This window comes from Xyrauchen texanus, chromosome 37 (genome assembly GCF_025860055.1).
Source record: "Xyrauchen texanus isolate HMW12.3.18 chromosome 37, RBS_HiC_50CHRs, whole genome shotgun sequence".
Lineage (NCBI taxonomy): Eukaryota > Metazoa > Chordata > Actinopteri > Cypriniformes > Catostomidae > Xyrauchen > Xyrauchen texanus.
This window is the reverse complement of record NC_068312.1, coordinates 134,198-264,173: the sequence shown is the minus strand read 5'-3', so window position 1 is coordinate 264,173 and position 129,976 is coordinate 134,198. Positions and strand designations below refer to the sequence as shown.

Here is a 129,976-nt window from a genome sequence, read left to right as displayed (position 1 = left end):
TAACTGAGCAGATTGTGAAATACTCAGACTGGCCCGTCTAGCACCAACAACCATGCCACGCTCAAAATTGCTTAAATCACCTTTCTTTCCCATTCTGACATTCAGTTTGGAGTTCAGGAGATTGTCTTGACCAGGACCACACCCCTAAATGCATTGAAGCAACTGCCATGTGATTGGTTGATTAGATAATTGAACAGGTGTTCCTAATAATCCTTTAGGTGAGTGTGTATATATATATATATAATTATTCTTTTAAAGGATAACTAAACACCTGCTCAGAGTCTGACTCCACCCACTAGAAATATTTGAAAATGCAGGAAAAGTGGGCAGACCCCGGCGGGGATAGAGGGAACGAACTGAGTGCGGGGCTGAGCGGGGGGGTGGGGGGGTGGGGGGCACCTGAGACTCGTAGTGACGGATTAATTGACAGCTGCTGTCAGACTCTATGTTATTATTATTCCTCACACGGTCACAAGACGACATGTACATGAATCTGGCCTGGTGAGCTGGAACCTGCTTACGTCAGCTGTCACCGCTTACGTCACGAAGTACCGCAAACAGCCAATAGGAAAATTCAACTGCAGTAGCCACCGTTCAACCTGAAGAGGGCAGCACTCAGACGTTTTTACACCATATATTGTAGAATTAAAACACTTTATACACAAATGTCAAAAAAATTACTTGAATCAATGACCAGTACTAATAAAGCCCCATGCTTACAGATCATTAACTAAAAAAAGTTGGTTTAGGGTTTAGTTACCCTTTAAATTACTTACTAAAGTAATACTGGATTTAGAGGGCAGCAGACCCAAAACAGCAACTATGGCAAATATACCAGGGCACTACATATAAGGCTCTTGAAGACCCGTAAAAGCAAGTAACTTCAAAATACATTGAAATGTCTCAAAAACAGTAGAAAATAATCAGATGGCTTTCAGACTCACTGGATGGTATCACTGTCAGATTCAACAGTGGCACAGGAATAATTATTTCATAATGTCTCCGAAAGCAGTGATAAAAGAGCAGTGAGTAACTTCAAAAAGATATCTATCTTCACAAATTTTTTATTACTTAAACATTAGCAAAAGAATGGAAAAATACTATCAGGCTGTAAAGATGTAGATAGGTATGAACCCAGGTGCGGGAACTTTACTCAAAGAGTACAGGACAACTGGGCAAACAGGATACAGTCTTTGGAATAGTTTATAAGTTTAACATAGGCATGTCCAGGAGATTCTCAAAAGTCAACTCAGGATTCATCCATAACAAACATCAAAGTAATTTCAGGAACCAGTGGATGAAGACATAAACCAAAACTCAGGACCGGTAAGTATTTACTGGTAAGCATCCAATTTCTTCAGAAGCAGGGATAACAAAAATCTCAAATGAGAAATGACCTCTTCAACAGAAAGTATATATAAACTCAGTTTCTTTTCCCACAACTGAAATGGAGAACTGAACATAACTATATATAATGTGTTACAGAAAACACGTATTAAGTCATATCTGAGACACAAATAACATCCAGGAAAACACAAGATGAAGAGTCCTTCCATGAGTGCACAGAGAGTAAGTATTTATAACATTCAAGCCAGACAAAGACTGATTGTCACTGCAGTATTTTTTAAAGTACACCAAATGCTTTACAAACAAGCATCAGGAGTGGTTTTTTTTAATGCTCTGGGAAGCCCAAGCAAGCAAACAAGGTAGATGGCAGAGCAAAGAGTTCACATGTGACAGGCAATGTTGGTGAAAGAAAAAATGTTAATCTAGAACAGACCACAGTGGTCTGTATGGTTTTGTCTGTGCTTGCCTTCCTGTTTTGGTTGCAGTTGACAGCCGATGGCCGTCTTTCAACCAAGAGAGCACCAACGATTTTGGGTCAAACTGCTCCACTGGAGGGCCATTGACGTCTAGAAACAGGACAGAAGAAAGATTTTTGGCCCTCAGGCAATTTCTCCTCTTGTTAGCAGTATCACTCATGGCTGAAAATCCACGTTCACATTCAGCTGAGGTGGCCAGGTAGGTTTTGCTAGCTGTAATCAGCCTCTTGATCGTCTTCCCAGGACTGTTACCTTCAAGTTTCCACAACCTATACTCTTCAACAGCAGATCTGGTGGTTACTCCTAGATGCTTAGCAAGGTCATGAATTTCCTTTTCACCATACAGGACAAGGGAATTATGGTCTTTGGGCCAACAGGATGGTTCGAGTGGAGTCAGAAGCTCAGTAAGGTCTGAGTCAGGGAGAGGTACAGAGAGATTATCAATGATGGCCTGTAGGAACTGCCCCTTGTTGATATTCTCCTTGGTGGCTTCTAGTGTGATGCCTTTGAACATGCATGCTGTTATCCTCCCTTCTGCCTTTGCGAGTGACTTTCCTGATGTTGTTTTCATGGCCTCCAGGACCTCCATAGTCAAAAGAGTCCACCGACTGGCATCAGTGAGAGATGTGTTTCGATTCTGCAGTTTCAGAGAGAGGCTTTGTAACTCACGCAGCACATCTTTCATTAGTGCAAGGTCTTTAACAAAACCTGTGCCGCTGAGTTTCCTTAATAGTCCACTGCATTTTCGTCGATCCAAATCAGTGCGGGAAACATCCACAGAAGCTTTCTGCATTTGTGTGGCAAGTGCTGGAAAGTCCCGCCAAACAGCTCTGACAGTGCTGAAACTGCTGGCAACCCAGCGAATGGAAAAAATCTGCCCAATCTTCAGCAGTGAGATGTTAACATGAGTGGCAGCATCATAGAGCAGTCTGGCATTTTTTGAGATTGGTGGTAAAACGTATACAACTTTGAAATAAAGATTTCAAAGTGGTTACATCCAGTTACAGACTTGCATGCATCATGCACTGCCAACTCTAGCTTGTGTGCAAGACAATGAATGCTCTTCAATGAAGGGAAGTCTTTTCTCAACTTTGCAATCAGTCCACTCTCTCTTACTGTCATAACTAATGCTCCATCTGTGGCGATGCTGATCAGGTGTGATTTTAAATATTCATCTTCCAAACCTGCTGTCAAAAGGGTTTTCTTAAGAGCTTTATACAATGCTTCTGCTGTTGTTCCCTTATCTAGCTCTACAAGATCAAGGAAAATGTTTTCAATGTCATCTTTGCCTGTCACATCTGCTCTCAAGTAAATTATTAAATAGCTTTTGCCAAAGTTACTGCTTTCATCAACTGTCAAACTCACAAAAGAATCATTGGACTTCAATGCGGATATCATTGACTTTTTCATTTTAGTGGCAATGTGTGCAATCATAGCGATACACGTATGATCCGATCGGTGTGAAGGGCCCATTTTTCCTCCACTGACCTCTTGCAGCATTATCAGTCTGCTCATTTTACTGAATGCTAATCTCTCTTTTGCCACAAAGTAGGCTGTTCTTATACTGTTGGCTGTTTCTCTGACAAGCTCATCGTTAACCTTCTCTGTTAGTGTGGGGAGGATCTCTTTTTCTTTCTGGGCTTCAATTTCTAGAGCCCTCTGATGAGCCTGACTGTCCCGGTGTTTGTATATTTTTTTTCTCATGGCACGTACATTCATTGCTTGGACCCTCCCTAAAGCCCACTCTTCTGCCACTTGAACACCTTTTTTGTTTGTACACATCCGTTTAACATCTCTACATGCAATACATCCAATTTTGTTTTCATTGATGTACAGCCATGGGGAGTATTGTTTCCTCCATATCTCTAACTGATTTCTCCAGTTATCAACTTCCTTGCTCTGAGTTTTTGTGGTGCTGAGCCGTTCAGAGCTGTTGGTGGGAGTTAGCTGTTCTGAGCTGTTGCTGACCTGCTCTTCGCTTTTGTTGATCTGTGCTGAGCTGCTGTTGGTGGTACAGACCCATATAAAGCTGTTATCACTGCATTTGTCCTCTTCTGAGATCTTGTCGCTGCTAACCTGTGCTGAGCTCCTGCCACTGCCCTCTGCTAAACTGGAATGGACTGTGCTTGCCTTGGAGGTCCTCTTTACCTGCACACTAGACAATGCCATGTTTTGGTTTCAATATTTGTATTTTTAAATAAATACACATAATGAAATGAAATATACACTACCATTCAGAAGTTGAGATCGATAAAATTTTTTAAATGTTTTTAAAAGTCTCTTCTGCTCAAAGCTGCATTGATTTGATAAAAAAAAACAGTAATATTGTGAAATATTGTTTTCTATGTGAATATATAGTAAAATGCGTGATCAACGCTGAATTTTCAGCATCATTACTCCAGTCTTCAGTGTCACATGATCCGTCAGAAATCACTCTAATATGATGATCTGATGATCAACAAACATTTATGTAATAAACATTTATTTTATTTTTCAGGATTTTTTGATCAATAGAAAGTTCAAAAGAACAGTTTCTATTTGAAATAGAATCTTTTGTTACATTATAAATGTCTTTACTGTCACTTTTGATCAATTTAATGCAACCATACTGAATAAAAGTATTAATTTCTTTCCCAACATTTTTTAAAAATACATTCTTACTGACCACAATCTTTTAAATGGTAGTGTATAATGCTACAAAAGTTTATATTTCAGATCTGAAGGATCATGTGATGAAGACTGGAGAAACGATGGTGAAAATTCAGCTTTGATCACAGAAATAAATGATATTTTATTGTATTATTATTTTAAATTGTAATAATATTTCATAAAATTACTGTTTTTACTGTATTTTGCATCAAATCAATGCAGGCTTGGTGAGCAGAAGAGACTCTTGAACTTTTGAACAGTAGTGTACATCCAACAGAATGATTCTAGCTTTTTTTACCAATGTAGTTTTTACCCTAAAAACAACTGGATGATTAATGTGGATTATGTGACACTGTGATAATAATGTTTGTTCCAAAAGACTTGATTAAATGGATGAAACTTGTTTATTAGATATTAAACATAGATTGTGACAAAACAGGCTGTCAGTCTGTGTGTTGGTGAGGATTTTTCAACTATTTCAGCACATGCGATTTTTACATAGTTAGGTCCAGTAGGTGGCGGAAAAGCACTGTTATGAGTGAGTAAGTCAGCAACTATTCAACGACCATTTCAGTGAAAAAGGCTGCTTTATTCAGAAACAAACAATGCTGTGGCAATCAATGTCAATTATTGCTATTTCAAGAGTGAATCCCGCATAAATGCGTATGTAATTCCCGAAACTTTGTGTTTACGTGGCCATTGGTCCTGGCTGGCAGCATGAAAAACAAGTTTTATACAAATTCTAAATGGAAATTAGAAAGCATAGACAGCACACAACGATCGCTCCCTTTACTAAAAAGCTGTTATCCATCTCCATCGAGATCGCTAGCACTCCCGTAGAACCAGGACTATTAATAATGAAAAAAATAGTAACTTAAGCCTAAATGTTTCCAATTTACGCAAGGAATACAAAAGCCCCGATATGGTGTGGGTAGATATAAAGTAGAAAGATATATAGAGAGAGACAATTACCCCTCAAAAAAGTCGAAGAAGCTTTCTCTTCCCGACCTCGAGTGGAGGTTTATTTTTCTCCATTTTTTAAAAGTTAAAATTAGCTTCAACGGAGCAGCGCCAATCAAACATTCCTGTCAGTCAACGATGTCATGCGCACAGCACTCTTTAGATGTGGGGCGGGGCGTATACATTTTAAGGAGACATGGCAACTAGCCAACTTTAAAAAAATTATTGTAAATAATCAATTCACGAAATTTACCGTATCCATTGCATGCATTTAATCAGATTTGTTATTATTATTTTTTACTAAAATAAAAATATCTGAGGGACCCCCCTAATTCTATTTTTTACTTCTTATGGGGGGTCCCGGATCCCCCCAGCCCCCCTCAATTCGAGCACTGGGCTCGACAAGTTTTGCATGGAGCTTGGAAATTCTTTTACACACATTTTGAAGAAATTTCCTGTAAACTGTTTAAATCGGTGTTAAATCAAGTCATCAGCCAGGCTTTAAAACCATTTGGGTTGACACCGCATACTCGGAGAATCCATGGAGTTGTCAAAGGCATGTTGTGTGAACTAAGAGAGGAGCCGCACATTCTACAGAGACTGCATGAAATCCGTGAGAAACTGGTAAATGATAGCGGTGAACAGGCTGTCTATGAAAAGGGGTGGAAAGGCTGTTCGGCTGGGTCCAAATTTTGACGCTACAGAGCTACTGGCCTGATTACATTTATTCTGAGATATCAACTTCAATGTGAAATAGCCAATATGCTGTATAAGATCATTAATGACGAGCATTCTGGACAAAACAAGATTTTTAAATGACCCCTATATTAACAAATGGCTGATTTGTCTAAAAAAGCACATGGACATAGTCAGAGGTCTATCAAATAACTGGACTGAAATGATACAAGTCTATGCCTGCCAGAATGATTCACCCTGTGTGTTGCTTAAAAACATTCTAAATTCATTGTTTGAATACGATAATGTCTGTAAAATTGCTGATATAATATACTTATGTACATATGTAACGGTGTGTGATGTTATTGTTAAGAAACGATCAGAGTGCTAGATATGTTTTGGCAAATGTTGATACTCTGGTTAATTACCTACTTGACAAAAATGCTGATATATGTGTTAATTTCCTACAATATCTCGACATTGGTTGATGTTGGTGTTTCTATTTTAACTATTTAAGCATGCATTGTGCTGTGTGATTTAAAACCCTGATTTAAAATAAAAGGATGCTTTTATAGAATCACTGTTTCATTATTTAGGTGGTGTCTGATCTGATAACATGACCGAGCAATTGCATAAAGTGTACTACACACCATCAAACCCCGGCTCTTTAGGGGGTGTGAGTAGATTAAAACGTGGTGTATTAGAGGAAAGTGGTGATTTGCTAAGTGATAAAGAAGTTTCAGACTGGCTAGCCAGTCAAGATGCTTATACACTCCACAGACCACTACACCATCATTTTAAAAGGAATAGGGTCATTGTTTATGGTATTGATACACAGTTTCAAATGGACCTGGTAGATATGTCAATATATTCTATGGAAAATGACAATACTAAATTTCTGCTTACATGTATAGACGTGTGCAAATATGCATGGGTACGTTGTATAAAGAACAAGACTGGAATGGCAGTGACCAATGCATTAAATTCAATACTACAAGAGGGTAGAGTCCCTCAGAAAATTCAGACTGACAAGGGGAAGGAGTTTTTTAACAAGCATTTCCAACAACTAACTAAAAAACACAAAAACACAATGGTAAAAAAGCATTTACCATTTCAGCACGGGGAGTGAATTGAAGGCAAGCGTTATTGAACGCTTTAGTAGGACATTATAAGGACAGATGTGGTGGTATTTAACAGCTATAAACTCTAAATGCTACATCAATGTTTTACAAGACATTATTCAAGGATACAACAGTAGTTATCACAGAAGTATTAAAATGAGGCCTGTAGATGTCAAAGAACAAAGAAAATGAACCTATCATCTATGACAATTTGTATGGTAATGTGTGTAAGAAGACACCTGTATTTAAATTCAAAATCGGCGACGTGGTTAGAATATCAAAGATGAGGGGGCCTTTTACCAAGGGTTATGAACAAAACTACACAGATGAGTTCTTCACTATAACCGAATATATACCACGACAACCACCAGTCTACAAACTATCTGATTATGATGGCGATGTTATCGATGGATCTTTTTATGAAGAGGAGTTACAAAAAATGTTTGTGGACAAGGACAAAGCTTTTAAAGTGGAAAAGATATTAGACAAGAAGAAGCATGGTAAAAGAACCATGGTGCTCGTACGGTGGGTGGGATGGCCTCTGAAGTTTGACAGCTGGGTTAATGAAAAAGATGTTGCGGATCTACAGAGCTCTTAAAGCATATAAAAATATACATTTGTCACCTGAGTTCATTTCTGCAGTAAACGGTCATGGATGAAGCAGGGTTTTATGTCACATTGCCATGCAATGCTTCATTAGCTCTTGACCCCGTAAACCAAATTTCAAATTACAGAACAAGACTAGCCAGACCTATAAACTTAAAAGGCAAGTGGGAGGTGGGTCTAGCGGAAATTGATTACCCTAGATCAGGGGTTTTCAAACTGGGGTCCGCGGACCCCAGGGGGGCCGCAAGAGGAAGCTAGGGGGTCCGCGAAAAACTTGACAGAAAAAAAACATATATATGTAAGATTACCATTTTTTAAATAATTTATTTTTTAACCTAAAGATGTTAATAACCAAATAAACATACAGTTTAGTGGTGTATAAGAGTGGTTCCTTTTAACGTGTTTATCCCAAAATACTTTGCGCTGTTTACGTTTTGCACTTATAGTAAGGTGAACGGAGCAATTAGCGGGTTAGTACATGCTCTACAAATGATGGAAAGATTTTTGAATAATCGCGGGCAGTTTGTGTCAATCTGACTTGGCGAATGCTAAACATAAACTAGAAAACATGACAAATCTTACATTACGTTTGGGCATTATATTACCAGCTACTAAAGACATTGTCAGGGAGTTATTTGGAGAGGAAGCGGCAAGAAAAGTAGATTGTGTGCCTTTGTCAGACAATACAGTGAGCAGACGCATAAGTGACATGTCCAATGATATTGCTTCGCAGCTTTTAGAACATGTGCAAGCCAGTGAATATTTTGCACTGCAGTTGGATGAAAGCACTGATGTTGCAAATCAAGCACAGTTTATGGTCTACATTAGTTTCCTCAGGCAGGACAAATGTAGACCCCTTGAAGGCAGAACCACAGGGCAGGACATATTTAATATGATGGATCAGTTCATGACGGTCAATTCAATAGACTGGTCTCGGTGTGTTGGTGTGTGCACTGATGGTGCTGCCGCTATGACCGGTGGTGTGGTGACCCTGATCAAAGCGAAAGCCCCCAATGCTGTTGCCACACACTGTATGCTTCACCGTGAGGCTCTTGTGGCCAAACGCATTGATGATTTGCGTCTCGTGCTGAGGAATGTAGTTAAAACTGTGAACTATATAAAGTCACACCCCTTGAAACACAGACTATTCGGTTTCCTTTGCAAAGAAATGGGTGCTGATTATGAGAGCTTGCTGCTTCACTCAGAGGTACGCTGGCTTTCCCGCGGTGCTGTGTTAAATCGTGTGTATGCGCTGCGCAAAGAGATGAGAGAGTTTCTCTCTGGTGAAAAATCAGAGCTTGCCAGCTGTTTTGAAGATGGCTCATGGATACTCAAGTTGTCATACATGGCAGATTTTTTCCAGCATCTCAGTTTCCTCAATCAGAGCATGCAAGGGCACAATGTTCACACACTGAACGCACAAGATAAGGTGTGCGCGTTCACGCAAAAATTATCTCTGTGGGAAAGCAAACTGAAAGAGGGAGTTACAGAAATGTTCCCTCTCTATAACCAGGAGTGCATCTCCTCCACTGCTGACAATATCACACCCATAATCCAGTCTCACCTGTCACATCTTCAGGGCTATTTTAAACAATATTTCCCAGATTTGAACAACACCCACCTGGACTATGTTAGAAACCTATTTGCACCAGGAATTGGCACTCATCTGGATCTAGCAGCTCAAGAGCAACTGATTTATTTGACAAATGAGGGAGGGATAAAAACAAAGTTCCCCTGCCTTCCTCTGTCAGAGTTTTGGATGTCTGTGAGAAAGGACTACCCTGTTTTGTCTGAGAAGGCAATAAAGTGTCTTTTACCATTTGCCACAACCTACTTGTGTGAAGCTGGATTTTCAGCACTGAAAGTACTTCAGTCCAAGCACCGGGCCGTCTGGAGGTCGAAAGTGACATGCGCCTGGCTCTCACTAAAATGAAACCACGCATTGACAAACTATGTAGAAGCCACCAGGCTGATCCATCCCATTAGAACATCTTGAATCAGTGAATGTGGTGGTGTTTAGTTTGATTCACATGTTTGAATATGCAAATGCTGCCCTTCAGGTTTAACTTTTCATCTACCAGTGCTAATGCATTTTTATACTGTGAAAAAATTTACCCTGTTCAGTTAATGTATATATTTTTTAATTGTTCAGAAATACAAAAAACTACATATAATTGTTAATTGTGAGAATTATTTTTGGCTATAGTGAGTTGCCAAATAATAAAAGAAAATTGTTATTGAAACAGCATTTCATATTTACGTTTATTGTAATATGAATTTAAATATGTCTTTACATTATATACAATTATTTATTCAAAAATACATAGTTACCTTTATATTTTAGTTAAGGGGGTCCCCAGCATGTAATCAAAATATTTGGGGGTCCTTGTGATTAAAAAGTTTGAAAACCCCTGCCCTAGATCATGCTACACTATTAATGATAATGATGCTAAAATCCACTTCAGAGAGGTTAGAAACGACAGAAAAATATATTTTGAGATCATGAATCTGAAAAGCGGATATTATGATGAAGTTTCGTTTGTAATTAGGGAGATAAATGCTTTGCTACCTCAACATGTACGTCTCGGTTACGATCATGTGAAAAACAACAATTGTACAGCGCCACCAGGAAGATCTTTAACATTCTACAGTAAACTAGCCATTATTTTGGGTGTAATACCGAAGAAACCCTTGGAATCTGCAAAGGAGCATACTGGAAATGAACGCAACAAAACCAATTTTACACCAGTGTACACACCACACCAAGCCGACATAAACGGAGGTTTTTACACCTGTACACAGATGTTATCGAATATCAATCTGTGGGTGATGCACATGCGCCGCTTTTGAGATGTGTACATATAACCGGATCGGATCGTGAAATGGTCAGTGTTGCATATGACAGAGTGCACTACGTGTCAGTGAATTAAAATTCTATTGGAGAGATTTGTATTGAACTCAAGACGACAGAAACAGGGAAGTGCCATTTTCTTATGGTAAAGTTGTCGTTTAACTACACTTCAGACCTGTGAAACAACCGATCTTTAAAAAATTGTGTACCAAATGGATCCTACTGTTACGTTCCTGTGTTGTCTGCCCTCTGTTCTTTGTTTCACTATCACGTTTATTTCACATTTTCTTGTTGTCCGCTCCGTGTTTTCCGTTTCACCCGTCACCGATCCCGTTCCATGTCACGTTTTCCCTGTTGTCTGCCCTGAGTCTCACTGTCCGTGTGTTTAACTACATTTCCCACAATTCCCGTTCTCCCTCACTGCCTGCGCTCATCATTGTTTCCACCTGTGTCTCGTTCAGTCACCACTTTGTCCGTGCATATAAACCCTGTTTCTTTGTTTAGTCACTGTCGATCGTTGACGTTTCATGTCCGTGCCCATGCTACGCTGTGTCATTCGTGTTCATCCGTGTTCATCCGTGTTCATCCGTGTTCATCCGAGGTTACCCTGTTCCCTGTCTGTTCCGTCTGAGGTTACCCCGCTGTCTACAGTTTCGTGTTTCTGTTCCCTCGTGTTTGGACTGTTTCATTGTGTTTTCAGTTACCTGTTTTCCCCTCGTGGACTTTTCTTTGTGTTTACCCTTTTGTTTACTCTGTGCTATAATAAATACCGCATTTGGATCCGCACCTCTGTCTGTCTTGTCCCACTTCTACACCCAGCATCACAGAACGATCGACCCAACAATAGATCCAGCGGTCCAACTGGCCAACTATCGCCTGCTCTGCCTCAAACAAGAGGACTGTCCTCTCGAAGACCACATTGGCGACTTCCTTGTGCTGGCGAATGCCGTTGACTACCCGGACCACATCCTGGTGAGTTTCTTCAGGGGCAACCTGAACGCCTCGCTGAGGGAGCGGTTGCCACCGGCAACGCGCGGGTGGAAGCTCTGTGAATTTGTGGAGGCAACGTTGCGTATCGGCGGCTCGCCGTTAACTGTGGGCATCGCTGAGGAGGATCCTACCTCGCCTCCCTCGGTGGTGACTCTCCAGTCACCTATGGCGCTTCCTGTCATGCCAGTCCTGCCTGTCAACGAGGTCACCCTCACCCCAGTCGCCTTCCATGAGCCAGCACGGCCCACTTCGTCTGCCCGGAGGAGGGAGAGAAGACGGGCTTCCGCCTCCCGGTCCACGCACGTCACCGTGAGCGAGCCAGAGCCCACGCACATCACCGTGAGCAAGCCTGAGTCCTCGCACATCACCGTGAGCGAGCCTGAGTCCTCGTCAGCCACGGTCAGCGAACCCAAGCCAGCGCATTCCACGGTCACCCAGCCAGCGCCTGTAGCCTCAACCGTCCCTGAGCCAGTGCCTGTAGCCTCGACCGTCCCTGAGCCAGTGCCTGTAGCCTCGACCGTCCCTGAGCCAGTGCCTGTAGCCTCGACCGTCCCTGAGCCAGTGCCAGCAGCCATGACCATCCCAGGGCCAACGCCCGTAGCCATGATCATCCCAGGGCCAACGCCCATAGCCATGACCGTCCAAGAGCCAGCGGCAGCAGCCATGACCGTCCAAGAGCCAGCGCCAGCAGCCATGACCGTCCAAGAGCCAGCGCCAGCAGCCATGACCGTCCAAGGGCCAGCGCCAGTAGCCATGACCGTCCAAGAGCCAGCGCCAGTAGCCAGGACCGTCCTAGAGCCAGCGCCTCTCAAGCCTTCCAGGGCTCCTCCTCCCGAGTCTTCCAGGGCTCCGCCTCCCAAGTCACTCAAGTCTCTCGAGTCTTCTAGGGCTCCTCCTCCCGAGCTTTCCAGAGCTCTGCCTTCCGAGTTTCCCGAGCTTTCCAGAGCTCCGTCTTCCGAGTTACCCAAGCTTTCCAGAGTTCCGCCTTCCAAGTTACCCGAGCTTTCCAGAGCTCTGCCTTCCGAGCTTTCCAGAGCTCTGCCTTCCAGGCTTTCCAGAGCCCCGCCTTCCGAGCTTCCTGAGCTTTCCAGAGCTCCGCCTCCCGAGCTTTCCAGAGCTCCGCCTCCCGAGCTTTCCAGAGCTCCCCCTCCCGAGCTTTCCGGAGCTCCGCCTCCCGAGCTTTCCAGAGCTCCGCCCCCTCAAGCCTCTCGAGCCTTCCAGAGCTCCGCCCCTCAACCCTCTCGAGCTTTCCAGAGCTCCGCCTCCCGAGCTTTCCAGAGCTCCGCCTCCCGAGCTTTCCAGAGCTCCGCCCCTCAAGCCTCTCAAGCCTTCCAGGGCCCCGCCCCTCAAGCCTCTCGAGCCTTCCAGGGCTCCGCCCCTCAAGCATCTCAAGCCTTCCAGGGCTCCGCCCCTCAAGCCTCTCAAGCCTTCCAGGGCTCCGCCTCTCAAGCTTCCTGAGCTTTCCAGAGCTCCTCCTCTCGAGCTTTCCAGAGCTCCTCCTCTCAAGCCTCTCGGGCCACCCAGGGCTCTGCCCCTCAAGTCACTCGAGCCTTCCAGGGCTCCGCCTCTCGAGCCACTCGAGCCTCCCAGGGCTCTGCCTCTCAAGCCTCTCGAGCCTCCCAGGGCTCCGCCCCTCAAGTCACTCGAGCCTTCTAGGGCTCCGCCTCTCGAGCCTCTCGAGCCTTCCAGGGCTCCGCCCCGCAAGCCTCTCCAGCCTTCCAGGGCTCCACCTCTCAAGCCTCTCGAGCCTTCCATGGCCCTTCTCCCCAAGCATCCTACGGCTCCACCTCCCGAGTCTCCTGCGGCTCTGCTCCCAGAGACTCCAGAGCCTTCTAGGGCCACACCTCTGAAACCTCCTATGGCACCACCTCCCTTGGCTTCACCTCCAGAGCCTTCCAGGCCTCCGCCTCCTAGGCCTTCCTCGGCTCCACCTCCAGAGTCTTCCAGGCCTCCGCCTCTAAAGCCTCCTACGGCGCCACTTTCCTCGGCTCCACCTCCTGAGCCTCCCTCGGCTCCACCTCCAGAGCCTTCCAGGCCTCCGCCTCTCAGGTCACTCGAGCCTTCCAGGCCTCCGCCTTTAAAGCCTCCTACGGCGCCACCTTCATCGGTTCTGCCTCCTGAGCCTTCCAGGCCTCCGCCTCCAGAGCCTCCTACGGCGCCACCTCCATCGGTTCCGCCTCAAGAGCCTCACTCAGCTCAGCCTCCTGAGCTCCCAGAGCCTCCCTCGGCTCCACCTCCAGAGCCTTCCGGGGCTTCGCCTCTAGAGCCTCCTACGGCGCAACCTTCCTCGGCTCTGCCTCCTGAGCCTTCCTCGGCTCCGCCTCCTAAGCCTTCCACTGCTCTGCCACCTGAGCCTCAAGAGCCTCACTCAGCTCAGCCTCCTGAGCACCCAGAGCCTCCCTCGGCTCTGCCTCCTGAGCTCCCAGAGCCTCCCTCAGCTCTGCCTCCTGAGGCCCCAGAGCCTCCCTCAGCTTTGTCTCCAGAGCCCCTCTCAGCTTTGTCTCCAGAGCCCCTCTCAGCTTCGCCCCCGGGGCCTGTCCCTGTCCTAAGGCCGCCTCCTGGACCTGTCCCTGTCCGATGGCCACCTCCTAGACCTATCCCTTGCTTGTGGCCGTCTCCTAGGCCTCCTGGACCTGTCCCTGTCCGATGGCCACCTCCCAGACCACCCAAACCTGTCCCTTTGTACCCCCATGGACTGCCTAATTTCCCCTTGTGCCCCCATGGACTGCCTAATTGCCCCTTGTGCCCCCGTGGCCTGTCTCAATTCCCTTTGTGCCCCCGTGGACTGCCTAATTGCCCCTTGTGCCCCCGTGGTCTGTCTCCATGTCCCTTGTGCCTTCTTGGTCTGTCTCTGTGCCCCTTGTGCTCCCTTTTCTCTGTCTGTGTTCCCCTGGGTCTATCCCCTCACTCCCTGGATCTTTTGTTTTTGTTCTTCTGTGTAGGTTTTCTTTTGGCTTTAGGACCGTCTGGAATCCGGTCCTTTTAGGAGGGGTTATGTTACGTTCCTGTGTTGTCTGCCCTCTGTTCTTTGTTTCACTATCACGTTTATTTCACGTTTTCTTGTTGTCCGCTCCGTGTTTTCCGTTTCACCCGTCACCGATCCCGTTCCATGTCACGTTTTCCCTGTTGTCCACCCTGAGTCACACTGTCCGTGTGTTTAACTACATTTCCCACAATTCCCGTTCTCCCTCACTGCCTGCGCTCATCATTGTTTCCACCTGTGTCTCGTTCAGTCGCCACTTTGTCCGTGCATTTAAACCCTGTTTCTTTGTTTAGTCACTGTCGATCGTTGATGTTTCATGTCTGTGCCCATGCTACGCTGTGTCATTCGTGTTCGTCCGTGTTCATCCGAGGTTACCCTGTTCCCTGTCTGTTCCGTCTGAGGTTACCCCGCTGTCTACAGTTTCGTGTTTCTGTTACCTCGTGTTTGGACTGTTTCATTGTGTTTTCAGTTACCTGTTTTCCCCTCGTGGACTTTTCTTTGTGTTTACCCTTTTGTTTACTCTGTGCTATAATAAATACCACATTTGGATCCGCACCTCTGTCTGTCTTGTCCCACTTCTACACCCAGCATCACACCTACTCACTATGTAAACTATTATAAAAATTAAGCAGGAGGAATGCCAGGGTATGCTGGCGGAGGTGTTATGTATGGGGCAGGGCTCACAGGTCTTTTCAGGGGTTTGTTTCGAATGGCTCTTCCGTTGTTAAAAAGATGGTTCAGCATAGCCAGACCACACCTTAAAAATGCTGCTAAAAACATAGTCAGCGACGTTGTCACCAATACCATGACACATTCCTTTAATAACAATAAATCTCAAGATGGGTCGGGTTTAATGGTTATGTTACGTAAACGGAAGTCTAAACCACCTGGAGTGAGGAGGGGGAGGAGTGGTCAAGCGGTAAAGAAAACCAGGAACACCACTAAGAAAACCGCAACGAAAACGAAAGAGATCTGTGAAGAGCGTCTCATCTGTTAAAACTATATTCTAAACCATGGCTCTGTTACATACCATGTCCGAATTGTGTATTAAATCCGAACTGGATCTGTTTACAGTACTGATGACTCAGACGGCTATTGAAAAAAACACATACATTGAAATACCTCCTCTATCTGCAATATCGAACAGCGCTCCATTGGAGTTTTTATACCGGGGAATGGTGAAGATTATATAGATTTGAATAACACACTACTTTACATGCGTGTTAAAATCACAAATCCGGACGGTTCAAATATCAGAGATGGGACTCCTGTTGGACTGTTCAATTATCCAGGAAACACTATTTTTTCACAGGTTGATGTATCACTTGGTGATAGGTTAATTTCACAGAATACAAACACGTACCCTTATCGATGCATTATAGAATACTGTAGTTTACAATGCAAAGATATACTGGAAAGCGTTTTCTCAGCAGGTTTATTTTACAAAGATTCTGCAGGCCATATGGATGTAGGCGATCCGGCAGGGGCTAACAATGGTCTGACAAGAGGGCTGCCTTTAGCAAAGAAAGTGCAGTAGTTTAACTTTTATCACCCATACAAAGTGATATTTTCTTTCAAGAAAAAATAATGCTTAAAGGGGTGGACATTAAAATCCGTCTGACAAGAGGCAAAGATGAATTTTGTCTAATGAGGAGTGATGCTATAGCATACAAACAAAATATTTTGTCAGCATCCCTGTTTGTCAAAAAAGTATCTGTATCACCAGGAGTGAGACTGGGACACGCTCAAGCACTACTCTCAACCACAACCAAATACCCCATTGATAGGGTCTGCCTGAAACATTTCTCCATACCAGCTGGAGGCCATGTATCAAACCAGGAAAACCTATTTTTAGACACACTCGCCAAATCTATCATACTGGGTATGATCGATAATGATGCTTTTACAGGGGCATACGATAAAAACCCTTTTGCATTTAAGCATTACGATCTGGAGTTTCTAGCTGTTTATGTGGATGGTCAGCAACACCCCACCAAACCATTACAACCTGACTTTGGAGCAGGCACCGCCGTGTGCGAATTTCACCAGCTTGCGCTTTCGTCTGGAAGACATCTAAAAAAACAAGCGTTGGTAATCGACAGAGAAGATTTTCTGCAGGGTTATACCCTTTATGGTTTTAACCTCACTCCAGACGAAGATTGTGGCCAACACATCTCGCTTGTTAAGTCTGGGAATATCAGACTAAAAGTACGGTTCAGACAGCCGCTTCCAAGAACCATTAATCTGATTGTTTATGCTGTTTTTGACAACATCATTGAAGTTTCTAACTGAAGGCAGTTACTTGTTGACTACTATTAATCGAAAACATGAACACCATACAACTTACCGCGGCTATGGAGAGAATCACACAAAACACACATTTTCTTGGTGTGATCATTTACCAAAGGATCCGTTAAGAACACTACCCATGTGAGCCATAATCAACACACATCCTTCACAACTCCCCGGGGAACACTGGCTGGCAATTTACATAAATAAGGACGGTTCAGCATTTTTATTTGACAGTTTCAGTAATAGTCCTGATTTTATTCATTTTCCTGTATCAATCATTGACTTTCTAAAAAGGAAATCAACACACATTCAATATTCAGCTAAACAAGTTGAGCATTTTATGTCTGTCACATGTGGTCATCATTGTGTTTTTGTTCTATATCATATGATTCGAGGTCGTGATTATGATGATGTTATGATGCTTTATAGTGATGATTTAATTAAAAAGGATGAATTTGTATCACGTTTTGTGAAAAAACTAAGGATATCTCATTGTAATAGTAATGCATTTAAGTGTATTCAATGTGTGCAAATGGGTGAAACGTTTATGTTAAATACATGATTGTAAAATGGATGTTTATAATAAATAAAAAGAGCTCAATGCTAAATGTACCAATGTCATAGCTTTATTGAATATCACATGATTAATTTGTACAAAAATATTAACATCAAAGTTATACAAGATCAAAATGACAACCATAAGTTTTGATCAAGAGATTTAAACGCCGACGCCTCTGAATCCTTAGAAGAAGTTTTACTTAAATACATTCTTTGTACCATAGAGGACGATGTAGACGGTTTGGTTTGAAATGAACTTATTACATGTCTAACCGTATGGTTTGGCACTGTTGAATAGGGGATGTTTAAAGTAGCAATTGCCTGCAACAACTCAATCCATCCATGAAGTCTACGGTCACCCCTAATATTATGCGGGGCTGTAAGGCTCTTCACAAGATCCAGCACGTGTGATCCCTGTATAGTAATACCTCTAAATACAAACTCCCCCGAATCATTTCAAGATGAAACTTCTTTGGCTTTAGACATTTTATCCATGATGCATTTTTCATACTTCTCAATGGTACATTTTTCAACACATCAGCAACAACATCATTGACCCCACCATCTTCAACAGAGTTAACAGATGACTCTTTGCGAGACGCATCGGGGGATGGTAATGCAAGCATTAAGGTGTTACTGTCCCGATAACCCTGTTTAACTACTGTTCAAAATCTTGTTTAAAGCTTGGCCTTCTCATGAGTATCCAAATTGTCTTTATACAAAATATTTCTTATAGCAACATCCAGATCATCTTCCACAGTTTGTTGAATAGATTCTCGGGTATTGGACATCTTTAGTTTATCTATTTGATTTTGAGGAACTAAAAACAGCTTCTCAGCATACTCCATCTTCAACCTTGTTTAGACGTTATCAGACTGGATATAAAGGGGACTGCTATGCTCAAGAGTGGAAGAAGAAATCGTCTAGGTTACGAATGTAACCTCCATTCCCCGATGGAGGGAACGAGACGTTGTGTTGGAGAAGCGACACTAGGGGTCTCTCTTGAGCACCGAATATACCTCTGATCCATGAAAAAAGGCCAATGAGAAGTTGGCAGCTAGTACTTGCATACCCCGCCCCTGGACATACGGGTACAAAGGCAAGGCAAATACTAGAGTTCATTCAGGATTTTTCTGAGGAGCCGGAAATGGTCCGGCCATTACAGCGGCTTGGCTCAGCGACGTGGCCGGGAAGGACACAACGTCTCGCTCCCTCCATAAGGGAATGAAGTTTACATTCATAACCTAGACGTTCCCCTTCTGTCGCTCTCTCCACGTTGTGTCGGTGAAGCGACACTAGGGGTCCAATTTAAATTACGCCATGCGCTGAGCCGTGTACGTGGTCTGACACAGGAGCGGGCAGGTGTTTTTTACGTGCCAGATGACCAGCTGTATCAGACTACACGTACCCTTCCCCAATGCCCCACAAAAGTCGTCGGAATCCTTTTGGTTACCCTGACAGGGGAACAAGGCGATGCTTACCAACCTGGGAATGGGCCAAGCCTGGCTGGGCCTCTTTTCTCTCTATGTTTCTCGCATAGAGCAATAGACAGCCAGGGCCCTTACACGCACTGAGTGAAGGGGGTCTTACCCAATTTCCTATTCTTTCAGGGGGTAAAAGACCCTGCGGAGACCCCTACCCAGCTGGGGAGGTAAGGTGGTGAACATCACGTGTTTTTAGGCGACACGTGGAAGTGGCACGGTGGTAGATCCAGCCTCAGTGAGGGGGGAGTTGCTACACACAGCGACCGAAGGGCAGCCAAAACTTACCCTAGGAAAACGTGAGTCCTCACCCTGTGGAGCACCTATTCCAGTACAGGGTAGATTTGAGTACCCGCAGTGGATTGGGTCGGCAAGTTCCTCCGCCGAACTGCGGACCCATGAGGGCTAGGGAGGAATCAACCAGGGATTCGAGTTGAGTGGAATCTCCTGGGAAAAAGACACACAGTTTTACCTCAAGCGAGGGAAAGGGCGCATATGCAAGCGATTCACCCGGCCAGCCCATCAGCGTGTTACCAAGTTCTACTGGCTCAGACCTGAGAAAACATGGGATGAAACTAACTCAACCCTGAGATTGTAGTATCTCGTAAAGGTGTTGGGTGTCGCCCAACCCGCTGCTCTACAAATGTCTGCCAGGGAGGTACCCCTGGCCAGTGCCCACAAGGACGCAACACTCCTTGTCGAGTGAGCTCGGACCCGCAAGGGTGGGGGCACGGCCTGAATGTGATAAGCCAATGAAATGGCATGTACTACCCAGTGGGGAAGCCTCTGTTTGGAGACAGCGTTCCTTTCCGCTGTCCCCCAAAGCATACAAAGAGCTGCTCAGAGTGTCTTAAACTCTGCGTGCTTTCCAGATAGGTACGCCAAAGCACGTACCAGACACAGCATAGTCGGGGCTGGTCTGCCTCCTCCCGGGGCAGCGCTTGCAGGTTCACTACCTGGTCTCTAAAGGGTGAGGTAGGAACCTTGGGCACATAGCCTGGTCGCAGTCTTAGGATCACGAGTGTCTGCCGGACCAAACTCCAGGCAAGTGTCGCTGACAGAGAACGCTTGCAGGTCCCCGACTCTCTTGATGGAGGTGAGCGCGATCAGCAGGGCAGTTTTAAGAGAGAGGGTCCTGAGTCCAACTGATTCTAGCGGCTCAAAGGGAGGTCTCTGGAGGCTCGTGAGGACTACCGAGAGGTCCCAGGAGGGGAACAGGCTTGGCCGGGAGGGATTTAACCTCCAGGCGCCTCTTAGGAACCTGATGATTAAGTCGTGCTTACCAAGGGACTTGCCGTCTACTGCGTCGTGGTGGGCCGCGATAGCAGCAACATACACCTTCAAGGTGGACGGGGACAGCCTCCCCTCCAACCTCTCCTGCAGGAATAGGAGCACTGACCTAACTGTGCACCTCTGTGGGTCTTCAGCCCGGTAAGAACACCAATCTGTGAACAAGCGCCACTTCAGGGCGTAGAGCTGCTTGGTGGAAGGGGCTCTGGCTTGGTTTATCGTGTCTACGACAGTAGGTGGTAGGCCAGCTAGATCTTCCGCGTCCCGTCCAGGGACCAGACGTGGAGTTTCCAGAGGTCTGGATGCAGATGCCAGAGCGTGCCCTGCCCCTAAGAAAGAAGGTCCTTCCTCAGGGAATTTCACCAGGGAGGGGCTGTAGCGAGGAGTACGAGGTCTGAGAACCAGGCCCGGGTGGGCCAGTATGGAGCCACTAGTGTGACTTGCTCCTCGTCCTCCCTGATCTTGCACAGCACCTGTGCAAGAAGGCTCACTGGGGGAAATGCGTACTTGCGCAGCCCCGTGGGCCAGCTGTATGCCAGCGCGTCTGCCCCGAGGGGAGCCTCTGTTCGGCCATACCAGAGCGGGCAGTGGGAGGTCTCTCAGGAGGCAAGCAGGTCTACCTGGGCCTTGCCGAATCATTCCCAAATCTGCTGGACCGAATGGGGGTGAAGCCTCCACTCTCCACTGGGCAAGCGTTGTCGTGACAGCGCGTCCGCTACCACATTGAGTTTGCCGGGGATGTGAGTGGCACGCAGCGACCTGAGTTGCTGCTGGCTCCAGAGGAGGAGACGACGGGCGAGTCGTGACATGTGGCGGGAGCGTACACCGCCTTGGCGATTTATGTACGCTACCGCAGTGGTGCTGTCTGACCTGATTAGGACATGTTTGTCTCGAATTAACGGGAGGAACTGTCGCAGGGCAAAGAAAACAGTCAACAACTCTAGGCAATTGATATGCCAGCGCAGCGGGCCCCTCTTCAAAGGCCTGCAGCTGAGTGCCCATTGCAAACGGCGCCCCAACCCGATTTGGAGGCGTCCGTAGTGACCAGGACGCATCGGGACACCTGCTGCAGGGGCACTCCTGCCCGTAGAAAGCAGAGGTCTGTCCAGGGTTTGAGTGTTTGGCGGCATGCAGGGGTGATTATCACACTGTGCGTGCCGTGGCGCCATGCTCGTCTTGGGACTCGAGTCTGAAGCCAGTGCTGAAGCGGTCTCATATGCATCAACCCCAGCGGCGTGACTGCGGCGGAGGATGCTATATGCCCCAGGAGCCTCTGGAAGAGTTTTAGATTGACCGTTGTGCCTGGCTTGAACTTTGCGGGGCATTTCAGCACCGACTGTGCACGCTCGTTGGTGAGACGTGCAGACACTGAGACTGAGTCTAACTCCATGCCGAGAAAGGAGATGAAACGGAGTGAGCTTGCTCTTTTCTCAGTTGACCTGAAGCCCCAAGCGGCTGAGGTGTTTAAGCACCTGGTCTCTGTGAGCGCATAGTAACTCTCGGGAGTGGGCCAGTACGAGGCAGTCGTCGAGGTAGTTGAGAATGCGGATGCCGGCTTCTCGGAGCGGGGCAAGGGCTGCCTCTGCGACTTACGTGAAGACGCGAGGGGACAGAGACTTGCCGAAGGGGAGGACTTTGTACTGAAACGCCTGGCCGTCGAATGCGAACCGTAGGAAGGGTTGGTGTTGCGGCAGAATTGAGACGTGGAAGTACGCGTCCATCAGGTCTCCCGCTGCGAACCAATCTAGGTGAAGGACGCATGTTAAGATATACTTTTGCGTGAGCATTTTGAATGGGAGTTTGAGCAGTGCTCGGTTGAAAAACTTGCAAGTCCAAGATTGGTCGTAAGCCGCCGCCTTTCTTGGGTACAACGAAGTAAGGGCTGTAGAGACCCTTCTCCATTTCGGTTGGGGGGACAGGCCCTATCACATGCAGGGATTTGGCATATTTGCCATCTACTGCGGAAACGGACGCTGGGGGGGCGGGGCCTGGCAAACTGAATTGCGTAACCGAGTCAAATGGTCCGGTACAGCCAGCATGACGGGTTGGGCAGTGAAAGCCATGCCTCCAAACTCCGTGCTGGGGGGTACCAAGGGGACGAGTATTTTGGATGTACCCGGCGGGGGCTTCGCAGCGGGGCGAAGCAGGTAGTGTGGCGTCAGGAGGCAAGGGTGCGTCCCGAGGCTTTGGTGCTGAGAACAAACTCAAAGCACTTACCTTGCTCCGCGCCCGGCAGGGGGTGGGTTCGTGACTGGAGGAGGAGGTCCGGTTGGGGGACAGTCGTGGGGCTGAAGGCAGACTATGGCCGCGTCCAGCATGCCGGGACTGTTGAGGCCTGGCGGCAGAGTGCCGTGAGAACGGCATTTGCGGGCCAGGTGACCCAGAGACAAAATGAAATAGCTCTTTTATTGAGAATGTGAGTATGGGGGCTGCGGCCAAATGAAATGAATTCAACAAAGATTCTCCTCCCGGCCCCCCACCGGGGGACGGAGTGGTCTTACCAGCTCCGGAGCTAACGTCTTGGTCTCTGGGTCGGTCATCTCAGGAGCGCCTGGGAGCCTTCCGGGTCCTCGAGGGGGTCCGTGAGATGAGGGGGCATCCATCTTCTGCGGGGAGCTCGACGCCGGGGCTGAGAGCTGGGCCCATGCTTGTTGAGGTGGAGCACCGCTTTTCTTTCTTTCTTGAAAGCCGCAGGAGGATGCCCTCGGCGAGCAGACAGGGCATGGCCCCAGGCGGCAGGTTTGCAGCAGGGCAGGATGTGTGAAATAGCCTCCGTCTTTTTCTTTACCACTGAGGACTGCTGGGTGGAGTCGTCATGTGGTGTCGCCGAATGGATGGAGCTGGGAGACGGGAGCGTTTGAGAAAGTGTGCTTTGTCTACCTCCTCTACTGCGACCAGGTCCAGTCCATGTGTTGCGTTTCCAGACCACGAGGGTGGCCATCGCCTGTTCGAGTGCAGTTCCTGCGGCACGTCAAGAACAGGACTACCCAAGTGCAAATTTTGGAGTGCCTTGGCCCAGTGGACTTGCAGGAGGGGGCCATGGCGTGCAGGGGGGGAGTGGTCTGGGACCGCTCTACCGCCGAGGGTAGTGAGAGCGGAGGAGCGAGGAAGCTTGGCTTGCTCAGCTCGTCATGCATGTCCGGGAAGAAAGGAACCGGGAGGGGGTGCATGGCTGTGAGCGGCGCACATGCCCGTGGAACCAATCAAATAGCCGTGAGGGGGAGGGGGACGGGATTTTTCTGGTCCAACCTCACGCTCGCGGTATCCGGGGAAGCATATCGGACCTCTGTGCATCAGGCTCAGACTGGGCGCGCAGACGAGCCATCAACACCAGACGCCGCTGTAACGCTCTCCGTTCAAGGGACCGGAAGGCCGGCCGCAAAGCGGGCCGCACTCATCCCGAGCTCAGATGGGAGCAAGCAAGCGTGCCGGGGAGGCGGGAGGTTCGCGGGGATTTACCCGGCAAACAAAGCCCGTCATTGTCCCCAAATTGCCTCCATCACCCACGGCGCCTGCCTCAATCCCATGGTAAGGAGGCGAGGCGCGGGGGGCGGCTGAAGTGGCTTTCTCTCATGACAAAAGAAAGCCTACAACCGCAATGCTGCCTCGGCTATTTTCTCGCACTGAGAACATAACCCATTGGAGAGAAAATCGCTCATCCCGAGCTCGGACGGAAGCCAGCAAGTGTGCCGGGGAGGCGGGTGATTCGTGGGGATTTACCCGGCGAACACAGCCCGTCATTGTCCCCAAATCGCCTCCATCGCCCGCGGCGCCTGCCTCAATCCCATGGGAAGGAGGCGAGGCACGGGGGACGGCTGAAGTGGCTTTCTCTCATGACAAAAGAAAGCCTACGACCGCAATGCTGTTATGGCTATGTTCTCGCCCTGAAAACATAGACAATTCATAAAAACGCTGCCTGCGTGTAATCGCAGTCCAGGTATGCCAGGCAGCTTTTATGACCGTCAGAGGTGGGGAGAAATCGACCGCATCCAGAAACTACACAGAGGCAGAAACACGTCTTTAAAAAGACGCGTCCTGAAAAGGACGTTCAACGCCGCTGTGTATTGCTCTTTTAGAGGAAATCACTCTTTTAAACAGCTCTCTTAAAGTTTGGGGTTCTACACTGTCGAAGCGCCCAGGGGCAATTGCACTGCCGTGCAAGAAGGAGAAATCGCCGCTGTATTTCGCCTTCAATCCAACAGCATGCAGAGCGTCAGAGAAATACTGGAACTGGTGTGATCTCACGCAAACAGCATGCACAACCATCGGCTCCGAAGAAAATTTCTGGATGAACTCTAGTATTTGCCTCGCCTTTGTACCCGTATGCAAATACTATGCTGCCAACTTCTCATTGGCCTTTTTTCATAGATCAGAGGTATATTCGGTGCTCAAGAGAGACCCCTATTGTTGCTTCTCCGACACAATGTGGAGAGAGCGACAGAAGGGGATCCTCCGTTCTGGACACACCAATCTTTTTATAAGCTATGTATTTAATTTCAGTCCTTCTCCTCTTCAACTGGCGGTGTTGCTGGGTTGTTAGCGGGATTGTGCCATAGAGAACATTAAGCGCAACCTCACACAATGTTAAAATGAGCTCGTCAGATGCTGATTGCATAATAAGATGCCTTTGCATCGGGTCGCTTTAAATACAATTTTTAACAGGGGGAGGTTTCTAGATAGTCTAGCAGACATCTAGAGACAACTCACTGTCTTCTTTTTTTTATGAAAACTACTGGTTGGTTTGAAAGTAGCCCCGTTCTGAGATGAAAATGTTCAGGGGTTTTTGCTTTATAGTCCATCATGAGGTATCCAAAGGCTGGTTGGTAGCATCTTGATGGCATTCCATAAAATATTTTGTATTTCCGGGGTACATTTGTTTTCCCAACACATTTATCTGATTGTTATCACGATGATTCTTAAACAATATTAAATAATTTGTATTCAAACTGATGGTTCTGCTGGATTTACCTTGGAAAAATAAATTCTGCACAATATAAATAGCGCTGAGGTTTCTATGGTGAACGTATGCGTGAATAACTTCTCCACTTCAGAGTTTCCACTCGCCGCCTCCATCATGTCGTCAATTATCAACAGATTTGTTTTATTGACAGGTAAAAAAACATCATCATTCAGAGATTGCGGTGTTCCTTCGACAAATTTAATGTTATACATTTTATACAGTTCATCATACAGTGGTTGCCAGCAATCATAAATGTACACAATGTTTTCAATCTTTTTAGAAATCATATTTACAGCATTTTCCAACAACATTTTTACAAAATAAGACTTTCCAGAATTTGAAGGTCCACTTATTACACATGAAAAAGGATGTCAAAACCATCAACCTCCCGCACACTGCGGTGATTTAAAAAATTATTAGTAGCCATATGGTAGCGTTGTATAATCAGGGAAAAGCTGCCTTTTATACACCACTTGAAACTTTTTAACTACTGACTTGTTTAGCAAAGTGAAGTTCTTTTTATTCCTCACAATGTTGTCTGTGTAGGCTAGGATGTGTCTGGTGTCATGTGATTTTACATAACGGTCAACAAGACCGATCAAAGTGTCTAATCTAATTGCCAAGGAATTTTCGGCATTCAAAGTTACACCCTTTGCATTCACACACACTTTACATTTCACAGAGCGATATCCGTATGTTTTAGGCCCCCCTGAGCAAAACTCTGTAATGTGATCATCACTGCCTATTTCATCAGTCAGATCTCCTAAATAAGGACCCAGAGGACGTTCCCAATCACCGTCTCTAGAGATAAAGAAAATGCTGTCTGTGTCGCTATACAACAATCTGTCCCCCAGTTTATCCATAAGACTATACAATTCTAACCATGCGTGTGCTGTTGTAAAGGCCCCCAGAATTATATTCACATCCCATGTGTTGTACATGGCACCATCATCGTGATGATACCATACCAGCACAATTTCATCAGACACAAATGTGAAATATTTAACGTCATACTACTAGGCAAATATGATGTGAGCAAAGTCGTCTGGGTCTTTCAAAAGCCTAGAAGTGGGTAGATTCTCCCTCATTGAAAAACGCCCCCACAGACTATTCAGCAACAATTTGTTGATAGACCTCTGTGCAGGGTTGTGACAGATCTTTGCAGGATCGAGTTTAACCCCTTCTTTTTTAAAGTAATCATCGATATAGGCCAGTGACTACGTGAGAGTGGTAGTCTGAGGCCTCCTATGTAAACTTCAGAAAGGTCTTTACATAATCGGAAAACACTGTTTTCCGATTATGCATTGTGGCTTTAATTAGTCCGTAATAATTTTCAAGATGTTCAAAATCCTTGAAGATTATTTCAGGGTGTCCAACAGGGTAACTTTTTGGAGCCTGCAACAGGTCCTCATCATCCATAACATGGTCTGAAACCACAGGCACAGCAGGTGATGAGACTGCATTGTCAGTGTTGTCCGGAACAATCTCCTCGCTGAAGCTACTTGAGTTCCAGCCTCTCATGAAAAATGCATCGTCGAAGCTCGATGTGGGGTCCTCATCACTCAGCAAACTGGTAGTGTACAGATCTATACAAAGAATGAGAATAGAATATGTGTATTAGCGAGGGATTACCATTTTTTTTTTAACAATGTTATCGTGAAATCATACTCACCAACTGACTCGTTTAACACTGAATGTAGTTGAACGTTTTTCCGTTCTCCTGATAAACTCACACATTTTTTTCCAGATACAGGGAATACAGCATGTAATCGGGCACTTCGTGAATTTCTCGGAATGCTATCATTGTTGCGTCTCCGTGAACGGGGTGACAGTCAGGACTTTGGTTGAGCCATGGCAAACCCCGGATGTGAGACAAGCAATGACAAGTCAACATTTGAAATTTCTATAAAAATTTGTTTTTGTTTTATCAATATTGTATGATCGAGATAATGTATACATACCTTGCAGCGCAGGTCTGTTGACAGAGTTGCTCTGACCTGTTGTTTTATTAATTAACGGTGCAGTTGCTGAAAATAAAAGAATATAGTTACATAATATCTAAACACTTCTAATATATAAATACATGAAAAAAAATCTTTTCTTAAACTTACACAGTTGATCAATGCGATCCAGGTTTACATGTTGTCCTGAATTACGTACAGACAAATGTTTAAAATTCTGTTAAACATCGAGTTACAAAGTGTACGTTTTTAACCTGTAAAGCACAAATATTTAAAAAATCATCATAAAAGCAACACATACTTTTGAAAATAAAAGCCATTTTAAAAGAGTAATGTGTTAAACACCCGCTGTCATCTCGTACACGATCCTGAATGGCGCCGCTGTGACAAATGACCACAAACGCTCAACATTCTGTTTTAAATAGGGGCGGATCTGCTCTGGAGATGCACACTCCAAATGACTTAACAGCCTGTCCCCACATCTAACAGCGATCAGGTGTCATCTTCTGTTTAAATGATTACTTTAAAAAACACAAATGAGAATACACAATTCCCCACCGGGTCATAAAATTACGTGTCGTGACACGCTCCAAATAACTAAACAGTTTAAACATATTTTATGCATGTCTCTTTTATATAATTCTCAACAGAAAATGCCCTTCCCTTAGACTAGAAAACAATTGGTCTCATTTTGCTTTCCATATATTTAACGACTGCAAGTCTTTCTGTGTTGTGATTTAACTCAGTAGCTGTTTTTTAATTAGACTATTATTGGTTGTTTTTATTTATTTTTAGCAGACGAATGCGTGTGAAGAAACGCACCAATTAAATTGACAAAATAGTACAAATATTCATTGAGTAAACAAAATATTGTATGTATGTTTAGTTAAAAACTCTTTTAGAACTGAATAAACAACATTGGTATATTTGATAATGATGCTTAAATAATTTAAAATTACTTTTTGTTTTTGTTGTGAAATATTCAGAGATCAAAGATTTAAATTGAAACTTCAAAATCTTGTTAACATACCCCCAAATCATTTTCCCATGAGAGTACACGATTCCCTCCGATCAGAACCCGGTATGGATCATAAAAAACTCTCACGATCTCACCACAGGGGTCATCAACTTAAAGCTGTGAGTGCTAAATCATCCTGTCCCCGCATCTAACAGCTATCAGACGCATCTTCTGTTTAAATGACTACTTAAAAAAACACACATGATGTCACGATCCCTGTCTGTCCCGTGTTTTCTGTTTCACTCAGCACTTCACGTTCCATGTCACGTTTTCCTTGTTGTCCGCCCCGTGTTTCATTGTCTGTGTAAACAAACTACATCTCCCATGGTTCCCGGCCCTCATCACCTCTGCCACAGCGTTATTGTCTGCACCTGAATATCGTTTGTTATCCTCCTGTGTCGCTGTTTGTTTCTCCAGTCCCCTGTCGGTCTTTGATATATGTGGATGCCTGTTTCCCGTCGATGTTACCCCGCCTGTTCGATCTTCGTATGCCTCCCGTGTTTTTGTTTTACTGTTTCCCATTGTGGATGTTTTCTTTGTTCGTGTGTTTTCGTGTTGCCCCGTTGTCCCAATAAAGTATCGCTGCATTTAGATCCTTGTCTCTCGTCTGCCTTCACCTACAATCGTGACACATGAGAATACACGATCCCCCACCGGGTCATAAATTTACGTGTCGTGACACACTCCAAATAACTTAAGAGTTAAAACAAATTTTCTGTTTAAATGATTACTTTAAAACACACACGCTTCCTAAGAAAAATGCCGTTGTGAAATAATCTTAACAGCGGGGTTAAACTCCACCCACCAGAGGGGAATTTGCAAGTTTCACACACAATTGTCGATTTGGATGAGCTCGTGAAAGGACTTTAAACTGAGAAATGTTTGATTTTTGTGTTAAAGCTATAGTTAAAATGATATATTATGTTTTATGCTAGGTTAATGTTAACATTGTCTTTGTTACTGTTTGGATGAGCTTGTGAAAGGAATTTGAATGGAAAAATGTAAGATTATTTGTGCTAAAGATACATATTATAATGCATACTATTTCAATTAAAATGTTTTTTTGTTGAAATAAAACTGTTAAACACATTTATGTTAAAGTTTTTATCATTTTTAGAGTGTTTGCCAACTTGATAGGCTACATTTTGTTTAAAAAACACATTTTCACCACAGCTACAGCTAAAATGAAATATTGTGTTTTAGTAAAAATAACCTGTTTTTAAACTATTGCCAAACATTAAGTTTGTTAAACAATGTATTCCTCATTTTAAAGTGAACATTTGAATGAGTTTGCTTCAGTCAGTTTAGAAACACATTATCACCGCTTTAAAAAAGAAGTCTTATTATTTTCACATCTCAGCTTTGTCACCAACCATTGCACCCCATTAAAGACACATCATTTAAACATAATACTACTTTTTATGTCCTGCAATAATAATAATAAATTAAATGACCCACACACATTACTTTATCATGTTTTTGAAAAAACATCTCAATGATTACATCAATGAATTATTTAATCAGTCAAATGTACACCTGTTAGGTCGTAAATCATAGGCCATCAATCATTTTTGTCACAACGTATATAATACTTACTACTTGGGTAGATTTGTCTGTATTCAGCGCTGAAAGATTTCAGCTGCTGCTTCACTCCATCAAACATTTTGCACATACGAAGGACCACAGCTGGAAAGTCTTGAGTAAATTGCTGTAATATTCCCGATATCAGTGGTGAATCCTTTGTCCCCATCTCTCGTGAAGCATTCAGTAAGTGCTGTTTGTCCTGGAATTGTGCAACCTCACCAGGATACATCACAGCTTCTCAGTAGGAAGAGGCTTGGGGCAAGCGAGCGGTGCGCTCTTTCTAACTTCATTTGGCCCATCTTCGTTTGTATGTTTAGGGATTCGGGCACCCAAGACTCAAAGAACCTCAACACCTTCAGGTAATCCAACAGTGCAAATGTTCTTTCTCCTTCCTCTGTTTTCCAGATCATCAATACTTTCACCCATGTCAAGCATGTGCTTTTCTAGGGATCTTAGCTTTCCTTCGATAGGGCTAATCGCATCCTCCAGCATGGAGATTCTGGCCTCTGCATCCGTAATCCGCTTTTCATGTCCGTCCAGTTCAGCATGGTGCATTTGTAGCAACTGTGATATCGGCCCCAACTTTTCATCAATACGTTTGGAGATGTTTGCTGCAATCTCAGCCACAGCATTGGAGAGTGGAGACACAGATGGGCTAGCTTCAGCGTTAGCGTTGTTAGCTTGTTTGTCATTCTCAACCAGGCTGTTAGAAATTGGGTCTTTCCTATGTGGCATATTGTCCAACTGCCTCAAAAAATAGTTGTTTATGCTCATTATAGGACAAAAGATCATGAGAGCTTGCAAAAGTAACTTTGTTTGATTTATAATGTAACCAATCAGTGAAATGGCTCACCAGCTCAACTACACATGACTGCCCTTCAAGCCCACATCTTGGAACCCCAAATCAAATTTTTTTTAATAAATGTCCAATAAGTGTAAGGATGCTGGTGTTAAAGGCTCCTATTAAACACATTGTTTTTCTTAAGTGGGGGGAATAGATTTGTTCTGAAAAATGTTCAAAATGGGCTCACATTGACTGATCCAATCACAATAGCGATTAATTTGTTTATAGAATACTTGAGATGTTATAAAATGCCAAATGAGATTGAAATGAACAGGAAATCCTGTACTCTTGTTTGAAGTTATTTTGATAATCATTATCTTTTTGGTTTGTTGATGTTGTTGATTTTCTCCCCAATTTGGAATGCCTAATACCCAATGCACTCTTGGTGGTCCTCATGGTGGCTTAGTGCCACAGTCGGGGTGGCGGAGGATGAATCTCAGTTGCCTTCACGTCTGAGACCGTCAATACGTGCATCTTATCATGTGACCTGTTGAGCTCGTTACCACAGAGACATAGTATGTGTGGAGGCTTCACGCCATCCACCGCAGCATTCACACACAACTGCGACCACGAGGAGGTTACCCCATGTGACTCTACCCTCCCTAGCAACCGGGCCAATTTTGTTGCTTAGGAGACCTGGCTGGAGTCACTCAGCATGTCCTGGAATTTGAATTTGCGAACTCCAGGGGTGATAGTTAGCGTCTTTACTCACTGAGCTATCCAGGCTCCTGAGTAATTATCTTAATTTGTTACTCAACAAGAAAGCATCTCGCTGTCTCAAAATGATTTGCATTAATTTACCAATTGTGTACTTTAACTTTTATCCCATGTGATAAGGAAGAGGGCGGGGCCGGGACGTGAGTTTGCATGCCTGGCCCCCAATCAGGCTAATCAGCCGAGGAGAGGGATAAAGGCAGCCGGATGTGGCAGTTCGGGAGAGAGAGAGCCACACACAATTGCCATGTGTGCGTTTGTGTTTTGTCTTTGTTTTAATTTTACATTAAATATTACTTTGAACGTTTGTCCGGTTCCTGCCTCCTCTTTTCCCATGATATCACTATAAATAAAAATTTTAAAACAATAAAGTAATTTATGCTCTTTTACTAAAAGACGGCTGCAATAATGTCATATGTCAGGGGTCTTCAGCAATTATCGGACCAAGGAACCTTTGGTGGGTAGAAAGACTGAGCTGAGACCGCTGTTACATATTGTATAAAATTGAGTGGTGTTGTATGCCTATAAAAACGTGCATGGTAGACTACCATATTATTGTACGTACATACAATGATGAATGATGTTTATATTGCAGAGCTTTTGAAATGTGGTGGCACATTTTACTTTAGCACATCATCCAGTTTCTTCTCTTAGATATACTGGCATTGAAGCTGTTAAACAACATCGGAGAAGAGGTGATGTGAATGTCCAATTGCTTAAAAGAGAGGCAATCTGGATATACACTCTTGATACATTTTCACCTAGAGGTCTTAATGAGGACTTAATACGCCACTATCTTTGACTATATTATTATATACCCTATTATTTACATGGCATTATGATGGTGTTTGTACCATGTTTTAGCCATTGTATAGTTGATGGAGATTTTGTCTAGGTATTTCATACTTTACATAGTTGCTATTTTTAAAAAGAATTGCAAATAAAGTGTATAAATGTAGTTAATTAATGTTTAAAATGTTTTTGCCTTGCTTGTGTAATTATGTAAAATAAGTTTTTGTTTTATGTGATTTTGTTCTCGTTTCAGATGTATGTAAATGTGTATTTACATTATATTTGTTCCTGCATTGCATGTCACATGTTTAAAATAGCCTCATCCATCAGCAGTGAGGGATTCACTTGTGATAAATGTAAGGAATTAGTCAGGCTGACGGAGAAGGTTAAGGAGTTAGAGACTCGCTTTCGAACGCTAGTGGAGGTCAGTGAGAAAGAGAAGCCGGTAGATACTGTTTCGGATGCAAGTAGTACAGAGAGCAACACACACACTTTGGTTTCGGCTATAGAGCCCCTGCAGCAGGGCATTTGGGTGACGTCTCGGCGGCATACTCGTAGGGCAAAGAGACACCACTCTCCCGTTCCTGTTAGTGTTTCCAATCAATTCTCCCCACTCAGTGATACACCCACTGAGAATCATATTGAAAGAGCCCTTGTTATCGGTGATTCTATTGTATGGAACGTGGAAATAGAGACTCCAGCCACTATTGTTAATTGCATTTCGGGGGCCAGAGCGTCTGACATCAAATCAAATTTACAAGTGCTGGCAAATGCTAAATGTAGATTTTCTAAAATTGTTATCCATGTTGGCACTAACGATGTCCGGCTTCGCCAGTCGGAGATCACTAAAGATAATGTTAAAGAGGAGTGCAAATTTGCAAAAACGATGTCAGACACTGTAATATGCTCTGGTCCCCTCCCTGCTCATCGTGGTGACGAGGTTTACAGTAGATTAGTGTCACTGCATGGCTGGATGTCTGAGTGGTGTCTGAAGAATAAAATAGGATTTATAGACAATTGGAAGAGTTTTTGGGGTAGACCTGACCTGCTAAAGAGAGATGGACTCCATCCCACCAGGGAAGGTGCCGCTCTCCTCTCTAGTAATTTGGCTCATAGTCTTAATAATGATAGTAATTGACTAACTGGGGCCCAGGTCAGGAAGACTGTATCACCTAGATATCTCATAGAGACTGTGTCTGTTCCCCGAACTATGAAACACAATACCCTTACTAAATCATTTAGAAAAAAATTGATTAAGGACAAACTTGAACAAAACAAACAAATTAAAAATACACATCATATAAAAATAGGGCTACTAAACATTAGATCTCTTTCTACCAAAGCACTAATTGTCAATGAAATGATTACAGATCATAGATTGGATATGCTCTGCTTGACTGAAACCTGGCTTAAACCGGATGAATATATTAGTTTAAATTAATCCACTCCCCCAGGTTATTGTTATAAACATGAGCCTCATCTGAAGAGTCGAGGAGGAGGTGTTGCTACAATTTACAGTGAAGTTTTTGGTGTTATTCAGAGGACAGGATATAAATGTAAGTCTTTTGAACTAATAATGCTTAATGTGACACCGTCAAATATAAATAAAAAATCTCTGTCGTCTTTTGTCCTTGCTACAATGTATACATCACCCGGGCCTTATTCAGATTTCCTTAGTGAATTTGCACATTTTTTATCAGATCTTGTAGTTACTGTAGATAGAGCTTAAATTGTTGGTGACTTCAACATTCACATAGATAATGAAAATGATACTTTGGGATTAGCATTTATCGATATTCTCAACTCTCTTGGAGTCAGACAAAATGTAACAGGACCAACTCATTGCCATAATCATACGCTAGATTTATTTATTTCATATGGAGTTGACGTTGATAATATAGAAATTCTGCAGCAGAGCGATGACATCTCGGATCATTACCTTGTCTCTTGTATGCTGCAATCAACTAATGTTACTCAATTTACACCACACTATCATTCAGGTTGAACTATTCTTTCGACCACTAAAGATAGCTTCACTAATATTCTTCCAGATCTATCTCATACACTCAATAAACACCAAAGCCCAGAAGAACTTGATGAAATAACAAACAATTTAAATGCAGTCTTCTCTAGCACCCTTGATATTGTAGCCCCACTTTGATTAAAGAAAATTAAAGAAATAAGCCCTGCACCATGGTACACTGATCACACTCATGCTCTCAAGAGAGCAGCTCGGAAAATGGAGCGCATGTGGAAAAATACAAAATTAGAAGTATTTCATGGTGCATGGAAGGATAGTGTCTGTAGCTACAAACACGCACTCAAAGCTGCCAGGTCAGCATATTTTAGTAAACTCATAGAAAATAACCACAACAATCCTAGATGTTTATTCAGTATTGTGGCTAAATTGGTTAGGAATAAATCCTCAACAGAACCGGATATTACATCGCAGCACAAGAGTAATGACTTTAACTTTCTTTACAGATAAAATTGAAATAATCAGAAATAAAATTGGAATTATGCAATCATCTGTCATAGCACCTCAGAAAACAGTGTCTAATAATTTTCCTCATGTGCAACTCCAATCCTTCGCTATTATAGGTCATGAAGAGCTAACAAAACCTATTGAAACATCAAAAGCCACAACTTGTTTGTTAGATCCTATACCAACTAAGCTCTTAAAAGAGGAATCTCCTGTAATCTCAGAACCTCTTCTTAATATCATTAACTCCTCACTATGCTTAGGACATGTCCCAAGAATCTTTAAAATGGCAGTTATCAAACCGCTTATTAAGAAGCCACAACTTGATCCTGGAGAACTTGCTAATTATAGACGACTTCAAATCTCACATTTATGTCAAAAATACTAGAAAAGGTAGTATCCTCCCAAATATGTTCATTTCTACAGAGAATTTCAATCTGGATTTAGGCCTCATCACAGTACAGAGACTGCACTTATCAGAGTTACAAATGACTTGCTCTTATCATCTGATCACGGCTGCATTTCTCTTCTAGTGCTTTTAGATCCAAGTGCTGCATTCGACACGATAGATCACGACATTCTCTTGAATAGGCTGGAGAATTATGTTGGAATTTGTGGAGTTGCAAGGTTTAGGTCATATTTAGCAGACTGCTACCACTTTGTCTATGTAAATGAGGAATTGTCAAACCAAACAAAAGTAAAATGTGGAGTGCCGCAGGGATCAGTTTTAGGGCCTCTGCTTTTCTCCATGTATATGCTTCCCCTGGGAGATATTATCAGGTATCGTGGAATAAGTTTCCACTGCTATGCCGACGATACACAACTTTATATTTCTTCAAAACCTGAAGAGATTTCACAATTCTCGAAATTAGCAGAGTGTATCAATGAAATAAAAGATTGGATGGCAGAAATTTCTTTCTACTCAAGGTTCTAATTATTGGACCAAAAAACTCTAAAAACAAGCCGCTAAAATATAATTTGACTCTAGATGGATGTTCTGTTATATCATCTTCAACAGCGACGAACTTAGGTGTTATATTTGATACCAATCTGTCCTTTGAAAATCAAATTACAAATGTTTGTAGAACAGCATTCTTCCACCTAAGAAATATTGCTAAATTAAGGCATATGCTCTCTGTTGCTGATGCCGAAAAACGAATTCATGCATTCATGACCTCAAGACTAGATTATTGTAATGCATTACTGGGAGGATGTCCAGCAAGATCAATAAATAAACTTCAATTGGTTCAAAATGCAGCAGCCAGAGTGCTGACGAGAACCAAGAAATATGATCATATTAGCCCCATTTTATCATCGTTACATTGGCTACCTGTTAAATTCCGTATTAATTTTAAAATTAAAGCTTTGAATGGCCTAGCTCCGTAGTACTTAAGTGATCTTCTACCACGCTATATTCCAACACGTTCATTAAGATCGCAAAATTCTGGCCTGTTAATAGTTCCTAGAATATCAAAATCCACAAAAGTAGGAAGATCCTTTTCATATTTGGCTCCTATGGACACTGTTCGAGATGCAGACACACTCTCTCAGTTTAAGTCTAGACTAAAGACTCATCTATTTAGCCAGGCATACACCTAATTTATCCTCCAACCCACAATTAGGCTGCTTTAGTTGGGTCTGCCGGAACCAGAAACCAGAAACAGTGATCATGATCTCTAACTCTGCAATAAATTAAATGGCATCCATGCTTACATCTTTTTATTTGTTTCCCTGTCTCAACCTCGGGACTCCTATCCTGCGGTCACCAGAACCGGCTGGATCCAGCACCATTCCTGCTTCATGTTGGACTCCACTGCTACATGTTGCTGAATGATGATGACTAAATGCAGCCGGTGCCAGCCAAACATCACTTCGGTCTATTACCTGCACACCTCAGTCTATTGATGGACTACGATCTTTAAATGGAATGCATAGACTAACTATTGCCAACAAAAGCCTTCATCAGCCAATTAACAAGGACAATTGCATCTATGTGAACTTCTGCAATTAATCAAGATGGACTTCAAAGACTTTGGTCATTAATCTTACAGTTCAAACACAATCAATGTTTAAACAATGACCCTTAACCCTTACTTAGTTTAATAATTTTAAACCATGATTTGAACTATACACAAGTAATATTTACATTATATTCACGATGTTAGCCAGAGGGGAACTGGCCCCCACAGTAAGTCTGGTTTCTCCCAAGGTTATTTTTCTCCATTAATCTACATCTTATGGAGTTTTGTGTTCCTTGCCACAGTCGCCTACAGCTTGCTCACTGGGGTTATTAATACAATTATTATTTAATTATTTTTAAACACGATTAAGAATCATATTTTACCTAAATTGCACAATGATGATTCATCGACATTATAGACATTACAGTTTCATCGTCTGTTAATGCTGATCTTCTGTAAAGCTGCTTTGAAACGATGTGTGTTGTGAAAGGCGCTATATAAATAAACTTGACTGACTTGACTTATATGTATGGCTGTATATACATTTATTTTGTCTTCTCTTCTTGCTATGGTCATGCGACGCTGTCATGTGATTTAGTTGAGTAATGCACACAGGTTTATATGGGTGTGTTTGTGAGTGTCATTTTAGTCTGATGAAGAACATGTAGCTCGAAATGTCACGTTTGTGTTTCTGTGGTGAACTCGCTCAATTTAATTTTGAGCAAAAGTGTGCCGACATTGTTGTGAGTTTTTATGGATATATTTATTTTTGGTTGTGCACCTGGATTCAAAACATTGTTTGGTTGTGTGTGCTTTCTTCCACTGAAGCAATGGGGCTTTAAATACATATGTATTGAAATTGGGTTCATTACTTGAAGCTTCCATAGACTGGTGGCCAAAAAAAAGGCCTGTATGACTAACAATGTTGTTTGGTTTTGAAATCTATATAATGTAATATCAATGCTACACAGTATGTCGTATTTGTGTTATGTTCACTTAAGTGTTTATAAATACCCCGGAATCTCAAGCAAGAACTTACAAATATGTTGCTGTTAAAGTAAGTAAGAGTAAGTTAATAATTAACTTATGAATGAAAATGAATAGAATTTAAATCCCCATTATTCCATTTAAATCACAGTTTATAAGACCATTTCCCAACAGTATTTAAAGCTGATTGCATTTTATCCACAATATAATCCACATTTCTTCTTCTAATCCAAAGAGCTCCATCATCTGCAAAAAACAAGTTTCCAATATTAATATCTATTGTTGCAAATACATCATTAATCATAATAGTAAATAACAATGGACTTATACCTTTACCCTGTGGGGTCCCATTCTCAATCAGACCTTTTTCTGATATATATTCTCAAATCCTCACTTTTCTATTTCTTCCTATTAAAAAATAATTAATCTGATTTTATAACCTCCCTCCTATTCCAATCTGATCTAATTTCATCAGCAAACCTTCCTTCCATAACATACAGTATCATAACCCTTTTCAATATCACAGAAAACTGGTAAAACTGTTTCTTTATTTATCAAGACTTTTACCAATTTCATTACAAAATGATCTCCAATACTCTCTCTTTACTTCCCTTATATTTTTCCCTTGTTTCTGCTCAAGTTTTCTTGTATATTATCATATGTTCCCAATTATGTGTTTTCTTCAATATTTGAAATGCTTTCTTTTCTTTCTGATTGCTATTGCACACTTCTCATTCCACCATGGAACTATTTTCTCCACCCTCTTTCCTTTACTTTTTGGGATACATTCTTTTTCAGCATTCTGTATCACTGAAACTAATTATATATTTATCCTTTCAATATATTTGCCTTCATTAATCTTGATCATTTTCATTTCATTTTTCCCTCCTGATCTCATTATTTACAATTGTACTTGTAATGGCTTTTTCCTATAAGCCAGGGCCAGGTGGTAAGATGTTCTTTATGCATAGTTTGGAATAAACAATGTCCACACATCTATATTCATTTCAACTGCTTTGCAATGAAAAATATATATCTTACAGAGTGTAACACATGTTGCTCTATGGTAAGAACCAAATGTTCCCGCCACCTGTCTCCTCATACAACCCACAGGAAGTTTAAATATCATGTTTAATTAACAGGTGACCACACCCACACCACTGGTGCACACTGCCATCTAGTGGTTTGAACAATCATTACATTTGGCTCCTACAGTACTAATTATGGGAAAATGATCACTACCAACTGTACATTTCTTTGATACCTCCCAATGTATTATCCCTCCTAATGTATATGAAACAATTGTTAGATCTATTGCTGATTTCCTTCCTGAACTCACATCCATTCGTTTGGAGCTTCCATCATTTAAGCAAACTACATTTTTCCTTTCCATCAGCTCTTCAATAACCTGACCATTTGTGTCTGTCGTTGTTCCTTTCCATAAAGTATTATGGGCATTAAAATACCCACACCATATCACCCTTTCACCACTTAGACCTTTTATTTCTTCCATACTTTCCTTTCTTAACCTATTACATGGATTATAAAAGTTTATTATGACATAATTCCTCTTTTCAATCCATTTTTCCACTACAATATATTCCATTGTATCCCCTTTCTCCAAAATTCTATGAGGCATTTCCTCTTTTAAAAACGTGACACACCCTCCACCTTTACCTTCCTCCCTATCTCTTCTCACACTTATAAAAGGACTTATATATCCTTTTAAAACAAAATCGAATCTAGAATTCAGCCATGACTCTTGAATGAATATTACGGCTGGCTTTTCTTTCATTTTGTTTATGTAACCTTTAAATTCTTGACCATTGGTGCAAAGACTTCTGGCATTCCATTGTAAGATGATTAACATAAACAATACTAACCAACACAAGTCTCCTGACTTGACTGAGATTCTATATGAAGACTTTCCCTTATATCTTCCCATTTCAATCCTTTTATCTCTGGAAATCTCTCTGCCGCTTTAACAATTATTTTGATCTTTTCTGTTCTTCTTTCCATCTGTGCAGAACATTTAATCACTTCTACCATAAAGAGCACAAAGTTTGTCTTGTTTACCATCATTGTGTCTTCTGATAATCTACCCTCATCAATTACTCTACCTGTTCCTTCAGTCCCTTTACCATATGCCATTCTTTCTTTTCCACTCTGCTTATTCCTAGTATTTACTACTTTCACTGCTTCAGCATACGTTAGGTTATTTTATTGCCATTGCCTTTTTCCTCACCTCACAACCCCTGTATGCCACATTATGACTACCTCCGCAATTGCAACATTTCAATCCTACTCCTTCCTCACACTTCCCAAACTCATGCTCACCTCCACATGATTTACATACTGCTGCAGTATGACCATACCTCTGGCAATTGTAACACCTCAGAAGAGGAGCTACATACATCCTAATAGGGTACCTTATGAAACCCATCTTGATTCGATCTGGTATTTCTTTCCCTTCCAATATAAGATGTACAGACAAACTGTCTACTCTTCTCCCTTCTCTGTTAGTTTGTAAACGAACTGCATCCATGACATTTCCTCCCTCTACATTCTTTTTAAATTCCTCCATAGTAACTCCTAACGGAACTCCATTTATCAGTCCATAGACCCACGACTTCTGTCCTACAATCTGTCCTACAAAAGGCTGGCCAGCCTTTTCTCTCTCTATGTTTCTTATCATAGTGCATAAAGTGGCTGGGTCTATCTTAATGCTATAAAACGCGTTGGGGAAGGCGTTCTTTTCCGATCCTATTCTTTCAGGGGGAAAAGACCCTGCGGAGACCACATCCTGCCCAAGGACTGCCAAAGGGAGACGCGGGTCTGCCGACAGCGGGACCGTACCATGGAAAATACATCACAGGGAGTTGTCAGAAGAGGGAATAAGGCCTGTGGATCCCTACCCCAGTACAGAGCACTTGAAGCTCGTAGTGGGTCTGGTCGCAAATTCCTCCACTGAATTCGCAGGCCAGAGGGCTAGGGAGGAGTCATCCAGGGAGCCTAGTAAGTGGGATCTCCTGGGACAAGAGTGCACGTGTTCGCCTCAGTGGAGAGGGAAGGGTCTGAGTTCAAGCGGTACACCCAGTCAGTTGTTCTGCGTTACCGAGTTCTACTGGTTCGGACCTGATGAATCACGAGACGAGACAGACTCAACCCTGAGATTATAGAATCTCGCAAAGGTATTGGGTGTTGCCCAGCTCGCTGCTCAACAGATGTCTGCTAGAGAGGTGCCGTTGGCCAGTGCCCACAAGGATGCCACACTTCTCGTCGTGTGTGCTCAAACCCGCAATGGGGCAGTCACGGCCTGGGACTGGTAGGCCAGGGAGATGGTGTTGACGACCCAGTGGGCTAACCTCTGTTTGGAGACAGCGTTCCCTTTCCGCTGTCCGCCAAAGCAGACAAAGAGCTGCTCAGAAAGTCTAAAGCTCTGCGTGCGGTCCAAATAGATATGCAAAGCACCGAAAAGGCTGAGTCTGCCTCCTCCCAGGGCAGCACTTGTAGGTTCACTACTTGGTCCCTGAAGGGGGTCATAGGAACCTTGGGCACGTAGCCCGGTCATGGTCTTAGGACGACATGGGTGTCTGCCGGACCGAACTCCAGGCAGGTGTCGCTGACAGAGAACGCTTGCAGGTCCCCAAGCCTCTTGATGGAAGCGAGCACGATCAGGAGGGCCATCTTCAAGGAGAGGGCTTTGAGCTCGACTGATTCTAGCGGCTCAAAGGGGGGTCTCTGAAGGCCTGCAAGGACCACATGAGGGGAACAGGCATGGCCTGGGAAGGTTCAACCTCCAGGCACCTCTAAGGAACCTGATAATCAGATCATGCTTCCCTAGGGACTTACCGTCCACTGCGTCGTGGTGAGCCGATATGGCGGCTACATAAACCTGGCAGAAATGAGAACACTGACCCGACTGCACACCTCTGTGGGTCTTCAGATCGGGAAGAACACCAATTCGCGAACAAGCACCATTTTAGAGTGTCAAATTGCCTGGTAGAGGGAGCTCTGGCTTGGTTGATGGTGTCTATGACTGCAGGTGGTAGGCCACTTAGATCTTCTGTATCCCATCAAGGGGCCAGATGTTCCAGAGGTCTGGGTGTAGATGCCAGAGGGTGCCCCGTCCCTGAGAAAGGAGGTCCATCCTCGGGGAATTCGCCAGGGAGGGGCTGTCGTGAGGAGCGTGAGATCCGAGAACTAAGTCCGTGTGGGCCAGTCTCGAGGGAGTAAGCAGACTGGCCGTGAGGCGAGCCGCTCTCACCTTGAGCCTGGATGGAAGTCAATGAGCGTGCCGTGGGGCGGGTGGTTTGTGGGGATCTACCCGGAAAAACCGAGCCTGCTGCAATCCCCAAATCACCTCCTTCGCCAGTCGGGTCGTCCTCAATCCTGTTGGAAGAAGGATCTATGCGGGGTGCGGCTGGAGTGGTGTTCCTCTTTAAGAAGGCAAGCCGCGACTGCAACGTTGCCATGGTGAGGTTCTCGCAGTGAGAACATAACCATCCACAAATGCTGCCTCTGTGTGATCGCTGCCCAGACACACGAGGCAGTGTCTGTGACCGTCAGGAGAGGAGAGAAATTGGCCGCATCCAGGAACTATACAGGGGCGGAAGGGTATCTTTATAAAGACGCATCCTGAAAAGGACGTTCAACACTGCTGTGTATTGCTCTTTTAGATAAATTAAACTCTTTTAGGTAAATATTATCTTTTAGAAGTGCTGTCGAAGCACCCAGGGGCAAAGCTGCACTGCCGTGCATAGAAAGAGAAAGCCGCTGATATGATCCAACAGCATATGCTCTTCAGAGATGAGTGGAACAGTAAGTGACTGCATATTGCTGATCACACAACCGCTCCGCTCCGAAGAAAATAATCTGAATGGACAGATGCATGATTACCTACTTTTATACCGTAATGTCTGGGGGAGGGTCATTTAAATTCTGTCTGGCAATTTCTCATTGGCCTTTTCTCAAGTTCAGAGGTACGCAAGGCTCTCAAGAAAGACCCCTTTCATTCGACACAACGTTGAAGTGAGCGACAGACGGGGAACTAAGATGTGCGAGATGTAGTGATCAGCATGAGTATGGAAAATGTGAAAAGGATCCCAAAGTGAAATACTGTAACTGTGCAAGAGATCACAGTGCAGCTTATGGAGGATGTATTGTGCAAAAACAAGCCAAAGAAGTTCAAAGAGGTAAGATAATGAGTAAAACCTCATATGAAGAAGCTCTAAAGCAAGTCAATGAGAAGGAAAATACTTACAGCAATGACAACAGAAGAGGGCAAAATTATACAGGCCTAAGGGATGACATATCATCAGGTTGTCAGGAGGTAATCCATGGAACGTTGATAAAGTTGATGAGGATGTATTAGTAGTGAAGAAAGTTTGTGGCCTTCATTTGTCACATCATTAATGTTACCTCACAATTTGAAAATGTGAGGGAAAAGTGAGAAGATGATTTGTCAGCTCTTGATGTGGATATTTCAATGTTGGAACTTGAAATAACTTTGCAAGACACCGGGTATTCAGCCCCAGGACAAGATCAATAAAGTTATGCCATGTTTAGACAGATGCCTGTGGAAAGTTTGAAGATTATACAGAGACTCTTTAATAAAATATGGAGTGAAGGGTTTATACTTATATTTATAGGCGATTATATTACCATTCAACAAACCAGGGAAAGATCCTGCTAATCCGGGATATTAAAGGCCCATAACTTTGACCTCACACTTATGTAAATGAATGGAAAAAATAATAGTAAGTAGATTAACATATGTTCTGTAATAGAGAAGATTATTATGCAAGTATCAGTTTGGATTTAGAAAAGGAAGATCCACAACTGACACTCTTGTTCAAGTAAGTAAAGAAGTGGAAAAGGCTATGCAAATGAAACAGTTAATGGCAAAAGTTTATTTTGACATTAAAAAGGCATACGCTTCCATGTGGAGTGAAGGGTTGCACATTAAATTAAGTAATATGTGTATTATATAATTGGATACAAGACTTTTATCAGCCATGGAAATTAGGGGAGAAAGGTTGGGGAGGAAGTGTCTAAGGACATTGAAATTGATAATGGTATCCCACAGGGGAGTGTAATCAGTCCTATACTGTTTAATATCATGATATATTACACTTTCTCAGATCTTGAAGGATGTATCAAATCTACATTATATGCTGAAGATGGGGCTATATGGAAAAGGGGAAGACATTTTTAATTTTAAGAGAAGCAATAAAGAAAGTAGAAAAATGGTCATAAAAATGGGGGTTTAAGCTGTCAATTAGTAAGTCCTGCTATATGATAAAATAAGCAAAGGATTGATATTAAAGTTGACACTATATGGGAAGCCAGTGGAGAGGGTGTCTGAGTTTAAGTACTTAGGACTTTGGCTAGATGATGAATACACATGGAAATTACATATTAAACATATAGAATCAAAATGCAAGAAAGTAATACATTTACTAAGAGCAGTGGCTGGATATTATTGGGGATCTGATGAGCGGTCACTAATTGATATATACAGAGCTATTATGAGATCAACAATTGATTATGGATCTATAGTCTATGGAGCAGCAGCTAAGACAATACTACTAAAAAAAGACAGATTACAGTATAGAGCTCTACGGCTCTGTATTGGAGCCATGACGTCAGCCCCCATTAATGCTGTTCTAATAGAAGCGGGTGAAATACCATTGGAGCTCAGAAGACAAAAATAATCTCTTACATACTGGATTAGATTAAAAGGATGCAGAGAGGAAAACCACACAAAAATGGTGTTGATGGACATCGAAAGGAAGAGCTAGGGAATATGGCTTGGAGTCTATAGAGTTTACTAGGACTACCCCAATTAGTAATATTCCACCATGGCTTTATCCAGCAACAGAAGTAGATATGAATATATTAGAGTACAGAAGATATTCGCAAACAAATGAAGTGGGTTACAAAGCAAGTTTATATGTAAGACATAAGTATTTCAACTACCTTAAAATGTACACAGATGGGTCAAAGAATAAGTAAGGGGGTGTGGAAATTGGGGTATACAATATATACAAATGAGTTTAAAATATCCATAGCTAAAAGACTTTCTGATTAGTTATCAGTGTACACAGCAGAATTAGTGGCAAATATAATGAGTTACAATGGGTTGAAGAGGTTAAACCAGACAGGGTGGTAATATACTCCGATTCAATTGCTGTTTTGGGAAGCATCCAATCGAGGAAAAGTGATAGAGAAGATCTTATCATAGAATCATTTCAAAATTGGTTTAGGATCCATAGAGATGGCATTGATGTGCAGTTTTGTTGGGTGCCAGCTCATGAGGGTCTGAAAGGAAATGAGGGTGCTGACTTTACAAAAGGACATTGCAATATCAATTACATTAGGAAAATGAGAAGGAAAAGCCCTGATTAAGAATAAAGGAATGGAGATTTGGCAGGAAAAGTGGGATGAAGATCTGAAAGGAAGTAGATATTATAAAATGCAAACATTATTTAAAGGGCACCTATTATGGCATTTAAAATGTTCCTAATATTGTTTTGGGAATCCCCAACAACAGTTTTACATGCATGCAATGACAAAAAACACTTTTTTTGTCTTATAATATGCATTTATGTTTACCTGATTTGCTCACCGACTCCCAAATGATTCGTTCAACGACTCATTTTTCCAAACCCCTCCTTTGCGTGACGCTAATCAGCGGTGATTGGTCAGATGACCCAGTCAGTTGTGATTGGTATACTCTGTGCGGAGATTGTCGGAAACGGAACGCCCATCACCGCTTTGTAGTAAAAAAATCAAAATCAGAGAAGGAATTTGAGTTGATTTATGTTAGCGATCATAGCCCAAAGTTCGGTGGTAAACACCCAATCAGTTATTGTTTGCGTTAGCCCAACGCATAAACATATTGGTAAAGCACTGCATTACTACAAGTTATTGCTCTATTCTTTATGACAACTCCAATAACATCCACAAACATTTCACATATTTCAAAAAAATTGACATTGGAGGCCTAGAAGCTGTGCTGAGCGTAACGTACACAACACACACAAATACTTATTAAGCATGCTAAAAAACACATAAAAGCAACAATTATTAATAATACTTACAGGTTGTGATTTGGAGGAGGAAGCTGATCCAAATAAACTTGGTACTGAACCTTCCTTCAGTATCAACCGGCTCGCGAATCCACACTTGAAAGCATTCATGTTCGTAAAGCAATCGTCATTAAAATGAGTCGAACATAGCACAAGGTTCGGGCTATACTTGTGTGGTATAGTTGTAAATATAAACTCTAGCCACTGATTCTTCACATGCTCGTCCCTGGGCAGTGAAAAAAAGGTCGCTTTTGATACGCACTTCAGAACACAGCGTCTTGTTGTCGACACGATGTTTTTAAGTTTTCCCTGGTGTCTGCGCACGCAATGAGTGGGCACGGCCAATTTGATAATTTTTCATCTTGACGTCACAACGAAAAGGAAAATGACTCATTGGAAAAACGATTCATTAAATTGACTCAGAGTCGACTCCTACTTTTGAGAGACAACAACTTTTTTTACGGTGAACTTTCATATATAAAACTTTGCAGGATGTTTTTGTTCACTTAAATCTATGTTACACACTACATGAAAGGTAATTTTCAAATTCCATAATAGGTGCCCTTTAAAATAAAGATCCATCAAGAAAAGAACAGAAGAGAAGAAATAATAATAACAAGAGGGACTAGACCACTCAGGATTAAAAAGCACGTTGGCTGTTCTTGGGAAAAGGAATAGTAATAAGTGTGCTAACTGTGGAGATAAAGTAAATGTAGATCATGTCATCATGCATTGTTCCATATATGAATCTGACAGAAGAAACTTACATGATAAAGTAAGAGAAACAGGGCGGGCATGGGATCTAAAAGGGGTATTGGGAACAGAAGGGGTGGAAGAAGGGGTAAGAGAGATCAGGAGGGAACTTTTTATCATTTTAAAATGCACTAGAATGAATAATAGAATATGAGCTAAGTGACATGGTGATACACACTCTTATACAGTGGGTGGCAATATGCACCTTTAAATGTTATTTGCGATCTGCCAAAAAAACAAAGAGAAGAAGAACTTTCCTCATGCATGAGAGTGATTGGCTGCTGCCAACGACAAGCCCCTCCCACTTCCGGTTAATCTGGCCGGTTCCTCCAGCTGCTAGCTGTTTGTCTGAACTCTGGAGGAAAATGTGTTGATATCTATTGTATGTGGTTTTAACTTCGCCATTATTCATCAACTCACAAAGACAGGATAAACAAAATCGCAGATGAATAAATTGCTCAAGACGTTGTTTGACGCTCTAGTTGAATTGTGACTTTTATTTTGACAGCGGATGAAGTTGTGATCACACCCGACAGACTGTCGTATGATCGATACTGCTCTGATATCAGGAAATATTCCGACACAAGGTACATTTGTCATCTGTCACTTGAGGTTTAGCTTAGGACTGATGTTGTTTACTCTATCATGTATACTGACCGTTTGCTTAAAATAGAGGAAAATCGTGTTTTTATCTGTTCAGTGGAAGCATCGAGTTAATGAACACCAACTTAAAGTACCGTGCTAGTCCAATGGTTCATTGGACAGTGTTCCGTGGTAATATAGTGATTGTCAGGACATGTGCCTATCATGAAATACCACAGTACATGAATATAGTTCAGTCTCATGATATGTCATAAAAGTGCCATGTTATTCAGCATCTAATATCGTAATAGAGGCCGAATCCAGCTCCATATTCGCCGAAATAACCGTTCGGTTTAAATAATAGTGGGTAGCGTATAGGAACTGATCAATATTCTCATGTGTGATAACAGTATGTAAATCCTGAGATCGTGGTGGCATAGAGGGACTCATATTCGTAAGTGTATGAGTTCCTCTATGCCACCACGATCTCAGATTTAGATGAATATTTGAAATATTTAGAATTTTGTTAGTCTATTATTTCTCTGTTCCACCACGCTCTTTATTTTTGAGAATATAGTTTACTGTTATGGGCTTTGGATATGAGCAACAATTTACCTTTGTAACAGTCAGAATCTGGTGTGGCAGCAGCTGCATTAAGTACTGCAGTGCATCTCCTCCTCATGGACTGCACCAGATTTGCCAGTTCTTGCTGTGAGATGTTACCCCACTCTTCCACCAAGACACTTGCAAATTCCAGGACATTTCTGGGGGGAATGGCCCTAGCCCTCACCCTCCGATCCAACAGGTCCCAGAAGTGCTCAATAGGATTGAGATTCTGGCTCTTCGCTGGTCGTGGCAGAGCTTTGACATTCCTGTCTTGCAGGAAATCCCGCACAGAATGAGCAGAATGGCTGGTGGAATTGTCATGCTGGAGGGTCATGTCAGGATGAGCCTGCAGGAAGGGTACCACATCATGGAGGATGTTTTCCCTGTAACGCACAACGTTGAGATTGCCTGCAATGACAACAAGCTCAGTCCAATGATGTTGTGACACACCGCCCCAGACCATGACGGACCCTCCACTTCCAAATCGATCCAGCGCCAGAGAACAGGCCTCGATGTAACGCTCATTCCTTCAACATTAAATGCGAGTCCGATCATCGCCCCTGGTGAGACAAAACTGTGACTCGTCAGTGAAGAGCACTTTTTGCCTGTCCTGTCTGGTCCAGTGAAGGTGTGTTTGTGCCCATAGGTGAGGTTATTGCAGGTGATGTCTGGTAAGGACCTGTCTTACAACAGGCCTACAAGCCCTCAGTCCAGCCTCTCTCAGTCTATTGCGGACAGTCCGAGCACTGATGGAGGGATTGTGTGTTCCTGGTTTAACTCGGGCAGTTGTTGTTTCCATCCTGTACCTGTCCCACAGGTGTGATATTCGTATGTACTGATCCTGTGCAGGTGTTGTTACACATGGTCTGCCACTGCAAGGACGATCAGCTGTCCTTCCTGTCTCCTGTAGTGCTGTCTTAGGTGTCTCACAGTACGGATATTGAAATGAATTGCCCTGGCCACATCTGCAGTCCTCATGCCTCCATGCAGCATGTCTAAGGCACATTCACACAGATGAGCAGGACACTGGGCATATTTCTTTTGGTGTTTTTCAGAGTCAGTAGAAAGGTCTCTTTAGTGTCCTGAGTTTTTAGAACTGTGACATTAATTTTACTACTGTCTGTAAGCTGTTAGTGTCTTAACAACCATTTCATGTGTGCATGTTCATTATTGTTTATGATTCACTTAACAATCATGGAAAACATTGTTTAAAACCTTCACAATAAAGATCTGTAAAGTTATTTGGATTTTTACTAAATTATCTTTCTAAAACAGTGTCCTGAATAAGGGATGTTTCTTTTTTTTTGTTGCTGATTTTACAAGTAAGTGTAATGTTACAATTATCTACTTCCCTATGTCACAGCAGGGCATCATATTTATTACAGTATTTCATTTTTAAATAATAAAATGTTCTTTAATTTAATAGCACAGGAGATCGGATTTACAAACTGTTATCACACATGCCACGTTAGAACATTGATCAGTCCATTTAAATACCGCAGCCTCAGATTTTCAGTGCAACTGTACCTTTAAACAAATACAGCCAATGAAAATAAGCGGGAGGTCCTATATGCCACCCACCATTATCTAAGGTGGAACGGTTATTTCGGCGAATTTGGAGCTGGATTCTTCAACCACACAGATGTGTTATCTTAAACTGTCACAATTGTTTATGTTGTGTGTGTGTGTGTGTGCATACAGGTATGGCTGTGTGAGTGATAGAGACGGTTTGGGACAGTCAGGACTGTCGGACAGCTGCAGCGTAACCCCAGAATCATCAGTCCGCTCCTCATGGCCTCATTGGGGGACACAGCTGAGTTGAAGGAGGGCTTCCTGTGCCCGCTCTGTTTGAAAGATCTCCAGTCATTCTACCAGCTGCAGGACCACTATGAGGAGGAGCATTCCGGAGACAACAGACATGTTACTGGACAGCTCAAAAGTGAGTGAGAGAACTTCTAACAGTATTCACAAGACCAACACTTAACACAATGACAAAATGAAAATGGGTGTGTGTATATACACAAATAGACACTTCAAGGATAAAAATGCACATTACACTGAGGTTACTCCATTACAAAAGATCTTACAGCAGCAAGTTATTTCTTCAGTAGTGCAGTAGTATTGAATCCTGAATTAACGATAATATCAGGCTGAATGTTCATTATCCCAGTTATTACATGGCTACTTAACAGAGATATTAAATGTGGAGTGGCACGAAAAGTAGGAAATCGTTTGCATGGGACAACAATCAATTAAACTGTTTATCAGTCAATAAACAGAATATCTGACCACAGAATGATGCGATTTACCAATAGAGCCATCCAGTATGTATTTATATTTATAAATTAGGCTGTGAATAAATAAAAGATTTTCACATCTATACTTTTATAAAAATATATTTAGATATGCTATAAAATCAGTGGGCATGTTTTAAGTACAATTTGGACAAAATCTTATGCTGTTTTCCAGTGGACTTTTTTTAATAATTGGATAGAACGGGCAGATTCAATTCATATCAAACTTTATTGGCAAGAGAAACTTTAAGTGTACATTGCCTGTGCATTATTAGACACTATACATAAGATATAAAACAAACATACTGAATGCTGAAGTTTAAAATCTCAAATCATAAAATAATAATTTTCTCTCTGTAAGTACACCGGTCAGGTCCTTCTCAGTCTCTATCGCCCACAAGCTGGGTCTCTCTCGGGTGGTTCAGCTTTTGAAACAGGTTCAGATGAAAGTCAGTGAGCATTTTCAACAGTTTGATCTTCATTCTCCATACAGTAAATTTGCTCCTGTGTTTGTTACACCTGGGACATGTGTTACATGTAATGACCGTGCATTGATTCACACAATCAGATCCTGTGTTTTTAGGATGTGCTGTTGAGTCGAACGTGTACCTCCAGAACATTTATACACTGATGAGCCAAAACATTGAGCTCTCACAGGTGAAGTGAATAACGTTGATCATCTCCTAACAAGGCCACATGTCAAGGTCTGGTAGATTAGATGGTAAGCAAACTATCACTTCTCGTAGTCAACGTGTTGGATGCAGGAGAAATGGGCAGGAGTAAAGACCTGAGCGACTTTGACAAGGGCCAAATTATGATGGCCAGACGACTGGGTCAGAGCATCTCTGAAACGGCAAGGCTTGTGGGGTGCTCCCGGTCAGCAGTGGTTGGTACATACCGACAGTGGTCCGAGGAGGGACAAACCACACACCGGCGACAGGGTGTTGGGCTCCTGAGGCTCATCGATGCCGGAGGGCAATGAAGGCTATCCCGTCTGGTCCAAACCGACAGAAGGTCTACTGTTGCACATGTCACAGAATATTGTAATGATGGTTACGGGAGGAATGTGTCACAACACGCAGCGCATCACACGCTGCTGCGTACGGGGACTGTGTAACCAGTCAGAGTGCCCATGATGACCCCAGTCCACCGTCGAAAGGGATTACAATGGGCACACAGGCATTGGAACTGGACCTGGGAGCAATGGAAGGTCATCTGGTCCCATGATTCATTTTCTTATACATCACGTGGACGGCCGTGTACATGAGCACCGTTTACCTGGGGAAGAGATGGCACCAGGATGCACTGTGGGAAGACAAGCCGGTGCAGGGAGTGTGATGTTCTGCTGGGAAACCCTGGGTCCGGCCATTCATGAAGATTTGACACATGCCACCTACCTAAACATTGTTACAGACAGGTATACCCCTTTATGGCAACGGTATTCCCTGATGGCAGTGGCCTTTTTCAGCATAATAATGTGCCCTGCCACACTGCACACATTGTTCGGGAATGGTTTGATGAACATGAGATGTTCCCCTGGTCTCCAAATTCCCCAGATCTCAATATGATTGAGCATCTGTGGGATGTGCTTGACCAACAAGTCCAATCCATGGAGGCCGCACCTAGCAATTTACAGGACTTAAAGGATCTGCTGCTAATATCTTGATGCCAGATACCACAGGACACCTTCAGAGGTCTTGTAGAGTCCATCCCTCTGCGGGTCGGCGTTGTTTTGGTGGCACGAGGGGGACAACACGATATTAGGCATAATGTTTTGGCTCATCAGTGTATATTCCAAATTTAGCCACAGAAAGTGGGGAAAAACATTACAGAAATATGGCAGATGCCCTAACCCTGCCCCCACCCTAATCCGAGCCTGTGAGTCTGAGTATCCTGCCAGGAACAACTCGGGACACCTTTGTCCTAATGCGTAAAAAAAAAACATACTGAATTAATACATTTTATGAACGTGTTCAATTTCCCAGCTGTAGTATAAATAAACGGGTGCTTCTTCAGCTTCAAGACATTTCATGTCTCACAGGCTGATGTGAAAATGATTTCGTTCTATGTTTCAAAAATTATATTTGTGGTGTAATATACATCACATAAAATAATTTTCCCTCTAATATACAGTATATATACATATACATGTACTGTACTGCACTGCATATGTATGCATAACATTTGAGAAATTAGTGTTCTGCTTGGTGTCAGTGAAGAGAAAAATCACATTTTAAGCTGTCATTTTGTCAAATTGAGTGTGAAAATATGAATTGTGTGTATTTAGGATACATCAAATGTTAGTTATGAAATTAGCCTCTTCAAGACAAAGTCGTTGATCATTTTATTTGAAAAGTGTTAAAAATGTCATTTCCATCAGCATCATTTCCAGCACAGAATTCTATTAAACACAAAACAGAATTTGACACGAGCTGGAAATGAATGACATAAATCTCCTGTGATGCACAATTTAAATCAACTAACGAGTGTGAAACATGATTTAACTTCACTTTCTAGAAGTCCACAGTGCTGAAAGTACCCAAAGTTTAAGAAACACCCACATTTAGTGGTGTAGTGGACTAAAGGACATAACTGGTAATCAGACCCATCTGATGGTCGCTGGTTCGATCCCCACAGCCACCACCATTGTGTCCTTGAGCAAGACACTTCATCCAGGTTGCTCCGGGGATTGTCCCTGTAATAAGTGCAGTGTAAGTCACTTTGGATAAAAGCGTCTGCCAAATGCATAAATGTAAATTTATAATTATTCATATGCTTATTTAACTTGAGAATCACAGACTGAGGTCCAAAACAGTCATGATCTCCACCCTGCGCCACTTCTTTACAGCAGTTGGCGTGGATTATGCTAGTTCTGTTCAACGTCCAAGGTGTGTAGTAACAAGGAGGTCTTGACTAAGTATTCAATACTTCTACTTGTTTTCACATTGTTTCTCAGGTCTTGTTCAGAAGGCAAAGAGAGCCAAAGATAAGCTGTTGAAGCGGGATGGAGATGAGCGAACTGAGAGCATTTACGAGTCTTTTTATTATGGAGGAGTTGACCCATACATGTGGGAGCCGCAGGAGCTCGGTAAGACTTCTTAGTGGAGAATATTGTGAATCTGTCTTTGGTGGTGATGCACTATGCTTTCAGTCAGTTAAAGTTTGATGTTGAGACTGAACAAACTTGTTTTAGTCTTTTATTTTTGTATTCCAGCTTTACTTGGTTCTAAGTTGAACGTTAGTTATTGTCAAACTGTAATGAGTGTATTGTGTTCAATCAGGAGCCACCCGCAGTCACTTAGACTCTTTTAAGATGCACAGAGCAGCACGAATCGACCATTATGTCATTGAACTCAACAAATGTATCATACGTCTGGAAAAGGTGAATATTTATCCATTATACTTCTAGTAATAAAGCATGTTGAACTTTGAGCAATTATACATTGGAAATAAAGATTATGAAATACTTTTGATGCTATTTAGGAAAGGCTGTTGTTTCATTTTTGACACGCAAGTCCAGAAACATTGTGCAAATATAGAAACACAGATGCAAATTCTTGTGCCAGTGCGGCCCTGTTGTACATACATAACGTGAGTACTTCTGTTGCTCTGGCTGTAGTAAACCCCCATAATCAGGTTGTGTTTGGTGCTATCTAATCGCAAAGTAATGAATTACTGTAAAAGCATTATGTGATGAGGATGAGGGTGCACGGCCTGGCACTGGATAGCCTAGCCTGGTGCCACACTGGTGCTGAAACCCGGAAATGGAGGAAGATGCACCATCAGAGAGCCCTCGCCGCTAACAGAGGATCACGACTCCGAGGAGGTTTGCCCAAAGGCGGAGGAGCCCGCTGCTGTCCGCCAGGGGGTGGGGGAGCTTGCTGCTGTCCTCCAGGAAGTGGAGAAGCCGCTGCGGTTTGCCAAAGGACAGGGGAGCCGCAACCATCCACCAGGGGGCAGGGGAGCTCACTGCCATCTGTCAGAAGGTGAGGTCCAGTGCCATTGCCCGGTGTAGCAGAGAACTGCTACCCAGCTGGCTGAAGACCGAATGGCGGAGTGGTCGGGAACTAGAGTTTTTTCTTTTCTCTCTCTCTTCCGCCCTCTTTTCCCCTTCCCTCATCCAGCCGGCGAGGACATGTCAGAAGGGGCAACTCCTCCCCTCCAGAGGGGGAGTAAGTCAGTCCGGAGATTTCCCCAGCCTGAATTGGGTGGTGGGGGTATGTGACAAGGAGGGTGTGGCTGAGCCGTGAGGGTGCACACCTGGCGCTGAGTAGCCCTATCAGCGGGAGAGAGATGGATGAGGGGAAACCGAGGATGCCAGAGGGGGAGAGAGATGGATAGCCTACACGGAGCTGTGTGTGTTCGTGGTCTACATCTGTTATTAAGTTCCAATTTGATGTTGTTATAATTAAAGTCTTGAGTGTTGACTCGGGTCCCGCCGCCTCCTTTCCTGAACCATGTTACACATTATATTTCAAATGCTTGGAATCAGATTACAGTTACCTTCAATTAATTACTTTTAAGTACACTACTTGGGCTGCAGATTTTTCAATATTTATTACAGTACACTGCCCTCCTCAAGTATTTGGACAGTGAGACACTTTTCATAATTATGGCTCTGTACGGCACAACAATGGATTTGAAATGATAATGAATACTGTATGTGATTTGAAGATCAGACTGTCAGATTTAATTTGAAAGGATTTACATAACTGTATGAAGTTTAGGAATTACAGCACATTTTATAAACATACCCCCCTTGTCAGGGGCTTAAAAGTAATTGGAAAAACTAACAATCACAAATAAAAATACAATCTTTATACTTGGTTGAAAATCCTTTGCAGTGAATGACTGTCTGAAGTCTGGCACTCATCGACATCACCAAATTCTGGGTTCCCTCCCTAGTGATGCCTTTACTGCAGCTGTCTTAAATCTGCCAGTCTGCACTTCAATCACATACAGTATACATTATCATTTTAAATCCATTGTGGTGCCATAATTATGAAAAGTGTCTCACTGTCCAAATACTTGCGGAGGGCACGGACACCTTAATATGCAAATCTGTTTGCGGTTCTGTGACACCTGAAGGTCGTGTGCCCACTAGCAGCTATTGAGTCATTGAACTAAGAGGAAATATAAACATTTTCATTCGTTAAGCACTTTTCTGTTTTAGAAAGTAGCTGACATGTGAGTGGAAATGTGATTACTTTTCTGATAATCAGTGAAATCAGTAATCAAATTACAATTTTACTAAAGTAATTAGCAGTTTCAAATGAATTATTCCCTTGAGCAGCTGGGAATGAGTTGTCTTCAAGCGTAAACCAGGTGAGTGATATTTCAGGTAGTTTCTATGGGTGTTTCAGGTAGCCACAATGAGAAAACACTGTTCAATACTTCTGTAGAAAATGTTTCGGTCTAAAGGATTCAGATAATGTATCACATGCTCAAATGAATGTTTTAAGCTCTTCAAATAGTTTCACATTCGTTCTTTTGTTTTTTTTTTGTGTTCAGCTAACCTGCTTTGACAGAACCAGCATGGATGCGGCGCAGATAAGATGTAAGTGAACAGCATCAAGAATAATCTCTGGGATGTGTTTCATACTGCTAAAGTAGTAAAAACTTACACCGTGACAGTCGTGTTGCTTTGTTTTCTCAGCACTTGAGAAATCTGTGGTGTCATGGGTGAGTGATCACGATGTGCCATTTTGCCCGGATTGTGGAGGGAAATTCAACATCCGTAACCGCCGCCATCATTGCCGTCTTTGTGGTTCCATCATGTGTAGGAAGTGCACAGAGTTTGTGCCTCTGCCTCTGGCATGTGAGTTTACATGTGTCGATGAGTTTTCAATCATGTATCTCCCATTTTTATTTGCTCAAACAGTATTCATTCTGTAGCGCCAGTTACGGAAACAAGTCCAGGTCACATTTTTCCCCAAAATCAAAATAATATTTTTATTTTGCATAAAGCAAATGAAGCCTCTTTAAGACTATTTAATTATTCCCCAAAATGCTCTTTGTAATGCGTCCAGACGGTTCACTTGAGGAACAAGTATTCTCAATGGTGATTCTATTATATGCACAAAGATAGTGCCATAAATACTACCATGATGAAATACTTAACAATTTATAAGTAATAAATCGTGACTGAATTCTAACAGTACACTTATGGCATTGGGGGGGGTTGCTAAATTGCCCTAAAAGTAGGCTCATGTAGGTGACCTGTACCATACTTGAGATTCATTCAATAAGATTCGACTGTAATATTTTTTTGTATTCTGTTGATGTATATTGGTAGTGTGGTTCTACAGTGTGATGTTTCTGTAATGTTGTGTTGTCAGATAAGTTAACCAGTGGAACGAAAGAGGATCTGTGTGCTCCGGCCAGTTCGGGTCAGAGCGGTTCTCCTGGAGAACAGGTGATTCGGCAGATCCCTCGCCGCGGCTCCATCAGCAGCATCTCCTCCGTCACCTCTGTGTTAGAAGAGAAAGATGAAGACCATGTGCGCTGCTGTCGGCACTGTATGGACTCGCTGCTCCGCCATCAGTGCAAACTGGAGGAGAGAGACCACGTGCCTGACATTGTCAATCTCTACGAGGTACCAGCTGCAGAGTTAACCAGACATTTTTACTCACAACATTGTGAACACAAACTCTTGAACATCAAAATATACCCGAATTACTGGTTTCTGGTTTTATTGTGGATGATTAATCAGTGTAATATCAAAGTCTATAAGAATGTTTTTCATCAAAATCATCATCACTTTGGTCACACGTTTTTTCCCCACTGTTGTATATAGCCTTTGTAATATTTTGACAATAGTTAATTCAGTGATTTAATGGCAGTTAAGGGTAATATAATAAAGCAGGGTTCCCTTGGATCCTTAAATCTTAAATTGAAGGTCATAAAAGTCTTAAATATCTTAAATGATACAAAAAAGGTCTTCAATTTGGGAGAGGAAAGTCAGGAATATACAACCTAATGTGAGTATCAAACTTCAAAAGAATATGATTTATTATATAAGTGCATGCGCCGCGTCCTTCAGGTGGTATTTTCTCCAAACACGCGGGGGCTTGTGAGTGTTTCCAGCTGTTGCAGAGCGCTTCGCAATCATTAGGACACATCCGAAATTGATGACAATTGATCGCTACTGATTATAGAATGTTGATTAAATATAACAATATTTACTTTGAAATGTTTATATTGAAATACGATGTAGATTATTGGAGGAGTGCACGTTTTATTTCATATGAGCAGCTGGAAGCAGTGAATGCCAACATTTCAAAATAAGAGTCCCCGCTGTATTTCAGCCTTTTAAAAGTTCCACACTATGAATCAAATCTTTTCTTTTTTTTTTTGTTATTGTTATTTTTGTTGCACCATAAAGTTCATCTGGAATTGAATTACATTTGGACTCTTGTATCCTCTGTCTGGCCCTCCCCATCACAGGAAGTAAAGACTAAGAACGTTTAATATAGGCGACCGATTTTTAAAACTATTCATTCTATTCATTATCGTATCAGCAAAATCCAATATTTGTATTTATTTCTGTAATGTTACATAAATCAATTTGAATGTGATATAAATGTGTTAAACATGCATATATTCTACCCTGTTTTACTGATAAGTAATGTTATAGTCATGTTAAATGTGTTCTCCTGCCTGTTTAACAGTCTGTGATACATGATTTACTTTGGGATGGGAATACGGTATTAATTTGAAGAAAGTATTAAAAAGTCTTAAATTTGATTGTAAAAACTCTACAGATACCCTGTAAAGGTATCGCCAATATCAAACAGTAAAAGATTTCCAAAGCTACATTTCTTTCTCAAATGTTTCACTGGTGAATGCTTTACATTACATAAATGAAATGCTTTGCGTAGGCCTGTTGTGATTATTTGATCTTGGATTTTGTTTTGCACTTTAAAATACAGCAGATATAACTTTTAATGTCTCTGAATTGCACATGAAGTCTTTACTTTGACTGTTTTTCACTTGCAATGCCAGTACAAAATAGACAACAATGAACAGTTTGTTGAGAATGAGGGTCAATCAGTCCGAGAGGTGGCTTTAATTGTTAAACTGTAGCCCTTTGTTTGTGTCACTTGTGTTTGCAGAGGTTAAGGACGTGTATGGAGAAGGTTGAAGCTAAAGCTCCAGAGTACACGCACATGGCTGAGTCGCTCAAGTAAGCCCTCAACTTCAGCTGTAAGAAAAGAGCTACACGCGTGCATTTCTCTCATTAATTCACTGACCATGTGGCATGTATGAAGCTCTGGGGGACTCAAGTTCTGTCTGTGTTATACAGTGCTGGAGAGACGGCCTATAACATGGAGAATGCTGCTGGACTCAGGATGGAGATACAAAAATATTATGAGCTCATTGATGTTCTGAGGTATGCAACAGACAACATAGAGACACACGTCTGTCCCAAAACCTGCCGAGCTGCCTTCTAAGGCAGAGATGGTAACTCCTAAGTGACAGTAGAACAGTCTACATAGGCAGCAACTGTGTCACTCGCACAGCAAACTCAACTCACTATTGTATAATAAGCAGCTCAATAGGTTTTGGAACAGACTCAGAGCTGTACTGTTTTTTGTGATAGATATATCAGTATCATGTATGCATTTCTATGGGTGTGTGTTTGTATTAGTAAGAAGATTCTCACACTTGGGTTAAGAGAAGAAGTCCAGCCGCACCCAAAAGCTCTCCAGCTGCAAAAGATGGTGCGCTATGCAGCTACGCTTTTTATTCAGGTTAGACACAAACAAAACTATCCTACCCATAAGAAGCCAGTGATGTACATCATCAGTCAAAAGTTTGGACACACATTCTCAATCATTGTCATGAATGTTTCCTGCATTTTTGAAGTCATCATAACTATGAAATAAAATAAATGGAAGGATTAAAATTATGAACTGACTAAACATGTAATATTTGAGCTTGTTTGTGTAGATTGCTGCTCTGCACACATTTTTTTATTCTCTCATGGGACTTCATTACATTCTTACACCCCGCAGGAGAAACTGTTGGGTCTAACGTCCCTCCCCACCAAGGAGAAATACGAGGAGCTGAAGGAGAAGAGGGTTCAACAGGAGCGGCAGGTGACACCATTGCACAGTCATGACTCTGTTCATACATTCAGTTTGCTCATCGGCAATTTCAGCATTACAGGCGGAACATTTGCAATGTTAAATTTAACCTCACATAGAAAGTACTCCTTGTTTAGATCGGGGAATGATCTTGCATTATGGACATGACAAAGAGTTTTTTTGGAGACCGGTGACTTTGTGAAAACTAAAAACTCTTTGAATTAAAAATGGACAATCTGTCATTATGGACGTGACAGAAATTTGTAGACTTTGATCTCGGAGACATCTGTATGATGTCCATCAAGGCTGAATGATGGATTGAAATAAGATTTAAATCACCATGTGGCCTTGTGTGATTACTAAACCACCAAAGGCTGCATTTTAAAATATAGTTTGCATTGTCCGCATCAGTCAGCGCTGCGTGAGCGTGTGGCGCCTCCTAGCGGGTGTGTGCGCGGCACAAGCTGAGCAGCACAGTAATATTAGATGTTGATCATATATTACAATTCAAATGGCAAAGTTTGTCAAAATGATCCTGTCCCAGCTGTTGGCTATAAATGCTGTAAGATTGAAGCAATTCAAAGATCAAACCAATGGTCAGCAGTCTATTAGAAACGTCATAGTTAAACAAGGAGCGGTAGATGTTTGATTCTCTCATTGATATATGATTTAATATGAGACGTCCGTAACACATTATTATTATTATTATGGGTGTTTAAACATACTTTCGTCAAACTTGACATCGGCAAAAGTAAGCTTTGAACAGAAAGTGTCAAATTATTTGAATGAATATTGTTTGAGTGATTTGAGTGACCTTTAAAACATTACAGATGTCACACGGCACTGAAATGCAGCAACCTGCACGAGTCTTGTAGTCCTTTGACCCCTATTTTACTACTATGAAATATGGCTGGGTAGAGGTGGATAAACAATATATTGCAATGTATATTTACATAGACCTTTAATACAGATCGAAATGAACAATTTAAAAGAGGTTTTGTTCCTTTGATTAAAACCATGGATCTGATGAGGATCAGTGAATCTGATCAATAAATATGATAAATCAATGATGAATGTTCATTTTAAGTCACCGTCTGGCGTATTGAACGTAGTTATGATTTTCCATTAAGATAATCACAATGCTTTCACTTTTGTACAATCAAATACATAATTTACACTGGAAGATCGTTGCATAATAGTCTGGTCAATAAATATTTGATGCCAGAAGTGCTATTCATTGTGGGGTCATATTGTCTTGTGTAACTTAGGCAGCCCTGGAGGCACAAACGCGTCGATCTGAAAATGAGAAGAACCGACCGGCCCTCAGTACAAACGGGGATGTTCCTCATCCTCGCATGACCAAAGCTGGCAGCTGGCTGCCACAATCCGACACCCTACACACCCGCTCTGAACTGGACGACCCTCTACTGCAACAGATCGAAAACATCGAGTCATTCTTACGGCAGGCACGCGCTGCAAACCGTACCGATGAAGTAGCCATGCTAGAGGAGAACCTACGACAACTTCAGGACGAGTTTGACACCCAGCAGACCAGCCGAGCTATCGAGCTTTCACAGAAGCTGGCCGAGGAGACGGACCTTCAGCAGAGACAGATCGAACATCTGCATCAAAGAGAGCTTGAGAACAAAACCCACACGAGAACTTCCTCCTTGGATTTCAGAGACAGAGGAAATGTTCAGAAACAACAACAAGAGGAGGAAGGTGACTTGGAAGAACATTTGATTGAAAACTTGCCACCATTGGAGAGGCAAAGAGATGAACATTCACCGACTCCACCGTCCAAAAACCCGTTTGACAAGGAAGATTCCTCTCCAGCTGAGGAAGAGCCAAACAGATCTTTGAACAAAGAGTTGCAGAGGGACCATAATCAGACAGCCAAGGGAAAGAAAGAGTACAACCCTTTTCAAGAAGATGATGAAATTGAGAATCCAGACACCGATAAGACATCTGGAAATCCTTTTGAAGATGAGGATGATGAAGAAGATAGAGGTAACCCTTTTAAAGAGGGTTCATATGAGACTCCGACTGCCTCAAGCAATCCGTTCGATGAAGATGATGAGGTCTCTGCTATGGAGTATATGATTGAGGAAGAGTTACTGCTACAACAGATAGATAATATTCGTGCATATATCTTTGATGCCAAGCTCAGTGAACGCTCAGATGAAGTGGAGCTTTTGTCTGAGAACCTGCGGGAGCTGCAACGCACGCTTCAAGAGCAGAAACGAAAGAAATAGTGAGAGCCATGAACCCTTTTTATATCTGAAATGGCTTTTTTCAGTTATAAATATAAGCAAAAGCGGCTTAGACAAGCAACTATATACTAACAACAAGAACATTTTGGTAGAGCAGCAGAAACGTATAACTTCAAATTTCAATTGCCTCAGATAATTAGGTTTGAAATATAATCCATTTTGTCAGTTATAAACATATATTACTATTGCACTAGGCAAGAATGTTGTAAAGCAAATTTAAAGTTCCTGCACTAAAGTCAGTAACATAGCAAGTGCTAGCATTGCTAATTAATCGAATTGTTAAAATTGTGCAATCAAACCTAGTGTTATTTGCATTTAACTGGTAGTTTGAGGTTGTAAACGGGTAGTTTATTTATGCAAAGTGGTTGTTGGATGGTAAAGGTTTTACCATTGATGTTTCAAAGTCAGTATGCACATACTGTAGCTTCTGTGAGATTTCATTGTTGTATTTTGAATCAGCTGATTTTGTGAGTCCAGCATGAATGGACATCTGTTGCTTTCAGCTGATCATATGAGACTGAGCTAATGGATGACCAACGCTTCACTTAATAGAATCCCTGATGTGCAGCGTTTCTCGGAAACACGATTGGCTGAATCTGCCATGCTGATTGCAATGTTTATTGATATGATTTTAAATTTTCATCTAATTTGTGTGTGCATATCAAGTAAATTATACATGTATTGTTCCACTAGTGGCAGCTTATAATAATAACTCAATTATATAAAGTATTTGTGAAGCATTAGTTTATTGTTGACTGATTATTTATTAATCTTTGTGCCTACATTCTTAATTCATTGAGTATATATAAATAGTATGTCATTCATTTGTTTCATCATCATCATCGGGCGGGCTTGTTAGGCATGAAAATACTCTTCCACAACTTTTTATCCTCTGCCAATCTGGTGACCTCTTGCATTAGATGTTCTTTTTCCAATTCCAGGCCTAAGTGTTTAAGATCTTAGTACACTTTTTCTCGATATGAAAAGTGCTGTCTACCACGTGGGTTTGATGTTACTTCCGACTTGTAAAGGACATCGATTTTCGCCGGTTCGCACTCGTTCATTCGTAGACAGTGTCCAATAAACTGCAGCTGTCTCGATCTAATAGTTGAACTGATTGGAATTTGGCCAGTTTTCTTGTAAAGTTCTTGATTAGTCATATGAGCTTCAGCTTGATTGATGCCCAGCATGATCCGATAACACTTTCTGGTGAAGATGTCGAGTTTGTGCTCCAGTGCCTCAGTGAACGCCCAAGACTCGCATCCATAAAGCAGTAAATTTGTTTACTGTGCCAAATTACTTGGATCATTATATCAGCTCATTTAAAAAGCTGTTTACTAAGTGTTTAACACATGCAAACAAGAGGTGAGAAATGCTTATGAGCACATTGACATAAATCCGTAATAAAAAAAACTGTTTATACATTTGTGGTTATGAATTTGACATATGATTGCTTAGTGTGTTCAAACTGTTTAAGCATCACGTACATTTATGTAATTGCTTTAATAGTAAATCCAAGTCATTACATATATAAACGCATTTAATTTATTAACTATGAATTTATGCCTCAATGTTCTCAAGAACACTTTTTCCCTCTATAAACCTGGCTTGCTCACTGGGGGTCAAAGACAAATCACTTAAAGCATGAATTGCAATGACGTTTTTTCAAAGAAACTGCTCGATCAGGACTCCAAGACATCAGTAAAGCTGCTTTGAAACATGTTGTGAAAAGCACTATACAAATAAAAAATGAGGACTTCTGTACCACTTGTGTGCATCGGCTAACAAAAATCAGTTATTATTAACTCGTATGAATATATATAGAATTTAACCAAAACTATCCATCCATCTTCAACCGCTTATCCGAAGTCGGGTCGCGTGGGCAGCAGCTCCAGCAAATTTCCCTATCCCAAGCAACATTAACCAGTTCTGACTCGGGGACCCCGAGGCAGAACGCAGGCCAGTGTGGAGATGTAATCTCTCCACCTAGTCCTGGGTCTTCCCCGGGGCATCCTTACCAGATGCTCAAACCACCTCAACTGGATCATTTCGACGCAAAAGAGCAGCGGCTCTACTCAGAGCTCCTCACCCTATCTAAGGGAGAAGCCCGCCACCCTCCTGAGGAAACCCATTTCGGCCGCTTGTACTCGCGACCTAGTTTTTTGGGTAATGACCCAGCCTTCAGGACCATAGGTGAGGGTAGGAATGAAAATTGACCGGTAGATCGAGAGCTTTGCCTTCCGGCTCAGCTCTCTTTTCGTGACAACAGTGCAATACCGCCCCTAATGCCCCGATTCTCCGGCCAACCTCCCGCTCCATTGTCCCCTCACTCGTGAACAAGACACTGAGGTACTTGAACTCCTTCACTTGGGGCAATACCTCCTACCCTTAACCAAATCTAATGCTTAACAAATACTTTATACCAAGTAGTTATTATAACATGTAACCAGAGAGTCATGAGTTTAATTTACTCACCTTATTTTCTTCTAAAGTATTTAGATTAAGTGAACAATCTGTTTTCATAATTGCCTTTTTCTCTTTTCAAATGTATTTGAAGAAAACCCCCTATACTCAAGTCTTCTTCTGAATATCAATGTCACATGCATGTTTTACTAACACAAATGTTTACAATAACAATGATCTGTGTAACATTAAGGCACTGCCACGCTTGTATTACCTACATGAGCGATCAATTTTATGAATGAAAAACATGAAATACTGTTTAGAAGTAAAAACACATTGTGGCTGCACATAGTGCTTTTTGTCATTATAATTACTCGTTGTATTTCTGAATAACATTAACAATCTGTCCAGAAACTGTTGGATAAAGTTGTTTGTTTACAATGAGCTATATCCTAAATGCAACACTAATAAAACTGACGTTTAATACTGTGGCCAGATTTATCATCATTTCAATAAATCACACAAACAAGTGTTCTTCTAGATTTATTTGACAGAATAACATGAATCAAGTCGGTTGTTAATCATCGGCTCCAGCAGCGTGTTTGGCTCTGTATTTACCGGTCATTTCTTTGGGAAGGGGCACAAGCCCCGGATGAGGCACCTGACCCTCCACTTCACTCATACACTCCCGCAGAAAATACTTTTTGGGCCCAAAGTTCGCAGGATTCGACAACTCCATCTTAGCCAGAGCCTCAGCTTCGAGAACTTTACTGTGGAAAAAAAAAGAGGAAACCTTGTGTGATATTTTTCTGTATAAATGAAATCTGTGAGACATAAATGAGTAGTGAGCAGTCGCCGGGGACTTTTATGCATGTTTTGTTTGTAATATTAACACTACAGCATATAGGCTAATAAATAATGTATAAGCAGTCATTCATTATCAATCATTGATCTATTCAACAGTAGATCATCAGCGATCGATTGTCATAATTGTTCAGTATTGCAGACATTCTTTTTCTCCTTTTCTCTAAGGACACTGTCATGAACTCATGAATCATTAAAGGTTGTATCTTCAGTATAAACATTCAATAATGACTATGCTTCCTGTGTCTTTTCTAAACATCTCATATTAATAATCATGATGAATTACTCTATAAATAGTGATGGCAAATTTGCTCTGTGCAAGTATTAACCAAATTAAGATTTTATAGCCTGTATTTCAAACAGATAAAGGTTTTCGTGTATATAAATGTTTCATCAGACGAGGTTTAATGAGGAATTAGGTTTATTGTTATTATTCACAAAATAAATGATGATGACGTTTGAGATATGATATATGTGCTGTTATGGTGTAAGTTTCTTTGCATGCTCTCGCTTCATTTAAGTACACTTGATTTTCTACTCAAAATGTGCATTAACGTGAACACAAATGTGGAGGAATATGGTCAATGATGAAAGAATCTCCATGTGTGTATTTCACCTCTAGATGACGCTGTTATTACTGTATAATCCTCCAGTGCCAACCACAGAAAAACACCAGCAAATAATAATAATAAAAGATTATTGGCAACTATCAGCACAGATTAGTCACAAAAAAACTTTTCGTCATCCTCTACAGAAAATAATCAGTATAGTATTTGTAATAAAAAATATATATACATTGATGAACCATAACACTATGACCACCTGCCTAATATCGTGTTGTCCTCGTGCCACCAAAACAGCGCCGACCCACAGAGGGATGGACTCTACAAGACCTCTGAAGGTGTCCTGTGGTATCTGGCATCAAGATATTAGCAGCAGATCCTTTAAGTCCTGTAAATTGCTAGGTGGGGCCTCCATGGATTGGACTTGTTGGTCAAGCACATCCCACAGATGCTCAATCATATTGAGATCTGGGGAATTTGGAGACCAGGGGAACATCTCATGTTCATCAAACCATTCCCGAACAATGTGTGCAGTGTGGCAGGGCACATTATTATGCTGAAAGAGGCCACTACCATCAGGGAATACCGTTGCCATAAAGGGGTATACCTGTCTGTAACAATGTTTAGGTAGGTGGCATGTGTCAAATCTTCATGAATGGCCGGACCCAGGGTTTCCCAGCAGAACATCACACTCCCTGCACCGGCTTGTCTTCCCACAGTGCATCCTGATGCCATCTCTTCCCCAGGTAAACGGTGCTCATGTACACGGCCGTCCACGTGATGTAAAAGAAAATGACTCATGGGACCAGATGACCTTCCATTGCTCCCAGGTCCAGTTCCAATGCCTGTGTGCCCATTGTAATCCCTTTCGACGGTGGACTGGGGTCATCATGGGCACTCTGACCGGTTTGCGGTTACACGGTCCCCGTACGCAGCAGCGCTGTGTTGTGACACATTCCTCCCTTAACCATTATTACAATATTCTGTGACATGTGCAACAGTAGACCTTCTGTCGGTTTGGACCAGACGGGATAGCCTTCATTGCCCTCCCGCATCGATGAGCCTCGGGAGCCCAACACCCTGTCGCCAGTTTGTGGTTTGTCCCTCCTCGGACCACTGTCGGTATGTACCAACCACTGCTGACCGGGAGCACCCCACAAGCTTTGCCGTTTCAGAGATGCTCTGACCCAGTCGTCTGGCCATCACAATTTGGCCCTTGTCAAAGTCGCTCAGGTCTTTACTCCTGTCCATTTCTCCTGCATCCAACACGTTGACTACGAGAACTGATAGTTCGCTTACCATCTAATCTACCAGACCTTGACATGTGGCCTTGTTAGGAGATGATCAACGTTATTCACTTCACCTGTGAGAGCTCAATGTTTTGGCTCATCAGTGTATTCAGTTGTTCACTTATAATATACTACATGGATATTTACAGAGAGATTATGTTTCAGGTTGGTTATAATGTCCTTGTTAGGTTACCTCACATACAGGGTTCAAAAGCAGAAGACAAAATCCAGCAGTGTTATTATGAATTCTAATATTCCTGTTCATCACCATAATTAATAAACCGTGATGTAACAAAGTATCTTTGAACGAAACAGGATTATTCATCAGGAAATAATACAGGGCAGGACTACATTTCATCTGATTGAATCATGGGTTTCTGGCAGTGACTTTCTTAGGTAAATAATATTATTTTGGAAAGATAAGAAACAAGTCTAGGAACATTTATGAAGAAAGTAAAGAAGGTCAATTTTGATTTCATGTTAACTGTAAAGACTTGAGCAGAACTTACTCGGATTTGCCCAGGATCTTCTTCACATGGTTTGTGATGTCTTTATAGTCCTTCCCTTCTACGTCCACTAACACCTGCTCTCCATCATCTATATAACCAGAGAAATATAAACACAGAGCCATCTGCAATATCCCAGTGTATCTGCAGTATCACAACACTACAGCACTCACCCAGGTAGAATCGCAGGAATGGCGAGGGTGTCATGTTCTTGAACATCATTATTTGAACCCAGGGATTCTTGTACTGGATTTGAGGGATGTTGAAGAACACAAACTTTCTGCAACACAACATTAAACATTTACATGCATCTGTAGTGGCATTACAATCACTTTTGACCTGACTTTCTCAAGAAAATAAAATGTTTTACAAATACATGGAATGTGTTCTACTTTTCTTTTAGTATTTAATTTATAAATTTTTGTAACACTCAAAATGTCTTTAGAACCACATTATTGAAGTCATTGATCAAGTAGGTTCTCCAAGGTGATAAAAGACCTGTCAAGTTCGTAGAAAGGTAATCTTTAAATCCATGCTGGTTTCACAGGTTTTTAATAGAGCCCGAACGATATGGGATTTCTGAGACCGATACTGGTTTTAGAAGGGGAAAATTCACCGAGAACTGATATGGTGGCCGATATAATAAATTTTTGAGCTGGTATGAAAACAGATCTTTTCTATGTGGATTGTTCACCAATATGACTATACAAAGGTACTCAGAAGGCTGCTTTCTTAAACAAATATTTTTTCCAAAGAATGTTTGATATTACTATCATTCATTGTCAACAAATTCTAGAAGCAAACACTGAGAAAATAAAGAATAAATAAAATAAACAGATAAATAAATAAACATCTTTACTGTTCAAAATCAGTCAAATGCTGACCGTTAGAATAGAATCCTTAGAATCCTTTATTTTGTCACACATTATACACAGTTTTTTGCATATATACAACTGAGTATTAGTTTTCACATATCCCAGCTAAGCTGGGGTCAGAGTGCAGGGTCAGCCATGATACGGTGCCCCTGGAGCAGATAGGGTTAAGGGCCTTGCTCAAGGGCCCAACAGTGGCATCTTGGTGGTGCTGGGGTTTGAACCCCCAACCCTGAGCCTCAACCACTGAGCCACCACTGCCCCTACAAATAAAAAAAAAAATAATAATAAATACAAATACAATAAACATCAGTACCAGTGTTTTTCCTGGCTCAAAATGAGGCGGAGGTGGTACCATACTGATCAAAAAAGTGCCATTAAAACACGTAAACGTTGGCTTTGCGTTATTACACTACTAATGACCTGACAACTGAATACCAGTGTTCATTTTGTCAGCTGTTTTTTTTATTTAGTCTTAATCCTGTGTCAAATGTCCTTTTCATATTTTAGCATATTTAGTCAACCTTTGTTAGTTGACAAAGTCTGGGCTTTTTAATGTAGCTTTAGTCAATGAAAACTGTTGACATTTTAGTCATATTTTAGTGACATTTTAGTCATATTGATATTTTAGTCACTGAACACTGTAAACATTTTAGCCATAAGAGTATTATTGATAAGCATTTGTCAATACTGTCTATCCAAAACATATATATATATATATATATATATATATATATATATATATATATATATACATACATACATACACACATACACACACACACACACACACACACACACACACACACACTCACCTAAAGGATTATTAGGAACACCATACTAATACTGTGTTTGACCCCTTTCGCCTTCAGAACTGCCTTAATTCTACGTGGCATTGATTCAACAAGGTGCTGAAAGCATTCTTTAGAAATGTTGGCCCATATTGATAGGATAGCATCTTGCAGTTGATGGAGATTTGTGGGATGCACATCCAGGGCACTAAGCTCCTGCTCCACCACATCCCAAAGATGCTCTATTGGGTTGAGATCTGGTGACTGTGGGGGCCATTTTAGTACAGTGAACTCATTGTCATGTTCAAGAAACCAATTTGAAATGATTCGAGCTTTGTGACATGGTGCATTATCCTGCTGGAAGTAGCCATCAGAGGATGGGTACATGGTGGCCATAAAGGGATGGACATGGTCAGAAACAATGCTCAGGTAGGCCGTGGCATTTAAACGATGCCCAATTGGCACTAAGGGGCCTAAAGTGTGCCAAGAAAACATCCCCCACACTAGGGTTGGGCGATGTCCCCTAAATTGGCAGTTGACGATGTTGACGGGGTTAATATAATTTCATATAATTTTCAAAAATGATATGAAAAAATATAATTTCGTTTAATATTTTACTAACCCAACTAATGACTCGGTGCTTTATCAGTAGGTTGCACGACACGTGAAGCATTTTTTTTTTTTTAGCTTTCACTTAAGAGTTGTGCTCTTTTTATTTTAATATATCTCTTTACATAAATACTATTTTCCACTTAAAAACTATAACTTCGTTATTTTACTCACTGATGAGCAAAAGGTCGAGGCAGAAATGACCATGTACCTGCAGGAAATGGCCATTGATGGAGAAGAGGACCCGCTGACTTGGTGGAAAACGAACGACAAAAGGTTTCCGTTCATGGCAAGATTAGCACGGAAATATCTGTGTGCTACCAGTACTCCATCAGAGCGGGTCTTCAGCACAGCGGGTAGTGTAGTTACTCCAATCCGCAGCTTATTAAAACCAGATAAAGTGAATATGTTGGTATTTCTGGCCAGAAACATCGAAATTTAAACATGGTCTATGGTGAAAGATATTAGACTTCTTTACGCATTTTTCGCCATCCGTTGCGGAGCTATTCCATTTTGCATATTATTTTTTAAACGTTCATTTGTGTAGTTCATATGACCACTTTACAATATTTCAATAACATAATTTACTTTGTAGCCTGTGCTGAAGTTAATTGTGCTGCTAATTATAAGTGAAATGTTAATGCCGAGTTTCGGTCTGAGTGTTGTTCCCGTTTCATTTGTTGTTCTTCTATGTTTTAATAAATGTGTGTTATTCATATTCACCTTGTTTCTTTCATTTGATTTGACATTATGGATTTATGGCCAAGGAAATTTTTCTTTAAAAGTATTAACCAGACAAAAGTGATTTGATGTTCGCTGGTCTGGGTTTATCTTAAACTGCCGCTTCAGTGTATACAAGAGCTATGTGACAATGAGCAAGATTTTCTGAGACACTACAACTACTAATAATTAATAAAGTCTATTTTCTAGTAGCCTACAACATAAAATATTTTAATCTAAATGTACAGTGTAAGACATGTAAAAAAAAAGACAAGAAGCTAACAATGTCAAGATCAATATTTGTGCAGCCTGCCTGACACAGTATTTTCACAGACTAACACGTCACGTCTCTGGCATATACTACAGTATTTAAAATAGCATATATGCATTAGTTATATTCTCAATTTAATTTACAGAGCAATCTCTGCAAAGTTTTTAGGTTAACTATAGAAGAGACTTGGATTAGTGAGTCACACTAGCAAGACTCGCAAAAGGGGGCGTGGCATCACGATGGTGGCTCGACATCGTGATGTTGGTCAGCCATCACGATGGACGATGATATCGTCCATCGGCACAACCCTACCCCACACCATTACACCACCACCACCAGCCTGCACAGTGGTAACAAGGCATGATGGATCCATGTTCTCATTCTGTTTACGCCAAATTCTGACTCTACCATCTGAATATCTCAACAGAAATCGAGACTCATCAGACCAGGCAACATTTTTCCAGTCTTCAACTGTCAAATTTTGGTGAGCTCTTGCAAATTGTAGCCTCTTTTTCCTATTTGTAGTGGAGATGAGTGGTACCCGGTGGGGTCTTCTGCTGTTGTAGCCCATCCGCCTCAAGGTTGTGCGTGTTGTGGCTTCACAAATGCTTTGCTGCATACCTCGGTTGTAACGAGTGGTTATTTCAGGCACAGTTGCTCTTCTATCAGCTTGAATCAGTCGGCCCATTCTCCTCTGACCTCTAGCATCAACAAGGCATTTTCAGCCAACAGGACTGCCGCGATACTGAATGTTTTTCCCTTTTCACACAAATCTTTGTAAACCCTAGAAATGGTTGTAGCGTGAAAATCCCAGTAACTGAGCAGATTGTGAAATACTCAGACCGCCCGCCTGGCACCAACAACCATGCCAGGCTCAAAATTGCTTAAATCACCTTTCTTTCCCATTCTGACATTCAGTTTGGAGTTCAGGAGATTGTCTTGACCAGGACCACACCCCTAAATGCATTGAAGCAACTGCCATGTGATTGGTTGATTAGATAATTGCATTAATGAGAAATTGAACAGGTGTTCCTAATAATCCTTCAGGTGAGTGTGTGTGTGTATATATATATATATATATATATATATATATATATATATATATATATATATATATATATATTTTTATTAGGGCTGTCAATCGATTAAAATTTTTAATCAAATTATTACATAGTGTCTTGATTAATTAATCATATAATTCAATATACAATGATGAAATAATTATACATAATTATCTTTAAATATTTAAAAATTATATATATATAAATATTCAGATAATTAAAATGCATTAGTCCTGTAGCAGATGATTTAATCATTGAAAAGACAATACAAAAAACGGCTGTAGAATACAATGTATTGTTTACAACCATATTATTGATCATAAGTCAATCATTGGGACACAGTTCATCAATCCATTTCACAAGTGAATTTGTCAATCAGTTGGAGATTTATTATGAGGGCTTGTTTAAGAACCCGTCAATGCACACCTACGTCAGACGTCTCGGGTGCGTTGTGTCATAAACATAAAATGTTTAGGTCACTATGTCAAGTTAAATATAGTTTAATACTCAAACTTTAAACACATCTTGAGATCCCGTAGTTCAAATTGCGCTCCATCAATAATTATTAACGCAAGAACGTAACTTGTTTTCTTCACTGTATAAACTGCACATTGCCCCGCAGCTTAAGTTTCACTTACTGCCCTCTGGAGGTGCTGCAAGCTTGCATTTCTCAGGAATCTTCCTTATTACTGTCCAGGGGCATTGCGATTAATTGCAATACTTTTTTTAACACGTTATTTTCTATAAAATGACTGAATTAACACGTTAAATCGACAGCCCTAATATATACACACACATTTTATTGTTGTTGTTATTAGGGATGTCCAGATCCGATCACGTGATCGGAAATCGGGCCCGATCACGTGGTTTCAGACTCGATCGGAATCGGACGTTACCTCCCAATCAGGACTCGGATATATATGTATATATATTCTCATTATTTTTTAACACATCTATAGTTATGCGGTGGCAGAGTTAGACCCTTTTGACACAGAAACAGCAACGTATGCGGCATGACATCACTTTGTTTCAGAGACTCTATTGGTTAAATGCAGGCGAAGTAGAATACGGAAGCAGCTTGAAGCTGAAAGCGCGAGTATGTCTGCGGTCTGGAGATATTATAAAGTTGATGACAACAACATTGCCATAGCAAACTGTGAGATATGTAAACTGGGGATTGCAAGAGGTGGAAAGGAAAAGGCTACATTTAACACAACAAACCTGATCGGCACCTCAAAAACAAACACCCGACACAATACAGCGAGTTTACCCAGGCAACCCAGCCGAAGACGAGTCAGCTCACGCTGCAAGAGAGTTTGAAGAGGAGAGAAAAAATGCCCCGCGACTGCGCGAAGGCGCAGGACATCACAACCAAGATAGCACAAATGATCGCAATGAGTGACCTGCCATTCGCAGTTCCTAAAACTGTGGCACTTTTATTTTTTTATTTGTTTACATGCCTGCCAGGTATTTTAAGTTGAGGTTTTTATGTTAGACTTTTTTATATTTACTGTTGCACTAATGTCCAAAAGTGAAGAATTTATGTTATTTATTACTTGATTGTTCAAGCTACCTCACAGAAGTGCTCTGTTTGTTAACAAAGATGTTGAATGTTAAAATAAGGTGAATTCAATAAAAAATAAGGAACATCCTGGATCTGTTTTTTCGCTCTTCTTTATTCTTTTTTTTATGTATTATAGAAGTATCGGATCGGGACTCGGTATCGGTAGATACTCAAAATCAAATGACTCGGACTCAAGGGCAAAAAAACCTGATCGGGACATCCCTAGTTGTCATTTTAGTGATATTTTTCACATAAGATTGATCTTATCATGATGATCTCATCAATGATGCAGACAGTGGGGTTGAGAGACGAGCGTCTCCGTGTTGGAGTGCGCATCACCCGGCGGAACTTTATATCTCTATTGGTCTTGACTCCCGCTCAGATTGTGTCTGTTCCGCGACTGGTTGAAGCGGCTCTAACTGCACAGAGAATGGCAGTTTTGGAGTTTGTGCTTATTTACATGGCACGTTCCCGTATTATATGAACTATAATTATTGATGAAATGAAGATATATCCCCAATCTGTGATCTGTTTTTCAATCGGACACTCGAGCTGCAGCACTCCTCTCGTCTCACATGACATCATTATAGTTTATATGATCTCAAGTTACGTTAAATGACATCAAGCGACTATTCGACAATGGAATTATTTTATTATTATTGCCGAGATTTGTAGTAACAAATGACAATCCACCGAGTGCAACGTTTGTTAGTGTTTTCCACGAAGACACCCACCAGAGTTTTGTAGACAGCCGGAGGCGGCACGAAATTTTACGGAAGCGGCCATCTAGTAATTCTCTATGCAGGAAAACCCTGAGTACTGTATAGTATAAGTCAAATGCTGACCATTAAAATCAAGAATAAAGAAAAATACAATAAAGAGCTAAATAAACTAGAGGTCGACCAATATATATCAGTTTTATCAATCAATCGGCACCGATAACGATTTCTGGAACTATCGGTTATCGCCAAAAATCCACACCGATAATTTTCCCCCATTGTGTCCAGTGCTGGAGCAAATAAAAACTATCGCTGATGCTTCATGGTGGTTGTTTTGACACGTGAGACTGCACGTTGAATGCTGAACAATGCAGATTTAAAACACCAACAACTAAAAGGTATTTACACAGTACATGTTGTCATATCATTATGAAGTCATACATTTCTTGAATAGATGCTGCAATAATAAAGAACAGCAGTATGTTTGCAAACCAGGTTGAGAGGAGGCTAACATTAAAAACGGTTAGAAAAATGTGACAAAAAAAAACACACCAGTCCTACCCTAATGTTTAAATAAAATGCATTTGCATCTATTTGCATTAGTTTAAATCCAGTCACGTTTATGCTTTAGCCAGCTAAGTTGTATATTTAAAGGTATTGAGAGATTTGAGAAAAATATCTTCATGCAGTCAAGAGAAACGTATAAATAAGAAACACATCTGATTTTATTTCATTTTTTATCCTCACAGTAATACGTATTTTTGTCATTTTGATTAGATAATCATCAAGTGATCATGTGTGTGTGTGACGAGTTTCTTTGAGAATTTAAACAAGTGTAACAGTGCAAAATACAAACTAAAACATCACTGAATATTATAAAGCGTTAAAAAAGGCATAAGACATTGCAATTGAGTAGTTTGCCCTAGTTTCACATTAAAACCCCTCACCAGAAGTGAAGTGATCAGACACTTGAAGACATGCAATAGCTCTGTGATCACAAAAGGCTGTGTTTAATTAAGTAAATATTAATTTTTTTGGACAACAAGAGCTGTAATTCCACAATTTTACTGTGATAAACCGGTTACCAGTATTTTTTACTCCAGAACAATTGAAAGGGATTTCATTCCCTTTTTGGTTACGTACAAAAAATGCAGTTAAATGGATCTCATCTTCGTTTCTTGAATATTTTTTAGTCCCTGGTTATAATACTCGCTGTTTCAAAAGTATAGCCACAAGACCAGGGACTAAAAACCAAATGTTTTTCATTTTGGTTTGTTCTGAGCAAAAACTGTATTTTTTTATGTTCTATAGTACAGAACATTCCGCAGCTTCTTTTACAAATGGTAACTGGTCAAAATAAATGAACAGTTGAAGAGATCTGAATCTTTAAAGTCCAGATGCAAGATGCAAGAAAAAAAAAGAAAGAAAAATCTAAAATAAAACACTGGTTTCTTTTCTACTGAAGTCTTGAAGACTGGAATTACTGTTAATTTTGCTGCTGCATTATCCAGTATACTAGTTAATAATAAAGTGTTTCTTAATAATCTATACATTTATATTGAAATAATGTGTTAGAGGTTTGTGTTTCTTTACATATTAAAGAATACTCCCAATTAGTGCCACACAATAATTTAAAGATATTCTAAACTGATTATGCAAAAAAACAACACTGGTATAAGATCGGTGTTGGCCGATACTGAGATTTCCGGTACTGTTTAATATCAGTCAAATGCTGATTATATTAATACTGCCAGTCAATTATTGGCAGGTTGCAAAACAAGAAGCATTTACACCTGCCGAGTCAAGAAACACTGTAATCTGCTGTACAAGTTCAGGGGAAACTTTCAACGGTGGAAAACCAGACTTTTAAATATTACATTTTGAAAATGCAATGACTGGAATCGTTCAGTTGAAGGGGCACCAAACTGTGAATCCTGAACAAAACAGTTTGGTGAATACATGTTTACACATTAGCTTCCACTCAGCTGATAAGCAATGAATGTAGCTACGTGGTTAGCTTTGCGCTCTTTGTCACGGACAGTAAAAGATGGACATTGTTTATTTACTTTTTAGCATTACGTCTCACTGCCCACTGCAGCCTCAGTGTCCTGTTCTGAACTGACAGTAGAGGCACCCGGAAGTGTCTTCTACTGCTGTAGCCCATCTGCCTCAATGTTCGACATGTTGTATGTTCAAAAATGCTTTTCTGCATAGAACTGTTGTAACGTAGTTATTTGTGTTACTGTCAGCTTCCTGTCGGTTCAGACCAGTCTGGCCATTCTCTGTTGACCTCTCTCATCAACAAGGTGTTTCCATCCTCAGAACTGCCGCTCAATGGATGTTTTTTTGTTTTTGGCACCATTCAGTAAATTCTAGAGACTGTTGTGTTTGAAAATCCCAGAAATACTCAAACCAGACCATCTGACACCAACAATCATGCCAAGTTCCAAATCACTGAGATCACATTTGAGATCACAGATGTGAAGACAAACTGAAGCTCCTGACCCATATCTGCATGATATTTTGCATTGCTGCCACACGATTGATTAATTAGATTATCGCATGAATAAGGTGTACCTAATAAAGTGCTCGGTGAGAGTATATCAATTGTATCGACCTCTATCAGTCGACCACTACACGTGAGAAACGATGATCGATATGCTGTGCTCATGGATATAATTAACAAATCGGCCAAACATTCATCGCCTGATTTATCAGCCCCTGTGATGTATCTCTCAACCACTACATTCAATTGGTCACTTGTTTATTCAAGTTGAAAGGATTGTTTGGCACTATAACATTTTGCATGTGATATAAATCAGTATAACAGTGATCTCGGCTCCGTTTTGAGTGTTATAAATCAGTATAACAGTGATATCAGTACCATTTTGCGTGTGATATAAATCAGTACAACAGTGATCTCTGTGCAGTTTTGAGTGTGATATAAATCAGTATAACAGTGATCTCAGCTCCGTTTTGCGTGTGATATAAATCAGTATAACAGTGATCTCGGTACCATTTTGCGTGTGATATAAATCAGTACAACAGTGATCTCGGTGCCGTTTTGCGTGTGATATAAATCAGTATAACAGTGATCTCGGTGCCGTTTTGCGTGTGATATATATCAGTATAACAGTGATCTCGGTACCATTTTGCGGGAGATATAAATCAGTATAACAGTTATCTCTGCTCCGTTTTGCGTGTGATATAAATCAGTATAACAGTGATCTCGGTGCCATTTTACATGAGATATAAATCAGTATAACAGTGATCTCGACACCGTTTTGCGTGTGATATAAATCAGTATAACAGTGATCTCGGAACCGTTTTGCGTGTGATATAAATCAGTATAACAGTGATCTCGGAACCGTTTTGCGTGTGATATAAATCAGTATAACAGTGATCTCGGAACCGTTTTGCGTGTGATATAAATAGGTATAACAGCGATCTCGGTACCATTTGCGTGAGATATACAGTGGGTACGGAAAGTATTCAGACCCCCTTACATTTTTCACTCTTTGTTATATTGCAGCCATTTGCTAAAATCATTTAAGTTCATTTTTTTTCCTCATTATTGTACACACAGCACCCCATATTGACAGAAAAACACAGAATTGTTGACATTTTTGCACATTTATTAAAAAAGAAAAACTGAAATATCACATGGTCCTAAGTATTCAGACCCTTTGCTGTGACACTCATATATTTAACTCAGGTGCTGTCCATTTCTTCTGATCATCCTTGAGATGGTTCTACACCTTCAATTGAGTCCAGCTGTGTTTGATTATACTGATTGGACTTGATTAGGAAAGCCACACACCTGTCTATATAAGACCTTACAGCTCACAGTGCATGTCAGAGCAAATGAGAATCATGAGGTCAAAGGAACTGCCTGAAGAGCTCAGAGACAGAATTGTGGCAAGGCACAGATCTGGCCAAGGTTACAAAAAAATTTCTGCTGCCCTTAAGGTTCATAAGAGCACAATGGCCTCCATAATACTTAAATGGAAGACGTTTGGGACGACCAGAACCCTTCCTAGAGCTGGCCCTCCGGCCAAACTGAGCTATCGGGTGAGAAGAGCCTTGGTGAGAGAGGTAAAGAAGAACCCAAAGATCACTGTGGCTGAGCTCCAGAGATGCATTTGGGAGATGGGAGAAAGTTGTAGTAAGTCAACCATCACTGCAGCCATCCACCAGTCAGGGCTTTATGGCAGAGTGGCCCGACGGAAGCCTCTCCTCAGTGCAAGACACATGAAAAAACACCTGAAGGACTCCAAGATGGTGATAAATAAGATGATCTGGTCTGATGAGACCAAGATAGAACTTTTAGATAGAAACCAGGCACTGCTCATCACCTGTCCAATACAGTCTCAACAGTGAAGCATGGTGGTGGCAGCATCATGCTGTGGGGAGTGTTTTTCAGCTGCAGGGACAGGACGACTGGTTGCAATCGAGGGAAAGATGAATGCGGCCAAGTGCAGGGATATCCTGGACGAAAACCTTCTCCAGAGTGCTCTGGACCTCAGACTGGGCCGAAGGTTCACCTTCCAACAAGACAATGACCCTAAGCACACCGCTAAAATAACGAAGGAGTGGCTTCACAACAACTCCGTGACTGTTCTTGAATGGCCCAGCCAGAGCCCTGACTTAAACCCAATTGAGCATCTCTGGAGAGACCAGAAAATGGCTGTCCACCAACGTTTACCATCCAACCTGACAGAACTGGAGAGGATCTGCAAGGAGGAATGGCAGAGGATACCCAAATCCAGATGTGAAAAACTTGTTGCATATTTCCCAAAAAGACTCATGGCTGTATTAGATCAAAAGGGTGCTTCTACTAAATATTGAACAAAGGGTCTGAATACTTAGGACCATGTGATATTTCAGTTTTTCTTTTTTAATAAATGTGCAAAAATGTCAACAATTCTGTGTTTTTCTGTCAATATGGGGTGCTGTGTGTACAATAATGAGGAAAAAAAAAATGATAAATGATGTTAGCAAATGGCTGCAATATAACAAAGAGTGAAAAATGTAAGGGGGTCTGAATACTTTCCGTACCCACTGTAAATCATTATAACAGTGATCTCGACGACGTTTTGTGTGTGATATAAATCAGTATAAAAGTGATCTTGGTGCAGTTTTGCGTGTGATATAAATCAGTATAACCGTGATCTCGGAACCGTTTTGCGTGTGATATAAATCAGTATAACCGTGATCTCGGAACCGTTTTGCGTGTGATATAAATCAGTATAACAGTGATCTCGGTGCCGTTTTGCGTGTGATATAAATCAGTATAACAGTGATCTCGGAACCGTTCTGCGTGTGATATAAATCATTGTAACGGTGATCTCTGTGCAGTTCTGCGTGTGATATAAATCAGTATAACAGTGATCTCGGAACCGTTTTGCGTGTGATATAAATCAGTATGAGAGTGATCTCGGTGCGGTTTTGAGTGTGATATAAAGCAGTATAACAATGATCTCGGTGCAGTTTTGAGTGTGATATAAAGGAGTATAACAGTGATCTCGGTGCAGTTTTCCGTGTGATATAAATAGGTATAACAGTGATCTCGGTGCAGTTTTGAGTGTGATATAAAGGAGTATAACAGTGATCTCGGTGCAGTTTTGCGTGTGATATAAATAGGTATAACAGTGATCTCGGTACCGTTTTGCGTGAGATATAAATCAGTATAACAGTGATCTCGGCTCCGTTTTGCGTGTGATATAAAACAGTATAACAGTGATCTCGGAAACGTTTTGCGTGTGATATAAAGCAGTATAACAGTGATCTCGACTCCGTTTTGCGTGTGATATAAATAGGTATAACCGTGAGCTCGGTGCCATTTTGCGTGTGATATAAATCAGTATAACAGTGATCTCGGAACCGTTTTGCGTGTAATATAAATAGGTATAACAGTGATCTCGGTACCGTTTTGCGTGAGATATATATCAGTATAACAGTGATCTCGACGACGTTTTGCGTGTGATATAAATCAGTATAACAGTGATCTCGGTGCAGTTTTGCGTGTGATATAAATCAGTATAACAGTGATCTCGGTGCCTTTTTGCCTGTGATATAAATCAGTATAACAGTGATCTCGGTGCCGTTTTGCCTGTGATATAAATCAGTGTAACAGTGATCTCGGTGCAGTTTTGCGTGTGATATAAATCAGTATAACAGTGATCTCGGAACCGTTTTGCGTGTGATATAAATCAGTATAACAGTGATCTCGGTGCAGTTTTGCGTGTGATATAAATCAGTATAACAGTGATCTTGGAACCGTTTTGCGTGTGATATAAATCAGTATAACAGTGATCTCGGCTCCGTTTTGCGTGTGATATAAATAGGTATAACAGTGATCTCGGTACCATTTTGCGTGAGATATAAATCAGTATAACAGTGATCTCGGTGCAGTTTTGCGTGTGATATAAATCAGTATAACAGTGATCTCGGCCCATTTTGTGTGAGATATAAATCAGAATAACACTGATCTCGGTGCAGTTTTACGTGTGATATAAATCAGTATAACAGTGATCTCGGTGCCGTTTTGCCTGTGATATAAATCAGTGTAACAGTGATCTCGGTGCAGTTTTGCGTGTGATATAAATCAGTATAACAGTGATCTCGGAACCGTTTTGCGTGTGATATAAATCAGTATAACAGTGATCTCGGTGCAGTTTTGCGTGTGATATAAATCAGTATAACAGTGATCTTGGAACCGTTTTGCGTGTGATATAAAGCAGTATAACAGTGATCTCGGCTCCGTTTTGCGTGTGATATAAATCAGCATAACAGTGATCTCGGCTCTGTTATACCTATTTATATCACACGCAAAACGGTGATCTCGGTACCATTTTGCGTGAGATATAAATCAGTATAACAGTGATCTCGGTGCAGTTTTGCGTGTGATATAAATCAGTATAACAGTGATCTCGGCCCATTTTGTGTGAGATATAAATCAGAATAACACTGATCTCGGTGCAGTTTTGCGTGTGATATAAATCAGTATAACAGTGATCTCGGTGCCATTTTGCCTGTGATATAAATCAGTGTAACAGTGATCTCGGTGCAGTTTTGCGTGTGATATAAATCAGTATAACAGTGATCTCGGAACCGTTTTGCTTGTGATATAAATCAGTATAACAGTGATCTCGACTCCGTTATGCGTGTGACAGTTATCTCGGTGCAGTTTTGCGTGTGATATAAATCAGTATAACAGTGATCTCGGAACCGTTTTGCGTGTGATATAAATCAGTATAACAGTGATCTCGGTGCAGTTTTGAGTGTGATATAAATAGGTATAACAGTGATCTCGGTGCCGTTTTGCGTGTGATATAAATCAGTATAACAGTGATCTCGGAACCGTTTTGCGTGTGATATAAATCATTATAACGGTGATCTCGGTGCAGTTTTGCGTGTGATATAAATAGGTACAACAGTGATCTCGGTGCCGTTTTGCGTGATATAAATCAGTATAACAGTGATCTCGGAACCGTTTTGCGTGTGATATAAATCAGGTATAACAGTGATCTCAGTGCCGTTTTGCGTGTGATATAAATCAGTATAACAGTGATCTCGGTGCCGTTTTGCGTGTGATATAAATCAGTATAAAAGTGATCTCGGTACCGTTTTGCGTGTGATATAAATCAGTATAACAGTGATCTCGGTACCGTTTTGCATGAGATATAAATCAGTATAACAGTGATCTCGGTGCCGTTTTGCGTGTGATATAAATCAGTATAACAGTGATCTCGGTGCCGTTTTGCGTGATATAAATAGGTATAACAGTGATCTCGGTGCCGTTTTGCGTGTGATATAAATCAGTATAACAGTGATCTCGGTACCGTTTTGCGTGTGATATAAATAGGTATAACAGTGATCTCGGTACCGTTTTGCACGAGATATAAATCAGTATAACAGTGATCTCGACGATGTTTTGCGTGTGATATAAATCAGTATAACAGTGATCTCGGTACCGTTTTGCACGAGATATAAATCAGTATAACAGTGATCTCGGTGCAGTTTTGCGTGAGATATAAATCAGTATATCAGTGATCTCGGTGCAGTTTTGCATGTGATATAAATCAGTATAACAGTGATCTCGGTGCAGTTTTGCGTGTGATATAAATCAGTATAACAGTGATCTCGGAACCCTTTTGCGTGTGATATAAATCAGTATGAGAGTGATCTCGGTGCAGTTTTGAGTGTGATATAAATAGGTATAACAGTGATCTCGGTGCCGTTTTGCGTGTGATATAAATCAGTATAACAGTGATCTCGGAACCGTTTTGCGTGTGATATAAATAGGTATAACAGTGATCTCGGTACCGTTTTGCGTGAGATATAAATCAATATAACAGTGATCTCGGTACCATTTTGCGTGAGATATAAATCAGTATAACAGTGATCTTGGTACCTTTTGTGTGAGATATAAATCAGTATAACAGTGATCTCGACGACGTTTTGCGTGTGATATAAATCAGTATAACAGTGATCTCGGTGCAGTTTTGCGTGTGATATAAATCAGTATAACAGTGATCTCGGTGCAGTTTTGCGTGTGATATAAATAGGTATAACAGTGATCTCGGTGCCGTTTTGCGTGTGATATAAATCAGTATAACAGTGATCTCGGTACCGCTTTTGCGTGTGATATAAATCAGTATAACAGTGATCTCGGACACGCTTTAGCGTGTGATATAAATCAGTATAACAGTGATCTCGGTGCAGTTTTGCGTGTGATATAAATCAGTATAACAGTGATCTCGACGCACGCTTTTGCGTGTGATATAAATCAGTATAACAGTGATCTCGGTGCCGTTTTGCGTGTGATATAAATCAGTATAACAGTGATCTCGGAACCGTTTTGCGTGTGATATAAATCAGTATAACAGTGATCTCGGTGCAGTTTTGCGTGTGATATAAATCAGTATAACAGTGATCTCGGTGCCGTTTTGCGTGTGATATAAATCAGTATAACAGTGATCTCGGACCGTTTTGCGTGTGATATAAATCAGTATAACAGTGATCTCGGTGCAGTTTTGCGTGTGATATAAATCAGTATAACAGTGATCTCGATGCAGTTTTAGCGTGTGATATAAATCAGTATAACAGTGATCTCGGTGCAGTTTTGCATGTGATATAAATAGGTATAACAGTGATCTCGGTGCAGTTTTGCCTGTGATATAAATCAGTATAACAGTGATCTCGGTGCAGTTTTGCGTGTGATATAAATCAGTATAACAGTGATCTCGGTGCAGTTTTGCGTGTGATATAAATCAGTATAACAGTGATCTCGACGACGTTTTGCGTGTGATATAAATCAGTATAACAGTGATCTCGAGCAGTTTTGCGTGTGATATAAATCAGTATAACAGTGATCTCGACCCGCTTTTGCGTGTGATATAAATCAGTATAACAGTGATCTCGGTCCAGTTTTGCGTGTGATATAAATCAGTATAACAGTGATCTCGGTACCTTTTGTGTGAGATATAAATCAGTATAACATTGATCTCGGTGCAGTTTTGCGTGTGATATAAATCAGTATAACAGTGATCTCGACTCCGTTATGCGTGTGACAGTTATCTCGGTGCCGTTTTGCCTGTGATATAAATCAGTATAACAGTGATCTCGGTGCAGTTTTGCGTGTGATATAAATCAGTATAACAGTGATCTCGGTGCAGTTTTGCGTGTGATATAAATCAGTATAACAGTGATCTCGGTGCAGTTTTGCGTGTGATATAAATCAGTATAACAGTGATCTCGGAACCGTTTTGCGTGTGATATAAATAGGTATAACAGTGATCTCGGTACCGTTTTGCATGAGATATAAATCAGTATAACAGTGATCTCGGTACCTTTTGTGTGAGATATAAATCAGTATAAAAGTGATCTCGGTACCGTTTTGCGTGTGATATAAATCAGTATAACAGTGATCTCGGTACCGTTTTGCATGAGATATAAATCAGTATAACAGTGATCTCGGTGCCGTTTTGCGTGTGATATAAATCAGTATAACAGTGATCTCGGAACCGTTTTGCGTGTGATATAAATAGGTATAACAATGATCTTGGTGCCGTTTTGCGTGTGATATAAAGCAGTATAACAGTGATCTCGGTGCCGTTTTGCACGTGATATAAATAGGTATAACAGTTATCTCGGTACCGTTTTGCACGAGATATAAATCAGTATAACAGTGATCTCGACGATGTTTTGCGTGTGATATAAATCAGTATAACAGTGATCTCGGTACCGTTTTGCACGAGATATAAATCAGTATAACAGTGATCTCGGTGCAGTTTTGCGTGAGATATAAATCAGTATATCAGTGATCTAGGTGCAGTTTTGCGTGTGATATAAATCAGTATAACAGTGATCTCAGTGCCGTTTTGCGTGTGATATAAATCATTGTAACGGTGATCTCTGTGCAGTTCTGCGTGTGATATAAATCAATATAACAGTGATCTCGGAACCCTTTTGCGTGTGATATAAAAAAGTATAAGAGTGATCTCGGTGCAGTTTTGAGTGTGATATAAATCAGTATAACCGTGATCTCGGAACCGTTTTGCGTGTGATATAAATAGGTATAACAGTGATCTCTTTGCAGTTCTGCGTGTGATATAAATCAATATAACAGTGATCTCGGAACCCTTTTGAGTGTGATATAAATAGGTTTAACAGTGATCTCGGCTCCGTTTTGCGTGTGATATAAAACAGTATAACAGTGATCTCGGAACCGTTTTGCGTGTGATATAAATCAATATAACAGTGATCTCGGTACCATTTTGCGTGAGATATAAATCAGTATAACAGTGATCTCGGTACCTTTTGTGTGAGATATAAATCAGTATAACAGTGATCTCGACGACGTTTTGCGTGTGATATAAATCAGTATAACAGTGATCTCAACTCCGTTTTGCGTGTGATATAAATAGGTATAACAGTGATCTCGGTGCAGTTTTGCGTGTGATATAAATCAGTATAACAGTGATCTCGACTGCCGTTTTGCGTGTGATATAAATCAGTATAACAGTGATCTCGAACCGCTTTGGCGTGTGATATAAATCAGTATAAGAGTGATCTCGGTGCAGTTTTGAGTGTGATATAAATAGGTATAACAGTGATCTCGGTGCCGTTTTGCGTGTGATATAAATCAGTATAACAGTGATCTCGGTACCGTTTTGCGTGTGATATAAATCAGTATAACAGTGATCTCGACGACGTTTTGCGTGTGATATAAATCAGTATAACAGTGATCTCGGTGCAGTTTTGCGTGTGATATAAATCAGTATAACAGTGATCTCGGTGCCGTTTTGCCTGTGATATAAATCAGTGTAACAGTGATCTCGGAACCGTTTTGCGTGTGATATAAATCATTGTAACGGTGATCTCTGTGCAGTTCTGCGTGTGATATAAATCAGTATAACAGTGATCTCGGAACCATTTTGCGTGTGATATAAATCAGTATAAGAGTGATCTCGGTGCAGTTTTGAGTGTGATATAAAAAGGTATAACAGTGATCTCGGTACCGTTTTGCGTGAGATATAAATCAGTATAACAGTGATCTCGGCTCCGTTTTGCGTGTGATATAAATCAGTATAACAGTGATCTCGGAACCGTTTTGCGTGTGATATAAAGCAGTATAACTGTGATCTCGACTCCGTTTTGCGTGTGATATAAATCAGTATAACAATGATCTCGGAAACGTTTTGCGTGTGATATAAATAGGTATAACAGTGATCTCGGTACCGTTTTGCGTGAGATATAAATCAGTATAACAGTCATCTCAACTCCGTTTTGCGTGTGATATAAATAGGTATAACAGTGATCTCGGTGCAGTTTTGCGTGTGATATAAATCAGTATAACAGTGATCTCGGAACCGTTTTGCGTGTGATATAAATCAGTATAACAGTGATCTCGGTGCAGTTTTGCGTGTGATATAAATCAGTATAACAGTGATCTTGGAACCGTTTTGCGTGTGATATAAATCAGTATAACAGTGATCTCGGCTCCGTTTTGCGTGTGATATAAATCAGTATAACAGTGATCTCGGCTCCGTTTTGCGTGTGATATAAATAGGTATAACAGTGATCTCGGTACCATTTTGCGTGAGATATAAATCAGTATAACAGTGATCTCGTGCAGTTTTATGCGTGATATAAATCAGTATAACAGTGATCTCGCCCATTTTGTGTGAGATATAAATCAGAATAACAGTGATCTCGGTGCAGTTTTGCGTGTGATATAAATCAGTATAACAGTGATCTCGGTGCCGTTTTGCCTGTGATATAAATCAGTGTAACAGTGATCTCGGTGCAGTTTTATGCGGTGATATAAATCAGTATAACAGTGATCTCGAACCGCTTTATGCGGTGATATAAATCAGTATAACAGTGATCTCGGTGCAGTTTTGCGTGTGATATAAATCAGTATAACAGTGATCTCGGAACCGCTTTATGCGGTGATATAAATCAGTATAACAGTGATCTCGGCGCCGTTTTATGCGTGTGATATAAATCAGTATAACAGTGATCTCGGCCCGCTTTTGCGTGTGATATAAATAGGTATAACAGTGATCTCGGTACCATTTTGCGTGAGATATAAATCAGTATAACAGTGATCTCGGTGCAGTTTTGCGAGTGATATAAATCAGTATAACAGTGATCTCGGCCCATTTTGTGTGAGATATAAATCAGAATAACACTGATCTCGGTGCAGTTTTGCGTGTGATATAAATCAGTATAACAGTGATCTCGGTGCCATTTTGCCTGTGATATAAATCAGTGTAACAGTGATCTCGGTGCAGTTTTGCGTGTGATATAAATCAGTATAACAGTGATCTCGGAACCGTTTTGCGTGTGATATAAATCAGTATAACAGTGATCTCGGAACCGTTTTGCGTGTGATATAAATCAGTATAACAGTGATCTCGGCTCCGTTTTGCGTGTGATATAAAGCAGTATAACAGTGATCTCGGCTCCGTTTTGCGTGTGATATAAAGCAGTATAACAGTGATCTCGGCTCCGTTTTGCGTGTGATATAAATAGGTATAACAGTGATCTTGGTACCATTTTGTGTGAGATATAAATCTGTATAACAGTGATCTCGGTACATTTTGTGTGAGATATAAATCAGTATAACATTGATCTCGGTGCAGTTTTGCGTGTGATATAAATCAGTATAACAGTGATCTCGACTCCGTTATGCGTGTGACAGTTATCTCGGTGCAGTTTTGCGTGTGATATAAATCAGTATAACAGTGATCTCGGAACCGTTTTGCGTGTGATATAAATCAGTATAACAGTGATCTTGGTGCAGTTTTGAGTGTGATATAAATAGGTATAACAGTGATCTCGGTGCCGTTTTGCGTGTGATATAAATCAGTATTAACAGTGATCTCGGAACCGTTTTGCGCGTGATATAAATCATTATAACGGTGATCTCGTGCAGTTTTATGCAGTGATATAAATAGGTATAACAGTGATCTCGGTGCCGTTTTGCGTGATATAAATCAGTATAACAGTGATCTCGGAATCGTTTTGCGTGTGATATAAATAGGTATAACAGTGATCTCGGTACCGTTTTGCATGAGATATAAATCAGTATAACAGTGATCTCGGTGCAGTTTTGCGTGTGTTATAAATCAGAGTAACAGTGATCTCGGTGCAGTTTTGCGTGAGATATAAATCAGTATAACAGTGATCTCGGCTCCGTTTTGCGTGTGATATAAATCAGTATAACAGTGATCTCGGCTCCGTTTTGCGTGTGATATAAAGCAGTATAACAGTGATCTCGGAACCGTTTTGCGTGTGATATAAAGCAGTATAACAGTGATCTCGGCTCCGTTTTGCGTGTGATATAAAGCAGTATAACAGTGATCTCGGCTCCATTTTGCGTGAGATATAAATCTGTATAACAGTGATCTCGGTACCTTTTGTGTGAGATATAAATCAGTATAACATTGATCTCGGTGCAGTTTTGCGTGTGATATAAATCAGTATAACAGTGATCTCGACTCCGTTATGCGTGTGACAGTTATCTCGGTGCCGTTTTGCCTGTGATATAAATCAGTATAACAGTGATCTCGGTGCAGTTTTATGCGGTGATATAAATCAGTATAACAGTGATCTCGAACCGCTTTTGCGTGTGATATAAATCATTATAACGGTGATCTCGGTGCAGTTTTATGCGGTGACATAAATCAGTATAACAGTGATCTCGAACCGCTTTATGCGGTGATATAAATAGGTATAACAGTGATCTCGGTACCGCTTTTGCATGAGATATAAATCAGTATATCAGTGATCTCGGTACCTTTTGTGTGAGATATAAATCAGTATAACAGTGATCTCAGTACAGTTTTGCGTGTGATATAAATCAGTATAACAGTGATCTCGGTACCGCTTTTGCATGAGATATAAATCAGTATAACAGTGATCTCGGTGCCGTTTTATGCGGTGATATAAATCAGTATAACAGTGATCTCGAACCGCTTTATGCGGTGATATAAATCAGGTATAACAATGATCTTGGTGCCGTTTTGCGTGTGATATAAAGCAGTATAACAGTGATCTCGGTGCTGTTTTGCACGTGATATAAATAGGTATAACAGTTATCTCGGTACCGTTTTGCACGAGATATAAATCAGTATAACAGTGATCTCGACGATGTTTTGCGTGTGATATAAATCAGTATAACAGTGATCTCGGTACCGTTTTGCACGAGATATAAATCAGTATAACAGTGATCTCGGTGCAGTTTTGCGTGAGATATAAATCAGTATATCAGTGATCTAGGTGCAGTTTTGCGTGTGATATAAATCAGTATAACAGTGATCTCAGTGCCGTTTTGCGTGTGATATAAATCATTGTAACGGTGATCTCTGTGCAGTTCTCCGTGTGATATAAATCAATATAACAGTGATCTCGGAACCCTTTTGCGTGTGATATAAATCAGTATAAGAGTGACCTCGGTGCAGTTTTGAGTGTGATATAAATCAGTATAACCGTGATCTCGGAACCGTTTTGCGTGTGATATAAATAGGTATAACAGTGATCTCTTTGCAGTTCTGCGTGTGATATAAATCAATATAACAGTGATCTCGGAACCCTTTTGAGTGTGATATAAATAGGTATAACAGTGATCTCGGTACCATTTTGCGTGAGATATAAATCAGTATAACAGTGATCTCGGCTCCGTTTTGCGTGTGATATAAAACAGTATAACAGTGATCTCGGAACCGTTTTGCGTGTGATATAAATCAATATAACAGTGATCTCGGTACCATTTTGCGTGAGATATAAATCAGTATAACAGTGATCTCGGTACCTTTTGTGTGAGATATAAATCAGTATAACAGTGATCTCGAAGACGTTTTGCGTGTGATATAAATCAGTATAACAGTGATCTCAACTCCGATTTGCGTGTGATATAAATAGGTATAACAGTGATCTCGGTGCAGTTTTGCGTGTGATATAAATCAGTATAACAGTGCTCTCAACTCCGTTTTGCGTGTGATATAAATCAGTATAACAGTGATCTCGGAACCGTTTTGCGTGTGATATAAATCAGTATAAGAGTGATCTCGGTGCAGTTTTGAGTGTGATATAAATAGGTATAACAGTGATCTCGGTGCCGTTTTGCGTGTGATATAAATCAGTATAACAGTGATCTCGGTACCGTTTTGAGTGTGATATAAAGCAGTATAACAGTGATCTCGACAATGTTTTGCGTGTGATATAAATCAGTATAACAGTGATCTTGGTGCAGTTTTGCGTGTGATATAAATCAGTATAACAGTGATCTCGGTGCCATTTTGCCTGTGATATAAATCAGTGTAACAGTGATCTCGGAACCGTTTTGCGTGTGATATAAATCATTGTAACGGTGATCTCTGTGCAGTTCTGCGTGTGATATAAATCAGTATAACAGTGATCTCGGAACCATTTTATGCGGTGATATAAATCAGTATAACAGTGATCTCGGTGCAGTTTTGAGTGTGATATAAATCAGGTATAACAGTGATCTCGGTACCGCTTTTGCGTGAGATATAAATCAGTATAACAGTGATCTCGGCGCCGCTTTTGCGTGTGATATAAATCAGTATAACAGTGATCTCGGAACCGCTTTATGCGGTGATATAAAGCAGTATAACAGTGATCTCGACCGCTTTTGCGTGTGATATAAATCAGTATAACAATGATCTCGGAACGCTTTATGCGGTGATATAAATAGGTATAACAGTGATCTCGGTACCGTTTTGCGTGAGATATAAATCAGTATAACAGTCATCTCAACTCCGTTTTGCGTGTGATACAAATAGGTATAACAGTGATCTCGGTGCAGTTTTGCGTGTGATTTAAATCAGTATAACAATGATCTCGGAAACGTTTTGAGTGTGATATAAATAGGTATAACAGTGATCTCGGTACCGTTTTGCGTGAGATATAAATCAGTATAACAGTGATCTCGGCTCCGTTTTGCGTGTGATATAAAACAGTATAACAGTGATCTCGAACAGTTTTATGCGGTGATATAAAGCAGTATAACAGTGATCTCGATCCGCTTTTGCGTGTGATATAAATAGGTATAACCGTGATCTCGGTGCCATTTTATGCGGTGATATAAATCAGTATAACAGTGATCTCGAACCGCTTTTGCGTGAGATATAAATCAGTATAACAGTGATCTCGACGACGCTTTATGCGGTGATATAAATCAGTATAACAGTGATCTCGAACCCGTTTTGCATGTGATATAAATCAGGTATAACAGTGATCTCGGTGCAGTTTTAGCGGTGATATAAATCAGTATAACAGTGATCTCGGTGCCGTTTTGCCTGTGATATAAATCAGTATAACAGTGATCTCGGTGCCGCTTTGCCTGTGATATAAATCAGTGTAACAGTGATCTCGGTGCAGTTTTATGCGTGATATAAATCAGTATAACAGTGATCTCGGAACCGCTTTATGCGGTGATATAAATCAGTATAACAGTGATCTCGGTGCAGTTTTGCATGTGATATAAATCAGTATAACAGTGATCTCGGAACCGCTTTATGCGGTGATATAAATCAGTATAACAGTGATCTCGGTGCAGTTTTATGCGGTGATATAAATCAGTATAACAGTGATCTCGGAACCGCTTTATGCGGTGATATAAATCAGTATAACAGTGATCTCGGCCCGCTTTTGCGTGTGATATAAATCAGTATAACAGTGATCTCGGCGCCGCTTTTGCGTGTGATATAAATCAGTATAACAGTGATCTCGGTGCCGCTTTTGCGTGTGATATAAATCAGTATAACAGTGATCTCGGAACCGCTTTTGCGTGTGATATAAATCAGTATAACAGTGATCTCGGTGCAGTTTTATGCGGTGATATAAATCAGTATAACAGTGATCTCGGTACCGTTTTGCGTGTGATATAAATCAGTATAACAGTGATCTCGACGACGTTTTGCGTGTGATATAAATCAGTATAACAGTGATCTCGGTGCAGTTTTATGCGGTGATATAAATCAGTATAACAGTGATCTCGGTGCCGTTTTGCCTGTGATATAAATCAGTATAACAGTGATCTCGAACCGCTTTTGCGTGTGATATAAATCATTGTAACAGTGATCTCTGTGCAGTTCTGGCGGTGATATAAATCAGTATAACAGTGATCTCGAACCATTTTATGCGGTGATATAAATCAGTATAACAGTGATCTCGGTGCAGTTTTGAGTGTGATATAAACAGTATAACAGTGATCTCGGTACCGTTTTGCGTGAGATATAAATCAGTATAACAGTGATCTCGGCACCGTTTTATGCGGTGATATAAATCAGTATAACAGTGATCTCGAACCGTTTTATGCGGTGATATAAAGCAGTATAACAGTGATCTCGACTCAGTTTTGTGCGGTGATATAAATCAGTATAACAGTGATCTCGGAACGCTTTTGGCGGTGATATAAATCAGGTATAACAGTGATCTCGGTACCGTTTTGCGTGAGATATAAATCAGTATAACAGTGATCTCGACGCCGCTTTATGCGGTGATATAAATCAGGTATAACAGTGATCTCGGTGCAGTTTTGGCGGTGATATAAATCAGTATAACAGTGATCTCGGACACGTTTTGAGTGTGATATAAATCAGTATAACAGTGATCTCGGTACCGTTTTGTGTGAGATATAAATCAGTATAACAGTGATCTCGGCCCGCTTTATGCGGTGATATAAATCAGTATAACAGTGATCTCGAGCAGTTTTATGCGGTGATATAAATCAGTATAACAGTGATCTCGAACCGCTTTATGCGGTGATATAAATCAGGTATAACAGTGATCTCGGTGCCAGTTTTATGCGGTGATATAAATCAGTATAACAGTGATCTCGAACCGCTTTATGCGGTGATATATATCAGTATAACAGTGATCTCGACGACGTTTTGCGTGTGATATAAATCAGTATAACAGTGATCTCAACTCCGTTTTGCATGTGATATAAATAGGTATAACAGTGATCTCGGTGCAGTTTTGCGTGTGATATAAATCAGTATAACAGTGATCTCGGTGCCGTTTTGCCTGTGATATAAATCAGTATAACAGTGATCTCGGTGCCGTTTTGCCTGTGATATAAATCAGTGTAACAGTGATCTCGGTGCAGTTTTATGCGGTGATATAAATCAGTATAACAGTGATCTCGAACCGCTTTATGCGGTGATATAAATCAGTATAACAGTGATCTCGGTGCAGTTTTGCGTGTGATATAAATCAGTATAACAGTGATCTCGGAACCGCTTTATGCGGTGATATAAATCAGTATAACAGTGATCTCGGTGCAGTTTTATGCGGTGATATAAATCAGTATAACAGTGATCTCGGAACCGTTTTAGCGGTGATATAAATCAGTATAACAGTGATCTCGGTGCAGTTTTATGCGGTGATATAAATCAGTATAACAGTGATCTCGGCGCCGTTTTGCGCGGTGATATAAATCAGTATAACAGTGATCTCGAACCGTTTTATGCGGTGATATAAATCAGTATAACAGTGATCTCGGTGCAGTTTTATGCGGTGATATAAATCAGTATAACAGTGATCTCGGAACCGCTTTGTGCGGTGATATAAATCAGTATAACAGTGATCTCGGAACCGCTTTATGCGGTGATATAAATCAGTATAACAGTGATCTCGGTGCAGTTTTGCGTGTGATATAAATCAGTATAACAGTGATCTCGGTGCAGTTTTGCCTGTGATATAAATCAGTATAACAGTGATCTTGATCCGCTTTTGCGGTGATATAAATCAGTATAACAGTGATCTCGGTGCAGTTTTATGCGGTGATATAAATCAGTATAACAGTGATCTCGAACCGCTTTGGCGCGTGATATAAATCAGTATAACAGTGATCTCGGTGCAGTTTTATGCGGTGATATAAATCAGTATAACAGTGATCTCGAACCGCTTTGTGCGGTGATATAAATCAGTATAACAGTGATCTCGGTGCAGTTTTATGCGGTGATATAAATCAGTATAACAGTGATCTCGACGACGCTTTATGCGGTGATATAAATCAGTATAACAGTGATCTCGACCCGCTTTTGCGTGTGATATAAATAGGTATAACAGTGATCTCGAACCGCTTCGCGGTGATATAAATCAGTATAACAGTGATCTCGGTGCCGCTTTATGCGGTGATATAAATCAGTATAACAGTGATCTCGGTGCAGTTTTGCGTGTGATATAAATCAGTATAACAGTGATCTCGACGACGCTTTATGCGGTGATATAAATCAGTATAACAGTGATCTCGACTCGCTTTATGCGGTGATATAAATAGGTATAACAGTGATCTCGGAACCGCTTTCGCGGTGATATAAATCAGTATAACAGTGATCTCGGTGCCGCTTTATGCGGTGATATAAATCAGTATAACAGTGATCTCGGTGCAGTTTTATGCGGTGATATAAATCAGTATAACAGTGATCTCGGTGCAGTTTTAGCGTGAGATATAAATCAGTATAACAGTGATCTCGGTGCAGTTTTATGCGGTGACATAAATAGGTATAACAGTGATCTCGGTGCAGTTTTATGCGGTGATATAAATCAGTATAACAGTGATCTCGAACCGCTTTATGCGGTGATATAAATCAGTATAACAGTGATCTCGGTGCAGATTTGCGTGTGATATAAATCAGTATAACAGTGATCTCGAAACCGTTTTGCGTGTGATATAAATCATTATAACGTGATCTCGGTGCAGTTTTGCGTGTGATATAAATCAGTATAACAGTGATCTCGGAACCGCTTTTGCGTGAGATATAAATCAGTATAACAGTGATCTCGGTGCAGTTTTGGCGGTGATATAAATAGGTATAACAGTGATCTCGGTGCAGTTTTATGCGGTGATATAAATCAGTATAACAGTGATCTCGAACCATTTTGCGCGGTGATACAAATAGGTATAACAGTGATCTCGGTGCAGTTTTATGCGGTGATATAAATCAGTATAACAGTGATCTCGAACCGCTTTTGCGTGTGATATAAATAGGTATAACAGTGATCTCGGTGCAGTTTTGCCTGTGATATAAATCAGTATAACAGTGATCTCGGTGCCGTTTTGCCTGTGATATAAATCAGTGTAACAGTGATCTCGGTGCAGTTTTGCGTGTGATATAAATCAGTGTAACAGTGATCTCGGTGCAGTTTTGCGTGTAATATAAATCATTATAACAGTTATCTCGGAACCATTTTGCGTGTGATATAAATCAGTATAACAGTGATCTCGGTGCAGTTTTGCGTGTGATATAAGTATAACAGTGATCTCGAACCATTTTATGCGTGTGATATAAATCATTATAACAGTTATCTCGGAACCATTTTGCGTGTGATATAAATCAGTATAACAGTGATCTCGGTGCAGTTTTGCGTGTGATATAAATAGGTATAACAGTGATCTCGGTGCAGTTTTGCCTGTGATATAAATCAGTATAACAGTGATCTCGGTGCAGTTTTATGCGGTGATATAAATCAGTATAACAGTGATCTCGGTGCAGTTTTAGCGTGTGATATAAATCAGTATAACAGTGATCTCGTGCAGTTTTATGCGGTGATATAAATCAGTGTAACAGTGATCTCGTGCAGTTTTATGGTAATATAAATCATTATAACAGTTATCTCGAACCATTTTATGCGGTGATATAAATCAGTATAACAGTGATCTCGGTGCAGTTTTATGCGGTGATATAAGTATAACAGTGATCTCGAACCATTTTGTGCGGTGATATAAATCATTATAACAGTTATCTCGAATCATTTTGGCGTGTGATATAAATCAGTATAACAGTGATCTCGGTGCAGTTTTATGCGGTGATATAAATCAGGTATAACAGTGATCTCGGTGCAGTTTTGCCTGTGATATAAATCAGTATAACAGTGATCTCGGTGCAGTTTTATGCGGTGATATAAATCAGTATAACAGTGATCTCGGTGCAGTTTTATGCGGTGATATAAATCAGTATAACAGCGATCTCGACGACGCTTTATGCGGTGATATAAATCAGTATAACAGTGATCTCGGTGCAGTTTTATGCGGTGATATAAATCAGTATAACAGTGATCTCGAACGCGTTTTGCGGTGATATAAATCAGTATAACAGTGATCTCGACGCGCTTTATGCGGTGATATAAATCAGTATAACAGTGATCTCGGTGCAGTTTTGCGTGTGATAAAAATCAGTATAACAGTGATCTCGGTGCAGTTTTGTGTGTGATATAAATCAGTGTAACAGTGATCTCGGTGCAGTTTTGCGTGTGATATAAATCAGTGTAACAGTGATCTCGGTGCAGTTTTGCGTGTAATATAAATCATTATAACAGTTATCTCGGAACCATTTTGCGTGTGATATAAATCAGTATAACAGTGATCTCGGTGCAGTTTTGCGTGTGATATAAGTATAACAGTGATCTCGGAACCATTTTGCGTGTGATATAAATCATTATAACAGTTATCTCGGAATCATTTTGCGTGTGATATAAATCAGTATAACAGTGATCTCGGTGCAGTTTTGCGTGTGATATAAATAGGTATAACAGTGATCTCGGTGCAGTTTTGCCTGTGATATAAATCAGTATAACAGTGATCTCGGTGCAGTTTTGCGTGTGATATAAATCAGTATAACAGTGATCTCGGTGCAGTTTTGCGTGTGATATAAATCAGTATAACAGCGATCTCGACGACGTTTTGCGTGTGATATAAATCAGTATAACAGTGATCTCGGTGCAGTTTTGCGTGTGATATATATCAGTATAACAGTGATCTCGAATCCGTTTTGCGTGTGATATAAATCAGTATAACAGTGATCTCGGTGCAGTTTTGCGTGTGATATAAATCAGTATAACAGTGATTTCGACGACGTTTTGCGTGTGATATAAATCAGTATAACAGTGATCTCGACGACGCTTTATGCGGTGATATAAATCAGTATAACAGTGATCTCGGTGCAGTTTTGCGTGTGATAAAAATCAGTATAACAGTGATCTCGGTGCAGTTTTGTGTGTGATATAAATCAGTATAACAGTGATCTCGGTGCAGTTTTGCGTGAGATATAAATCAGTATAACAGTGATCTCGGTGCAGTTTTATGCGGTGATATAAATCAGTATAACAGTGATCTCGACTCGCTTTATGCGGTGATATAAATAGGTATAACAGTGATCTCGGAACCATTTCGCGTGTGATATAAATCAGTATAACAGTGATCTCGGTGCCGTTTTGCGTGTGATATAAATCAGTATAACAGTGATCTCGGTGCAGTTTTGCGTGTGATATAAATCAGTATAACAGTGATCTCGGTGCAGTTTTGCGTGAGATATAAATAGGTATAACAGTGATCTCGGTGCAGTTTTGCGTGTGATATAAATCAGTATAACAGTGATCTCGGAACCGTTTTGCGTGTGATATAAATAGGTATAACAGTGATCTCGGTGCAGATTTGCGTGTGATATAAATCAGTATAACAGTGATCTCGAAACAGTTTTGCGTGTGATATAAATCATTATAACGTGATCTCGGTGCAGTTTTGCGTGTGATATAAATCAGTATAACAGTGATCTCGGAACCGTTTTGCGTGAGATATAAATCAGTATAACAGTGATCTCGACGACGTTTTGCGTGTGATATAAATCAGTATAACAGTGATCTCGACGACGTTTTGCGTGTGATATAAATCAGTATAACAGTGATCTCGGTGCAGTTTTGCGTGTGATATAAATCAGTATAACAGTGATCTCGGTGCAGTTTTGCGTGTGATATAAATCAGTATAACAGTGATCTCGGTGCAGTTTTGCCTGTGATATAAATCAGTATAACAGTGATCTTGGATCCGTTTTGCGTGTGATATAAATCAGTATAACAGTGATCTCGGTGCAGTTTTGCGTGTGATATAAATCAGTATAACAGTGATCTCGAATCCGTTTTGCGTGTGATATAAATCAGTATAACAGTGATCTCGGTGCAGTTTTGCGTGTGATATAAATCAGTATAACAGTGATCTCGAATCCGTTTTGCGTGTGATATAAATCAGTATAACAGTGATCTCGGTGCAGTTTTATGCGGTGATATAAATCAGTATAACAGTGATCTCGACGACGCTTTATGCGGTGATATAAATCAGTATAACAGTGATCTCGACTCCGCTTTATGCGTGTGATATAAATAGGTATAACAGTGATCTCGGAACCGCTTCGCGTGTGATATAAATCAGTATAACAGTGATCTCGGTGCCGCTTTATGCGGTGATATAAATCAGTATAACAGTGATCTCGGTGCAGTTTTATGCGGTGATATAAATCAGTATAACAGTGATCTCGACGACGCTTTATGCGGTGATATAAATCAGTATAACAGTGATCTCGACCGCTTTATGCGGTGATATAAATAGGTATAACAGTGATCTCGGAACCGCTTCGCGTGTGATATAAATCAGTATAACAGTGATCTCGGTGCCGCTTTATGCGGTGATATAAATCAGTATAACAGTGATCTCGGTGCAGTTTTATGCGGTGATATAAATCAGTATAACAGTGATCTCGGTGCAGTTTTGCGTGAGATATAAATCAGTATAACAGTGATCTCGGTGCAGTTTTGCGTGTGACATAAATAGGTATAACAGTGATCTCGGTGCAGTTTTGCGTGTGATATAAATCAGTATAACAGTGATCTCGGAACCGTTTTGCGTGTGATATAAATCAGTATAACAGTGATCTCGGTGCAGATTTGCGTGTGATATAAATCAGTATAACAGTGATCTCGAAACCGTTTTTGCGTGTGATATAAATCATTATAACGTGATCTCGGTGCAGTTTTGCGTGTGATATAAATCAGTATAACAGTGATCTCGGAACCGTTTTGCGTGAGATATAAATCAGTATAACAGTGATCTCGGTGCAGTTTTGCGTGTGATATAAATAGGTATAACAGTGATCTCGGTGCAGTTTTGCGTGTGATATAAATCAGTATAACAGTGATCTCGGAACCATTTTGCGTGTGATACAAATAGGTATAACAGTGATCTCGGTGCAGTTTTGCGTGTGATATAAATCAGTATAACAGTGATCTCGGAACCGTTTTGCGTGTGATATAAATAGGTATAACAGTGATCTCGGTGCAGTTTTGCCTGTGATATAAATCAGTATAACAGTGATCTCGGTGCCGTTTTGCCTGTGATATAAATCAGTGTAACAGTGATCTCGGTGCAGTTTTGCGTGTGATATAAATCAGTGTAACAGTGATCTCGGTGCAGTTTTGCGTGTAATATAAATCATTATAACAGTTATCTCGAACCATTTTAGCGGTGATATAAATCAGTATAACAGTGATCTCGGTGCAGTTTTATGCGGTGATATAAATCAGTATAACAGTGATCTCGGTGCAGTTTTATGCGGTGATATAAATAGGTATAACAGTGATCTCGGTGCAGTTTTGCCTGTGATATAAATCAGTATAACAGTGATCTCGGTGCAGTTTTATGCGGTGATATAAATCAGTATAACAGTGATCTCGGTGCAGTTTTATGCGGTGATATAAATCAGTATAACAGTGATCTCGGTGCAGTTTTGCGTGTGATATAAATCAGTGTAACAGTGATCTCGGTGCAGTTTTATGCGGTAATATAAATCATTATAACAGTTATCTCGAACCATTTTATGCGGTGATATAAATCAGTATAACAGTGATCTCGGTGCAGTTTTAGCGGTGATATAAGTATAACAGTGATCTCGGAACCATTTTATGCGGTGATATAAATCATTATAACAGTTATCTCGAATCATTTTAGCGGTGATATAAATCAGTATAACAGTGATCTCGGTGCAGTTTTATGCGGTGATATAAATAGGTATAACAGTGATCTCGGTGCAGTTTTGCCTGTGATATAAATCAGTATAACAGTGATCTCGGTGCAGTTTTATGCGGTGATATAAATCAGTATAACAGTGATCTCGGTGCAGTTTTATGCGGTGATATAAATCAGTATAACAGCCGATCTCGACGACGCTTTATGCGGTGATATAAATCAGTATAACAGTGATCTCGGTGCAGTTTTATGCGGTGATATATATCAGTATAACAGTGATCTCGAACCGCTTTATGCGGTGATATAAATCAGTATAACAGTGATCTCGGTGCAGTTTTATGCGGTGATATAAATCAGTATAACAGTGATTTCGACGACGCTTTATGCGGTGATATAAATCAGTATAACAGTGATCTCGACGACGCTTTGTGTGTGATATAAATCAGTATAACAGTGATCTCGGTGCAGTTTTATGCGGTGATAAAAATCAGTATAACAGTGATCTCGGTGCAGTTTTGTGTGTGATATAAATCAGTATAACAGTGATCTCGGTGCAGTTTTAGCGTGAGATATAAATCAGTATAACAGTGATCTCGGTGCAGTTTTGCGCGGTGATATAAATCAGTATAACAGTGATCTCGACCCGCTTTATGCGGTGATATAAATAGGTATAACAGTGATCTCGGAACCATTTCGCGCGTGATATAAATCAGTATAACAGTGATCTCGGTGCCGCTTTATGCGGTGATATAAATCAGTATAACAGTGATCTCGGTGCAGTTTTATGCGGTGATATAAATCAGTATAACAGTGATCTCGGTGCAGTTTTATGCGGAGATATAAATAGGTATAACAGTGATCTCGGTGCAGTTTTATGCGGTGATATAAATCAGTATAACAGTGATCTCGGAACCGCTTTTGCGGTGATATAAATAGGTATAACAGTGATCTCGGTGCAGATTTGCGCGGTGATATAAATCAGTATAACAGTGATCTCGAAACAGTTTTATGCGGTGATATAAATCATTATAACGCGATCTCGGTGCAGTTTTATGCGGTGATATAAATCAGTATAACAGTGATCTCGAACCGCTTTGGCGTGAGATATAAATCAGTATAACAGTGATCTCGACGACGCTTTATGCGGTGATATAAATCAGTATAACAGTGATCTCGACGACGCTTTATGCGGTGATATAAATCAGTATAACAGTGATCTCGGTGCAGTTTTATGCGGTGATATAAATCAGTATAACAGTGATCTCGGTGCAGTTTTATGCGGTGATATAAATCAGTATAACAGTGATCTCGGTGCAGTTTTGCCTGTGATATAAATCAGTATAACAGTGATCTTGATCCGCTTTGTGCGGTGATATAAATCAGTATAACAGTGATCTCGGTGCAGTTTTATGCGGTGATATAAATCAGTATAACAGTGATCTCGAATCCGCTTTATGCGGTGATATAAATCAGTATAACAGTGATCTCGGTGCAGTTTTATGCGGTGATATAAATCAGTATAACAGTGATCTCGAATCCGCTTTATGCGGTGATATAAATCAGTATAACAGTGATCTCGGTGCAGTTTTATGCGGTGATATAAATCAGTATAACAGTGATCTCGACGACGCTTTATGCGGTGATATAAATCAGTATAACAGTGATCTCGACGACGCTTTATGCGGTGATATAAATCAGTATAACAGTGATCTCGGTGCAGTTTTAGCGGTGATATAAATCAGTATAACAGTGATCTCGTGCAGTTTTAGCGTGAGATATAAATCAGTATAACAGTGATCTCGACCCGCTTTATGCGGTGATATAAATAGGTATAACAGTGATCTCGAACCGCTTTATGCGGTGATATATATCAGTATAACAGTGATCTCGACCCGCTTTATGCGGTGATATAAATCAGTATAACAGTGATCTCGGTGCAGTTTTGCGTGTGATATAAATCAGTATAACAGTGATCTCGGTGCAGTTTTGCGTGTGATATAAATCAGTATAACAGTGATCTCGACTCCGATTTGCGTGTGATATAAAAAGGTATAACAGTGATCTCGGAACCATTTTGCGTGTGATATAAATCAGTATAACAGTGATCTCGGAACCGTTTTCCGTGTGATATAAATCAGTATAACAGTGATCTCGACTCCGTTTTGCGTGTGATATAAATAGGTATAACAGTGATCTCGGTGCAGTTTTGCGTGTGATATAAATCAGTATAACATTGATCTCGGAACCGTTTTGCGTGTGATATAAATAGGTATAACAGTGATCTCGGAACCGTTTTGCGTGTGATATGAAAAGGTATAACAGTGATCTCGGTGCAGTTTTGCGTGTGATATAAATCAGTATAACAGTGATCTCGGAACCGTTTTGCGTGTGATACAAATAGGTATAACAGTGATCTCGGTGCAGTTTTATGCGGTGATATAAATCAGTATAACAGTGATCTCGAACCGCTTTATGCGGTGATATAAATAGGTATAACAGTGATCTCGGTGCAGTTTTGCCTGTGATATAAATCAGTATAACAGTGATCTCGGTGCCGTTTTGCCTGTGATATAAATCAGTGTAACAGTGATCTCGGTGCAGTTTTGCGTGTGATATAAATCAGTGTAACAGTGATCTCGGTGCAGTTTTGCGTGTAATATAAATCATTATAACAGTTATCTCTGAACCATTTTGCGTGTGATATAAATCAGTATAACAGTGATCTCGGTGCAGTTTTGCGTGTGATATAAGTATAACAGTGATCTCGGAACCATTTTGCGTGTGATATAAATCATTATAACAGTTATCTCGAAACGATTTTGCGTGTGATATAAATCAGTATAACAGTGATCTCGGTGCAGTTTTGCGTGTGATATAAGTATAACAGTGATCTCGGAACCATTTTGCGTGTGATATAAATCAGTGTAACAGTGATCTTGGTACCATTTTGCCTGTGATATAAATCAGTATAACAGTGATCTCGGAACCGTTTTGCGTGTGATATAAATAGGTATAACAGTGATCTCGGTGCAGTTTTGCCTGTGATATAAATCAGTATAACGGTGATCTCGGTGCCGTTTTGCCTGTGATATAAATCAGTGTAACAGTGATCTCGGTGCAGTTTTGCGTGTGATATAAATCAGTGTAACAGTGATCTCGGTGCAGTTTTGCGTGTGATATAAATCAGTGTAACAGTGATCTCGGTGCAGTTTTGCGTGTGATATAAGTATAACAGTGATCTCGGACCATTTTGCGTGTGATATAAATCAGTGTAACAGTGATCTTGGTACCATTTTGCGTGTGATATAAATCAGTATAACAGTGATCTCGGAACCGTTTTGCGTGTGATATAAATAGGTATAACAGTGATCTCGGTGCAGTTTTGCGTGTGATATAAATCAGTATAACAGTGATCTCGGTGCAGTTTTGCGTGTGATATAAATCAGTGTAACAGTGATCTCGGTGCAGTTTTATGCGGTAATATAAATCATTATAACAGTTATCTCGAACCATTTTATGCGGTGATATAAATCAGTATAACAGTGATCTCGGTGCAGTTTTATGCGGTGATATAAATCAGTATAACAGTTATCTCGACGACGCTTTATGCGGTGATATAAATCAGTATAACAGTGATCTCGAAGACGCTTTATGCGGTGATATAAATCAGTATAACAGTGATCTCGGTGCAGTTTTATGCGTGATATAAATCAGTATAACAGTGATCTCGAATCCGCTTTATGCGGTGATATAAATCAGTATAACAGTGATCTCGGTGCAGTTTTATGCGGTGATATAAATAGGTATAACAGTGATCTCGACGACGCTTTATGCGGTGATATAAATCAGTATAACAGCGATCTCGACGACGCTTTATGCGGTGATATAAATCAGTATAACAGTGATCTCGGTGCAGTTTTGCGTGTGATATAAATCAGTATAACAGTGATCTCGAATCCGTTTTGCGTGTGATATAAATCAGTATAACAGTGATCTCGGTGCAGTTTTGCGTGTGATATAAATCAGTATAACAGTGATTTCGACGACGTTTTGCGTGTGATATAAATCAGTATAACAGTGATCTCGACGACGTTTTGCGTGTGATATAAATCAGTATAACAGTGATCTCGGTGCAGTTTTGCGTGTGATATAAATCAGTATAACAGTGATCTCGGTGCAGTTTTGTGTGTGATATAAATCAGTATAACAGTGATCTCGGTGCAGTTTTGCGTGAGATATAAATCAGTATAACAGTGATCTCGGTGCAGTTTTGCGTGTGATATAAATCAGTATAACAGTGATCTCGACTCCGTTTTGCGTGTGATATAAATAGGTATAACAGTGATCTCGGAACCGTTTCGCGTGTGATATAAATCAGTATAACAGTGATCTCGGTGCCGTTTTGCGTGTGATATAAATCAGTATAACAGTGATCTCGGTGCAGTTTTGCGTGTGATATAAATCAGTATAACAGTGATCTCGGTGCAGTTTTGCGTGTGACATAAATAGGTATAACAGTGATCTCGGTGCAGTTTTGCGTGTGATATAAATCAGTATAACAGTGATCTCGGAACCGTTTTGCTTGTGATATAAATAGGTATAACAGTGATCTCGGTGCAGATTTGCGTGTGATATAAATCAGTATAACAGTGATCTCGAAACCGTTTTGCGTGTGATATAAATCATTATAACGTGATCTCGGTGCAGTTTTGCGTGTGATATAAATCAGTATAACAGTGATCTCGGAACAGTTTTGCGTGAGATATAAATCAGTATAACAGTGATCTCGACGACGTTTTGCGTGTGATATAAATCAGTATAACAGTGATCTCGGTGCAGTTTTGCGTGTGATATAAATCAGTATAACAGTGATCTCGGTGCAGTTTTGCGTGTGATATAAATCAGTATAACAGTGATCTCGGTGCAGTTTTGCGTGTGATATAAATCAGTATACCAGTGATCTCGGTGCAGTTTTACGAGTGATATAAATCAGTATAACAGTGATCTCGAATCCGTTTTGCGTGTGATATAAATCAGTATAACAGTGATCTCGGTGCAGTTTTGCGTGTGATATAAATCAGTATAACAGTGATCTCGAATCCGTTTTGCGTGTGATATAAATCAGTATAACAGTGATCTCGGTGCAGTTTTGCGTGTGATATAAATCAGTATAACAGTGATCTCGACGACGTTTTGCGTGTGATATAAATCAGTATAACAGTGATCTTGGTGCAGTTTTGCGTGTGATATAAATCAGTATAACAGTGATCTCGGTGCAGTTTTGCGTGTGATATAAACCAGTATAACAGTGATCTCGGAACCGCTTTGCGTGTGATATAAATAGGTATAACAGTGATCTCAGTGCCGTTTTGCCTGTGATATAAATCAGTGTAACAGTGATCTCGGTGCAGTTTTGCGTGTGATATAAATCAGTGTAACAGTGATCTCGGTGCAGTTTTGCGTGTGATATAAATCAGTGTAACAGTGATCTCGGAACCATTTTGCGTGTGATATAAATCAGTGTAACAGTGATCTTGGTACCGTTTTGCGTGTGATATAAATAGGTATAACAGTGATCTCGGTGCCGTTTTGCGTGAGATATAAATCAATATAACAGTGATCTCGGCACCTTTTGTGTGAGATATAAATCAATATAACAGTGATCTCGGTACCGTTTTGCGTGAGATATAAATCAATATAACAGTGATCTCGGCACCTTTTGTGTGAGATATAAATCAGTATAACAGTGATCTCGGTGCCGTTTTGCCTGTGATATAAATCAGTGTAACAGTGATCTCGGTGCAGTTTTGCATGTGATATAAATCAGTGTAACAGTGATCTCGGTGCAGTTTTGCGTGTGATATAAATCAGTATAACAGTGATCTCGGTGCAGTTTTGCGTGTGATATAAATCAGTGTAACAGTGATCTCGGTGCAGTTTTGCGTGTGATATAAATCATTATAACAGTTATCTCGGAACCATTTTGCGTGTGATATAAATCAGTATAACAGTGATCTCCTAACCATTTTGCGTGTGATATAAATCAGTATAACAGTGATCTTGGTACCATTTTGCGTGTGATATAAATGCAGTTTTGCGTGTAATATAAATCATTATAACAGTTATCTCGGAACCATTTTGCGTGTGATATAAATCATTATAACAGTTATCTCGGAACCATTTTGCGTGTGATATAAATCAGTATAACAGTGATCTCCTAACCATTTTGCGTGTGATATAAATGCAGTTTTGCGTGTGATATAAATCAGTGTAACAGTGATTTCGGTGCCGTTTTGCGTGTGATATAAATCAGTGTAACAGTGATCTCGGTGCAGCTTTGCGTGTAATATAAATCATTATAACAGTGATCTCGGAACCATTTTGCGTGTGATATAAATCAGTATAACAGTGATCTTGGTGCCGTTTTGCGTGTAATATAAATCATTATAACAGTGATCTCGGAACCATTTTGCGTGTGATATAAATCAGTATAAGTGATCTCGGTGCAGTTTTGCGTGTGATATAAATCATTATAACAGTGATCTCGGAACCATTTTGCGTGTGATATAAATCAGTATAACAGTGATCTCGGTGCAGCTTTGCGTGTAATATAAATCATTATAACAGTGATCTCGGAACCATTTTGCGTGTGATATAAATCAGTATAACAGTGATCTCGGTGCAGCTTTGCGTGTAATATAAATCATTATAACAGTGATCTCGGAACCATTTTGCGTGTGATATAAATCAGTATAAGTGATCTCGGTGCAGTTTTGCGTGTGATATAAATCAGTGTAACAGTGATCTCGGTGCAGTACTGCGTGTGATATAAATCAGTATAACAGTGATCTCGGAACCATTTTGCGTGTGATATAAATCAGTATAACAGTGATCTTGGTACCATTTTGCGTGTGATATAAATCAGTATAACAGTGATCTCGGTGCAGTTTTGCGTGAGATATAAATCATCGTTAATGATAATCTGACCTTGCTCCTTCACTCCAATCTCCATGTGTGTTATAATTGACAGTCATGATCTTCACTGAGTTTTTGAACACGATTTCTCCTCTCTGCAGATACTCCAATGTCCTCCGTATGGGGAAGCGTCCCTTCATCGGCATGATTAAATGATTAATTTGGTTTGATTATCACATTGAACGCACTTAATAAACGACCATCATGCTGCTGACTCGCGTTCTTCTTCTCTTAACCGGTGGTTCGCAAACTTTAAGTGCATTTACCGCCACCTACTGTTTGCATTGATCAGAGAGCGCCCACTATTCCTCTCGTCTCCACCCCATCTCGAAAGGTTAACATATTAATACTTTTACTCACCACTAATATAACTGTATGTGCCCAGTTTTCGCGGAGACAGTGGAAAGTGCGACGTACTAAAAATCACTAAAATACGAGATCTACAACACATCAAATATAGCTACAAACCATCTTATAAACCAACACTTATGAATATACACGCACACAACCCAACTGTACACTGAATAAATACAAACCTCAACCTATAGTAAATTAAACTGTACAAAATAACTCATATAAATACTATATTAGTAACTATATCTTAACCTATAAAGAAAACTTAACGAGATAACTAACTTGTATAACAATTAACTACAAAATACACTCAATTTATATGAAAAAATACTAAATCAATAGGAGCTTGTTTTCAACCTTGACGTTGAGGCTGTTTTTATTTTGTGTGTGTGTGTGTGTGTGTGTGTGTGTGTGTGTGTGTGTGTGTGTGTGTGTGTGTGTGTGTGTGTGTGTGTGTGTGTGTGTGTGTGTGTGTGTGTGTGTGTGTGTGTGTGTGTGTGTGTGTGTGTGTTTTAAAGAAAATATCAAAACAAACAATACAAACACAATACAACATTTCAAATGCTATGGGAGTATAAATAATATTATAAGTATATTTTAAAAGGTGTAAATTCTTGTAAAATTCAAATAGCTTTCTGTTTCTTCGAGGGCAATATTGACTCAATATAATGCTTCACTTCATTTTGAAATACTTTTTGAAATAGTTTTTTTTAGTCATTAAAATAAAATTGGGGCAGTGGTTGAGGCTCAGGGTTACTGACCAGAAGGTCAGGGGTTCAAGTCCCAGCACCACCAAAATGCCATTGTTGGGCCCTTGAGCAAGGCACTTAACTCCAGGTTGCTCTGGGGGGATTGTCCCTGTAATATGTGCACTGTAAGTCGCTTTGGATAAAAGCGTCTGCCAAATGCATAAATGTAAAATAAATGATACAATAAGTGTGGGTTTGTTTAACTTTGGAGTTTACAATAATACCTAAAAGAACATCTTTCCACTGTAATGTAAAATTTTCTTCAACATTTCCAACAATAAAATCAAATACATTTTGCCAAAATAAATGAACAGCTGTCTCTGGCTTCAGCTGGCAAAAGCTACAACTTTCATCTATCTTTTTTAAACTTGGTTAAATAATGTTTAAAATAATGTGAAGGAGTTTAAAAGACACTTCTTTAACCTTGTTTGTTAACAGATAGCGATTGGGCAGAAGCCATACTTTTTTCCAGTCAACATCACTCACAAATTGACTCTAGTATGCAATAACATTTGGTCTCGAAACAACATCCTGATGGAAAAGGGCTCTTATCAATCTGTTATAATTATTGTAACAACAGGAGAATCATATTTTACCAAAAAGGGAGTGATTTGGTGAGAGGGGTTGGAGTTGCTGGTAATCAAATCTGTTTTGCTGTTTAAACAACATGCATATTTTAGAAGAAATCGCACCAAAGATAGTTGTGAATTCACTTGGTGGTATGGGAACCAAGAGAATTCAATATTATATTTTGCCATAAATTCCTTATAAGTAAAATGAAGGCCATCTGTGTTAAATAATTGCTATACAAAAACAATATTATTTCGAAACCAGTTTTCATAGAAAATAGACTTTTGTTTAAAAAGAATGTCCTTATTATTCCAGATAAAGTACTTGTGAGGTGAAAAATTGTGTTTATAAATTAAACTCCATGCTAGAAAAGCTTGACGATGAAATGCAGAAAGTTTCACAGGTATTTTGTTAATATCAAAATTGCAAACAAGGATGAAATTTATGCCACCCAACTAGATAAAATATGGAGGGGAATAATATTCCAAATAGATACTGGATACTTAACTATTGGTTCAATCCAGTTGATTTTAAATGTATTGTTTAAAGTAGCGAAGTTCAGGAAATTAAGATCACCATTTTCATTACGATCGTTTTTCTTATTTTTCCAAACAAAATCAAAGAGCATCTTATCAATCTCCTTCAATATCTTATCATCAACCTGAAGAGCCATAGCTGTATATGCTAAGCGGGATATTCCTTCTGCTTTAGAAATCAAAACTCTCCCTCTTAAAGTCTCTTAAAAGCCATTGATTAATCTTCCTCCGAGTGTTTTGGATAATAGGATTAAAATTTAATGAACTTGTATTCTGTTGATTCATATTTATTGTAATTCCTAGGTATTTAACTTCAGTTTTGACTGGAATGTTACAATAAGATGCCACTGAACATTCTTTGACCCCTGTCAGTTCACACTTCTTTACATTCAAATAAACACCAGATGCTTTAGAAAACTCTTCTATTACTTTCATTGCGATGGGTATTTGGTTATCATTTTGGAGAAAGAGGGTGGTGTCATCTGCTAATTGTGTTATAACTAGTTCTCTAACAGCAATAGTCATACCTTTAAGCGTACTGGATTTAATATGATTACCAAGGACTTATAGTCAAAAATAGATATATGGAGAGACAGGGCAACCCTGCCTACCTAATCCCTCTAGATAAATGAAACCTACTAGATGTGCCAAATAACAATTTAATTGAACTGTTGCTGTTCTTATAAAGGGTTTTAATTGACCTAGTGAAGACCTTTCCAAAAACCAAATTTTGTAAGTGACTCAAAATGCTCTACGGAGTCAAAGGCCTTACAAAAATCAAGAAAAAGAATAAACCCATTATCTACATTAAATTCAGGATAATCCAAAATATCTGAAACTAATCTAATGTTGTTTGTGATATGCCTATTCCTCATAAAGCCAGATTGTGTTTCTTCAATAACTGAATCAAAAACAGCTTTGAGTCTTAAAGCCAATATCAGGGCAAATACTTTGTAATCATTATTCAGTAAACTAATTGGACACCAATAAACGAGAATAAGTAAATCCTTTTTTGGTTTGGGTAATGTGATTAACCCTTGATTCAAGGTAGGTGGAAGGCATTGATTACTAATACTTTCATTAAACATCTTTAATCATTAAACAATAAGATTCCTGCACCATGTTGAGGCCGTTGTGTCAGTTGAAGTATTAAGCGCGAGACCTCATTCCAATGCATTCAAATGTGTTTTATTCCCGCTCTCAGTAAATGATAATATAATACACATGATAACAACGAGATATGTTTCATCTTTCCTGTTACAACACAACTGTAACAGTTCCGCCTGACACTCCCAGCACTTACACTCCACGTTCCCTCTCTCCAGAGTACTAATCACCCGCACCTGAAACCTGTTCCCACATCAATCTGCCTCACACAATATAAGCTTCACTCTCCATTCACTCTTTGTCTGGTCTCACACGTTGAACATAGATTCACTTACCTGCTTCCACTCCTAGACGTTTCTTGGTCTTCGTCCAGAGCTCCTTCGTTCCAGCAGCGTTCTATGAGATTCTCCTCTCCAACGCTCCGGCGTGTTCAAGCTCCTAACTCCAGTGCTCCATCAAGTTCCCGCGATCTCCTATCCGAGCTCCTCGCTCCTTCATCCCAGCTACTTTCCACGCAGTTCTCCTCTCCAACCCTCTGGTGTGTTCAAGCTCCTCACTTCATCGCTCCTTCATCAAGTTCCCGTGATCTCCACTCCATTGCACTGCGGTGTGCACTCAGATTCACCAGCTCCCCTTTATCCCTCAATAAACTACACCTCTGGGTTTAACACTATCTTCGAGTCTGTGGTTCTGTTACAGAAGACCAGACCACCAACAATCATGAACCCGGCAGGACCCGATCCCATTCAAACCCTCGTAGATGCTCTTCGGCAAGTGCTAACTCACAACTTGGATCCCTCCGCTCCTCCATTATCCACCGGCACTTCCGCTATTCCTTCTCCGGGTCATCTCCGGGTCATCCCCTGAAATTTTGCACACTCGCAGCCTCCAGCGGATGGAATGAGTCGTCACACCTCACCGTTTACCGCTTGGGGTTGGAACCGCGGCTGCGACTACATCTCTCCTCCTTTGATGATGCAATGGGTCTAGAGCGCTTTATACTACTTTCTATCTGGGTGGCTAATCGTATGAGGTCTTGTCTCGCTGAGCTGCCCGCGTTACCACATCCTCCAGCTGTCGCCCAACCACCCACTAGCTATTCATATGAACCTGAAGGTGACAACATGCAGCTGGACTCCTACCGCCTGTCCCCTGCTGAGCGCCAACGCCGGTTGACCCAGAAGTTATGCCTGTACTGTGGAAAAGAGGGACACATAATCTCTTCGTGTCCCATTCGACCACCTCACCCTTTGGTGAGTTATTTACACGCTCCGAGAATCTGCTCCTCCCCACTCTTAACTAATGTTTCACGTACTGCCTCTGAATCCTCTCTCTCAGTACCAGCACTCCTCGACTCTGGGTCAGCCGGCAACTTCATCTCTGACACGCTCTGCAAACGAATCCTTCTCCAAAAGAACACCTGTGAACCCTACCTCCAGATTCAAACCATAACAGGCAAACCTTTAGGTAGGGGGTATAGCCGTCACTGGGTCGGTCCCATCAAGCTGCAAGTGGGATGCCTGCACTCGGAGGATATCACCTTACTGGTACTCGATAACTCCACTACTGACATAATCCTAGGCCGCCCCTGGCTTGTCCAACATTCTCCTGTCATCTGCTGGTCGTCTGGTGAAGTTCTGAAGTGGGGAGCTAAATGCTTCCCCACCTGTTTTCCCAACCTTCCCGCTCCAAACCTCCCTACTTCTTCCAGGGAATCTATTGTCCATCTAAACACCACTACTATCGAAAGCCCGACCAGCTCACAGTCCAAAGAGTTTCCCTCCTGCTACTCCCACTTTCAGGATGTTTTCTGTCCCCTTCAGGCATCACAGCTACCACCTCACTGACCCTGGGACTGCTCTATCGACCTCCTTCCGGACGAACCTGTGCCCAGAGGTAAGATCTACCCCCTCTCCATTCCAGAACAGACCGCCATGGAGGAGTACATCAAGGAGGCTCTCTTCCAGGGATACATTCGCCCTTCCACCTCTCCAGCTGCCTCTAGCTTCTTCTTTGTGGCCAAGAAGGATGGAGGTCTCCGCCCCTGTATTGATTATCGTGCCCTCAACAAAATAACTGTGAAGTTCCGGTACCCTCTTCCCCTAGTTCCTGCTGCCCTGGAGTTGCTGAGAGGAGTGGCAATCTTTACCAAGCTTGACCTACGCAGTGCCTATGATCTCATTCGCATTCGGAAGGGAGACGAATGGAAGACGGCATTCATTACCCCAACTGGCCATTACGAATACCGGGTGATGCCATATGGCCTGGTCAATGCCCCATCTGTGTTCCAGGGTTTCATGAATGAGGTTTTCCGGGAGTACCTCAAACAGTTTGTCATTGTTTACGTTGACGATATTCTTATCTACTCCGCAAATGAAACGGACCATCGTCAGCATGTCGAGCTTGTGCTGGGGAAGCTTAGGGACCACCATCTATACCTCAAGGCCGAAAAATTTTCTTTTCATTTGTGCACTCTCCAGTTCCTCGGATACAACCTTAGTCCTGAAGGCATCCAGATGGATGAGGGTAAGGTAGAGGCTGTGCGAGTCTGGCCCACTCCTACAACCATTAAGGAGCTCCAAGGCTTTCTGGGCTTCTCCAATTTCTACAGCCGGTTCATTGAGATCTTCAGCTCCCTCTCTTCTCCTCTGACTTCACTCCTGAAATCCAAGCCTAAGTCCCTTGCCTGGTCCCCCTCGGCCTCCTTGGCCTTCCAATGACTCAAGGTAGCTTTTACTATGGCTCCCCTTCTCTACCATCCGGATCCTAACAAGCCCCTCCTAGTAGAAGTAGACGCTTCCACCACTGGCGTGGGAGCTGTCCTCTCCCAACAACAGGAGAAACCTTCCAGACTTCACCCTTATGCCTACTTCTCCAAGAAACTCAATCCAGCGGAGCTCAACTATGACATTGGTAACCGGGAGCTAGCTGGTAACCAAGCTAGCCTTAGAGGAGTGGCGGCATTGGCTTGAAGGAGCTAAACACACTTTTCTTGTGCTAACTGACAATAAGAACCTGGAATATCTCCGTGAGGCTCGCCGCCTGAACCCTCGACAAGCACGATGGGCCCTTTTCTTCTCCCGTTTCGACTTCTCCATCACCTACCGCCCAGGTAACAAGAATGTTAAGGCAGACGCACTGTCTCGTCTCTATGCTCCAGAGGAGGTCCAGGAAGTCCCAGATACCATTCTTTCTCCCAACATGGTGGTTAATGGTCCTTGGACGAGGACATCGCCGAAGCAACCATCACCGAACCAGCTCCTCCTAACTGCCCTGCAGATAAGACCTACGTGCCCTCTTCCCTACGTATAATCCTCATCGATTCCCTTCACTCCTCCTTGGGCACTGGTCATCCGGGGAGTAACAGAACCCTCTCCCTTCTCCAGGACAAATTCTGGTGGCCCCGCATGGAACTTGACGTTCGAAGGTTTCTCCAAGGATGTGTTGAATGTGTTATCTCCCGAACCCCGCGCTGACTTCCTGCTGGCAAACTTCTCCCTCTGCCTGTTCCTCGTAGTCCCTGGTCACATCTAGGAGTAGATTTCATCACTGATCTACCCTCTTCCGAAGGTTATACTTGCGTCCTGGTCGCAGTGGACCGTTTCTCAAAGGCCTGCAAACTACTTCCTCTCAAGGGACTCCCCACAGCCCTAGACACTGCTGAGGCCCTTTTCAATCAGGTGTTCCACAACTACGGAGTCCCTGAAGACATAATCTCTGATCGCGGACCTCAGTTTATCTCCCGAGTCTGGAAGGCCTTCTTTTCTCTCCTGGGGGTCACCATCAGTCTCACCTCAGATTACCATCCTCAGAGCAATGGGCAGACTGAAAGGAAGATACAGGAGATCGGTCGCTTCCTCAGAACCTTCTGTCATCACCGTCAAAATTGCTGGAGTCGTTTTCTACCCTGGGCTGAGTACGCCCAAAACTCCCTACGTCAATCCTCCACCAAGCTTACCCCTTTCCAGTGTGTTTTGGGCTACCAACCTCCCTTATTCCCATGGTCCGGTGATCCCTCGGAGCTGCCAGCCTTCGATCACTGGTTCAGAGAGCGTGAAAGAGTCTGGAACTTGGCTCACCACCACCTACAACGAGCAGTACACCGCCAGAAGGGTTCTGCTGACACCCGCAGAGCTCCCACTCCGACCTACCATCCTGGGCAAAAGGTTTGGCTATCCACAAGAGACATCAGATTGTGCCTCCCTTGCAAAAAGCTAAGTCCCCGTTTCATCGGTCCCTTCACAATCTCTAAACAAATTAACCCTGTCACCTTCCAACTCCAACTCCCACCAGAGTTCCGTATACACACTACCTTTCATGTCTCTCTGTTAAAGCCTCACCACCCGACCCTCTCTCTTCACTCCACGGAACTGGACCCTACTGATGCTCCTCCCCAACCATTACTCCTGGAGAACGGTCCGGCCTAACCCCTAAATGACATACAGGTGAGAAAAATGAAGTGCATGGGCAGTGATGAAGGCAGGGAACTATGGGAAATGTAGTGCATGATAATAGACAAGTGAAACACGGGGCGGACAACAAGGAAAACGTGACATGGAACGTGATCAGTGAAACAGAAAACACGGGACAGACAACAAGGGAACGTGACATAGCCCCGCCTCAAAAGGACCGGATTCCAGACAGTCAAAGGTAACACAAAAATAACTAAAGCAAAATGTTCCAGTAGAGAGGGGCTAGAAGTGGGGGAGAACAGACAGACAAAAGGGGGCACAAGGGACACAGAGACAGACCAAGGAGGCACAAGGGACACAGAGACAGACCAAGGAGGCACAAGGGGCAATCAGGCAGTCCACGGAGGCACAAGGGACGGACAGGCAGACCAGGGAGGCCGAGAGGGCCGACAGGCAGTCCATGGGGGTATGAGACGGGGAACAGGTCTGTTGGCCTGGGGGGCGTCCAGCCGGTAGGGATAGGTTTAGGAGGCCAGGGAGGTGTCGACCGGGCAGGGACAGGTTTAGGTGGTCTGGGAGGCGTCGACCGGGCAGGGACAGGTTTAGGAGGCCAGGGAGGTGTCGACCGGGCAGAGACAGGTTTAGGGAGCCTGGGAGCAGGAGTGGCCACTGGGGGAGCTGGCGGTGCTGCGTGAGGAGGAGCCAAGGAGGACTTCTGAGGCGGAGCAGTGGAAGACTTGGGTGGCGACGCCGAAGGAGGCACAGGCAAGGCCACAGGAGACCCTGGGGGCGGAGCAGAGGCAGGCAGAGCCGTGGGGTACACTGTGGGCGGAGCTGTAGAAGGCTTGGGAGGTGGCGTCGTGGAAGGCGTAGGCGGAGCCGAGGGAGGCTCGGGAGGCAGAGCTCAGGGAGCCACTGGAGGCGGAGCCGAGGGAGGCTCGGGAGGCGGAGCTGAGGGAGGCGATGGCATAGAAGGCTCAGAAGGCGGAGCTGAGGGAGCCATTGGAGGTGAAGCCGAGGAAGGCTCAGGAAGTGGAGCTGAAGGAGGCTCTGGAGGCAGAGCAGAGGGAGGTTCAGGAGGCGGAGCCGAAGGAGGCGAGGGCGAAGAAGGCTCTGCAGGCGGAGCTGAGGAAGGCTTCGGAGGCGGAGCCGAGGGAGGCTCTTGAGGCAGAGCCGAGGGAGGTTGTGGCGCCGTAGGAGGTTCTAGAGGCGGAGGCCTGGAGGGCTCTGGAGGTGGAGCCGAGGGTGGCGCCGTAGGATGCTCTAGAGGCGGAGCCCTAGAAGACTCTGGAGGCTCTGGAGGCAGAGCCGTAGGAGGCTCGGGAGGAGGAGCCCTGGAAGACTCGAGAGACTTGAGAGGTGGAGCCCTGGGAGGCTCGAGAGGCGGAGCCCTGGAAGGTTCAGGAGGCTCAAGAGGAGGAGCCCTGGGAGGCTCAAGAGGCTTCAGAGGCAGAGCCCTGGGAGGCTCGAGAGGCTTGAGAGGCAGAGCCCTGGAAGACTCGAGAGACTTGAGAGGCGGAGCCCTAGGAGGCTCGAGAGGCAGAGCCCTGGAAGGCTCGGGAGGCTCGAGAGGAGGAGCCCTGGGATGTTAATGAGACTTGAGAGGCGGAGCCCTGGAAGGCTCGGGAGGAGGAGCCCTGGAAGGCTCGGGAGGCGGAGCCCTGGAAGACTCGAGAGACTTGAAAGGCGGAGCCCTGGGAGGCTCGAGAGACTTGAGAGGCGGAGCCCTGGAAGGCTTGAGGGGCACTGGCTCTTGGACGGTCATGGCTGCTGGCGCTGGCTCTTAGACGGTCTTGGCCACTGGCGCTTGCACTGGGACGGTCGATGCTACAGCCGCTGGCTCTGGGACGGTCGAGGCTACAGGCGCTGGCTCTGGGACGGTCGAGGCTACTGGTGCTGGGACGGTCGAGGCAACTGGCGCTGGCTCTGGGACGGTCGAGGCTACTTTTGCTGGCTCTGGGACGGTCGAGGCTACTGGCACTGTCTCTTGGATGGTCGAGGCTACTGGCGCTGGCTGCTTGGCAGAGGTAGGCAGAAGCTGGAGGGCAGAGGCCTTTCCTTTTCTCCTCCTCCTCCTCCGGGTGGACGAGGCTGGCAACGCTGGATCGCTGACCGTGGCTGGCGTGAGCTCAAGCTCGCTGACCGTGGCTGGCGTGGGCTCTGGCTCATTGACCGTGGCAGGCGTGGGCTCTGGCTCGTTGACCGTGGCTGGCGTGGGCTCTGGCTCCCTGACCGTGGCTGGAGTGGGCTGTGGCTCGCTGACCGTGGCAGGCGTGGGCGCTGGCTCGCTGACCGTGGCAGGCGTTGGCGCTGGCTCGCTGAACGTGGCAGGCGTGGGCTCTGGCTCGTTGACCGTGGCAGGCGTTGGTGCTGGCTCACTGACCGTGGCAGACGTGGGCTCTGGCTCGAAGGCCGGAATCAAGAGGGGTGGTTCCTCATTAGCGAGTTTCTCTACCACGAGACTCACATACTCCCTCCACGTGTGCTCTCCGGGTTCTGGCGCTTCCCTCCGCCGGCATGATGGTAACCTGATCCAGTAGATGGATTTCAGGGAAGCGTCGTCAAACCCCGTGTAGATGGCGACAGTGGAGAAGAGATGTGAGTACTCGCGAATGGTCAACTCTGCCTGGGCCAGCTCGGTAAATACCGCCGCTAGATCCATTTTTGGTCGGTCTTTCTGTTATGCTTGTAGGTGAACAGGAAAGCAGACGAGGGGCGAGGATCTAAATGCAGCGGGACTTTATTGAAATACAAGGGCAATACGGAAAAACACGAACAAATGAAACATCCACAATGGGAAAAAGTAAAACAAAAACACGAAAGGCACACAAGGCGTTAACAGGCGGGGAAACCAACAACGGAAAACAAGGGAACCAGGCATCTACATACATCAAAGACCGACAGGGGAATGGAGAAACAAACAGGGTTTAAATACACAGACACACTAATGACTAAATGACATACAGGCGAGAACAATGAAGTGCATGGGCAGTGATGAAGGCAGGGAACTATGGGAAATGTAGTGCATGACAATAGACAAGTGAAACACCGGGCGGAAAACAAGGAAAACGTGACATGGAACGTGATCAGTGAAACAGAAAACACGGGACAGACAACAAGGGATTGTGACACCATCATTAAAATCCCATTGCAAACCTTTGTTGGGATTTCAAGGAAGCAGTGGCAGCACAAAAACCAAAGAATGTCAATGAGCTGGAAGCTTTTGCTCATGAGAAATGTGTAAAAATTGAGAGGTGTCCGAAGCCTGAGAACATTAGCTGAAACATTTATTTGCTGTTATTAAGGATAAAGGATGCTCCGCAAATGATTGACTTTGGGGGTTGAATATTTTTTTACATGACATTTGTGGAGAGAATTAGTTCTTTTTGATTTAATAAATTTATTTTTTTGACTTTGTTCTTGTTAGGTGCTTTTTGTCATGCAATATATTTGATTGATTATTCTTGATCTGCAGTCCCTGTCTTGATTAGGAGTATCAGCTGTGGGAAGAAAGAAGTGACACAGACACCAGAGCATATCAGATCCTTCTTCAAAATTTATTGTCCAGCTCATCATTATATATGTTTGAGCTACGTGTGATACATGAGAGTATAGAAACAGGAAAAACATTACTATAGACACATCCTCTTGCAGAACAGGAACTGTGTCTTGTAATAACAAAGTAAGCTGTACTAACAAGAGAAGAAGTTGTTGAGAGGCCTTTGTTATTTTACATTGCCCACATTGATCCTGAAAGGATCAGGAATATGTACATAGTGGAGCATGGACATATTATGGCTGTTTATGATCACATTTAACTTTTGCATTAGTAATTGAAGCAAACATAGGCCAAATAGTAACATAAGCAGAATACATACAGCAATCGATATAATGGAGGACATCCAGGGTGTGAACCACCCAAACATATATTCCCTGATGTCTGGCGTTATCAGCTAATTCTTTATTCAACTTATCCATGGTTTAATGGTCAGATTAGCAGTAGCCATTAAAATAGCATCAGACCCCGATTGATGTTGTGCTGTCATGTGTTGTGTGGTATTGTTGTGCATGATTGCTCGTACCTGGTGAGAGGTGTGCACCACCAATGGATGTGATAGAACATTGCATTCTGCATGTGGTACCATCAACGCCGCAGCAGCCACTGCTCGCAAACATGCAGGGAGGCCTTTGGCAACTACATCTAAAGTTTTTGACAAGTATGCCACTGGTTTATATGTTTCGCCATGGGACTGAGTGAGGATCGCTGCTGCTGTGCCTGCGCCTCGTGCACATACAAATGAAAGGGTTCTCCATAATTCAGTAAGCCTAGTGCAGGTGGAGAGCTGAGGCTGTTTCGTAGATGTTTCAAAGCCATGTCCATTTCTGCAGTCAACTTGATAGGTTCCTCAGCCCTTGAGAGTGTTGCTTCTCTCAGGGTTTTGTCGTATAAAGAGCAGTTTGGCACCCATGCTCGAAAATAGTTCACTGAACCCAAGAAGCCTTGAATTTGAGTCTTTGCTTTAGGGTGTTGGAAGGTAGTAATCGTCTTAACTCTTTCTGTGGAAAGACGAACTGTTCCTTTCTGTAGCTCATGACCCAGATAGTTAACTTTCGGTTACACCCATTGCAGCTTGTCTTTGGAAGCCTTGAAACCTGCATGAGTGAGCATGTTGTAAACAATCATCAATGCTGTAGTACAGGACTCCGCATCGGGACTGGAAACCAAGATATCGTCAGCATATTTTAGCAGACAGGTATGTGGTGGTAACTTGGTGTCTTTTAGAGTAGCTTGCACTATAGCGGAGAACAAGGTAGGCAAGTCTCTAAATCCCTGGGGCACTCTGGTCCAAGTGTACTGTTGGCCTCCATATGTGAATGCGAACAGGGTCTGCGTAACGGGTGCGACTGGCACACTGAAGAAGGCAGAACACAAATCAATAACAGTAAAATGAGTGTGGTCTGCTGGAACTGAGTAAATGGTAGTGCACACATCCGGCACCACTGGTGATAATGGAATAATTAAATCATTCTTTTCCCTCAAGTCTTGTGTTAAACACCATGTACCATGTACCTGCATTTTAAACAAATTTGGCTTATCTGAAAATGTTCTGGGTAATTTTGGTGTCATTTGACACTTAACAGGAACGGCATTAATTCCCACAGAGTTTAGAGTGCATCCCGTAATAGAGCCCTCATAGCAATGCACTGTTAATTAACTTTTAGATGTGCCAGTATCGATGAGAAAGGTATATGGTTTGTGGTCAACATTTAATGATAATAAAGGCAGTGCTGAGTTATCAAAACACAGCATTAATGCTAATGCATAAGTGACGGGCTCAGTGATCTGTGGGTGTCAATTCTGTTGGGTATCGAGGTGTGGAGCGGACTTTTGGGCCATTTTCTCACGTGGGTCAGAGCGGACTACATGTTGTCTGTCATGTCAGTCACATCACTGTTCTCTCTGATCTCTCATTCGGTTACGACAGTCTCGCTTGAGATGTCCTTGATCTATGCAGTAATGGCAGGTGCGAGATTCATACGTTCGGGGCTCATTTTGCGGCATAAATCGAGCCATTGCGGGTGCTGTTTTGGAGGAGGTACACTGACAGCCCTCGAAGCCTCAAAGCAGTGGACAGCTCACAAAGTCGCTGTCCGAATTTGGAAATTGGCATCCCGTTCAAACCAGCAGTTGTGATGCAAATTAATCGAGCGGTATCAGGGTCCATGTTCTTTAAGAAGTTGTTTAAAAATAGGATTGTTTGGTCATCGTCAGTTGAAAAGGATGATTCATCGGCCCATGAAGCCTTAAACCGAGCAAAGAATGCCACTGGACCTTCGTCCCTTTACTGTTACGTATTAGCCGCATGTGTAATATCTGCAGGAATTTGAGGAGGTCTTTAAAAAAACATGGGTAATGCGTTATCGTCTCCCCATGCCCAGTCTATGGTTGTTCCCTTAAAGTCTCTTCCAGACCTGGTTTTCGTACTCGTGGCAGGTCGAATTTCGAGTCCAGCAAGGCGCTTTTTCCACTAACACTGTTTCAGTTACATCTGGATATAATGTTTTGGACAAGATGAATCGATAATCGCATCCTGTCAATTGACTGTGAGTCTATGTTGTGAGTTTCTTTAAAATTTTCACGTATTGCCGGGGAGATTTATCTGGGTCGTGTAAATATTTGCATATTGCCAGCGCCTCTGGCATTGTTAGTTGTTTAAGTGGAAAAGGGCTCTTTATTGAGAATGTGTGAGCATCTGCTTTTGCAACAAATGCTGTATTCTTTATTACACTTATTGCATTTATTTAAGTGCAACACACAGGATACATTTTGAACAATATTGTGAACAACAATATTCCTTTCCCAAAAAACAGTAGTGGGGAGATGTGGAACGATATTATATATACGTCTGGGCATTGGATAAAAAGAAATGCAGCTGTTGTAGCTTCGCTCGAGTCTTTCTTTGACTTTGGATTGGATATTGCTGTGGCTGGAGTGAATGAGTTGGGGTACTAGAGAATTGTCGTTGGGGTACTAGGGTTTAAGGCGCTGTTCACGACAACATCATATCTAGGCGGTTGTTCTGACACAGAGACCGCAGTGTGCATTTGATTGGCCTCTTTTCGTTCAGGACCTTTGTCCCAGAATGGTTTCGTTTTCTTCCACACCTTGTATGACTCTTTCATGTATGTATAATCCCACTGAGGGTCCCCCCACCCTCTTTTAACCATAGATATTGTTTTTTTTCTTCTGACAATCCGGCCAGATTACTGATATAAAGTTCAGTGTTGAAACCCTGATTATTGCAAAACATCCACTGTTTTGGAGTTTCATTCGGTAATTCTTTCAACTTATTTCCTGTCCCATAATGTCACCCTTTTAATAATATGGTTCTACCAACACTTTCCCGATCGACACGGTCCATGCAGAACAATTCTTAATTTCATTCTCTGTCCTTTGCTCAGGACAATTCTGTCCCCTTCTTATTCACACCAGAATAACGATAACTTTTAATCTGCTGCAGCGGTGATGAGGTAAAACCTCTGTCCTATTTATTATAGGGCAATATAGTCTCTATGAAGAGGCCCCCACATGCAGATATATTAACGATATCAAGGCAACTTAAACTATGTCCTCTTCATTCTCTCATAAGACAGGTTAATACTTGATAATAAATCAGTCTTACCTGTCTGGAGAGATCCCGGACGAGTCCCCAGGTCTGTTAGGTATTTTTTGTCATGAAATATATTTGAGTGATTATTCTTGATCTGCAGTCCCCCGTCTCGATTAGGAGTCTCAGCTGAGGGAAGAAAGAAGTGACACAGACACCAGAGCTTATCAGATCCTTCTTCAACATTTCTTGTCCAGCTCTTCATTATAAATGTTTGAGCTATGTGATACGTGAGAGTACAGAAACAGGAAATACATTCCTATAGACACATCCTCTTGCAGAACAGGAAACAGCTTGCAACTGTGTCTTGCAATAACAAAGTAAGCTGTACTAACAAGAGAAGAAGTTGTTGAGAGGCCTTTATTATTTTCCAGTTCTCAAAATCACTCAAATGTGTATTAAAAACTTACTTTGACTGTTTACTGAGGTTGAAGTTGATGTGTTTAAATTCACTTCACCAGTATGTATTGCTGGTCAGGGGGGTTAAATCATTTTGATTGCAACTGTATGCCACAACTGTCATATTGTCTAAGTGAACCAGGATGTGACAGTTCACTATTTCTGACTGTAAAGCCTTTAAGGCTAGAAATACAGCTGATAGATATAGGCAGTTGATGTGCCACGCTTTCTTCCTCTCTATGTTGGCATAACAGAACCTTTGATTGCATCAGTAACAGCCACAGAATGCCATTGAAACGGAGTGGCCGGCATGCAAATTGGATCGTATGACCATGTTCGATAATTATTGCACCCATTCTGAAATACCCGTTAGGGCTTGCCACACCTCCGTGTATGGAACAAGGGCAATTTGGTTTGCTCACTGTAGGATATGTGTCGCTCACAATACAGGTTGAGCATAATGTGTGTGCTTTGAAGAGGAAAAGGGCTCTTTATTGAGAATGTGTGAGCATCTTGTGCTTTTGCAATGAATGCTGTATTCTTTTTTGCACTTATTGCATTTTTTGTTGCATTTATTTGAGTGCAAGACACAGCAACAACATTTTGAACAATATTGTGAACAACAATATTCGTATCCCAATAAACAGTAGTGGGGAGATGGGGAACATTGTTTTGGGTCTCCAATAGAGTCAGGATGTGTCTCTCGTACAATGAACACTTACGGGACAAAATCTTTAAAAAGACGCTAACCCGTAAGTGACTTTTTAGATATTTAAATATATAAATTAATATATATTTATATATTTCACACAATATACAATACACAATATACAGTTGCTTTGTAAGGATACACAAAATTTGCTGAAGTGCTGTGGGGAATCAGGATACTGAGGCCCGTTCACCAGCGAAGTGTCAAGAATGAAGGCAGAGAGATGTTCACCGGAGCATTGCAGGGGAGCGGAAAGTCTTCCCGTGAAGATTTCATCAGCTGACTCGTGTATATTACAGTTTTTTCCAATTGCTAACTCACTAAAATGACATGCACAGCACAATTATTTAAACTGACACACAGAGAGCAAAACCTCTTCTCAAGTCTCCAGAAGTGTAAACACATTTTCTGCTTTACACACATTTTGCAATTCAAAATGGCACTTTGTTCATGCACTGCACATGGTTCTCTGCATAAGACATAACAATCTGACATAAAGTCACATGTTTGCCAATTCAAAAGACTGCCATTCAAAATGACACTACATGAGCTAATTGGCCAATACATGTGCCGCCTGGCCAAACACCTCAATGGTTAATGGTTAGCACTTCAATCAGGAAGAAAGCACTATGAAAAGACCACAGGTGAGCACCTTTTGTTTTACAACAACAATGGAGAGAGAGGAAGAGGAAGAGGAAGAGGGAGGGGGAGGAAGAGGAAGAGGGAGGGGGAGGAAGAGGAAGAGGAAGAGGGAGGGTGAAAATGAGAGTGGGAGGAAGAGTGAGAGGTAGGGGTAGAGCTGGTAGAGGAGTTCATGGCCAAAAAACACCCAGCTGTCCGGCAAGATGCTAACTAATTATTTTTTATGCCTCTTTTTTTTCTGCATTTTCTTTTTCTGTTTACTGTTTTTGTGAGCATATTTCTGTTCAGTCCGATGTAAATATATCTGCTGTGCATATGTTGCACTGACTTGTTTGGTGAAAAATAAAAAAATTTATGTTTCAACAGCATGTGTGTGTATCTGCAAATGTTTCTGTGCATGTGAACAATCTGAAGAATGTTATACTATTTGAACTATTTTAGTATTATGGCAAAGCATACTAAAGATGAGAGTGCTTTTCAATATGCCCAACAGTGTGTAGTATCAATGTCAGCACGCCTCACCAACGAGCGCGCGCAGTCAGTGCTGAAATGCCTCGCCGCCTTCAGGCCGGGCACTGTGGTCCCTTTAAAACTTTTCCAGCTCCTGGGGCATAAGGTATTACCGACGCCTCCAAATTGGGTTGGGGCGCCGAGTGCAACGGGCACACGGCCACGGGCCATTGGAAAGCGGCCCGCTGCACTGGCACATCAACTGCCTAGAATTGTTCGCTGAACTTTTTGCCCTGCGAAGGATTCTCCCGCTAGTCCAGGGCAAACATGTCTTGATTCGATCAGACAGCACCACCACGGTAATGTACATAAATCGCCAAGGCAGTGTACGCTCCCGCCACATGTCACAAATCGCCCGTCGTCTACTCCTTTGGAGCCAGCAGCGACTCAAGTTGCTGCATGCCACTCATATCCCGGGCAACCTCAATGTGGTGTCGGACGCGCTATCACGACAACGCTTGCCCAGTGGAGAGTGGAGGCTTCCAGTCTGGCCAGCTGATTTGGGAACAGTTCGGCAAGGCTCAGGTAGACCTGTTTGCCTCCCGAGAGACCTCCCACTGCCCGCTCTTGTATGCCCGAATGGATCATATGCCTTTGACGATTTTATGAGGCATTGGTGAAGGGTACATGCAGCCTGGCACAGCTGGTCGCTTTGGCACGTAAAATACCTGCCTGCTCCTGTGTCAGCAGTACACGTACACGGCTCAGTGCATGGCGTGGTTTAAATTGGACCCCTAGTGTCGCTTCTTCGACACAACGTCGAAGTGAGCAACAGACAGGGAACGTCTAGGTTACGGATGTAACCTCCATTCCCTGATGGAGGGAACAAGACATTGTGTCTTCCCGGCCACATCGCTGAACCGAGCCACTGTTGCAGCCGAACCTCATTGTCGGCTCCTCAGAAAAATTCTGAATGAAACAGATGCATTTCCCTCCCTTTATACCCGTATGTCTGATATGTAGATTAGAGATGCAAAAGGCCCTCAATGTCTCGTTCCCTCCATCAGGGAACGGAGGTTACATCCGTAACCTAGACGTTTCTAATGCCATGCTCTACCAACTGAGCAAAAGGAACACAGTGAAGGAATATAGCACAACACTTATAAAACAAACACAATATGCTTTAATTGATTTAAACAGTATATTTCAAATATGCACAAAATAAACAAAGAAGGCTTTCACTGAAAAGACAATGAGGTTAATTCTTGCTCCACAAGAAACAAGTTCATTACCTGAAATATTATTATTAATATTATTTTTTGCCTTGGTCTGGTCTCTACATACATACACACATTATGTATACATATGTGTGCGTATATATATATATATATATATATATATATATATATATATATATATATATATATATATATATGATAAATCCATCCATCCATCCATCCATCTTCAACCGCTTATCCGAAGTCGGGTCGCGGGGGCAGCTGCTCCAGCAGGGGCCCCAAACTTCCCTATCCCGAGCCACATTAACCAACACTGACTGGGGGACCCCGAGGCGTTCCTAGGCCAGTGTGGAGATGTAATCTCTCCACCTAGTCCTGGGTCTTCCCGAGGCCTCCTCCCAGCTGGATGTGCCTGAAACACCTCCCTAGGGAGGCGGCCTGAGGGCATCCTTACCAGATGCCCAAACCACCTCAACTGACTCCTTTCAATGCAAATATGATAAATATGATAAATAAAAAATATATATATTTTATTTTTTTCTCAAGCCACAATTTTTAAACTCCACATCTGTATAGCATTTAATAAAATGCATAAGCTAATTCATGCACAAATTTATTATCGTCTCTTAGATTAAAAGAAAATGAGGGAAATAAGAAGATATATATATGCGGTCATACTAATGAACTTAGATGTCTACAAATTTCACAACAATATTAATACAACATCTATACAAACTATCTGTGTCAACAGAAAGCAAAATCATTAGGCACCATATAATACACATTTTGCTTAAAGGAAAGCTTTACCAGTATACATACCATTTTAAAATAGAATCGTGTGGGGTCATGTTTTAGAAAAGAAGCATTTTTGCCCATAATCAATGAGCAAAAATAATTGATCAATGATGAATCCAGAAAACCGTATAAAATAATCAAGCAATTTAAATTCAGTTTAATACGAGATTCTTGAAAATGAATGCCAATTTATTTATGCTGATTGATTTTAATCTGCTATTTAACATCTCTAACAATCGTTTCAACAACAGTCAATTAACATTTATGAGTAAACTTGAATTGTAAAGTCAAATTACTTTATACAATTCTGTCAAGACTCATGAGGCTGAAATTAAACAAATGATTTGAACTCAAAGTGTGTCAGTGTTCGGTTTCAAATGTTCTCACTGACTGAATAAATCTAATGCAAGCATAGAACAACTGTTGTGAATCGCTTTTCTGTGTTATTCTGAGTTCAATCACACAGTTGATGGAGATTCCCAATTAAAATACTGAAATTGAGTAGAAGATTCTGCAAATGCTTAACCACATTGCTATTTCGAACTAAAAGTGAAGTCTGTGCATGTTTGCCCATAATACCAGATAATTGAGATGTGTATAAGCAAGAAGTGTGAAACATTACATGGTCTGGATGCTTAAATCTATTTACCTTTCCTTTCAAGCTCATCATTTCCCACTAAAACAAATATAGGTGAATATTTGTGGTTCAAAATTCATGTAAAATAAGTTCATGTCAATACTTTCATAACACCTAAATTAAAGGGGGCATTACGTTCATTTGCAAAGATGACAGCATTTACAGAAATCGCTTTAAGTGACTTACAAACAATCGAATCACAATTTGCAAATAAAATATTTTAATAATCCAACTGCATGAAACTGTTCTGTTGTGTATATATTACATCTAAAAATATTTCCTATATTTAATAAAATGCCATAGAATAACAGATGAGCAAATCAGATCACCTCTGTAAGTTTCTTTAGCACTTTTGAGTTAGACTGAAATAAATACATGTAGTAGAATACAGAAGAGGACATTGAGCAGCATACTGTATGTGCAGCATTTATACTGTAAGCCGATTCTCATGACAGAACATACACAGTAATAATGATGGCACACCAGGAAAAGAAATATTCATATTCATTTAATACCTGATTAGGTCAAACGCTTTCAAAAATATAACCCTTTGAGAGTCTTAAGAAATGATAGCTTGATTTAACCACAGATTGAGGATAAACATGATTTCGGAGCGAGATTGATGCAGCACATTTTGTTTTGGGTGATTTTCATAATCCTGTCAAGAACACACACACTCACACACACACACACACACACACACACACACACACACACACACACACACACACACACACACACACATATATATAGAAATATATTCGTTTTGCATAGAGAAAATGAAGATTATTCTTTGGACCATTAAAACATTTTTGTGTTTAAACTCAATTCTCTGGGATTACAGTAATGCCACAAAGGCATATTATTTAAATTATTTGTATATAATTACAGTATTTATATCACAGTAGTATTTGTTGAATGAAAGTTAAAATTACAGTAAAAAATTTCTGTATTACAGTAGATAACAATAATGTGAGTCTGAGGACCATTGACAATTGAAACCAAATAAATAAATAAAATGTCTAAATGCATTATGGAAGTGAACATTGTGTGGGAAAAACCATCTGAAAATAGGCTCCCTTTTCTTCATGCAAAATGTATTTGTAATTGCTTTTGGGGAGACATTTGACCTGGACATGTTTTAGTGAGTGTGGCAGGGTGGAGGGCGGGGCTGGGTTGTGATTATACACACCTGGACCCTTATCAGGCTAATTAAGCCTCCGAGAGGGATAAGGGCCGATGGCAGACAGTGGTGCGACGGGAGAGGGATAGTTTATGGACATGTCCGTCATGTGTGTGTTTTGTCTTTTAAGTTTATCATTAAAAATATTATTTATATTGCCAAGCCGGTTCTCGCCTCCTTCCCATTGAACCCCTTTACACTGGTGCCGAAGCCCGGAAGGAGGAGGGATGCCCATCGCGGAGTCCTAGACACTGCCGTACACCCTGGGGAGCACCGCTGCCATCCACCGCGGGAGGGAGTAGACCGACTGCCCGGACGCGGTGAACGGTCGCCGTCCACGAGGCGAGTGGGAATTGGACTGCCCGACCGCCTGGAGCGATGGAGCCGCTGCCAGGGGCGGAGGAGTGTCCCCACGAGTCACCGAGAACGCAGAGGGGCGTTCTGACCACCGGGGGTCGTGAGTCTGATACCGGTCTGCCCGGGGAGAAGCGGCTGTCGTCCGCATGAGAGGGTGGAGAAGTGATCGAGGACCATGCAACGGTGTATCAGAGAACTGGCGAGTAGTTTTTTTTTTCTTCATCTCTCTCTCCTCTCTCTCTCTCTCTCACTGCCGCTCTGCGTTGGACTTTTCACTCTCATTTAAATTTTACAGTGTTTTTTTGGGGGGTACTACACTGTTACAGGAAGTACCCCCCCATTTTTATTATTTCTGTTTCCCTCCCTTTGTCCCCTCCCTCGTCCAGGTAGATGGGGATGACCTGCCGGCAGACCAGGCTTAAAGCATGCCCTCCCCCAGGGAAAGAGGGGGAGGGGGGGTGTACGTCAGGCCGGGGGCTCCCCAGCCTGAGAGAACGAGGGAGGAATGTGGCATGTTTTAGTGAGTGTGGCAGGGTGGAGGGCGGGGCCGGGTTATGATTATACACACCCGGTCCCTTATCAGGCTAATTAATCCTCCGAGAGGGATAAAGGCTGATGGCAGATGGTGGTGTGACGAGAGAGAGATAGTTTACGAACATGTCCGTCATGTGTGTGTTTTGTCTTTTAAGTTTATCATTAAAAATATTATTTATATTGCCAAGCCTGTTCTCGCCTCCTCCTTCCCATTGAACCCCTTTACAGTGCAGATTAAATCCACATATTTGTGACATTCAATCAGAGATCATGACTTGCGTGATGAAGGATCAGAGGTGGGGGACTCGAGTCACATGACTTGACTCGAGTCTGACTCGAGTCACAATTTTCAGGACTTGTGACTTGCTTGATTAAAGTACGAAAATGACTTGACTTGACTTTGACTTGAGAACAAGTTACTTGAGACTTGACTTGACTTGAAGTGGAAGACTCGACAATGACTTGAACGTATAATAAACAAACAGCAATACAATTAATTAACATATATATATTGTGAGGTCAGCCTCGCTATCGGCATCTGTGCCTTTAACGCTGCTCAATTCAAACCGCGCCAAACATGGCAGACAGTAGTCGAGCTCCACAAATTGTCGCGTTTGGCTATACAGACTTTGAACTGGACCGTGCCTATAAAAAAAGATTTGCCAGTTGCAAAATATGCAAGGCACGAATATCCGACACGACAACCACAACGTCAAATTTCGTTCGACATATCAAGAAGAACCACAAGGAAAGGTAAGAAAGTAATCTCTTTATAGTCAGTTTCACTAAGATCTACGTCATAATGATTACTAATGTAATGAATTAATCTTTTCTGTTTGTCATAATTTGGCCTTGATGGCATATTATGTTTTTTTCTTATTAGAAATGTGACCATGGCATTATCATTATACTGTTACGTCTCGTAAATAGATGTAACTTATTGGGGAATTTGATTATAACAGTGGCGTAGCCTGAGTTTTTTAATGTTGATTGGCATCTTAAAATGAGCGGGCGCATTTTCAAGTTTGTGGACTGCGTGTGGAAACTATAAAGCATTGCGCATAACGTTACTGCATGACAGGCTAACATGGAGGCGCCGATGTGATCACTAGCACGCACCTAAACATTTCTAAGGGGCTGTTTAACTAGGAATCGTTCCGTATTTGACACATAAAAGTCTTGTTCAGTATTGAACTGATACGGAACGCACTTTGTTCCGTATTTTTGAGTATCAATTCAGTGCAAATCCATGACAGACACATAGCTTCTATTCTAATATATATGTCAGACAGACTATGAATGAACGAAGACCTGCTTTAATGCAAAATTCGGGGACTTACTTGGCGGGCTCTGACCCGCGCTCGCGCCATTGGATGTGCAGTTGCCGCAGCACAGCCTATGAGCGAGCCAGACGGCATAGATATATGCAGCATAGATATACGGCTGTTCAGCTGCAAATGCGTTTTACATATAGGCTTCAGTAAATCGAGGAAAAGGAGTTTCCGAAGACATTTGTTGGCTATGATAATAAAAACTACTAAATGAAAAAAATATTTTTTTTTGCACTTGAAAGAACATTCTAGAAGTCTAATTCTATTGAATAAGTTCGCACAAGGCTACAGAAAACTGTTGTGGTTGGCAACCCTATGTTTAACGTTACACCTGGCCACTTCATGCGTTTTCTCAGATCGGATAGCTGATTCTGATTTATCAAAACGATTCCATTTACACTTGGTCACATAAATGTGGTTTTGCAAATTGATTTTCCTTAAATTACATTATTTTTAAAAATGTAAAGAATGTTTGTGCATACGAAAATAAATTTGTTTTAATGTTTACAGGTAATGTTAATGTCTGAACGTTTTGTGTAAACAACACAATTTTATTTTATTTTCAGATATTAATGTAGCACAGATATGCATATGATTAATATGTAGCAAATGTATAATAAATAAGATACATAATATATGTATACAAGTTCATCTTTTCTGTGCAAAAATAAATATGTATCGAAAAAATTTACCTCTATTTATTTTAGTAGTGTGACTTGACTTTACTTGAAACTTATCAGGACTTGACTTGACTTGCTTGGGGTGAACCCTTGACTTGACTTGACTTGCTTGATTTATCTGAACTGCGACTTGAGACTTGACTCGAGACTTGATGGTTAAGACTTGAGACTTGCTTGGACTTGACCATGTGTGACTTGTCCCCACCTCTGTGAAGGATCATACAACAGCCCACATCAGTCGATAATCATTCTAAAGGAATAAAGAGTATTTTTAAGAGGTTGAAAACTTTTGTCTTGGACAGCTCC

The 129,976-nt window shown here is 41.6% G+C and overlaps 3 protein-coding genes across 4 annotated transcripts; 2 read left to right on the top strand and 1 right to left on the bottom strand.

Moving 5' to 3' along the window:
- The first annotated feature begins 8,543 nt into the window (after nt 1-8,543).
- On the top strand, nt 8,544-9,767 carry LOC127631243 (zinc finger BED domain-containing protein 5-like). Its single transcript, XM_052109310.1, has one exon. The coding sequence runs from the start codon at nt 8,544-8,546 to the stop codon at nt 9,765-9,767; it is 1,224 nt and encodes a 407-aa protein (XP_051965270.1).
- A 37,009-nt stretch (nt 9,768-46,776) lies between these two features.
- On the top strand, nt 46,777-61,254 carry LOC127631066 (rabenosyn-5-like). Of its 2 annotated transcripts, XM_052109031.1 has the most exons (13): nt 46,798-46,810; nt 46,937-47,015; nt 49,318-49,555; nt 52,867-52,998; nt 53,192-53,292; nt 55,422-55,467; nt 55,567-55,728; nt 56,249-56,505; nt 58,025-58,095; nt 58,216-58,302; nt 58,561-58,663; nt 58,928-59,011; nt 60,268-61,254. In XM_052109031.1, exons 3-13 carry the CDS (start codon nt 49,408-49,410, stop codon nt 61,252-61,254), a joined length of 2,178 nt encoding a protein of 725 aa, XP_051964991.1. In that variant the 5' UTR covers nt 46,798-46,810; nt 46,937-47,015; nt 49,318-49,407. The 2 variants fall into 2 exon arrangements, with proteins under 2 accessions (XP_051964990.1, XP_051964991.1); XM_052109030.1 differs by having other exon boundaries at nt 46,777-47,015.
- Nucleotides 61,255-64,110: 2,856 nt separating this feature from the next.
- mrps25 (mitochondrial ribosomal protein S25) lies at nt 64,111-106,053 on the bottom strand. Its single transcript, XM_052109032.1, has 4 exons — nt 105,831-106,053; nt 67,071-67,177; nt 66,901-66,988; nt 64,111-64,445 (listed from the first exon to the last, which is right to left on the bottom strand). Exons 1-4 carry the CDS (start codon nt 105,962-105,964, stop codon nt 64,253-64,255), a joined length of 522 nt encoding a protein of 173 aa, XP_051964992.1. The 5' UTR covers nt 105,965-106,053; the 3' UTR covers nt 64,111-64,252.
- Nucleotides 106,054-129,976: the final 23,923 nt, after the last annotated feature.

Bases quoted from the DNA above. Each gene is read 5' to 3' on its own strand.
- LOC127631243 (XM_052109310.1), top strand. From the start codon at position 8,544: ATGTCCAATGATATTGCTTCGCAGCTTTTAGAACATGTGCAAGCCAGT.
- LOC127631066 (XM_052109030.1), top strand. From the start codon at position 49,408: ATGGCCTCATTGGGGGACACAGCTGAGTTGAAGGAGGGCTTCCTGTGC. The intron at 55,468-55,566 runs GTAAGTGAACAG...TTGTTTTCTCAG, and splicing joins GGATGCGGCGCAGATAAGAT to CACTTGAGAAATCTGTGGTG. The intron at 58,664-58,927 runs GTTAGACACAAA...TACACCCCGCAG, and splicing joins CAGCTACGCTTTTTATTCAG to GAGAAACTGTTGGGTCTAAC.
- mrps25 (XM_052109032.1), bottom strand. From the start codon at position 105,964: ATGCCGATGAAGGGACGCTTCCCCATACGGAGGACATTGGAGTATCTG. The intron at 67,178-105,830 runs GTCAGATTATCA...GTTGTGTTGCAG, and splicing joins GATTGGAGTGAAGGAGCAAG to AAAGTTTGTGTTCTTCAACA. The intron at 64,446-66,900 runs GTAAGTTCTGCT...TTTTTTCCACAG, and splicing joins AAGATCCTGGGCAAATCCGA to TAAAGTTCTCGAAGCTGAGG.